Source organism: Aphelocoma coerulescens, chromosome 1 (genome assembly GCF_041296385.1).
Source record: "Aphelocoma coerulescens isolate FSJ_1873_10779 chromosome 1, UR_Acoe_1.0, whole genome shotgun sequence".
In the NCBI taxonomy this organism is placed as follows: domain Eukaryota; kingdom Metazoa; phylum Chordata; class Aves; order Passeriformes; family Corvidae; genus Aphelocoma; species Aphelocoma coerulescens.
Window position 1 is genome coordinate 66,911,630 of NC_091013.1, and position 140,762 is coordinate 67,052,391.

Consider the following 140,762-nt stretch of genomic DNA (forward strand, 5'->3'; position numbering starts at 1 on the left):
GTTGTGGTAAGGTGTAATGTTTCCAAGACCAGTATTTATGCAACTTACTGGTTCAGTTTTTTGTTGATCTGTTTTATTTTTCCTGTCCAGGTGAAATTCGATAGTGGAGTTTTACTGCTGAGCACACACAGACTGATCTGGAGGGATCAGAAGAATCATGTAAGTCCCACTTTTGTCTCCTGTATGTCATTCAGTTGGAAATTCCATAATAAGCAACAAGTTTTTGCAATGAAAAGCCTGCACACGGAGAGGGGATTTTTCCTACCGTTGCATGTGTTTTGTTGTACAAGTATAGTCCACTTTTTGGCTCACAGCAGAAAGAAGATTATGTAGTGTTCTTTCACTCAGTCCTGCTTTAATAAAATAATCATGCAGAGATGAGACGGGATAGGAATGTATCCTATAAATTTTCCTTTTCTAACAGCACAGAAATAAAGGAGAAAAGAGCCTGGTGTCATGCACTAAAAAGCATTGATTTTGAGACTGAAGTTGAATGTGTCAGGCAAATCATAATATGAACATCTCTCCTGTGCTCCTTGTCTAGGAAAGCCTTTTTTTCCTTGTTGGTTTCAAGTCCAAGTTTCACAGTCTTCTGCTCCCACCATATAGTCCAGACCATGATTTGATAATAGGACGTGTTTGGTGGCAGTATTGTTTTGCACACATCTTGCCCTCCCAGCTGCCTGCTCCTGCTGTGAACCATCCCTTCTATCAGCCAGAACATTTGTCTGTACTACTGTGGACAGCTGGTCACTGGTTAAGTGGCACTGTCAGAACTGCAGTGTGGCAACTGTACTAAAGTAAAAAAATACTGCTGAATGCTTTGTGTCATCAACCACAGCCCAGGAATGCAGGCTGGAAGTGGGAGAGAAAGACCACAAACACATAAAGCTCTAAGTATAGACTGTGACAATGGGCACTGCTCCACAGATGCAATTGAAGGAGAAGTCTTCCTCAGACCAGGTTGTATTATGCTTGTTTTGGACACAGTAATTGAGAAATTTAGCCCTGAAAGCCAAAGTTTAGACAGAGCATGTTTAGGTGACAACTTTTCAAAAGCAAATTGTATTCCACTGGGCTGGTTTTGTCCAAGGGCAGCTGAAGCACCTCTCACACCCAAAGGCTGTTCCCTAGCAAATACCACATCGTTGCTCCAGAGCAGGGTGCTACTAAGAGCAGTCTGAAGGTGATGTCACCAAGGTTGTTCTTAATTTGGTAAAGCAGTGGTTTTTTCTTTAGGGATTGTCTGCAGAATCAGGAGAATTATTTTTAGTACAAATTTTTCAGAATGTTTGAAGAGCTGTTACCCATGGTAGGGTTACTGTTACACAATTTAGGGCATGATTGTCCAGACCATGAGCTGTTTTGTATAAATTAACATGGGGCTTTTTTGCACAGTCATCACATTATCACATAAAATAATGTACTAAACTCTGTGTTATTCCTAAACCTTTTATTTCTTTGTCAGCATCTCTTTTTGAGAGCTGAGCATGTACTTCAGCAACTACTGCTTCTAATCTTCTCACTTGGACTTTATGCATGCTTGGAGTAACATTGGGCTTTATGGCTTCAGCAAGCTGTAGAACTGAACATAGCCCCATTCTCTCCTTTCCAACAAAAAGATTACATTTGTCTCTTTTCCCCAACTTCTTCTGCTTCTAGGCCACGTGATTTCCTGTACTCTTCCAAGGTCATTGAATTCACTAAATCAGCAGAGGAAAACCTTGGAGAAGAAGAAAAATTATTTTATTTTAACTAATTTGACTCAGCAAAGATTCTGACAAACTCAGGCTTGATTAACAGAAGGGGCAGAAATATGGCTTAGAGATGGGCAAAAATTACCCATCTGATTAGGAGATGTAATTAGGTTTGTTAGTGGGGTAAATAAAGCTGATTTATTTTCAAGCTCTCAGTACTGAAATATGGGGAGCATGGTGCCCTTTTGTTTTCATGGTGAGTTGTTGTCTAAGCTCAAGTGTGATTTAACATCAGACTTAGAAACCTTAGCTAGCTTACCTCGAATAAATTTGTAGAGAGTCCCTTTTTATTGTGTCAGCAATCTATAATAATAAATGGGGCTCTTGTCATTAGCTGTGCTTTATAGCTGCAGCTTTTACATGCCATCTGCACTTGAACAGTGTTTCCAAAAAAAAGCAGAAGGAATTCTGTAAAGTTTGTTACATAGCTAGATTTGTACAAAATTTTAAATGATAAAATCATGCAAAATGTGGGCATGAGACATTAGAAGAAAAAATCCAAATAAACACACAGCATATTTAACACATTTCTATTTTTGTATCCCTTCCTGTAGCTTCTCTCACCAGGAAGGGGTGATTCTAAGTCCTTGTACTTAAAATAAGTTCACATAACTTTCTATCTTGGAATGAAATTAATCAGTCACTTTGACAGTGTACATACTATATATAGTTGAACTCTTTTTGTCATTTTCAAACCCTTTTTTTAACAGAAGTATCATATTGCCCATCTTTTAAAGTGTCCAGAACTTTGTGGATGTTTTACAAACAATAACTGTTTGTAATGGCTTCAGCAACTAGAGTAATAGAAGAGTCTAGATAGCTTGCAGTAAGAGTTTTTAGAAAAGGAAGTACAACCCATGTTTTTTCAGTAAGAGATTTACTTATTGGAGGTGGAGCTCCTGCATGTATACTTCCCCGCTCTCAGATTTAATGGGTATTTAATTATTCCATACAAAGAAGAACAATTTTGGTAGTAGGGATTGAGAGGGCCCTGGAAGTGTCTATTGTAAACTGGTGTTAGGTAGTAGCAGGTGGAAGAGAGAGGTTCAGAGAGGGAATGCAGCCTATGTTTCCTGCATTCTGTGTGACTCTGTCAATCACCAAGCTGTTGTGTGGGAAATGATGTTCCTCAAAGGATGTTCACCAAAACCAGACCAGGCACCTTATTAGATGCTTTGTATCATTGCTGTAGCAATTTCTGTCTCAAATGCACGTAGAAAGAGTTTAGCCTCGGGTAGGTTAGTCTTCAACAGATGGATACAGTCTTGTTTCTTGCTCTTCCTTTTGTTTAAAGCACAGTCCAGTAAATGTGTGTTGAGATGCACCAACTGCTGGATTAAGTCCTTCGCTGTAGGATAGATGGAAATTGCACTCGGACAATAGTCTAGATTTTAGATATTCAGTATTTAAAGAGACTGGTGGGTTTGGGTATTTTTAGCTCCCAAAGTAACATCAATGCAAAAATGTCAAGAACCTTTGAGTATCATGCACCTACAGCAATAAGGTGCAGTAGTGTGGAAATTTTAGTGTTTAAGTTTTGAACTTAGATCTAAGGATTTGTTAAATCTAGTAGTCCCTTCTATGTTTCTAGCTTGAGGTTTTTAAAGTTGACACATTGACACTTAAGTTTGTTGAGGTTTTTTAATTAACTAGAACTCGGTTTCAATTTTGTGCTATTTTTCTACATATATTTCACTGTAATACATTGTTTCTGTTCTTACAATCCTATTTCACATAGAGTGCCTCAGGCAGCACCTGTAGATATCCATACTGTTTGTGAAATGGGGAAAGAGAACACTTGGGTTTAGAGAGTGAATAGACAGGATATGGCTTTAATTCACCTGTGTTTGCGGTGTTTGTTCCAGGAGTGCTGCATTGCTGTACCTCTGTCTCAGATTGTGTTTATCGAAGAGCAAGCAGCTGGGATAGGAAAAAGGTATGGCCATCCTCATTGTCTTTTTCAGATGGATCCTTTCACGTGCATGTTATGTGAGGTACCTGATATTATAGATTAATTCATGGTAGGTTCCGTTTGCAATCTTAAGTTTCCAGACTGGCAGCCACAAGGACCATTTAGGTCAAAAGTGTGAGAGTCGTGATTGATGTGATTTGTTAAGTAACTGTCATGTAATCACTAAACAAGTGTGTGTTGATGATTTTAGAGGTCTTTCCCAACATAAACAATTCCATGATTTTAAGTTTCTAAAGCGAGAAAGAATTTTACCTGGAGAAATACATACACAATTAACCTCTGCTTGCAGTGATACCTTTGCCTGGCCTTAAAATCAAGAATCAAACATGGTTAGAAGGGAAAAAGGGGTTTTACCTCAAATTTATTTTAAGGATCCTTAGGTGTTCCACGTCCAGGTGGAATGTGCCAAAATGCACACTGCAGTGCACACCCACAATAGATCGGGTGTAACATTATAGGTTTTACTAATTAGCATATCTATCAAAGATCCCCCAGTGAGAGGCTCAAGTGAGCCCCCCCCCAAGGAACCTTCCCCCTGGATGGTCCTATCTCAGTTTACAAAATGTGTTCTGGAGAGGACCTTGGTGTTTGGGGCTTCTAAGATGTTTAGTCTCCTAACTTAACAAATAAGTCTAAGAATGTAGGCTAAAAAACACTAAGAATACAAAAACTATAAGAAGGTGTATAAAAGAAAAGGCAAAAAAGTCATCATGGCATCAGCAGCCTACAGTCAGATCAGTACAATAATATGCTGGGGGTATTCAGAAGAAATCAGTTAACTCACTAATGCTGGAGAAGTAAATAAAGACCAATGAAAAGAGTATTAGTAAAATGAGATGGGAATGGGGGACTTGCAGTCATATTGTGATAGCAGTCTGTTCATTTGCCTAAAATTGTGCACTCCCAAGGTCTGTTTTGGTAGTAGGTGTCATTTTAGACTGTTATTTCCATGCATGTTGCCTTTGAATGTTGGTTTTGGATAAGTTCACATACAGTGTCCACAAGTAACATATAAAAGTGGGATAGGTTACACATAATATTGAAACCTTTTGTTTTCCTGTGTCAAAGATAGTGTATTTTGGCTTTTGACCTGCAATAACTACTGCCAAATTACACAACAATGTGACAATCACTTTTTATCCTAACTAAAAGGTTTTTTGGAAATTATTGCTTGAAATTTTAAAATTTGTTGTGTTTATTTCTTAAGAATTGATGGTAGGTACATTTTAAATTTGTAAAATGTTTCTGCTTTAGAGGCTGTAGTAGTTTTTCCAAGACATACTTCATCAAAATATTCAAATATTGGTGCATAAATGTAAAGCATTATTTGATCATCTGTAGCTCTCATGTGAGATGGTTAAAAGAGGTCTTGATGAAAGGTTAACTTTGGTGCAGAAATAGTTTATTTAGATATTATAGAAATATCTTCTCTTTCCTTTACCTTTTCCTTAGTGCCAAAATAGTAGTTCATCTTCATCCTGCTTCTTCAAACAAAGAACCTGGTCCATTCCAAAGCAGCAAATATTCTTACATCAAGCTTTCTTTCAAAGAACATGGGCAGATTGAGGTAAGTCTTGTACCATGGACGCCGAGCAAATCAGGTCTTTGGACATGCTTTTCTCCTCTTGCTGTGTTTCTGATAATTTTCTATGATCTTTCCGTGTTTACTTTTGAGGTGGAGCTTTTTCAATACATCCTTTTGGAAGACAAACACTATGAGCCTCCCATGTTGTCTACTTTAATTAAATAGTGCAAATAGAGTTCCAAAAATGTCAAGAGGCATTACAAGGCTAGTCCTTATTTTAAGGTGTTTAGTATAATCTTATACTTCCTTTTTTAATCTACTAAATTGAACACAGGCTTTTCCAAAATGACATCTCTGAAATCTGTTAAATGTTTAACAGAGTAAAAGATGTTTCTTTGTACCTAACCCTCTATTGAAGAGGAATCAAACAACTTACTCCTAATTATCTCTCTAATTTTATTGCTGAACACCTTTTGTTGCCTCAGAACTTGCATTCATTATACACTTTATAAATATTTTTTTAACCTACACCGAATCTCAAAGGCTTTGAACATTCTAAGAAAAATGTAATATATTCTTAAAAGAAGGGTTATCCTAAAAACCAAACAAATTGCGCTCTGTAAAGAAACTTCAGAGTGGAAGATCCTAGTTTGATGAGACTGAGAACTTTAACTTTGGACTATGGAAAAAGCTGTACCTGTACACTGTGGAAAATCAGATTTTCAACTCAAATTAGTTAGAAATGTCTTAAAAATGCATGTGCTTGATCAGACTCACTTTCATTTCTTTGTGAGCAGTTTTCAGATTATGGTGACTGTAGATTTACGCACAGTATAAATGTGTTTTTTTCTCAATCATAATCATAATTATTTTAATGTTAATGTTGTGTCTGAAAATTAAACTTACTGTGCTTACTGGTTACCTAGCACATCAATTACACCTGAGCCTTTCTTTATGACTTCTGAATGCTTTCCTGTGAACCTGAACAATGAAAAGGGTGGAATAGATTTTCTTTCTGGATATTGGTCAGTGGGATACATGTAGTGTTAACTAATGCCACCTTCTGGTATTAGCAATAAACAAATCAGTTTAATTGATCTGTGTGGTTGTTTTAATATTGTTGAATTAGCAGATCAATAGCAATTGTATTGTTCAACTTCCCTTCCTTTACAAGCATGCCTTTGAGTATACCTCAACATTTTTAACTTTAGCATGGTTTGAGACATTTTGAATATCTGAAGAAATATTTCACAATGGAAGTATATAGTGACTACATGGCTTGTCCTCTAATGTGGATAGTTTTGAAGACTGGACATTAAAAATTTCCATATAATGAGTTCTGTACCATAGATGTGTAGGTGTTACCATGCTTTGTCTCCATGCTTGGTGAAGTTTATTTCATCACCACCAAGATGCTAAAATTACGCAGAGGTACTCTGCACAGTTTATGGAACATCTGTTGTCACTCTTTAATGTTTGCAGTTCTATAGACGATTATCAGAAGAAATCACACAAAGGAGATGGGAGAGCATACCCACTGGTCAGGCCATGCAAGTTAACAAGGATTCACAGGTATGTGCAGAGCTTCTGAGCAGGATCTCTAATCGCCACACTTCTTATTGTGTGTAATCTCTTATTGCCACTTCTTGCCACCCCCATATACTGCATCCAGCATGTGACTCTCTAACCAACATCATGGGCGCATGTAGGAATTCAGCTTTAGTTTGCCTGTTTTTTCACTGGCATAAATTAGTTTCTCATTTGCATTTTTCACCTGATAGAACACAGTATCCTCTCTTTCTTGAGTGTGTTTAAATAATGAGCTCTTTTTTTTTGTTTGTTTCAGTTAGACACACATAATTGTGCAAATAAAATATTAATTTGCATATACTTTTATTCAGCATGTGAGGTCCAATGATGCTGGAAAATTTTTTTGTCTTAATTGTGATTTCTGTTTTTTTTTTTTTTTGTGGCTGGAAGTCAAATGTATAGCATAACTTTTATTTAACTCTTTGAAACCTATGTATGTTTAATTTGAATGTGTATTCTGAATGGACAGTTGTTAGGAAGAATGTCATATGTTAAAATACCTTCTTTATCTGTCTTCATACTTTTCGATTATAAACTGATAAACATGTAGATGTTGTTTCTATATATTGATGTGCTGAATATATGAATATATAGTATTGTGTGAATGAAATAGGATGATTTAAAGATTGTTCAATATGAAATCCTGTATGTCCCTTTTGGTCAATGTAGGACCTATAAGCACAATTGCATTTGGAGTAATGCATGAAGAATCTAATCAAAATGCCTTCCCTGTTGTACGTAAGCCATAGCAACTCATTAACACCATTGCTAAGATTTGCAGTCAGAGATTAGAGGCCTGACACTGCTGCCACTTAGGTACCAGCCTTTCTAGAACACATTTGGCATCTGGTAAAAGTTTCACCATCACCCCCATTCTAAAACCTCTGAGGAAGGTAAATTAGACTGCACTTAGCATTGTGTTTCTATGTTTCTGTTTCTTCAGGCTGGATTTCTTGAAGTAATACACTCAGGCATTTCCACAGCTCTAGTATGGATGCTCACATGGTCTTGGGAGGCTAGAATTGAGATGAGCTGGATTACTTAGTCTGGATGTTAAGCCATATTAATAGCTTCAGTATATTATCAATATCATTATTTGTCTAGTACAGCAAGTTTATACATGGTTCACATTTCTTGTTTTTTTTTACAATGGTTTAAAAATTACTGTCAAGAAATGCATGAAATATAGTACGAATGATACCTGCTGTTTTGAAGGAGTATTTCCTGTCCTCTAATTTTCACAGTGAGGCAGGTGAGAAAACTTAACATTTCCTATTTTGATTCTTTCCTTTTTTCCTTTTTTTATTTTTCAGGCAGGAAGAATAAGGGCTGTAGGAATTGTAGGTATTGAAAGGAAATTAGAAGAAAAAAGAAAAGAGACGGACAAAAACATTTCTGAGGTAGGTACTTGGGAAATTTCAAGGTCAACCACCTGTCTGAACTATTTACATTTATTCACACTTTCTTTTAGGGACAGTTGAGACTATTTATTGTTCTTTTTGAGAAGTCTGAATTGATTAAGAGTGTACAGTTTACAATTATTTATTTTGTTAACTGGCTTTTCAATATATGTAAAGGTACTTCATTTAAACAATTCCTTTCAAGGATACTGTTCTTTGAAACTAACAGTGTGTATTTATTAAACTAATTTTTGTTTCAATTGAAAATTGAATATATATTAAGCAGAATATGCTGATCCGAGTGTCTGCACATAACTGTGGTGAAGTTAGGTTTTCATCCTATAGTCAGGTTTTTAAATGTTACATTTAGGCTTATAATTACAGTAAAATGATTTGCAGTCCAGGCATTGACAAGATGTTACAAGTATTTTGTAAAATACCTGGGCTAGATGGAGATCATCCTTTTCCATAGAACCAGCAAAATAGTTGAATTCCAGGTATCAATACTGATGAACAGCAGAGACATTTAATTTCTTCATACATACCTGAGAGCAATACCCTCAAAAATAGTCTGATTCTGTCTTGGTAGTAGAGATTAATACAAAAGTATTCATAAACTACATGCAGCAGATTTGTTCTTGTGGCAAAGCTTTATGGACTTCAGTGTGCCACAAGAAAAAGGCATTCCCTGCTCTAATACTTACGAAAATGATAGTGCCTTTGCAGGCCTTGTGCTATTTCAGATACTGGGAGCATTAAACTTACTTGCTTTCTGTCTGTGAGGAACGTAATGAATGAAGTTTTGTGTGTAGTTCAAAAGGTATTGTGGTTACATGCATGTGTGTATAGTTCAAAAGGCATTGTCTGCTTATTTTTTCCTTTAGTAGCTTTGTCAGAGAGTAAAAGAAATCCATTTAAACATGCTGTATGAGCAGAGGAAAACCATGACTTGTAAAATCCTGCCTTCCTCCAGCTTTAAATGTTATAAATGACTTAATTTAAAAAATGGTGCCCTGGCTTCCAGGAAAAGGCTTCCTGCATCTGCTGTTCAGTGCTGATAAGAATCCAGTTCTTTAGCCTTTTGTTTATCTGAGGAAGTTCCTGTTAGGTGTGTGCACATTCCCCTTTGTTTCCAGGCCTGCCCTGGGTGAGTCAGGCAGAGGAGGAGTTAGACACAGCATGCTGTTTATTTAGCTAAATCAAGGGTTCTTTTGATGAATGTTGTTTTCATGCAGGTATAGAGAGATTAGAAATAAGCTGGGAAAAGCCCTGTTAGAAAACTTCTTGCTGATACAATATACAAGTAGAGTAGCAGGACTTTGATTTACACGAGGGATTGGGAAACCTATTGTAAATTATTCAGTTTGGAAGATTAGGGAGTAAGAAGAAGTATTCCAAAGAGAAGCTTTTCTTTTCTTAGTGGTAAATTATTGTTATGCAGTGGTATATTTTCTTTTCTCCATGTGGACCACTTAATTTTGGTGGTACCTAACTCAGGTACCAAGTGTTAGGAGACTAAACTTGTCCAGTCAGTGGAGAAACACTGGTACTATCAGGAGGTGAAAAGCAAGGCCTGTCTCTTTCTAGAGGCATCTCCTTTTGTTCTTCGTATGTTGAATCTCTGACCAATAAGCTTCTACATAAGGCACCTATATGTAAAGACCTATTAGGGTCTTCCTGCAAAAACACAGCTAAAGTGTGTCTTTCTAGTGGGGGATTAGTCAGAGTAAGCCAGAAATGACATAGAGGCAGTGACTGGAAGCTGTAGGCAAGATGTCTCTCTGGCCATTTGACACTGTAACCTTCTTTACTTGTGGCTGGAGGGCTTGGATGCTGCTGTCAGGCAAACATTAGATGAAAAGGTTCAGGAATTTTTCTCACACCAGTTGCTCAGAAAAGGTTGTTTGAAAAAGGTTGACCACCTGGACATGTTGTCATGTATTTGAGAGAAGTGAGGAAGCTGAATGAATGTGTGTTAATGAGGGTGGGAGAAAAGAGAGTTGCTTTTTAATATAGTTGCATTAATGGAGTTGCTAGCTCTCTTTTTTTTAACATGAATTTTTTAATGCTAGTTTATCATTACTAAAAGTTTGGAATTTCAGTATACCTTCAGCTATTTTTAGTGTATGATTCATTTAAGCCTAAAACCCGTTTGTGAGTTGCAGAGTTGTTGTATTTGAGACCATAGCATTTTATTGGAGTACTTAAATGAAGAGATGTTACCCCACATTTCAGAGGTTTTGTCCTCAGATACCCTCTTCCCTGCTGATTTGAAATGAGTGTTTCTTACTAAGTAACATCCTCTGATTAAAGTAAAGCTGTCTTGTCAGGAGGAGTACATCTGTAGCTTTACAGCTGTCTTGCAGCTGGCCAGAAACAACAGATCTCCTTCAGTGAGGGTCAAGTGTTGGGACAAAACCTCCCATCGCCACCCAGAAACCTTCCCCTACCTTACAGAGAGCGTAATAAACTTGGACAGTTTAATCTTTTCTGGGACTCAGTGTCTCATTGTCCTTCCTATCACATGGACATCGTAAATCATACCGAATTTCTGTTCACATACTGGAAAAGTGTGTGATTGTTTGATTCTCTTCTTCATTCTTTGTTATGTTTATTTTAACTATAAGACATGCTGCAAAACAGTTGTATCAACAAATAAGTTATGGTATCTCACATTGTAACATACCAGTCTAAAGGGGTAGCAGCTCTTATGAATACCTACCTTAGGTAGGTGGACAAAGGCATCTCCCTGTATCCATGAAGCTGAATGCTGTAGTTACACTGATCTGTGTTGTCTGCTTTTTGTTTCAGGCTTTTGAGGACCTTAGCAAACTAATGGAGAAGGTATGGATGGATGGCATGTGTCACTTGTTCAAGTAGACTTACGCTTGTTTTCTCAGTTTTAAACACAATTTTCTCTCTTGAGCTGAAAGTTGACTTATCTCTGTGTGTTTCTTGATAGGCTAAGGAAATGGTGGAGTTATCCAAGTCAATAGCTAATAAGATTAAAGAAAAACAAGGTGACATCACTGAGGATGAGGTAATTTAATTTTGTTGTAAATTCTACAAAAATGTTCCTATGAAAAGCAAAGAGCTATCTGTTTAATAATGTAATGTTAATAAAAACCCTTGCTGGTTGGTTTTGTTGTGTTTAGTCCCTTGGTGTAGAGTTTATTTGCTTAGTATTAATTTTTCTTTAACTCTTTTTAAAAGCAATGATTTTACTGCTTTTATATAAATTTTTCTATTTTTTTTACCAGTGCTGGTCAAAAATAAATGGTACTAAGTCTTGCCCTCTCTTTGCCTAGTAATTGACTTTCTTGGTAGCAAACTGAAGGATTTATTCCCCAAAACTGCATTATAGTAATAAAATTAAAGATTTTTAAAACCCAGAATCACTTATTAGCTGACCTACTTTTAAATTTATTTGTTTGTTCACTTGTTCAGACCATTAGGTTCAAGTCCTATCTACTGAGTATGGGTATAGCTAATCCAGTTACAAGGGAAACGTATGGATCTGGTACACAGTACCACATGCAGCTGGCGAAGCAACTGGCTGGAATCCTGCAGACACCCTTAGAGGTAAAGCACCACACCTTGCACCAGCATTTTCCATGTGTTGCTGAATTTTGATTGTAGGTGTGTTTTGGTTGTTGTACTCTGCCTCTTTTTAAAGCAGATTTAGCAGCATAGCCTCCTATTCAAGTTTATGGGAGGAATATGTATTGTCTTTATGAATAAAAAATTTTATAAGTATGAATTTTTTGTTGGACTAATGGCATAAACTAATTTTCAAAATGTTGATGAGGTTTAGAAAATTGTTCAAGTGGTCTTTTTTCTATTTGAACAGCCCTGTATTCATCCCTTGCTGCAGAATATTTCTTTTTTTTAAGAAAGAGTGAAATTGCACCCACTGAAAATATAAGTAATGAATCTTAAAGTGCTTAAAATATACATTTTTTCCAAGTATAGGACAGAATTACTAAGTAGATTACCAGCCCTTAGTAATATCTTCTGTTTTAATTTATCTTAAGCTATTACAGATTACAGGTTCCTCACCAAAAAGTTAGATTTCATGTTGCAACTTAGAAGGCTATGTTGCTACTAAAAAGCATATATACTACAGTATTTTTGTGAAAGGTATGTGCTACCTGCTGTGATCAGAATGGAAAACTGAGTTTGTCTGAAAAGTAAAAATGGTAAATTGATTGATAGATTTCATATATTGAAATTCTTTGTTCCTGTGATTTATTCTCTGCTTCAAAATCAAAGTAATTCACAGTCCTTCAGTGTAGTGTCACTGTTTCACATTTTAAAATTGTTAGTGAAAGGTGTAACTTAGGTCTTTAGTTTTCCCCATTGGGGCCCATCATTCAGCCCCTCTGTTTTAGCTCTTCAATCAGCCACCTGCAAATAGAGATGCTGTGTTTCCTGGGTTAATGCTGTTTCTCTTACCAGTCTTGTGCTTATTCACGCAGGAGCGAGGGGGGATCATGTCTCTTACAGAAGTGTACTGCCTGGTGAATCGTGCTCGAGGGCTAGAGGTGAGACACTGCCTTGGGTCAATATTTTATAGCAGGACTTCAGTGATAAGGAAATTAAAAAGGGTAAAAATGTTCCCTAGCAATTGCTCATTCTACTTGTCTACAGCAAGATGTGATCAGTTTTTTATTAAAATGAGAGGGGTTTTACCTTTTTTCCTTTCTCATTCTTACATACAATACTTATGTATCCTTTATAAGTTGTGATAATGTATTCTGCTTTTTATTATACCATGTGAAAGGGAAAATCCATACTTATCTGGAAACAAAACTTAAAGGAAAGAGACTACTAAAGAATGGTGAATGTTCTGGGTTTATTTTTTTACAAAATACAACAATTCTTTCTGTAAACAGGGCAAGAAAGATTATTATAGAACACATAGGAAGGGGACAGAAAGGATCACAGAAGCTAAGAAAATAGACTGCACAATAAAAAGGAAAAAGAATTAACAATAATGTAGCCTGGTGTATTTTATAGCTGCAGCTACTAAAGCTTTGTTTGTTTTGATGTTATACTATACACCTGAAATGCGAGCTGTGAATAAATATGTTTCACTATTTTAATAGTTGCTGTCCCCAGAAGATTTAGTGAATGCTTGTAAAATGCTGGAATCACTGAAATTGCCACTAAGGTAAGAGCTTTACAGATTTGTTTGTAAAGCATGGCACTCACAGGTCAGACCATGATGATTTAATGTTTTACTAGCAGTAGATTTTTTTGTTGTTGCTGTGGCTATTTTTAACAAAGTCATTCTTTGCTCAAAGGATGCTAGCGTCTGCACCAACATCAACTCTAAATTAAAACATTAATGTTTAGCTAGGAAGACATTATTTTTTTCACTTACAACTTTTTCAGACTGGAAAAGGGTTTAACCAAGACCAGACATATGCCCTCCTCTTTTCTGTCTCTTCAGATTTTGAAGATGATGTTAAGCTTAAGTTCATCTTACTGAGCTTGTTTGGGGCTTGGGAGATTTTTCCTCTTTTGTAATGTGGTTATAGGTGTGGCTGCATTAGAAATGTGACCATAGGTGATGTGCACACGGTTTTTAGTTACTTTGCCTCTCTTTTTTGATTTTAGGCTTCGGATATTTGATAGTGGTGTGATGGTGATTGAACTCCAGTCTCACAATGAAGAGGAAATGGTAGCTGCTGCTTTAGAGACAGTAAGTGTACTTCATTTCCTTCAGTGTTCTGCCCATGCTAGGGAAATTTAAACGCATTAGGTAAAAAACTTGAGGTATGGGATTTCCTCTTGAGGTTTCAAAATACAAAACATTCCACTTCATATCTTCTAAGAGAAATATTTAAATAGCACTTCTCATCTTCAAAGTTCTGTGCAGGCAATAATCTTAGTCATTACGTTCTCTTTAAGGAATAAATCACTTTCCTATCTCTTTTCAAAGTTTATTAACCTTCAGCCTTCCTCCAAATCTTTTGCACTGTAGGATGAAATTCATGGCATGTATTGAGCACCTGATTTAACAGAAGTGAACTTCAGACACTGTACATGATGTGCTTGTAGGCAGTAGGAGCAGCTCTTAAATGTTGATATAGGTAGTTGTTTGGGTAGGGTTTATTTCACAGAACAGTACAGTGTATGTGTAACATCTTGTACCAAGTTTGCTGCTGTGAAGAGCACTCAGTTGGAGAGTAGTGTTTATAGAATTAAGCTAGCTTCATCAGGGAAAAAGGTAGTATGAATTGCTCAGTATCATAAACCTTTGTGGTCTTGCTGCCTCTGGACACTTCACAGTCCTGTTACCCCATTATTTGATGCATTTTTCTGTCTCTTTCTCAGTGGAATGTAATTTTTTGGTTTTCATACCTTTGAGAAAAGGCTGATTCAGCGTATCCAAAGTTAAATGTCAAAGTCAAAGAGGGGGCAGTCGAGAAAAAGTAGAGCTATCACAGACACCTCCTCACTTGACATGAGGTAGACTGTTCAGTGCATTTTGCATGATTGTCACCATATAGCTTTTGCTCATCAGAAAGACTTTTAGATAAGAGAAATGTATACAGCATTTAAAAGATTCCATTCTAAAACACTCACGTCTTTCGATATACGTTAATATTTTCAGGGTTTTTTCTTATATTTATAGAAAAATACCTAGACCATTTTAGGGTTTTTTTCTGATTATTTTTGGTTTCTAATGAATTTGTTGCCTTCAGTAAGAGTGCTTATGTCTTTGAAAAAAAAGGAAAAACCTTTCTTGATAACAAAGGAGGTCAACTGCAAAAAGTAACAGATAGTGGATTTATTACCAAGGTGTCTTTTTTCTGTTACTTTCATAATACGAGACTTTGACTCCATAGAAAAATGCAAGGGAGAGGCATCAACTGAGGAAGACTAGCCCAAATGGGAAAGGGAAGATGAGATCAGACTTGTGGCCAAAAGCACCCTGTACTTTAATGTTACTGCACATTATACATTAAATTCTGAGAAGAAACGAAAGGAAGCCATAGGATTTCAGGCAGGACAGAGATGTGGTTTTGAATGGCTGGTGAAGACAGGAAATGGACATCAAAGGAATCCAGAGTCACCCTTGATGAGAGTAGTGGTTTGGGAAGGAAAGATAAATAATCACCAATTGTATAGCTGACATCCATTACTCAGATTTGATCACTTAGCTTCGGACAATCTCATGTTAGGACTAATTTAATCTGAGTTTCTGTAAAAGGACTACTGCTGAGAATGATGCAGAATAGACCCCTCCCCACCCAGTTATGTGGGAAGCAGGAAATGGCAACTACATCTGGATTTACAATTTTGCTTGAATCTAAAGCAATGGAGAATTGGAAGAATTAGTAATTTTCAGGGTAATAAAACATGTTTATCTGGGAAATTAAATGCAATAATAAGTCTAGACTTCATATGTTATATTTATCTAGTATTTTAAACATCCGAATGTCCAACATGTGTGAGAAGGTTTCATTTTAGTATGTATTAAGGAGCATGGTTGAGACAAAAGGGCCGAAGTTTTGAGTCCCAAGAGTGAACCTGTCTTTGTGTCAGCTGAATGTGATGGTGACTTTTAGTTAGCCCTCTAGTATGCCATAATGTCATGTGAAGTACTAAGGTTTGGGAATTTTTCTGTAGGCAGTGGGTGTACTTTAGATGCTGTAAAACTCAAATTCTTCACTTCTATTTGAGATGACTTATATTTCTACGTTGATGAGCTGCCCTGAACAGGTCTTTTATTTCCTCATTTAGGCTTCAGTGTTTGCAGAATCACTTAGGATAGTTCTGCTGTGTAAATGCTGATGGAGACTGTATTCTGCTGTCTGAGCTATTCTAATTTTTCTGTTCATTTTGGTTCCAAGGCATCTTTTAAAAAATCCAAAGGAAAGGTTACCATATGATTTTTTTTACAGATTTAACTCTTTTTCTCTCTTCCTTTTTTATACTTGGCAGTTTTCCCAGGACACAGCAGAGATGCTTTTAAAGGGAAATACTCAGAATTAGTTGTACTTTTTTAAAATGCAAACAAACTAATTTTCTTCTCAAGGGATTTGCTACCAATTCATCACTTCTCAAGGCTAGACCTGATTCAGTAGCTGAGAGAACTTCGTTGTTCTTTTAATGCCATTTGTGTATTTGGTCTTTGACAGGTATCTGAAAAGGGTTCTCTCACAGCTGATGAGTTTGCTAAGCTGGTGGGGATGTCTGTTCTCTTAGCCAAAGAAAGGTAAGTAGCAATTGTTGTGTTTAATCCTTTAGTTACCATGTTGTCCTCAACTAATACAGGACATCTTCTATTGCTTTCTCTAGGCTGCTTCTTGCTGAAAAGATGGGCCATCTTTGCAGAGATGATTCAGTGGAAGGCTTGAGATTCTACCCAAATTTATTTCTGACACAAAGCTAATACCATTTGTGTACAATTTGTTATGTAATAGTTGAACAAGAGAGCAGAGGGCAGAATCCTTCCAAGAACTGACTAAAATTTTTATTTTGTTAGTCAGCTGCAACAGACATGAACATTGCAATGCTTTCACAGTTCTCAGGTATTTCAAGTGCTGAATCCTCTTACATGGAACTGAAAGGAAATGGAAATCACAAAGTCAGAAGCATGTCAATTGTCTCAAGACAACTCACTCATTTTTCAAGTTTTATTTGATGTGCTCTGTAGTTTCTCACTTCAAGAGAAGGCTCCACACCAGTGAAAGTGGAGAGAATATCGCCGTAGAGTGCTCTGAGGGCAGTGCCCAGAAGCCAGGTTACTGCATACTCCAATTCCAGTTTGTTTATGTCTGGAGCAACAAAGCAGACAGATGTATCCACAGCGATAAGAAACAGGACTTTGGTGTGTCCTGAGATATAAGGAACAAACCAGTGTAGAGTAACCCCTTCTCCCAGAAGTGATGAACAGTTTTCTAAGGGAGGATCTTGGGGTTCTGTAATTTGAGACAGAACCTGCTGCAAGAGAGATTACTGTATGTCGTGTGAACCTAGAAATTACCATGTTGTCATATCTTACACTAGTATCTCAGATAGAAGCATTGTTAGCACAGACTTCCTCCCTTCTCTTTCCTTGCCATCTTCCTTCCTGTCCATTTATGTTGCACTTTGGGTGCCCTTTCTCTGTCCTGTCTGTAGCAGAGTGGAGCAGCCTCCTGTCACTTTACCAGACTCTGTGCTTTAATGTGCTTGTATCTTATCTTGTACTTCTAACAAAAGATCATTTGTTTGTTTCATCAGCCTATTACCTGTTTTAAGGAAACAGTTCATTTGCTTACCTCTCAAATGTGAAAATTAATATGCTTTCCATACTGAAGGGAGGAAGAAGACTATCACCCTGTGTTTAATAATCACAGGTATCATTGTTTGGTATTCCTCACCCTGTGTTCACACTGAATGCAATATAATAGCCTCGGTTTTCATAACTCCAGTGGAGTTGCTGCACTACTTGAAGATCTGTTGTCATGATAATAACAGTTAAGTGGATGTTTATGATCCACATTACCTAAATTTTTGGCATTTTGAAGTGACTATTTTTAATAAAGTTAATTCAAGGTATGGGCCAGGACAGCATACAGGTAACTGCATTGTGGTTGTAATGGCCAGATCAACTTCACAAGAAAGGACAAAAAGGCTTTTAATATGAGCCTGAAAATATTTTCAGAACTATTTCTAGACATCAATTAAGAGCCTGCCAATAAGGAGTTGAGTGCAGAGATTCCTACAGTGATCATGCCTGTGGCCTGTAGGATGTCCTTTATATCCAGTGAATTGTGTCCTCTTACTCTTGTCACAAGCAAACTTCCATGCAGTGCTTTCTTTAGGGCAGTTTTCCTCTGCTCCACAAGGGTGCTAAAACTTACATCTTTGACACGGCTGAAGGAACCAGTTCCACACTATTCTTACTGTGTTAGTCACCTGGTACCATCTCTCCAGGAGCCTTACAGCTTGCTGCTATCCTTCATCCTCCCCACAACCCACAGGAGACATCCATGCAAAGTGCACTGAGCACCACATATCTAAGGAGGGACTGAAAAGTGAGAAATTTGGAAACAAAAAGCTGTTTTGTGACAACTGTGTCTTTTACCCAATAAAAACCTGTCACAGAAGGCCAGTGGTTTGTGGCCCTAAACCTCTCCCCACAAGGGGGCACGTGTGCAGGAAGAACAAAACCTGAAAGGAAATGCCAGGTGTAAACTGCCAGCCTCTGTTCCTCCAACCCCCAGTGTTTCATTATCTTAAGTAAGCAATAATAATACAGCCTGTTTAGAATAATGGTACTTTCTCAAGCTTTTCTTTCCCAAGATTTTTCCTTTGTTTTTCCTCCAGGGAAGAAGTCTATAATGTAAATTGTATAGCTAGTTTAGAATTTAAACAGACACATGAGAAAATGGCTACTAGAAAGCAAGAAAAATTAAAACATTTTCTTAAATAGACTGTTCTATTGAGTTTTTTTTCCTTTTAAATGTTTTAAATGCTTTAAAATCTTTTCACATTAAAATCATGTGGTTCCATGGGGCAGGTTGTTAAAGCACATAATATTTTTGCTGTCTCATTTTGTACCTAAAAGGATACAATATGGTTTTGATTTAAAGGGAAGAATTAAATGTAATTAGAAGGCCTTGCTTCTGTTGCTGAGTAGCCTGTGACCCACCCCAGCCAGAACAGTCAAACTATAGGTGTCTACACAAGCACTGCTTTCATGAGGGAAGCAGTCTGAGTGCAAGCCAAGCATTTTTATACGTGTGCTAGCACTGGCAAGGCATTTGGCACATTTGAATGTGTTTTCCCAGCTGACATAGAACTGAAGTCATGTATCCAGAATCACAGGGAGAGCCAGCTGTTGGGTGAACAAGGAGTGATGTGTACAGGTGTGTGGTGTCATGGTAGTGTACCACACTGTCCTAAACATCATTGCCTGGTCCCATTTCCTCTGGTACTGCCAGCAAGAAATCTATTGACTCTTGAAGCAGGGTTCTAGGAGAGAGGAAAATGTAGGAATTGCCATTCTTACAGATCATACTAGTTTAATGCAGAAGGTGCACATGTGAACCTTTCCTGTTTTGAATATTCCTAGGATATTTGTATCACAATATATGACCATTTTGCTGGGGCTGCCTACACAAATAGTGCTTGTCTTTTTATGGAGGAGTCTTAAATGGTGATTATGTTTTTCATTTGAAAACATGGGCCTTTTCCTCTGACAGGAAAACACTCCTCAGGAATCTGTACATCTTTTCCGTTTCTCCTTTGCCTTTGTTTTCAGGAAAATTATATTCAGCCTATGGAAACGTGGATCTAATCTAGACCATATTTCTGAAGTGCAAATTTTTTTTTTCTTCTGAGAAGTATACATGGATGTGCATTTGGAAGTCCTCAGAAATGCATCTTTCATAATCATTACTGGGTGCATACTGATTAGCTAAACTCTTTGATGCTCAGTTCTTCTAACAGGACTTTCATGGTTTGTCCAAAGAGCCTAACTGTGCTTCTAAAATTAGTGCAAGTATTGTCGCTGAATTCATGAGAACAGTAGTGGAAGACAGTAGGAGCCTGTTGCCAACAGTAGAGGCTCCTACTTCCTGAAGCCTGGGAGGCACTCATTTGCAACTGCACAGTTCTTTCAAAATACACACTGAAAAGGCAGGAATGGCCAGTTCAAAATTATTTGCGGATTTGATAAGAAATCGTCATTTTCTCTGGGAGCAACTCCTCCAATATATTTTCTGTTGAGTTCAATTGAAAAATCTGACAATTACATTCCTTCTCCTATTCTAGCAGTTCCCATTTCATCCTAACTCTCAGCCCTTCAGGCATTCATGTGAAATGCAAGACTCTGTAGTTCCAGGTCACCTGCTGGGAAGACTTCAACTATCATTTTGTTCTCCAAAGAATGAGCTACAAGTATTCATGCTGAGTGAATATTCTAGACATGTCTCTTGGCAACATCTGTCTGTATTTTAAAGATCTATTTAAATACCTTTATTGGAGCAGAAGTCCAAGTATCTGTCCTCCCAGGTAGTTGTCCTGTCCAGCAGGCTTGAGAGTAATTTTTGTTTGTGGTTTAGAATTAAGGTATTATTAAAAAAAAAAAAAAAAAAAAAGACAAAAAAACCAAACCAAAACCACACATCAAAACACAACAATTGCAGGGGTGACTGAGACAAGTTTCAGAAAACCCCACAGTCTGCTAGTTAGCACATGCTCATGGAGAGGCAGACCTGACAGAAACCACACTGCTTCAGATCCCTGCTCCAGACCAAAGACCAGGTAGGATCTGGCATCTCCTGCTTTGCCACTGCACTCTGAATGCTGTGACTTCAAGTTTTCTACTGATGAAAGAGCACATTAAACCCTGCCCTGCCATGCTCACAGCAGAGATGGACAGCAAGTTCAAGGTAAAAGGGGCTGGTACTGATGGAATAGTTGATGTGAATCTAGTCCTGCTCTGATGACAAGGCTCAGACTATTTAGACTTTTTGCACTGGAATACAATTCCAAGTATTTTATATACTTGTATTATCTCAGGAAGTTGTAAAGGTGGGGACTGATCCAATCAAAATGCTGTTTCGCTGTATTTTTCAAGCCAATGGTCAAATTGGTGCTCCTGTGTCACTTGCTTCATACATGCAGAGCACTCCCAGAAACTAAAAGACAGGAGTTGTTACTTTCTTTTAACCAAAAGAAAAATTGCAGGAGGATACATTCTGTGTGAAGAACTCTAATTTTGCAAAGAGCAAAAAAAAGCCAGCACAGTTGCACAGAATACATTTGTGTCTGTTGCGTTTTTACTGTGGCTATTTAGTGACTCACTTCATGTAGGTAGAATTCTTTCTAAATGTTGCCTAAATATAACAGTATTGGACATGGTATATGAGAAACGTCTGTTGTTTCAGCCAGGCTCAGCAGTTGGGTGTGTGTGTGGCATAATTCCCCTGAGTTTCACTTAGCATTGGACAGAGAATTTGAGGTGTGTCCTTAAATTGCAAAGATACTCTGGTTTGATCCACCCATTAGATGAGAATGGCAAAACTCCCACCGACTTCAAACCCAGCCTTTGTTGTGATTATCAAATGTTGACTTGTTAGTAGCTCTGGAAATGGGTGTATTGGGTATGGCTGAGCTTTGGCAAGGAGAAGGAAGATCTTAAAACACATTCTGGAGTGAAAATCAAAATGTTTTGGTCTTTTCAGTAGAAAGATCAAACTAGGCACAACTGTTGCAAAGGGACTATTTCTGATCTTTCTGCATTCTTATTGCTTTATCCACAGTGTTTTGGGAAAGTCCAATATTAGGCTAATTCTGGTTTTCCACCAGGACTCTAATCTATGTATAGGTTACAAGAATAGACTAATATGACCATCTTGCTTGACCTCTCAGGTAACAGAAACTGTAGGACTTCCCTTATTTAATTTGTGTTTGAAGTAGAACTCCCCTTTAGGGACAACAAGAGATTGCATCCTCTGGGAAATCCCACTGCAGCCCTTGGCAGATTATTCCAGTGACTATTACCTGTTGAAAAAATGGTTTTGGTGTATACAATCAGAATGAGTTTAGCTTTGTCTTCTAGCCACTAGACCTAATATTCAATAAGTGCTTTATGAAGCATGAGTTCCTGTCATGCCCAGTCCCTTGGAATATAACAGTTTCTTAAACATTGATCACTTGGAGACTTTTTGCCCACCTTGTTGTCCTTTTTTCTGCTCTTTCAAAGGCTTTCTGTAGTTACCTAATAGCTGCTGTAAATTGTGAACACCAGCACTGGGCCAAGGAGAGGTACAGTAAAAGTGTTAATTGCAGAGGTAATTTGTTGCCCCAGTTTTTATGCCCACAGAGGGCATTCCTGTGTTACCAAACACGTGCTTGAACCTGTGCTCACGCTCACACTCCCACATAGCTCAGACTTGTCAAAGTAAGGTGACATCATTCTCTGCTCCAAACCTGTGGGCAGCAGCACGAATTCATGGATGTGACAGTGGGAGCTCAAGATTAGATAACAACTCAGTATGATCTCCAGATCTTTGTAAAGTAACGACTCCCCAGGAGGGAGCTGTGCATCCTATATAGTTCTACAGTCTTTGTTCCTAGATGTGTCATTTTATGGGAGCTATATTAAACAGGTATGGTTGACTAAAGCCCAGCTTACTCAGAGGTTGTTCAGTCACAGTGACTTGTCTTCAGAATTTACCATTCTCCCAAATCTGTGTGTTACCTGAAAACCTGAGCAGTAATGTTACATCCTCTTTTAGGTCTCTGAAAAGTTTTTAAATTGCTAAAGCCATTTAAATTGCTAAAATCCATCCTTAAATCTTTAGGTAAATATGTCCTGCGTGAAAATCACACATTAAAAGGACATTTTGAGATCAATTAGTCAACACTTAATCCTTTCAAAGCATAATGTGCTTATTCTACATAAGCATCCTCCATGGAAATATCAGGTCTTACCAATCCAAATATTCTAAGGAAATGTTAAGTATTATTATACTTTATAACATTGCTCCCTTTACTCACCAAACTAGTAAATTTATCTAAAATACATTTTCCACCAACGGCTGTCAAGTGGCATTGGTGATGCTACTCTCACTTTTATGATCAGCTTTTCCGTCCCTGTGTCTGGAACCTGGGTAAGGTTGACAGCTCTGTATCAGTCAGGCTGCTCTCTCTTTACAAACCAACCAAATCAATGAAAACCCACACATGATAATTCATCCAGTGGTCTGAAACCTCCACAGCATCTCCAGACCAACTGATTGGGAAAATAATATTGAAAACTGTTGGATGAAAGTTTATCCAGAGCTGCTGATTTTAAGTTCTTTAACTAGAGCTGCTCTTATTTTACATTCTCAGGCTTGCATTGGTACAGGAAGTATTTTATTACCAATCTAGAACATGGCTTTATTGTCAGTTTTTCACCCCAAAACAGAACAGAAATATTTATTGAACATCAGTGTTTCTTTTGCACTTTACGTGATTAGTCAAATTTTTCACATAGCAGTAGAATAGCAACCATTCATTTGTTTCAAATTTATATTAAAATTAGACAAATCTTTGTCACTCAGCATTGCTGACTGCAGATCTTATCTTCTTTTACATTCTTTACTAGCTTTTGCTTCTGATTTAGAACAATTTCTGACAATTCTAGCACTTTTTTCCTACTTATTTTTATTAATTTAAATGCCTTTATCCATATTCTTGTCAGTTCTCCAACGAAGACTGCAGTGCAACCTTTCTCTCTTCTTTTTTTTTTGAGACATTTTCTTGAGCAATACAGAAATATCATTTCCAAAAAGCCATGTTTCCGTTTCTCACTCCTTCCAGCTTTCTGACTTTTTCCCTAAACCACCAAATACTTACATTACCATTTTGGCCCTTACCTTGATCATCCATAACAGATGACTCTCTTGTATCCCAGCCAGCACTGCTTTGGGGGTTTCACAATTAATTCTCCTTTGCCAGTGTGGATGAGGGCAAACAGATTTCTCTGGCTTGCCTGCTTATTATTACTGCTCCCCTTAGGAAGCTTGAGGTCAATTTAATATCAGCAAGAGACAGCTTTTAGCATATTTTGCACAGATAGAAATCACATACAATGTCACATCTCTCCCCACAACACCGAGCAGAGAGGGAATTTAGTAGCCAGCCATTCTGCTTTCACACCTGGTGGTCTGTGGACAATATGTGCTACTACACGATCTTGTTTTTATGCCAACATAAGAAAAAGACATTTTCTTCCCAGCCCAACTGTGCTGGCAGTGGGGACAGAGCCAGAAACCAACACACCACCTTATGCCCACTGAAAACCACCAACACAGCCAATCTGCTGATTGTGCCCTTCATATAACAACCCTTAGTCTGGTTTGGGTAAAATCAAGCAGACCTGTTTCAGCTCCTGGCTGGAGTCAAGGTGGCTGCTAAGCAGGGGCAGCTGCCCACAGCCTCTGACACCACCCATCACCAAACCTGCAAGTGATTTCTGCACAACTGCCAGCAGCTGGAAAGCACATAATCCCATTTTTACAGGCCACGAATCTTTTCCCTGTCTGACCTTCCTGCCATGCCTGTCTTCAACATTTCAGCCACACGGGCTGCCTCAGCCCAGCAGCTACATGGGATCTGTGCGCAGGTGGGATCTGTCTGCACTCCCCGCTTGCTTATCATGCCGGCAGCTGGTGCTAGAGATCAGCAATTAAAGGTTACTCTCTCTTTGTATCCTTCAGTGTCTAACTTAATTTAGATCTCAACATCATGGCTGTGGGCTAAATGGGTACTCGTCTGCTCCCTCGTTCTCCCATCCCTTCTGTTATTAGTTTCCCGCTCTCCTGGGAGACCAACGTTAATGGCAAGGTTTTATCCACCGCTAGCCAGATGCCTCAGAGACCAGCTCCGTTGAAGTATTTTAATGAAAAATATGTTCCTGATGAAATTTGGATGGCATGTTAACAAAGACAGATCTTCGTCCTTAGCATCACAGCAGGTGTATTATGTGCAAACATAATCCACTGTACTTCAAAGGGTTTAATAAAGTAGTCTGTCTATTTATCCTCTGCTCATCCTCCTGTTATCTGGGGTCTTTACAATTTCTACCATATAATCATAGGGGTGACTTGTGATTTCTCATCACCATTTTTTGGACTCTGTCCCCTTTTGGAAGTGTTGACACAAAGGCAATATGGTCTGAAAGAAGGCACTGAGGGGGAGTGCAGTGACCTGAGCTGCTGTCTTGGCTTTGTTTCTGGCTTTACAGTTTGAGCATAATCCCAGCAAATCAGTTTACTCTGGCAGAAAAAAAAATAAGACAAAGCTTTTTTCATCAGTATTGGGAAACAAAAGATCAAAGATCCCTCATAACTCATAAAATACTGCAAGGCCATTGGATCAAAGGCATTATAATAAGTGCAAAATACTGTGATACAAGTAAAACATCTTGCCATGTGTTCCAGACTTTTTCCTGCTGCATGGATTTCTTTACTTTCTCCTCTGCATTACAACAGAGCAAAGAGATTTTTTTTTCCTAGTGGTTAAATCTTCAAAAGATTGTGCTCCTAGTGGAAAAAAGCCTGGCAATAGATTCACCAATGTAAGATTTTTCAGATGTTAAATACAGGCAGCAAGTGAGACTGGAGTTTCAGTCTTGGACTTGAGCAGATGTTTCAGAGCAGGGAACCATTCACCTCACTCTTTTTCATCTCTGAGCTTCTCCATCATCTGGAATCTACTTACAGTATCGTTTTTTTTATTACCATGTGTGATTTATTTCCTGTTTCATTCAAACCAGACCCAGTGCCACAGTGCATTCACTTGTGCCAGCTGGTACCTTACATGATCAATGGGAAAGATGCTCCTGGAAGGACTGCACACCTCTGCACTTTAGCACCTCTGCAGTGGCCCTGCCTGAAGTGAATTCTTGCTACCAGAGTCACACAGACCAGGACCAGACATGGACACAGGAAGCTCCTCAGCATTCAAAGGAAGGGTTGCCCAATCTCACCACAAGACATGTAACAGATCATGTAGCCACAAGTGTCTGGTGGAAAAATGCAGCATCCTTCACTTATTAGACTGGATACACACATGTGTGTATCCTCCAAAACATCAAACAAAATCTTACCTACAATAAAAGACAGGCAAGTTAAAAAACCCCAAATGTACACACTTCTATTAAAACAAACCAGGACAATACTTAGAATTTGGATTGTTCAAAACAAAATGTTTAAAAACAGCCCAGAAAATCTTGATGACACATGAATAGTTCCCTTTTTGCTGTCCAGAATACAGTCTGAGTTCCTCAGCAAGGGTTTATCTTGCTCTCCTGAAGGTTTTTGTCAGTACTCCAGATGGCAGTGTGCCTGTGAAGCATTAACCACCGCAGACCCCAGCCAGCATACGGAAAAGGAGTTTGGCAGCAGGTTGATCAGAGTCCAGTGACAGCGGTGGGCAACAGCCCTAAGCAGCTGTTCGGTCTCAGCATTCACGTGGGGCAGAGATACCAGTGTTGTGTGGAAATTGTATTTTCTCGGTCATATAGATGATACAATTTAACTTGGAGGGACCTTTTAGTCTATAGGGAGCTTTAGCCTTTAATTCTGAACACCAAAAGTTGACAATTCCTTCCTCTTGGGCCTTTATGTCATGCCCACGCTTATCGTAAATGAATAAGGGAAAGCAAGAAAATTCATTACATGTAACACTGTCTGATGTAAATGCTCCTTGAAATCCTTTCCCATCTTTCTGGGCATGTAGGTATCCATTGGTCCATGTTTAAATCACAGACTTCATGTCATGCAAATAAATTTAAGCACAGTTTGAGATAAATGAGTTTGTTGCATAAAAATGGATGGAGAGGGTTTTTCTTGAAGAAGCCTCACACGAGGATAGTTTCATCATGTAACAACAGTCCCTGAACATTATCCATAAACACTGGACATGACAAATACCCACATATATGTGACCTTTGGCTGCAGACAGGCACATTAAGGAGCTGGTGCTGCTCTTTGCTGTTTGATGCTCTGTCTCCTCTGCTGCAAGCGGACTCGCTCTGGAGAGCAGCCTCCTGCCTGCCCGCTGCTCTCTTCACAAGTCATCAACCAGCCTGGCTCCGACGTGCCAGTCCGTGCCTGGGCACGTTGCCCTTACCAATGCCCAGCGGGAGGGGAGTGATTTTCACGGAGTATGCTGACTTGGAAGGGATCCACAAGGATCATTGAGTCAATCTCCTGGCCCTGCGCAGGACGCCCCAAGAGTCACACCCTGTGCCTGAGAGCATTGTCCAAACACTTGGACTCTGTCAGGCTTGGTGCTGTGACCACTTCCCTGGGGAGCCTGTTCCAGTGCCCAAACACCCTCTGAACGAAGAACTTTTTCCTGACATCCAACCTAAACCTCCCGTGACACAACCTCAGGCCATTCCCGCGGGTCCTGTCACTGGTCACCACAGAGAAGAGATCAGTGCCTGCCCCTCCGCTTCCCATCGTGAGTAAGCTGTAGACTGCGATGAGGTCTCCCCTCAGCCTCCTCCAGGCTGAACAGACCAAGTGACCTCAGCCGCTCCTCATACGGCTGCCATACACACCGCACGCACCGGGAGGGGAGCTGCGGGGCTGCCCGAGGGCCCTCACCGAGACCGGCCGCCGGCCCAGCCCAGGGGCGCACAGGTCGGGCGCGTCCCTCCCGGCTCTCCTCTCCCGCAGGGCCGCCGCAGCCCGGCGGGCGGACGTGTGAGGGCGGCGCGGCCGCGGCGGGGCTGGGCCGGGCTGGGCCGGGCCGGGAGCGCCTCGCCGCCAGGGGCGCGGGCTGCCCTCGCTCGGCGCCCGCCGCCGCCCCGCGCCCGCTGACAGCCGCCCGCAGCCGCCATTTAACCCTCCTGCCGCCGCCGCCGCCGGGCAGTGAGCGCCCGCCCGCAGCCCCGGGCAGCGCCGGCGGCGTCTCCTCCACGGGAAGGACCGCGCTCTATCCCCGACCCGCCGGCTGCTGCGCCCGTGGCGTAGAGGTGAGCGCGGGCCGGGCGGAGGGGGAGCCCAGCCCGGGGGTCCCGGGGCGCGGGCGGGTCGCTGGATGCCGAGGGCTGGGGCGGTGAGGAGCCGGCCGGGTGGCGGCTGTCGGCGCGGAGCCGGCGGGCACGGGCGGGGAGAGCCGTCGGTCGGAGCGAGCGGTGCCGCGGGACCGCGCCGTGATCGCCGTGACGGAGGTGATTTGAAACACCCGTGTGACGGCAGGTCTCGGGTTTGCCCCTGCCCAGGTATTCCCTGTGGCCGCTTCTGCCTCGGAGACGGGGGCCGTCCCGCCCGGAACGCCGGTGCTCCAGCGCTCCCGAAGTGCCGGGAGCATCGGCACGGGGAGCGACTGCCCGGGTTCGTCATCCGAGTCCGTGATAGCTAGGAATAATTTTAGTGGTTTTTTAATATGTTTGGTGATTTCTACTTTATATCAGTCACTGGACCAGTCGAAACCGTGTGAGTACACAGCAAACCCAGGGTAAAGCGTAGGAGAAAGCCTCCCAATTCTCTTTTTAGTACTAATACTTCACAGTATTTCAGACCTGCTTCTCTAACAAACTTCTGATTGTATCAGCTGTGCCATATATGTTCTCCGTATTGTGATCTTCATTATAAACCCCACCAAAAAGGGAATTCCAGGAACAGTGGACAGTATATATATTTTTGAAAAAACTCTGAAGGGGGAAGGAAAGAATAGATGACTCCATTCCTTCCCTTATGCCATAAAGTCTCATCTAATGTATTTAATTCTTTGCATTCTTCATTTATTATTGCTCGAACACCTTCCCAAATCTCTCTATGCTTAATAAACTTATTTTCACTGTACATTTTCCAAAGTAAATATCATCTGTATATTCAGTCTTCTGTAAGCCCTTCGGTTTCAAAGGACAGATGTTGCTGGCCAGCTTGCTCTTGATTTGCTATGTTAATATCAAAAGGAGCTGAGAAATCCCAGGATTTTTTGAGATCTGACCCCAAATATTAATGAAAACGGGCTTTACCAGCTGATTATTGTTTTTTTCTTGCACACGGAGGATCTGGTGCTGTCAGTTTCAGCCTAGTGAATTTAGATGCATAGTTTTAATAAAGTCATTATCTGATAACAATGTAAAATTGTTGGATGTGTAAATAAGAATGAAATATGCCTTTGAGAATGTCAGCTCCAACCCCCTGCTGTGGCAGACATCACACAGACACTTTCCTGGCTAAACTCAGTTATCCTCCAAGAAGTGACATATTTTTGGCCCTGACCACTCTAGCTGGTCAGCATTGATTAGATTTTGATAAAATGTGATGCATACCTGAGGTGTTCTCTCTTTAATGTCAAAGTGGAGAGATTATATGGGAGGTTCTGAAATTCCCAGCAGGTGGTAACACTGCAATAGCTGCCTAATCCCATTGCAATAAGCATATGATAGTTGAAAATAATTAATATCTTTTCCAACATACAGATAAAATAAATTTGAAGAAATGTTGCAGATACACATTTCTTTTTGCTGTTAGTGCTGCTTGTGAAATGTAGGGAGGATTTAGGGATTTTTCAGGCTTTTCTGTCTGTAGCCTATTTTGCCATCAGCTTCTCATGCATAGCCAGAATTGTGCAGATTTTGGGTTGCAAATACACCTGGAAAATGTTTACTAGTGAACAGCTATAAGGGATTTTTTTCTCTCTCTGATTCTGTCAGCATTTTGCTTTAAATTCCGATAAATATCCAGACCCTGGCTGGTTGCTGGGTCCATTAGTGCTTGGGGTAGGTGCTGCTGCCTGAGGCAGTGCTTGGGGCAGGTTGGTTCCAAGAGGATCACTCCTCAACCTGACACCATACCAGCCCCCCACACACTTACTCCTTCCCCAAGCCCTTCTCTCTCACCTTGCTCTCACGTGTGCCCTAAGTCATGGGGGGTTCTGTGCCATGGCTGGGTCCACCTTCACCTGGAGCTGTGGGTTTGGGGGCATGAGGAGACAGGAGGGTTGTGCTCAGAGGAGAGATGGGCAAGAACAGGCCTGTTACTGAAGGAGGATGGAGCTAGGGCAGGGGAGGGCTCAGCTCTTGGTGGGGATTTGCAAAGAGGAGGACTGAGGTGCTACTTGTGGGTAGACAAAATACAGGATCCCTCAGTGGCACTTCCCTTTGCGCGAATGAGGCTCCAGAGCACAGAGGTTTTGAGTGCTATGGGTTTGTGTTCTCATTAAACTCAGCGCTTGGTCATGGAGTGTCTGGTTAATTCCTGATGGCCCTTTCTTAACTACAAGCCTGATTTGCCTCTCATCCCCCTTATGAAGGGGGAGTAGGCACTGAATGCTGTGCTGTTGCAGTTGGTGAAGGTGGTAGCTGCTAAATCAGCAGGTGACAGCTCTCAGAAGAGGTGGCTGGTGTATGAAATGTCATGTCTGCACTGCAGCCTTGGATACTGCTGCAAAATGTACTAGGAGTTACAAATCCAGTTGGCTTGGAGGTTTTTGTTGGTTTAGTTACTTTGGTTTATTTTAGGGTTTTTTTGTAAAACCGAAATGATCCCAATATACTTTATTGGTTTTAATGATGAAGGGAAATAGGGACCTTTTTTGAATAGATTAATATACGTGATTCTCGTAGTATTATAGCTTATTCTGTTACTTAATTGCAAAAAATATTGTAAGTACAATTTCAGATTTCATGTTTGGCTCTTATGTGGTTCATGATACTGTGGTACCTGCAAACCTCACAGCTGATGAGGATTTATTCTTGTAGCCCCCATACCAGATAGTGAGGTACTATCTCTGGAGGAGAGCTATGCCACAGGAAAACTAAGAGATGTGACCAAGATCGCACAGGAAATCTGCTGCACAGCAGGGACTTGAAGTTTTCCCGTGTCATTTGCGTTGCACACAAGCCTCTTGGTCTTCACTTCCAAAGCCCTTTATAGCTTATGCTCTCCTCATTTGTCATTCCATCCCTTTGGAGAGGAAGTATTCCACTTCCAATCAGCCCATTACACTGTCTCTTGGAAGAAAAAAGTATGTTTTTATGTTGCTCTGCTTCTGCTGCATTTCACACAATAGAGCCTCAGTTCATGTCCACGAGAGCAATAAATTAAAAAGCCAATTATTTGAAGTCTGATAGCCATCTCCGTTCCATCATTTTTCATCTCATTAAGTTAATGAACTTGAGGTAGAAGATCTGAATAGAGTAGAAACCATTTAAATGTACTGTCTGGTTCAAAAAGCAAAATTTTATATGTGTGAAAAGTGGAAAAATAACTGAGCAAGGGGCGAATATATGGAGAGCTTGGAAGAAGACCTAAAAGTGAGAAGAAATCTAGAAAGAAATTGGCTTAGAGAAGACAGAGATAGTAGAGGGGAAAATTCTGAACTGAGCTTAGAGGACAGTGTAAGGCCTGTCCAAAACTGAGATGAGGCAAAAAGAAGGAAGAGTGAAGGAGGGGAGAGGAACAAACCTGTGCAGAAAAGGGGGGTACGGGGGCAATACTACACCAGAAATGGGCTGTCAATTCTTGCATTTAGAGGTGCTGTTGGAATTCAGCTAGCAAAGGTGCAAAAGCTCAGGGAGGCTTCATGGAGCGCTTTAATTGGAGCTTTGTTCAAAGGTAGGGCTGTACTGCAGCTGATAGCCTGAAGTAGCTGCATGTGTGTGAGATGGGAGGGCTCCTGCTGCAATCCAGTTGCTGCAGAGGCATGCAGAGGGTGAAGTAGCCCCGGGCTAGGCTTCCAGAGGTACCTGATCTTACTAACTGGAAGTTAGTTTTGGTACAGTTTCAAATACTCCAGTTCTAGCCTGGGTGTTACCCGCACTGCACGCCGGAATCTTTTCCCAAGCGAGCCAAGATAACAGAGAAGGAAGGTGAGAGGGAAGGAGGTTTTGGTGTGATGAATGATTGGTGTTACCAAAACACCCAAGGGCTCTGGTGCTGGGCTCCATTCACGGGCTTGGTTAGAAGGAGTCTCTGTCCTGAAAAGTCTTTACTGTAAATATAGAGCGTGAAGGATGGGGTGGAAAGGAGGGGAGAAGATTAATGCTGCAGTTTGCTGACATTATGTCTGGCAGTGGCAGGAATAGGAACAGAAGTCAGGTCTGGTTCCTGTGCCTCCCACTGGTGCCCTGTCTCGTAAACCACGCTGCTTTTTCCTCGGTTGGGCTGATGTGCAAATTAAGATACAAGACAACTACCTCAGGAGTGCTCTCCTACACAGGCTTTTTTCTTTTTTCCTGAGGTTTATTCTCCCTTGTGTATCGTCATTTCCTCTGTGCAGTGTGTCGCTCATTAGAGTGAGATTAAGATTATTTGAATTTCATCTATCAGTGTGTGACTTTCTGAAAGAAGTATTTGTAAAAGCCATTTGAAGAATCTGCAGCTAAGAAAGCTAGGAATGGAAAGAACCCATTAAAGTCATCCAGCCCAATCACGATAGTGGCCCACAAAGCAATTTTCCCCCACTTTATTTCAGGGCAGTTTACAGCAATGCCACGTATCATCTGTTTTCTCTGAGCAGTTAACGCTAGAGGCCAAGACATCTATCACAATTATTGTTCTTAAAACAAAACCTGCTTTTCCTTCTTTGGACTGCTTTGATTCTTTGTTTCGATTAACTGACTAGTGATCAATAACGATACAGGCAAGGAATGATGTTCCTGCTGTGATGCTGCGCTTGCTGCCGGCAGCCGGGGGAGTTAGGGAGTGGCTCTCTCTGGAGGCGGGCTGGCTCCCACCGCCCTCCCTTAGCAGCCGCCTGTCTCCTGAGGCATTAGGTTGTCTTCCTGTAATTTACAGTGTATCAAGTGAAATTGAGGGTGGTGGCGGTATCACTGTCCCTATCTAATGTTTTCTGGAGCCCTGTCAAGTTCCTGGGCCAGATGATGATTATTCCTTTCAGATATGTGCAGCTATTATTGTAATGGGCTTTTACTGAGCAAGGCTGTGCTGCTAGTCTTTTCTTAGAAATTATTCTCTCCAGCCACTTGGCACAGAGAGCAGTTCAAAAAGCTTTCAAGTAACAAGTCTGCTGCCTCTTACTTCAGCAAGCTGAGCAGTGTAATTGTTGAAATACGTCCTCTGTGGTTCCTAAAGACATGCATGATCTTTGCCATACTTGGTTCCTATGTTTTACCATTATCCTCCACAGTTTTACTCGTTCCTAATGTCTGCCTGCTCCAGTGCCAGATTTCTGTCATAAAATTAGGTTGTAAACTTAAGGGATCAAGACCTTTCTTGCATGTTTGTGTGATGGTGAGCACAGTGACACTGACCTACAGGTGCTCCTGTGAAACATGGAAGAGCAATTCTTATACTTTGAAATGGCATCTGAGTAGAATTTCTCTTATTAGATTCCCTCCTACTTACATTTCTGAAGGAAACTCTTTGGCTTTGCTGCCATCATTGTGCTTCCAGCCTATTTTATCTAATTGTTACGAGACTCATAAAGCCTAGTTTAAACCACATGGACATAAAACTGGGAAACTTGCCAAAAGAAGTCTGTTTCTATTGGCTTAGACAAGGCTGTAGTGAATGTAAACTTTAAAAATTATGGAGGAAAAAATGGAAGTTAGCACCTTCTCCATCTGATCAGTCTGAATGACATAAAAGGTAGTTATAGATCTTTTATAAATCTGATCAGATCACTTAAGTATATTACTAGACCTGAATAACAGAGGAGTTCAATGACCAAAAAAGTAATTTGCTACTGAGCTGCTTTCATACTTGAAAGAAGCTGACAAACTATATGAATTGTGTAGCAGCAATAAATCTCCAGTATCGGTATGTGCTGAGCTCAGAGTTATATTCTATATGAAATGCTCATTATTTTACTATTGTGAGCCTTGGTCATAATATAAGACATGCACAGCGGCAGTTCCTGCAGTGCAGAGATAAAATTGCTGTTACCTGTCTTTGTTTTTCTGGCTCAGGAGTTGCATTTCAGGACAGAAAATTATTGTAGAGTGAATTGCAGTTGTGCTTATCCAGATGCATTGATACAGTGTTAGTAATTGTTAAGTAAGTGGGAAAGAAATGTTAATTTTTAGTTGATTAATATATTTTTTTTTTAACTTATTAATGGGATGTCTTTCTTCTTGTATTTTATGAAGCAAAGTTGACACAGCTGTAATTTTTTAACTTTTAGGTGTTCTTGGAAAACGTGCCGGCACTTTGGAGCTGAAAAAGGACATGAGGAGTAAAAGGACCCAGGATCTCATTGGTCAGAATGAAACAGATGTTGAAAGATTTTTCAAATCTCTTGTTAGTAGTACTCTGTGACTACGGTGAGTATTAGAGCTATCAAGGGAAAAGAGTGATGTGCATTCACAAGGTACTTTTGGATGGTGATGTTTCCAGGTGATCTGTGGAAATGAAATGCTACAGAAGCTACCACTGATAGGCACAGAATTTAGTCTAGATCTTAGGCAATAGTTAGGTGGAAAATGCAACTTGCATAAACTGCCCCTTTAGATCAGAGTGGCGGACCCTTTCCTGCTGTAAATTGCTCAGAGAAATAAACAAGATAAATGAACAAATGTCCATGGGCATCAAGGGACTGGCTGTGTAGTAGTAACTAGAACTCTGCTCTCCTGTAAGACTTACATTTCATAATATTTAATGAACATCATGGAAGATGGGCCTATTGTAGATATCCATAGCAGGATGGGTGGAACTATGCCACGAAACTACCTGTTTCTCTGCATTACTAGGAAAGGAACCTGGATGGTTGGCTGAGATGCAAGCATCTACAGTACAGCCAACCTCCTATGGCTGAGTGAGCCCCCATATGATGGATCTAAGCTGACACCTGGAGAACATCTGAGCACAGCAGAGGTGTTCTTTCTTCTGACCATATAAGAAGCCAACGGATGATGTTCATACTCATTCAATCTTAGTCACATAAAATTAGGCAGGTAGTCAGAGACAATCAGTCTTGTTTGAGTAGTCCATGCACAAATCAGTACATATTGAAAGCAGCTCTTACCCATCTGCAACTGTGATATGTAGAATGAGAAAGCACCTCCTTCTCACCATCTCACCAGCTGCCAAGGAGGGAAGTTAGACATCCTAACTTCAAGTCAGAAAACTGCAAGATACCTACAAGCTGAGGAACATCATATGCATGGTGTCTTCTCCTTTCCAAGAATGTACCAAGTAGGAAGTAGATTTGCAAATTAATTTCTTATTGCAGAGTGAATTAGAAATTCTGAAGATGGGACTCTTAATTCCTAAACATAATACATATGTTTTAGAAAATTACATTCCTAGTTTAAAAGCAGGCCTTGTTCTGACAACTGCAGTACGTTGTCAAACCATGCTGAAGGGTTAAGCTGTGCACTGCAGAAATGAGTACAATGTGGAAAACGTGGGAAAAGGAGTGGTTAATCCCCACGTATGGAATGAGCTGTAGCATGTAGTTCATGCACCAAGCAGCCAAAGATGTCATAGAAAAGAGAGAAATGGACAAAAACATATGCAGTTTGCTGTCCTTATATAAGTGAGAAAAATCTGATTATAAGTAATGACTGAATAGTAAGTATGCCACTCATTCCTCTGTGTGTGCTCCACAAGGGATCACTAAAAGATGTAGAGAACCTAAAATTGCTATCTTTTAGATGAACTTGGTTCCAGTAGAAGTAAATACTCTTGTCTATGGCTTTTAGTGCCCTTTCTTCTTTTAATAGGACAGTTAATCAGCCCAGATAGAAACACTGCACTGAGTGGGTAATACAGTGAAGGTAAGTATTAAATTCATGGGAACCAAGAAGTGAGATGAAGGATTGCAATATCCACTGGTTCTTGGTGAGCCAGTCCTGTAGACATTCACAGCTGGTTGACTCAGAGGTAAAAGCTATTATTCATGAACTTTATAGAGCGTGGTACAGCAAGTAATTACAAGGTGCAGCTAATGAGGTAAACCTCTGCTGCAAACTTTAGGTGCATCAACTTTTGCCTTATTTCCAGTTAAAGGGCAGTTCATAATTGAGAAAATTGCTTCCAAACAGTTCTGCATATGCGCATCTTTGAATATTACCATGTACATAGATGTTAGATAACTGTTTCACTCATATAGTTCTCTGTTTCAGGCCAAGAGTATTTTAAGTGATCCAGTATGCTCTGGAAAATTACTGAAGTTCTAAAAAAAGCCCTAACGTCCAACTAAACAGTATTCTCATTTGTTATCAGTTTTACTGATGTTTTTGTTCTACTTAGCTCTGTGTTACCGATGGCTGACAAGCCAACAGCGCAACCCCAGTTGGCTTAAAAACACTTAAAAATAAATAACCATCTGAATATCACCCTCAAGTAATTCTTGCTCTTCAGTGAAAACAAGGACTTTTCTTTTGGTCTTTTTAAGTGGGGATTCTTACAAAGGCTCCTCTGGCAGGTTGTTGGTACCACAGCCAGACTTCTTTCAATAGGAGGCCATTGTAATGGCAATGAAAATAATACAAATGCATTGAAAGATGCCCCTGACTGGCTGTCCAAACAATTGGGACCACGTTTTGGCACGTGGCAGAGTCATGGGCATGTAGTAGGCTGGAGGGCAGCTGAAGGAGCTTGCAGTGGAAGCTGGCTCCTTCTGACTGGTGTCTTTCAGGGTGTTGTGAAAATCTGCTATGTGGGCTGTCCAAAAGTGCAAAGTTCTTATTTACCAAACTGGGGGAAAGGATGCTGTGAACTGGGGTGCACTAGCCAGAGCTCTGCAGTGCTGTAACAGCATCCTCCAGTAATGCTCACTTTCCTCACTTCCTAAGTGATCTGCTCTTAGGGTTGATGGAAACTACACAGCAGTCCCCTGCCCTCTCTCCTGTCCTTCCTCCCACATACAGAGTGGTGTTACTCCTTGTCTCAGCCATTCCAAATAAAAAACAGTGCAAGAGGGTCAAGGCAGTAGTGAAAGAGAGTATAGACAATGAAGCAGTCGGTACAAACATAAATGCTTTTCATTACTATTGCTTGAATGTTTTTGTTGTAAGTTTAAAGCTTAAAATTGAAATTTTTCATGCTGGGTTTTTGCCCTGGTCTGATTTCCTTTTCCTTTAATGTTTCAGCTATGTTGAATCTAGCCAGTTCCCATGTAGAGAAATGCATCATTTTGCCCACTATCAAAGAAACAAAACCCCGGCAACTCACAACCATTTCACTGGGAAACTCTTAACACAGCTGTGGTAACTTCATCTTTGTTAGAGTGCTCACAGTGGCCTGGGACATGCTTTCTGCTGTCCTTATAAAGAGTTGCCTAGGTCTGGTCCAGATCTAAATCCTTGCAGATGAATTAGTGATGATTCTCTGAAGGGTCAAGTGTGCCCCAGCTCCCGCTGGCCTCTCTTGCCAGCCCCATACAACACTGTGCATGCTCCAGCCCAGGGCAAGAACTCCCCCACATTGTTGGACACAAGAGTTGATTGTCCTGTGTTCCCTGATGTCATGCTAGCACTGAGCAAGGAAGGTGGGAAAATGCTGGACTTAACTGCAGGCCCAAGGAACAGCAGAAGATAAAAGAGCTGTAAGGTAAAGAGATGGGGGCAGGAGTTTGTGATAACAGTAATGGAGTTAGGCTGGTACCCAAGAGATACTGAAAGTAGATGGTGGTAGAAATGGGGCTGTAAAATATGGGCAGGCACACGTGACAGAACCAAAACATGAAGAGCAAGGAGAATGTGTTGCTGGGCAGTTCAGAGACATATCTTTCACAGGTGTTTAAGGTCTGTTTCTTACTCTCTGGGTGTCCAAGTTGAGATCAGGTTTGCTGCAGTGCCGTGTGCTCACCACAGCTGCAATGACCAGGATCCTGCTTTGGATGTCTGAAGGACCATTGTATTTAAAATCTGGTCCTGGCTTTCACAGGGCGCCACAATTAGTTGATACTTGACAGTTTTTACCTTCACACCTGCGCCTTGGTTCCTAACACACTAAACAAGAATAGTGACATCCTCTCATTTTTCAGGGATTTTAGAAGGATAAGCTCATTAATATTTCTAATGCACTAATACACTACAATAAGGGCACAATAGAAGAGTCCATGGGGGAAATCAATAATTCTGTGTCATCAGGACAGGTTTTGGATGGTGTGCAGTCAATAATACATAGGACCACCCATAGAAGAATGAGAACAAAAGAACCCTCTGGTAATGAGCACCGTCCATCTGCCAAATGCAGCAGTGTCTTGTGGAAATGCAAATGAAAGGCTTGAGTTACAGTACATACGTGTAGAGTATATGCATGATTTATGTGTGTAAGGCTGTGCATGCCACCTTTATTCAGACTTCATGTATGTGGTTGGAGCTGGTTATTTTAAGGACATGTTATAGCTGGTGGCAAGTAATAGGCTCTTTTTTTTCTAGTGCACACTGCACCCCACCCAGATGTAAATGTCTGTAGCCAGTCAGATTAATTTCTTCCTGAAAATTTTCCCTGCTGAGAGGAAAGTGAATCCAAGGTGACTAAGCTTCAATTTGAGTTAGAGTAGTAGGCGTCTAATAGTATGTGGGATGAGTCCTGCTACTCCTGACTCCTGAGTGCTTGCCTTGGCAGTTGCAGTGTTTTTCCAGCAAAGCTTTCTTTGAGGTAATCTTAAGACATGTGTAACAGATTTAACAAGTCAAAGTATTGTTAGTTGATACTACTTATGAAAGGATTGCTTTAACTGAAGTTTTACACTTCCGTGGCACCTTCTATCCAAGATTCAGAAGACTTTCCCCAGACAATTAAATAAAGATGTCTCACAGCACATTCTGTACCTGGAATAGATGTATGCAGTTCCCGTTTTTCAGATAACCTTCCGGTGTCTGAAATCCTTAAGGTTCAAGCAACACAGAGAAGGTAGTTGAGCTAAGAATGAAAATGTGATTTTCCCAATTTATTGCTTTAGATATCATCACTAGTTATAGCATGTCTCAGGATAATTTGGCAACTTGCACAAACATGGTCATGCAAGAAGTGAATTTGAAAAGACTGCGCCATTTATAATGAAATGATGTCATTTAGACATGTTGCACCACATCTGAGACAAGAAAAGTGCTGCAGTCACCATCACTGTTATTTTCAGCTCTTTCACTCAAATGTCTGTGATGCAAATGAGCAAAATGAAAGATTCATAAGACAGAGCAAGAGAAGAGGCTTCAAAAAGCATCATGCAGACTTCCTATTCTGTTTAACTTGGGGGACATTTTTCATCTGTCTGTATAAGAAACCAGTCCTTTTTTTGCTAAATTACAGCTGAAGCTGAAAAACAGCTGGCCTCTGGAGTTTAAAAATCTGTAAGTGAAAGAAGTTGAAAAGTTTGAGAATCTATTCTTATAAATTAAGTTTTCTGTTAATCTTTTGGGTGGTTTGTGATTTGCTTTAAAATACTGGTTTTTACCTTCCTGAACATGTTACTGCAGCAGACTTTGAGCTGCTCCATATCACATCCCTGCACAGAACAGAGCTGTTGAGCTCTAACTGCTATTGCTAGGACCTGTTCTTATTTTATGAACTGATTCACTTGAAAAAGATTGAGAACCACTTCTAATATCCAGTTTTAAAATATTTGTTTTCTTCCATAGGAACAATCACTTGTCTGTTTCTTAATACTGTTGTGAAACTTTTCCTTTCAGTTCTCGGCGAAGTGGAGTATCTCCTGTTGGAGCACCCAGATCATGTAGCCTTCAGCAATGACACAGTGTCTGTGGAATATCAGTACTACAGTGGTGGTAATGTGACAACAGAGCATATGTCCATCCTTTTACTGGATGCCAGCACCAGTGAGATAATTGCAAGAAAACAGCTTCCAGCAAATCAGTCCCAGGGGACGGTGGTGTTCGAGTGTTTCCATTTCAGGACTGCTGGTGACTTCTTGTTCAGAATGGTCTCTCCCAGTGACAATAGCAGTGCTGCCCAGTGGAGCAGAAGCAGCGTGTCCACCCTCCGTGTGGAATGGCCTGTATTTCACATTGATTTGAACAGGAGTTCAGAGGTGCTTGGGAGCTCCCTTCAGGTTGGACTTTTTACAAATGGGCAGTTGTGTGCCATGAACGAGACTGTGATTTCACTGGATGTGATATTCACCAGCGCCCTTTATGAATTCAGAAGAATAAGCTCTGATGAGACTATGGGCATTAGAACTAGCAAAGGAATCCCCCTGTCTAGGTCCCAGTGGGTAGAGTTTGACTGCCCACCTGTTGGTCAAGAAGTATACATCACTGTGTTACTGAAATCGTTAGAAACACATTCCATCATTGCCTCCATAGGACCTGTAGATCTCCTCCACAAATTTGGATACAGACTGGTTGTGGCAGCAGAAGCCACATGCAAAACTTTGGTTCAGGTCTTCGTAATCTCTCCACCGTGCACTTCTATCAGTGGAAAAATTGTTGTTTATAAAGAGCCTCTCAAACATTCGAGTCAAAGAACAACTTGGCTGTATGAAAACACCCTTCACCCAGGAGACAACAGGACAGAATTTAACTGCACTTTGTTTGATGTGGGGAAGAACAAATACTGCTTTGACCTCCTCAGTTTCTCAAACCGAAGCTATTTTCCAGCAAGAGTTAAGGAGTGTATGATGATCCAAAGGAATATGGGTTTGTACTGATGTTTCTCCTCTTTTAGCCAAAATCAGCACCCTTCCCAGCCAACATGGGTAATGATTTTGGGTCTGCTGCACCAGACAGAATAGTTGTAATGTCAAATGCAGGTGGGAACAAGATAGACTGTTTGTAGAGGAATACCACAAGGACATTTGTTAATAAGTGCCACTGTGGTAGCTTAAGGCTGCACTAAGTTAACACTAGGTACCAACCAAAACCACTTTGGGCATTCTGAATGATGTATCTGTCTAGTCTGGCTGAAAATGGAACTTTTCCCTCTCAGTGAGGTAAGAAGCCACTGCAGTAGATCTGTCCCCCTGGAAACTCTAAAGGTAGGATTAGTCATACCTACATCTAAGTGTCTAAAAGCCGGGGGCCCAACATTAAGTAGTTGTCTACCTGTTTAGTCGAGAGGCATCTTGGAAGGGTGATTCATGTGTGTTGAACATACAGGGGCTGAATCCTTACCCAGGTGTCTTTTTCTCTACCCATTTGCAGTAGAAGTTTAGAGCCCTACCTGTTAGATGCACAAACTTTGGTGAGATGAGTCAGAATTTGGCTACAGTGAAAGGCACAGCTGTGTCACTTGGACAGGTGGCGTTTTTTTTAAGCAGCCTTTCAAGACTTGTTTTGGCTGCTTAGAACAGACCAGGGTGCATTTTCTGACCCATGAGGCCATCTGGCAGATCATGGTTCACATTCATATAGCCAAACTTTTCTTACAGGAAAGATTAGAATCATACAAACTGGCAACTGGGGACAGTCTGTGGTCCATATAATCCTTTGGACCATGAGCAGGCATGGTGTGAGAGAGTTCTGGTTGGCAGAAGCCAAAACCATGTATACATTATGCAGCTGTAGCATTAGAAATGGCAGTCCGTGCTTTGACAGTCTACAAATCTCTGTTGCATGGCAGAGGAAGCAGGTGAGCCAAATATCCATCTCATCACTCATTTGTGGAAGGCAGCCACAGAGAGGAATGGGCCAAATGTGCACGAGGGAATTGGGACTCTGTTGGGTTAGGTTGCATTGCCTACACCCTGAAAGGTAAATGTTCTCATTTGGAGAAGGTTTGTGTCTATAGGTAATGAACTAGTCTTTTCTAACTGCACACTTCAAAGAGTTTGGATTGAAAGGTTTAAGATATGCATCATTTTCCTCACCTCCACACCTTGGTTCCCTTGAAAAGAAAGTGCAGGCAGTCTAGCCAAAAAATGGTCATTGTGCTTCATGAGCAGGTATCCGAGAGGGATCATGAGGAGACCAGGAGTGTAGGACATGCTCCAGCGCACACAGTCCCAGATACAGCCTACCTTAATGAGGTTCCTAGCATCATGTGGTCTTACTTTGTGCTATTTCACAAATTCTAAAACTTTTAGCTATTTAATTAACTCTCTGTATTAAAAATGACCTCTATTTTCAGCACATGCCAAACCCAGTGCATAGTTCTCTTCATCTTAACTTCCCATCTGCATTCTCTGTTGGCACTTCCTCTCTTCCTTTGGGATAAGAAAGTCTATCTAAAAATGAAAGCATATTATTTTCTTAATGGAGATAATTCTCAAGGAAAAAGGAAGAGAGAATTCTAGTTTGTCATCTATACCTGGGTGGTATGCACACTGATATGATCTAGATAATTACCCTGACAGATAAATACTAGCATGAGATATAGATATGATTCTGTGCCCAATATTTAACTCTTTTAATTGATGAGATCTACGTTAAGCAGTGGTTCCCTGCAATCTGCTGTTTCCCTGGGTTCCTCAGAAGAACCATCCTTACAACTGCATTCGAAAGAATCAGGCTATGCCTTTTGAAGAGCAGAGTTAAGTCAATAGCTGCCAAGTTGAGAGTATCATATCTACAAAGCTGATGAAAGCAAAACCACACCATGTAGCCGTAAATAAAATGTCAACCTGAAATTAATTAGACTGCAGCACATCTGACTTTGTGCCTGCATCTGTGAGACTTCAAAGCCTGCAGGCAGCGTTTGAAAGGAGCAGGGTGTTCTGGGAGGGGCACATCAGCCTGAAGCCACGACAGACAGAGCGAACCTGCACTGCCTGTGATGGCCTTCAGCCTTCTGGCTCTTTCAGAAGGTGCTTCTCTGAGCCTCCTCACCCTGCTGCAGGGCACTGTGAGGTGCCCTGCTTACGTCCAGACCCCTGATAGCTGTTTGTGTAAAACATGCAACTGCTGCACAACAGGCGCCTCTCCTCAAGTCTCCTAATTTCTGTTTTGGACTTCCTGAAATTAAAGGCAAGGAGAGGTGATAAATCCTCTAGTCTGGGCTCCTATGCAGCATGGGCCATCATTTTTCATTCAGTTACCCTGGTGTTGAGCCCTGCAGCTAATCTTTGCACCTGACTGCCACTTACCCTCCACAAAGTTATCCAGTCTTCTGCTGAAGGCACCACAAAACAGACTTTTCTGGTAGTTTCTCTCAGTACTATGCTCTGATTTAACTTTGTGTTTCATAACTAAAGCTAATCTAGCTTCATCCTCTGGTGACTGGATTTTACTCTGCTGCTCTCTGATAGCTGTTTCCTATGCACTGTCTTTGCCTCATGAAGACATTTGCACATCCAGGTCATCTCACCTCTACCAGATTTTCTCTCTGTTCTTTTAAATAAACTGAAGAGATTGAGTCTTTAATTGGAAGGTATTTTCTTCAGGATTTGATTAATTTACTCATTCTGTTTGGCTCCCTTTCTGTTATTTTAAACACTAATTTTTATTTGACAACCAGGGTAGCAGCTTTGTGTGCTGTGTTCAGACATCCGTCTCACTGATGCTGCTTGAGCAGTAGCATTCTCCTTACCCCTACCTCTGCTTTCATTCCACTGATTGCATTATGCAATTTTCTATAACTTTTGCCCTGTAAACTCCTCTTGAGCTGTTTCAGAACATAGTCTACCATCCTGCAGGTGCAATTTACATTCCTTCTTCCTATATTTTTTACTTTGCTGATTTAGGATCTATTTTGCTTGAATTATCCTAACTTAGCAAGTACCCTATGTTGCTCCATATAACTGCACTATCTACTTATGTCATTATAGGGTGACATATTTTCTCAGTAATGGTTTTATATTTATTTTCATGTCAACTAGGGAAGCACTGGGCCTTATACTAATCGCTTTGGAATCTCTTCAAATGCATTCTCACTCAGTGATGGTTTTCTGTTGACAGTTGCATATTCAGTCTGTCACTCAGCCAGTTCTTACTTCATTTAGCATATGCTCTATTGTTATGAAGCAGAGATATTGTTTTGTAAAAGATCAGAGTTCCTAAATCATTAAAATGATCTTCATCCAAACCACAGACGGTGAGATAAAAGATGATTTTGCCACATCTATTTTCCATATATTAGACGTGAGTTATATTCCATGATGCTTTGTCAGTCCTGCTCTTTATTCCTCTCCTGGCCAAGTATAGTACAGCCTTTTGGAACAGGAATCTGACTTTTTGCATGGAGTAGGAAGGAGAAAGCTCCAGGTGGCCCTGAGTGGGCTAAGGCAGCAGCTCTTCCAGCCCAGGCCATCAGCTTCAGAATAAGTGTCTCAAGAAATGTGTGCTATCCAAGACTGTGAATATATCTATGAAAGGTGGGGAATACATCCATTAATTGTGAGACAGCACTTGTGCAGCTTTCTGTAGACCCTAACTGGAGAACCTATGAAAAAAATTAACAGTGAGATGTGAGTCACTTCATTCATCTTGGTGGGCTCTTCACTGTTTCACACAGGAACATGCAGCTCATTTTTTTCCCCAGTGTTTGACTGGATTATTGGGATGCTTGAGGTAGGAAACTCTGTTAGATCATCTTACCAAGCAACAGATGCATCGCAGGCTCATTCTTTTCCATGCTTTATCCTGTGCTTTGCTCATCTGGGATTTAAGTGTCCCCAGCAGTGAGACTTCTGCACTCCTTAGAAGGTTGTCCCATGTCCTAGCCTGTATCCCACTTGAAACATTCAGGACAAGACTGATAATATTAATCAGTATTGCTGAACCATAGAAAAAGGCATATTTTTTTCATATTTCTGGTGTTAATTAACTTCCTTTTCCAGTTCTTAGTTACACTCTGGAGACCAATTTCAACTTTGGTGTGACTTACAGTGAAGTCTCTTGCACTTGCCTACAGCACAAATGAATTTTGTTCATCTGACTTTTGCTAGCTGTGAAAATAAGCTATTGGGTTGTTGGCAGGGCATAAGAAATGCAGGTGTTGCCTGAAAAGGAAAAAAGGAAGGTATGGGAAGACCTTCTGAAGAGAAAAGTGGTCAGTAAGGGAGGAGAGGAGTAAATAGAGCATCCAGAGGTCAGGCAGGGATGTACAATTTCTGTCAAATTTTTGCTTCCTGAATAAGACTGTGTGAATCAGATCCACTTGTTGGTAGGAAAATCTGGGAACCAATTGGCTTTGTTGCCTGAATTTGTATCTGGGCTGGGTGTTTGTTTAGAAACAGGCATATGCAGGGGATCTGGGTATGCCAGGGCTGGTTTGTAGCCCGTCCACTTCTCCTGTGTCAGTAAATGCTTCATCTGCACACATTAGGAATAAATCAGATTTTACAGACTCACTTGCAGACTCTTAGCTTCTGGAAAAAATTCTTTTTCGGCTGTGCCTCCCCATTTCTTAATAATGCCTGTTTGTGGGGAAAAGATTAATTTTCCCAGGCAGAGTCTAGGATTTCTTTCTTTAAAGTGTTCCTTGTCCTTTCATTGTCCAAATTAGTAAGTGCACCCAGGCTTCATTTCCACGGAAGGGTGAGAGGTTGTTTTCCAAGGTCTTGTCTAAACACCAATACGATGTGTGTTAATGCATTCTCAGGACCTAAAAACTGATCTCAGCTTCCAAAAATATCCTGCAATCCCCTAGGCTAGCATAGATAGTTACATGAACCTGTTAGTAATTAGTGATTTTGTGCCATACCACTGGCCTGATCGAAGTGCTCAGGACTATCACGTGTGGAAGGACAGTTCTGAGTGTCCTTTGCTGACTGTGCTGATGGACAGCGCTACATGCATAAAATCTTGTGAATGCAGAAATCTGAGGGGAGAAATTTATGCAGAGTAATAATTAACACAGTTAATTGCATTTATCTTTCATGTTGGCAGATCTGCCAACTGTCAGCTATTTCAAACTAACTTATCAGTTAGATGTCTTCACGTTGATAATTGATTCCTCAATTGTATGTGAAAAAACCTCACGCTTATTAAAGCTAGTTTGCAGTGCATACCTTCTGGTTTTTCCCCTGGCACTTTCAATCTGTTTGTCTTAAATGGAGGTTAATAATTTCATTTCCTTGGGGGAGAATAAACTGTGCTTCATTTTCTTTTATATTCTGGTAGTTGCAGGGGATTGCAGAGCAAGGAGCAGGAGTTTAAATTTCCCATCTTTCGTGGGAGCTGGAGCATTTCTTGCTCTCCTGCTGCTTAAGGCACATTTCTTAGCCCCAAAGCTATGGATGCCAAGTGTTTTTGCTAAGGACCTCCATGCCTTTAGCCAAAGTCCAAGTCAGTGAAAAGTGTCCTGGAGCAATGGGCACATCTTAGGTTTGACGTCAGTGTTAGAAAATTACTCATCCTAAATGTTCTTGTATGTTAAAACCCACAGGCATCAATGTGGAGACTGCTGAGCACCCTCCACTCTCACCAGTGTTAGCACTGGAGGCAACCAGAACCTTTCTGAATCTGGCTCTGCATCTGACTCTAATTAACAGAAGTTTAAACGAGCAGGAAATGTGAAGAGAGGGAAACAAGTTAGCTCACGCACTGGAAATTATGACAGGAACTCACCAAGCTGCTCACACAAAGTAGTCTACAAGGAGGTAGGTTCTCAACTAGCCCCTCTACCAACGGTGAGGGACACTGCTGGAGTCCTTCATGATACTGATAAGAAGAAAAATGTTGTGAGATCCCAAATACTATGATACCATGAAGTCTGTTTGAGGAGCCATAGATGAGCCCTTGACTGACTATTGATCATGAACATTTTTTCCTCCTGCCCTCAGTAACAGCTTTGCTTGCTAGCTGATGTGATTTTGCAAACTGTCCATGGTCTGTACCTTTGTGAGACTCCTTATCCCAATAAACTTCCTCAGTTACCTGCTTTTTGGCATCCTCCTCTGATTCTCTTTTGCCCTGATACCATACACTTGCTCCATTTTGCACTTCACTGGGAACAGAGATGGCTGCAAACTGAAGGAGGAGTGTGAAAGCTCAGCCTGCCTTTGGGCTCAGCTCCAGAGACAGAGGGGTGAAAGCAGAGAGGTGAACGAAGGGCACAAAGTGAAATACAGCTTGGGATCTTGGATGTTGCAGTGTTGTGGTGGAGTCAGTGACAAACAGCTGGGGAGGTCGCTTGGTGTTGTGTGGGCTTAGAACCGCAGCAGCACCAGGGTGTCTTGCCACGCCCATCTCTCCTCTGCGTTAGGCCAGGCAGATGTCCTGGGACATGCAGGCACACAACTGTGTGTGAGTGTGTGCCCACACACGCTCTGCAGCTATGGCCGACAGCGCAAGTGTAGGCTCAGACTCTGGGGTCCCATCCTGCCGTGCAGGTGAGGACCTGCACTGGGAGGGCAGCCCCCCTGGTCCTCTTAAGCTGCTCACATTAATGCTGACATGCTCACAAAAATTTGTAGGACAAGGCCTGAAGCAGTTACAATTTCATGTTTATTGAAACACAGCTGTATTTATTCTTGTTAGAGACATTTAAAAATAATAACACACTAGGAATAATACAGCAACCAATAAAGCATGAAATCATAAAACCATTTTCAGTCATGCCAGACTGTGTAGTCCTTTGACATCATAACTTGGTTAAGGGCTCGGGCCATGCTAGCAGCAGTAGTAAAATTAAAAATCATGGCTTGTGTTGGCACTAGCAACACCATAAATTATTTAAAAGAGCAAAGTTTAACAAAGCTGATGTACTTTTAAAAAAATAAATATTTAGCTGTTGTTGTTCTTTATCTGTGACCAGTGAAATGGAGTTAAGTAGTCTATTGTTCTTCTTTCTGTCAAAGTCAACTGACCCATAGGAGTGTCTCCAGGGGTTTTATCCTTTAAGATTGCACCTGAACTCATGCATTAGTTTGGAATTTAAAGTTGTGTCACTGCTTCAGTGTCACAGTGGTCAGATGTGGGCAGAAATGGTCCCATCTTTCTGTCTCTGGGTTCTCACTGCTGTAAAGCTTGAATATGGAGATCACTGGATGAGGATGTTGTCTAAGAAAAAGAGGGATTTTATTACACGTTAAAAAATTATAATGTAGTGTTAGAACCTGAGTCTGCCTGCACTTAAATAAATGAACATGCAAAATTTCTTCTCGAGTTAATTGCCTAACCATAAGCAATAAAACAATAGAGACCTGTAAGCTGTCAAATGAATGACTGAATAACATGCTTGTGTGCTGAGAAGAAAATAAAGAGTAAACCAATGTTGCCATTTCATTAGGCCTTGTAGACTTAACATCCTGTCACAGTCATATAAATCAGCAGTAACTGTACTTAAGTCAGTCATCCTGCCATAAATGCACTGTTTGTCAGGCAGGAATTGGATTAATATATAAATTACCAGCCCACTTCAAAGATCTGTGGATTCATTTCCTTTTGCTGTTGTTCCAGGCAGAACTTGCCTGCCAGTTGACTGACCACTGTGTTACAGGCTGACACTGGGGTGAAAAAAGGAAAACAACAAATGGAAGCTTTGGCTCCTCCCTGGACGCTGCTTGCACTTTTGGTCTTGCTGTTTGCATTGTTTGGTTATTTATTGCTGTATTTCTTAATAAGGAGAAGACAAATGGCTGTGTCTTTAAAGGTAAGGAGGCAGACACGTTCCTCATTGCTGTGGGTTGTGTGTTTGTAGAAACGTGGAGCTGGTGGCAGCCCTGGAGCCCATGCAGTGTCACCTGTGGGGACGGCATCCGGGAGCGCTTCCGAGAGTGCCTCACTGCCTCGCCAGCAAAACCAGGCTGCGCTGGATCGCCCAAGGAGACTTCCCTGTGCTCGCTGGAGGAGTGTGTGTGTATGTAGCTCTGCTGTCCTCTTCCCCTGGTCCTGTGACTGCCCTGGCAAAAGCAAAGTGTAAAGTGGAAACATCCCATCTCTCTTTCAGTCATATTGATGTGGTTGATGGATTAGGGCAGAACCCGCTGTGCATTTGATTTGTGGGACACTGGAGATAGGGCCCCAGGGCATAATATTTCTGAATGCCATGCGTGCAATGGAAGCTGTTTAAAATCTTCAGCATGGCCAGGGAATGGAGAAGTCCTGAAGAGATATCTTGGGGCTAGCAGAAGAGGTTCAGTAGTGAAAGCCAAATACTCCAGTGGAAACCTATTAAAAAGTTAAAATCTGTTAAGAAAGGGTGCTGGTTCCAGCTGGGACATGTGGTGTGAGGTTCCCGTTCTGTGAGGTTTTTGAGTTGGCAGTGCCAGGTCTCCCCCTGCTCCAGTTTGCCACTACTGCTGGCTCGTGACAGGGCAGGCTGGCCACTGCTTGCAGGTGGCAAGTGAGTGCAGATACAGGAGACCTGAGCCTTCTGTAAGATGATAGATAGGTTGCAGCAGCCCCACGGCCCCCAGTGAGGCTGGATGAGGCTGTGCCAGCATCATAGTTGGGTGCTGACAGCCATCACTGAGGGGCATGAGAAGTGCCCTATTCTAGTGGAGTGCTGGTGCTCAGTCTGTGCGTAACTTTTGCTTCTTGCAAATTCCCTGCTGAAAAGGAGTGTGCTGATGCCAAGGGACCACAGAGACCAGAAAGCTGATCTACAAGCTCCAGTGCCTTTGTGTCCCACAGGTACCACAGGGGGCAGGGATGGGGAAGGAAAGATGCCCAGGAACTGTGCAGGCTCCTAGGATCTCAGACTATAATGTAACCATATTATATGCTAACCATATTTTAAGCTATTACAAAGTGAACAAAGCCTTATTCCTTGCTTTGGCTGCTTGCAGGCACTTCTCTACTTGCAGAAGTGCAGTGTGGAGAACTGGAATGAAGGCAGCTAAAAAATGGACATTTGGGGATGTGGGGAGTTGTTTAGCACATGGCTACTGCAGTGCTTGTGCCACTGAAAAGGAAAGGACAGCAGGGGTAGAGAATGTGCAGCTGGGGCAAGAAAAGGGGAGGACTACTTTTTTAATGGAAATGTTGACTTGAACCAGCTTCAAGGTGTCTGAGGATGAAGGCCTCAGAAGTATATAGGCAGGACTGAAGTGTGTTGTGGAACACTGCAGGAAATGGGTTTCATTTAACAAAAGTTTGGGTAAAGGGAAAATACTGATAATTATATTCCATCAAGCCAGGTATTGCATGTTGTCAGTGTTCATGAACCACTGGGAATGTCTTAACAAGTCTAATGTTTTTAATGACTTGAAAATGCTGGCCATGTGGGTTTGCTTATTTTGTAAAGCTGTGAGTGAAAGCAGAGAGGAACAACTCAGATGCTTTGGCCCCCAGCTTAAACCAGCCCTGCTCTAGTTGTCTTCTCTGTGCCAGACTCTCTGAGGCTGCTGTGGGCAGTAATGCCACCACCAAAACGTAGTGGGGTTGTTGGTGTTTTCCCAAAGCCACTGTTGAGCTGTGCTATCCTGTGCCTTCTGTTTGTCTACTGGAGAGGTTTGTCTGTAAGTATATCATTTGGTTTGTCTCCCTGACAGCCAGTTCCACTCCCCACCTCTGGAGCTCAGAGCAGTCCTGGTGCAGAGAGCTCCCTGGAGGGGGGTCCCTGCGTGCAGAGCACGTGCTGGACACATGATTTTTGTGTGCACCTTGCTGTACATGCATGGAGGTGACAGGCCTCTGGTGCTTCTCGGAGGGGTTACTCTTCCCATGCAGGTGTGCAGCTGTAAAAGGTGTATGATGGTTTCCAACCATCCTGTGCATACACTGTGCACACACCTGTGGCAGTCTGGTTGGACTCAGCAGGTCTGGACAATCCCCAGATTCCAGTGAGATCTCTGGGTTAATAAGGAAGGTTAATACATAGAGAGCACAGATGCATAGGAAGCCTGCATCTGCACCCATTGCTGTGGGATCATCTGGAGGAAATACCTCGTTTCTGTTTTGCGTATGGCTTCTAATCCTCCTGCTCCCACAAGGGGCAGCTTCCTTTACAGAATCACCTACGTGATTTCATCCCACTGAATCTCAGCTTGCTCGAGAAGTGATTTGACACTGTGACTTTACGGTGTTCGTTCACTGGCTGATCTCAAACTGGGAGTGTCGCCCTCACCCTTCCCACCCCGGCTGTCTGCAGCTTTCAGAAGCAGACAGGTTTTGTTTCCAGCATAACTCTGCAGTCATTAGTCCAGCAGATGGAGCAAATGGCTGAATGAGCAAGGCCGGCACACAGTGCAGGAGCCAGTGAGGTGCAGGGAGAAGCGAACCATAGGGACTCAGTCCTGTTTGGAAGCTCGCAGTTCCTTGCTGTTAGCTGTGTACCCCAAACAGTGCAGCACAGTGTGCATTAGAAATAGAGAATGGAGAATTATAGAAAACTAGAGAATAAGCGAACACAGCTGGGAGAAAGATGAGAAATGAATGAATTGCTCTGCTGCAGTGGTGCTGAACAGAGCAAATGCAGGTCCTGCCTTCTCCCTTGAGGTCAGTTTGTTCACTCCCTGCACAGGCGTCCAGAACAGTGTTCCAGGTTCTGGCACAGGGGCGTTGGACTGAATGCAAGTTTTAGAGAACCTCCTATAAGATTCACCAGGCAGTGGTCTTGTTCTTTAAGCTGCTTTCAAGCTCTCAGAGTGACACAAAGACCAAAGTTAATCCACTAGCAGGATTTTTTAGAGAACTTGGGGTTGTTAGGTAGCCCTGAATCAGGGAAGTGGATCTCCTGCCCTACCCAGTACCCTGCACGTCTGTTTTGTAGCAGCCCGAGACCTTCTGGCCTGTGTTCATCAGTGCATTTGTGCATCCTGCCCACCTAACAGCTGCACTACCAGCTTGCTGTTGAGTGTGTGTTCTTCTGAATTATGGGAAGTACGTGGTGTCCAGTTCTTGTTATTCTGTAGTCACATTTCCTATTCCTGGACACTCACTGTGGTGCAGGCAGGAGCACCTGCCAAGTCTTACAGCTGTCTGTCTGTCACTCTGATGGAAGGCTTTGGGTTCTGGATAAAACTAGAGACTAGGGCAGGGTTGTTCCGTGGTTTCGTCTGAGCTCACAACTTCATGGCCAGCTCTTGTCAACTGCAACTAACCAGCCTTGTCCTCCAACAACATTTTCATGGCCTTATGGAGCTGATGTCTGACCAAAAGATGTTGGGCAGTGCTAACAGATACTAAAATTAGCTATGGGACCAATTAGTCCCCTTTCAACCATGCTGTATTCTGCTCAAGATTGCCCTTGAAATGCTTGAGACCTCATTCAAAAAAAGAATTACCAATCTGTCATTGGTTCAGCCATCTGTAATGTGGTGGAATGGGCAAGCGAGAGGTTTAAGTAGGGCTGTGGACAGCTCTGAGATGTTCACATTAAAGATTAGAATCATAGAATATCTCAAATTGGAAGTGGCTCGAAAGGATCATTGAGTCCAACTCCCTGCTCCCCCAGGACTACTAAAGCTAAACCCTATGACTGAGAGCATCTCCCAGACAGTCCATGAATTCTGGCCATGATGATTTCCCTGCGGCGCATGTCCCAGTGGCTAATTATCCTTTCCGTGAAGAAGGGTTTGCAGAGTATTCTTCCCTGTTTGAAGTCCCATCTCCAGTCCACAACAGAAGGGTGTCAGTAGTAGAATGCTGGGGACATCACAGCAGTGGCACTTTCAGTTGAAAGCTTGTTCTGGCATGGGAAGGTTTTGTCCTCTGGGGCTGCGGCACCAAACAGTGGTAGAAGCATCCTCAGAGGACTGCTTAGAAAAGTTACGTTGCCTCTCCTGGTACTGCCTCTGTCTTCAAACTCATTTCAATTCTCACACCCACTTAAGCTCTCCTAAAAATAATTTTAAAGTGATACCTGAAGTACTAGCCTGGGCTGAATTATTTTTACCCCCTTTATGTCACTTTTCACCAGGGAATCTGAATTTACTTCATGAAGAAGGGCAAATAGAGTTCCCCCATTTTACAGGTACTTTGGAATACCTTATGGAAATCTCAGAGCGAGAAAAAATAATGATTACATTAAAAAGGTCTGTGGGAGCCTTGATTTAAAGTAAGTAGATGTTTGTGCCAGTTTGAAGTCATCAAGTAGTAAGTCATCTCCAAAATTTTAATGGCAGACAACTTCCTGTACTTTGTTGATGGCTTATTTTCCTTTGTAGTAAAGTACCCATCCTCACATACAACAAAGGTGCTGCCGGTGCAACTCTGACAGATGTGTGTGCTCTTTCTTACAGCAGTCCAGCCTCCCACCCCACCTTCTGTCCAGCCAGGAGAGGACCAGAAAGCAAATAATATAGTTACCATCACAGGTATCTCCCTATGCTTGTTCATCATTTTTGCCACTGTTCTCATCACCCTCTGGAGGAAGCTCTGCAGAGCTCAGAAATGCAGCAGCGCTGTCCGACGAAACTCCGTCCATTCCCCTGGCTTCCGGAAAAACTCTGATGAGGAGAACATTTGCCAAGGCAACAAGCAACGGGAGAGCTTTGCTGAAGGAGGGGATGCCCCTGTTAACATCCCCCTAACCTACAGGCGAAGCCTCCAATTTGCCCAAGAAGATGATGCCTCTGGAAGCGAAAACTTTCAGCCGAGCGCCCAAAAAATAATCCCTCCAATTTTCAGCTACCGCCTGGCACAGCAACAGCTGAAAGAGATGAAGAAAAAAGGCCTGACAGAGACCACTAAGGTGTACCATGTCTCTCAGAATCCTCTCACAGACACGGTTCTTGGTGCCACCACGATGCTTCCCCTGAGTGGGGAAAACCAAGAGGAGGGAGCAGCAAACAAATTTCGAATCAAATCTCCATTTCTGGACCAGCCAGCCAGTCAGCCTAAGTTCCTGGGGGAAGGCTCTCACCCTAGGCTGGATTTTCCATTCTCTCAGGCCAATCCTGCAATGAGCCCTACCCAGACCTTGGTAAGAAAAGGTCATTTCAAGCACCAGGATAACAGAGTGGACTTGCCTGAGAGGGGCTGTCACAGAAACTCGCAGTTCAGAAGAACAGCCAGTTTCCATGAAACTAAAAAGGCCAGGCCTTTCAGAGAGAGAAGCATGTCCACTCTCACACCCCGACAGACTCCTCTCTACAACTCCAGGACCAGGACGTGGGACCAGGGTCTGGAGGACAGGACACGGCCAAAATCAAGAAACACTAATCCAGCTTGTGAAAAGCTGGATCAGCCCCACAGCACTGTGCTGGGGTGTGAACCACAGGGCCATGGCACAAAGCCCCACCACAGGGCAGGTCCCCCGGTGAGGAAGCTGGACCTGATCACTGACCGCCAGCCTGCCAGTCAGGAGAAGGCACCTGAGAAGCCTGAGCCCAGCCGAAGTAAGAGAGGCCCTTCGCCTAACCCCAAAGGCATGTGGCGGAAAGAAACAGGCCCAAATGGCAAAGATAATTCCCAGAGAGGCCCAAGTGTAAGCCCTGCCCAGTACCGAAGGGACAAGTGCCAGAGCTTCCCTTTGGACCCCGAGTTTGCCTTTTATGACAATTCTACTTTTGGCTTAACAGAGGCAGAGCAGCAGATGATCGACCTCCCTGGGTATTTTGGCTCAAATGAAGAAGATGAAACAAGTACTCTGAGCATTGAGAAGCTGGTGATCTGAGTGAGTCACTGCAGCCCTGCAGGAGTGGCATGCGTGGGAGAGGATCTGCAGGATCGGTTGGCTTCTGGTGGAAGAAAGAGCAGGAATCGCGTTACCTCTACACACAGCAGGAGGGAATAATGCCCCAGGTCTGGCTTGTGGGAACATATTCCTTTCTAATTACTGAAAAGTGCTTTCATATAATTATTTTTTGTGTCTGTGTGTACAAGGCGCACAAAGTACCCTGGGAAAGCACGTGTTATTTAAGGTGTGGCACAGGAATAGCCAGTAGATTTTCTTGTGTAAAACAGTCATGTTTTGTGCTTCATACATGATGAGTGCCACTGACATTTCCTACCTTGTGGACTTTGTAGTGGTAGACTGTGAGATACTGAAGCATCCACTGTCCAGCACCCTCAGCCATCTGCCCTGATTAGTGAATCATTTCCCATCTAGAAAGCACAAAGCTCAAGCTGTGGGCAGTTTCCATCAGTTTTCTGATAGTCATCACTGAACAGCGTTGATTTGTCATTGTTGCTGAAATAACACATATGGTGAGGGTTTTTTAGCTGGTTGCATGAAAGTGCAAGCAATTGATGCTGAATACTTGAGTGAATTTAAAATTGAGGAGGCATTTTTGTCATTCAAGACTTTGATATTTTCTTACTGTCAATATTTATACCAAAAAAACCATGTACAAATATTTGCAGGAAATTAGTACAAAAGGCATGCTACAGGGAGGGCAAAGAAAACAGATGATCAGATTTTAGTCCTCCCAGAAATATTACCACAGCATGTTACCTGTAAAAAGCAGTGAGAACTGTTGAATTATGCATCCTTTCCATAGTCATCCTTTCCTTTATTAAAAATTTTAAATGTAAATATATTGACAATAATCCTACTACAGTGAGCTCAAAATAAATTATGAGCAAAACCAGCAAACAGCAAGATTGATTAATACCTGTTCTGGGAACAAAAATTAAAATGACTTGACAACATCTGGTGATTCACAGAGAATCTTATGGAATCATTTACATTGGGAAAGACCTCTAAATTCATTAAGTCTAGCCATTAATGCAACACCACTGTTTCCACCACTAAACCATATCCCTTAACTGCCACATGCACACACCTTTTGAACACTTCCAGGGACAGTGATTCCACCACTTCCCTGGGATGCCTATTCCAATGACTGACCGCTCTTTCAGTGAAGAAATTTTCCCTCGTATCCAATCTAAATCTCCCCTGGCACAACTTGAGGCCATGTCCTCTGGTCCTGTCAGTTGTTACCTGGGAGAAGGGTATAGGTCTCTCTCAGATTGGGAAAGGCTGGGTTTAGCTTGCCTATGTCCCACCTTAGTTTCTCCCTCAGCAGAAAAAAGAGAAAAAAACCCAAAATTACTTTAAGTTGCATGCAAGAAAGAGGAGGAGAGCCCCAAATTTAAACTTACAAATCCTGTTTTCTGGTGGGGCTGTCTCCTAGAAAGGTCTGCTGGGGGGATGGTCTGGCAGTTCGATCCTCAAGGACTTCAGTCCTAGGTGGGAGGTGAGGGTCTCGAACTGTCCCTGTCCAAAAGGCCTGCTAAAACGTAGGTCTATCTTCAGAGGAGCAGCACACGAACGGCTGGTTCTGTCTTGGCGTGGTCAAGACGCAGCTCAGGCCAGGTCCGGGGTCGAATGGCTGTTTGGGTGCCAGGTATTACAGCTGGTGATGGGGTCAGTAGCTCTGACCCAGGAAGAAGTGACCAGTCCAGGGAGATGGTCCCGAAAGGAATCGCCTTCCCGAGGCCCGGTGTCTTCCCTCAGCTGCTGGCAGGAGGGCTCTTACAGAGACTATCAGCTCTTTAGTGATTGTCAGCTCATGATTCCAGCTCAGCTCTGCAGGGCACCTCCAGGCCAGACCAGAGAGACACGAGAGGCTCGTGTGGCTGGTTCCGCACAGAGGTAGCTTTATTGTTGGTCCGTACTCCGGCGAAGGGGAAAGCCAGGGACGAGAACTCCCTCTGAGTCCCACAGGGGCAGAGGGCTTAGCTTTTATAGGGATACAGGGGATGGGTGAAGACCAATGGGTTACAAAGGATCTGCATAGGGTCTCCTAAAGGATTGTGGGTCTGTCTTTTCTCGCAATGACCAAAGTGGTTGCCTTTCCAGGGAGTCCTGCTGGGCGATTGCGAAATCTCTTATCTCAGCAGAGATCCCTCCAGGGCAGGGGCTGGGCATACCCCACAAGAAGAGGCCAACCAACCCCCACCTTGCTACAACCTCCTTTCAGGAGGTTGTAGAGAGCAGAAAATCTTCTTACTGCAGTGAACTACAAAAGCCATGATGGCTTTTTTGTTGTGTTTTGAAACCAGACATCACAAATTTGCCATTAGATTCTGCTATAAGTATTCAGAGTTGGGTTGTAGCCCTGGTTAACAGCAGAAGCAGAGCTCAGGCCTTTGTCAATGACTAAGACTTTTCTTGCCATTTGTTAGGATAACCGTCTTGCAAAGACCAGGGGAATGCTAGGGGGCAAAACCAAGAAAAGAGATGCTGCCTATGGAGGTTGGTGTGAGAGAAGAAAGGTTTAGGCAGTGGACTATTAGTCCTAAATCAGCTCTCCCATAAGGAGCCCAACCCTACATGCCCTTTAACCTGCTTTGTGGGTGTGAAGGCAAAATTAGCATGTGCTCCATTCTCAGGAAGTAGGCTGCTATCTTTCTCAAAACTGGCTTTCTGAGCAGAGAGAGAGATTTCCCAATTCCACACTTCTTTTTTTTCCCCCCCTACAAACGAACAGCAATTTTAAAGGAAGAGGAGCATTGCCGTGCATTAGCTGCCAGTTTCTGATGTAGCTTGACAGGCACACAGTGTTACCTGCTGTGACAGCATAGGAGGAACAAGCCTCAGCATTTGGCCACCAGAGTCAAATCCGGCTGTTTGAATGGCCTTTTTGGTGAGTAACTTTTTGCAGCTGCTGCTGGAGCGAAGGATTCGACTCACAGGGTGATGTGAGCTCCCCCTCTTTCCTGGGAGCCGTGCCAAGATGCCGATGTTCAGCCCTTGGCCCAGTGTGGTACCAGCGATACGTTCCCATAAACTGTCAGCTGAAAAGCTGTTTAAAGCATTTAAGAACATGTTCATGCTTGAAGAGTTATCCAAAGGCAATCAAATGTAATGAGTCCTTAAATTGACTTAAATGAGCTGGAAATCAGACATCTGAAGCAATTGCTGCTCAGGTTACTTACCCTGCCTGTACTAAGGTAAGCTCTGCAGTGTGAAGTGCCTTTGCCCTGAAGCAGCAATCCATCAGCACTGGAGCTGCAGGGCTACAGGATCTGTTTAAGCTTTGTTGAGCCTCTCAGCATGGGAGACCCTGGAGAAACGGGAGATCAAATGTGCGGTGCAGCAACATGCAGCAAGCATTCCCCTAACCTTCAGCAGGAGTGATTGGAGCTTGGTGGTAGCTCTCAGATCCAGTAAATACTCAGCTAGTGGCATTCTACCCTGTTTATTAAGATAAAGGTGGTTCTGAAATGCTTCCTGGGGGTTACTGTGGGAGTTGCAGGCTTCTGCAGAAAGCCCCTGTGACCCTTGCATCCCAGAAGGGGTTTCCTTTGCCACAGGAGAGCAGAGAAGGAGTAACATTGCTCTAAATCAGATGCTGCTTCCTGCAAAGTTGTTCCTGTGTTGGGCTGTCCTATGCATTAGATGTACTTAGGTACATCTTACATCAAAGACAGCAGGCAGACCCCTTCCCTCCCGACTTGTCATACCTTGGCCCCCCTTTCTCTCTCAGAGACAGGAAAAAGCACCGTAACATTGATGCTGGCTGAAGGCAGTCAGTTACAATGCCTGCCCCTGACCCACAGGGAAACAGGCTCCACAGTCTGGGCTTCACATCGCTCATTGCTCACTCACTGGGGAACTGGAGTGGGTGCTGGTTGTCTGACTAAGCCCTACTGACTTCATCTCCAGCTTGATACTCCATTATCAGATGGGTTACCAGCTGCTTAATGAACTGTCAGATCACAAGTGCTGTCCCCTAAGTGCTGTAGTTTCCACAGTCTGTAATTTTTACCCTACTTTGTTAGCTCTCTACTGAAGAGTGGGATTGAGCATCACCTACCAGAAGGCATGAACTTATTTCACTCACATTTCTCTGTGTCTTCCACCTAGACAAAAATCATCCTTTCTGCCCCCAGCGCTGCATCAGTGGCCACCCAGTTATAATGTGTGCAAAGTCATTTCTTATGACCCAACATGCAGTTACAACCTTGCACTAAGATTTTAGCATATCAAAATACAGAACTAGTGATCAGAAGGGGAATAGTAAGTGCTGCCTGTTTGCAGCCCTTTCTTCACAAGGGCAACCTCATTTCAGACATATAGGTGCAAATTTCATTCCACATGGATACGCTTGGGAAGAGGACAGGAGTGTAGTCTGACCAAGGGCACAGGCTTCAGGAGCACAGCTCCCTGGAGTGCTGCCTATTACACTGGGATGTTCATGTTTGCAATCACTGGGATGTGTAGGGAGCAGTGAGAACAAGGGTTTATCTCTTGACAAAGCAGAGGGACCAAACCAAGTTTTACACTGAACCTTTACACATGCCTCTGCATTGTTTCCAGGATAGCTTGAGCCATGAAAATTAAACTTACCTTGCAGACCCTCTCAACTACCCAGTACAACAGATGAAAAAGCACCAGAGCCAACACTGAAAGAATACATTTCTCATATTATGAGCTTTCCAAGATTTTGATCTGGATTTCTTTTCACATTCCTATTGTTGAAAACTGGATAAAAAGTACTAAGTCCTACTCAGATGGTTTTATTTCACTCTTTATCGATATGTATACAAATTACAGTATGTATGGATATAAAAGCAAGTAAATGGAAAAGAAATAAGAGTTTAAAAAATGATTAATAATCAGAAAAAAAGGAAACAGGTTTATTCTACACCATGGTAGTTAAACTATTTGCATCAAGCTGATACTGCTGTTCATTTTTAACTGTTGTTATTAACAGTTGTGGAAAATAAATTTTCAGTATTCCATTTCTTTCAGTCATTTGTGTTGCTTTTTCATTTCACCCCAGTGAGTCAATGAAAGCAGTGTGCCTTGTGGTTCAACCACTTTCTGATTCCCCTTCACTAACGCAAAGTTGTCTGGTAAAATACAGGAGAATGTACAAATGAATCATCACTGCATTTTAGGAACTCCTAAGAATATCTGCACTCAATTTTAGTAAAATCTGCCTAATCTTAATCTGGGTTTTAAATCTGGCCGGCAGGGTTGTCTTTATCTGCTTTAATGTCTTGTGTACTCCAGCAGTGGATCTGCAGCGGGAAGCTGTTGGAATGGAACCCCACACTGTCCATATTGTGGGTATTTACTTTAAAGCAGCCTTAGTCTGGATGCACATTAGCAGTTGGAGCATGTCCATCCACAGGTTTGGTTTCACACACTCCAGGAGCACTCTGCAACTGAAATGTGGCAATTGGGAAACATTCTCCTGATGCACAACAAAGCACTAGCAAAGGCACACCAGATGAAGTCGAATTCTCCACCCCCTTGTTCTTTCTATCCTGATGTTCTTGTAACTGAGCAGTGATGGTTAAAATCAAAATGAGAAACGTTTAGACCTTGAAAAGTATGATTGATTAAAGGACATGCTTGATCCTTCAAAGTCCAGAGAACTTTCGATAAACAGTTGCCAACAAAGTTTTGAAAACTGCTGCAAAAGAATTCTCTGGTTATCCCGTGACTGAGATCCATATGTCTGCTATTAAATTGTTGTCTGGCTGTGCTCAAACAACTCGTGCTGTTAGCTTCAGGTAGCAGAAGCAGGTGCAACTCCAGCTATCAAGTGCAGGTTTGGCGATGGGCAGCAGCAGAGAACTGGCTATCAACGTACACCATTCTTTTCAGCCTGAGCCTTTTCTCTTTCCAAAGCAGCAGGTTTCAGCTGCCCTGACTGTTCTCACCATCTCCACTCTCGCTGTCAACAAAGAATGGAGCCCTGATTTTCATGGCTGAATATTTCAGTGAGTACCACATCCCATGCCATGTAGACCAAACCAAGCCATCATCATGGGCTCCATTGTACCTCCCTCTTTTGTAGTATCGCCCATTGAGGTTTACAGCATGGCACCTTGGAACAATGTAGGAAAGAGGAAAAGGGAATTATGTTTAGCATGGGAAGATACTGCATCATTGCAGTGAAGTACTGTTCTCACACAACACATATTTAGAGGTGTGAGGGCAGGATGGATTAAGTGGTTAATGCATTTAGTGGAACACAGAGGAATACATGGGTCATCCTAAAGCAGACACCTACACTGGTCAGATAATTCAGCCTGTTGGTTCCTTCAGGTGTATTAACTGCAGACATTATAACTACATGGCCTGAACAAAGGGGTGTAGTGCCATTTGGTAAGCTCTAGCTCAGGTGTAGGCAGCTCCTATATTGACACCTAAAATTGCAGATGTCTTTTTATTGAGGTAAATCCTACTATTGGTGTACATTTTTGTAGCTCCACTGATTTCAATTGGTATGTGATGAGAATCTGGTCAAAGAGGCTCATCCTGCACTAAAGCAGAGAAAATCTGAGAGTGGTATATCCCTATTTCCAGGGCTGTTAAACATGAGTCCCTATCCATTGATGTGTGGCATATGCCCAATCAGCAAATATACCATCGTAATTGCTATGGGGTAGCTCTGCCCTTAGACATGCTCCACACTAGGGAAATGTCCTTTGTACACACTTCACCTTACCATGGCTACAGTTGTTTCTGTTGCTGGAGAATAATGCAAAGCACTTTCAGGAATTTTAATTGGGCTCTTTTCCTTCCAAGTTATTGTCCCCCATGGATTTGTTCTGACCCATTTTCTTAAAATGAATTCAACATACCTGCTTTGCTATAATCAAAGAAGCAAATTGTTTTCCTTTGAGGATCTGTAGGTGTGAACATCTTAGGTTTGGCTGTGCAAGGTGGCAAGTGCACACAGCAACCTCCAGCTGCTGTAAGGCAGGCAGGTCCTCTCAACTGTACAGCCACCCACACCCTACACATCTGAGAGGAATTAGGTGTTTTCCATACCTGTTAAACCACCAGCCACCCTTGTTCTCTGATGCACAGTTCCCTGCCAGGAATCGATCGTGATCCTTATCAGCTGTGGTGAACTGCATCCCTCTGTGAGAGGCTGACCACTGATCTTCAAAATTGCTCCCACCAGACAGAGCGTCGCCAGCATTACCAGAATAGGTGCCAAACCATAACCTGTAATTGTCCTGCAAGAATATGTGAAACATGTCTTTGATATCCATTCTTTCTGCCTTTCCTCCCATTTTTGAGGTCAAATTAGCTCTGGACATTTTATCCACTGTCAAAGGCATGACTGTTGAAGTCAAGGGTGACTTTTGTCTCCATGCTTTAATGATCCTAGTGTAGATCAATGCAGGACTTAAACTTCCAGAAGGGATTGGTAGTTACTGCTGCTGCTACAAAGGGCTTCAGGTTTATTGTCATTCAACAACCATTTTATACACTTTACAGCAAGATGGAAAGATCTTTCTAGCTGATCAAGAACAACTTAGCAGAAAACTGTGCCAAGTAGTTGCCTCCATAAACTGATCAGTTGTTCAGTTAGAACAAATGCTTAGGCATTTTGCTCTTCCAAGGATTAAAAGCCATCTGATTTCTATGGTCTGGTCCTGGTACGAATACTTAGAATACTAGTAATTCCATTGTGCACAGCTAACAGGTCTAAGAGATATTTGATATTAACTGGATGATCACTTTTGTGTTGTGGGCTTTCTCCTGTCTTCAGTATCCTCCTTTCTTTATGAAAAATGGCAGTAAGGTATTAAAATGAAGCTGTTCAAACTTTTCTTAAGAAACCTCTAATTACAAACTGAGCATAATGTGCACATTTCTGGAGTGGTGATGGAGTTGGAATTAGGACTGGCCCATGCAGCATTCTTGGTTATTCAGGCTACTTACACATGGCGTTCAGGAAGGCAAGTCTGCAAAGAACAGCACCTGTATGGAGCTGGACACTGTCTAAAGCTAGACAGCAAACATGAAAATACAGGCTGTGTCTGTCTCTGGGCTTTCTGTGTTTGTAGCAGTAGGTGTAGTGTGACAGGTACTTCTCTTCAAGATAGGAACTTACAACTGCTCTTTCAAGGCTTTGATTAGAGTTCACTGTTTTATTTTAAAATGAAGTTGAGAGGATTTGTTCTTTTATGTGACATTCTGAAACACTCTCCTAGGAAGCAGAACAGGGTTCCATTTAGTTGCAGAGGTTCAAACCCTAAGGGTCTGCTCACTCACAGAAGACTCTTTTAATCATGAGGCCAGAGGCAAATATATGTGGGAATCCCTGTGCCCTGTGGCAGAGAACTGCCCTTGTTCAGCAGCAGAGTTAGCAAGAGGGCATGCACACATGATCCTGTCACCCACTGAGCTGGGCACTCAGTTGTAAGGAAAACTTCCCAGGTTTATGTCCCTGCTCCCAGGGCTGTTTGTCAGTCAGACAAACTAGAAAGCCCAGGGAACCAGAGCAGGTAAGTTTTGCAGAGCTGTAGATACAACCCTGATACTGGTCTGATGCTGCATGTGCATCCATCCTCACAGAAAAAAGCAAGCAAATCACTGCTCTCTCAATTTTTTACCTGCTCATTTGCAAGCTGGAAATTTTCATAGATTGCATAACGTCTTTCCCCATGCCAGTCCATCAGATCAATCTTTAATGAGTTCTCTCCTAAACATAAATTTGTGTCTTGTTAGATGACTATCTAATGCAAATTAGAAAGAAATCTATAGAGAAAAAATACTTGGACCTCTAGCAAGCAGGTCATGGATGTGGTCGTTGCCCAGCCAGTATTCATCATTCTTGCCCTGGAATTTCCCAAATCCCAGTTTGTAATCATCCCATTTCCTGCAGAGAGATATAAACATCAATTTCATCATGAGAGAGGGTTAGACAGTTTGTGACGCTTGGGTATGGTAACAAGTAAAACTTCACCTCTTGATACTGTTTTTCTAAAAGTATCCGACTCATCACAAGCTGAGCTGAGATTTGTCACTCTGTCTTAGAAGTAAATACAACTCAGAGCTTACTTTTTCCCCTGCTAAACCTGTGCATACACATATATCGGGATCAAACCTTCAAACTGCCAGATGCGGTGCTCGCAGACTGAGGTTCCCAGTTAAACAGAAAGGGAAAGCAGCAGCTGTCACATTGGTCTTCAGCAAAACACCTGATATTGTTCTTCAGCAAGTCATAATTCACATGATCTGTGTGTTACCTTTGATATTCACTTATACTTCCTGTGTGTCATCATTTCCAGTTTTAGTAACCCTGTGTTTATGCCCTCTCTCATGTTGTTATTATGGATATTCATTCTGCCTGACCTACATACTAGTCAATGCTCCTCTTCAGGATGTTTTTCTTTCACCTGAACTACCATGGCTAGATAGCTACCACTCTCTGGGCAAGCTGGTTTAGAGCCAGTTGAGGTAGCTTTGCAATGCACTGCATAGACTTTAAGAGGCATTAGATATGCCCTGAAATTGTGTGTGCTGTGATAGTGAATTAACCTTCATGGGGATATTTCGTCTTAACTGTGTTACCAGAGCATCTCTCCTCCTGTAAATTTCAGTGTCAAAGTCACCTCTCTGGGATTTTGCATAGGGAAAGGACACTCTGGTTTGGCATCTTTTTGAGTTATCTGAATACGATAATAAATGTTACAACATGCTGAACATAATTCCTGATACGAGAACAGATCTGTTCAACAGGTCTCAGTCTATGCACTGGTAGCAGATACCTGCTGATTTGGAGCCTTTGATAGTCTTCAATAATGATAAAATATGCATTCAAACGCAGAGAACCGATGGAAAAGAAGTTATAGATCCATTTTAAAAATGGTCTCCTGCTGCCAATTGGTACCACCAGATTGTCCTAATCCTAAATTATCATCACTAATATATAGTCCTGCATATCCTACTTCTCAAGGGTGGGGTTTTGCCCAGCAGCACGACAGGGATGGGAGCTGGTGGCCTGACTGCAAGCCCTGTTGATGCAACCACAGTGCACCCACCTGTTGAAGTTCTCCTTGCCATTACTCCGCCGCTGAATGACAGTCCAGCCCCCACCATCAGACATGTCACAGAATGCCAGGAACGGCTCTCGGTCTGCTCTGGGCCTGATCCGGTAGTAGCCACTTGTGGTGCTCTTCCGATTAAACACTGCAGAGCAATCTGGGCAGAACAGCATCGGTTTGTCAAACGGGGTGGGGGGAGAGCCAAGGGCTATATGCCACCAAGAGAAGATGTGACTGAGAGGCTGTATGGGACAAGGACACTTGGCCAGCCTGTGCATAGCTCTGCAAGCCCTGTAAAGTCAAAGGAAATGGTGCAGCAAGGGACTAGCTACACTGGTTTGCAAACTGCTGGCCTGACAAAGAGCTTTAAAGCTTGAGAGCCTTTACAGCCATGCCCTCTGAGGGAATAATTCCCAAATGCTTGGTGAGATGCAGGACAGCTGCAGCTTAGCCTGGGGCTATATCATGAAAGCCTGAGACTGAAATTATCTCTGTCAGCAAGATCTTTTGCAGGGAAGCTTATTTCCATGTGGAAGGTAAGGTAACCTCAGCTGTACTTCTGATAGGATATATATTTCTAAAATAATAGGCTAAGCTCCTGCCTCCAGCTCTACTAGGGCTGTATCGGGAGAGAGCCCCTCAGGATCTCAGTGCTTCGCACTTTCAATGTAATGCCCAAAGGATCTTGGCCAAAGGCAACAATGTCATTTATGACCATGTTCTCAAGTAGCACCAAGGAACAAAGTAGGCATGTCTGTTACTGTGCCACAGAAGTAATGGGGCAACTGTGAAACAGGGAGGCTTGGCTCATCCAAACAGGTCTCAGTGCCTACAGCTGAGCCAGGCACTCTGTGCTCCCCTAAGTCACTCAGGGAATATGGTGTCTTCAACAGCAGGACCCATCTCTTCCTAAAGCAGATGCCTAAAGGAAATCTGATGAAAAACATGAGAGGTGACTGTTCCTCTCTGCAGCAGAGTCCCAGGCAAGAAGCCCAGCTGAAGGTGTCCATTTGGTACCTGGGCAGTAGCTGCCTACAGCTGGGACAAGTGACTCTAGCCCCAAGGGATATCATACGGTGTCAGGGCCACCAGTCAGCTCTTCTCCTCCCCACGTATCTGTATTTTAAAACACAATCCACTTTAAGAAATTTAAAACTTTTAGCAGAAATAAAATATGACACATGGAACACTGCAGGGAGAAATAAACATTGTGGCACACTACTGCAAACACTGCAGGGAGAAATAAACATTGTGGCACACTACTGCAAACTGTACCTTGGTCATACACTATCAAATTTCCACTGGTTGTGGGTAAAAGCATCCCATGCTGCACACTCCTGTTGCCTGAGAACAGTCCACTTTTCGTTCTGTGGTAAGTGTTCTCCAGGATGTCCTTCAGCTGCAGTTCATATAAGTAAAGCAAGTCTTGAAGTTGTTTTAACCTTTGTCTTAATTTATTGTTGTCTAGGAGGCAGATATCTTCATCCTATGGAGAAAATAAAACCCCCACACTTCAGTCAGTGGTAAGGAGAGACACAGAGAGAGGAGTATCTGTCTTCTCTTGACCCTAGCATGTCAAACTGCTTATGTGGATCAACATGATTTGATGGTGATCTCTTCCTAAGATATGCAAATCTTGCAAAGCATGAGCTGTTGAGTTGAATCCAGTGGAAAAGGGGTTTCTGCAACAACCTTGGCATTGATCAGAACATTCCAGAATATGATCAGATACACAAAAATTTACTTTGGACAAAAATAATTTCTCTTGACTCCCACTTGATGAGCTCAAGGGGAAGGCTTGCAAACTATGAAAGTGCTCAGATTGATAAGAGAGGGAAAACTTGGCTCTTGCACTGCAGAAAGGCCAAACCAGCAAGGTTCCAGAATCATCTTTGTGTAAAAATGAAAAATATCTGATATTTTGGCTATAAAAATACACTTTTTAAGAAGAGATTTTTGTTGTCATTTTTGTTGTTATTTTTAATTCTTAGTAATGTCAGTTCAGTCCCCCAGACGGCTGCACAGCCCTTAGCTATGAAAATCCTGTATTATCAGGACAACATTCCTTTAGCTGCAGGCAGACGCCTTTTTGCTCTGCTCTTGCAGGTTTCCATCCCTCTTGTGGGGGAGTATCCATCTCTGCATGACTGGGAATGGTGAACCTTTGAGAGAGTATACAGACATAGCTAAAAGATACGCACTGAAAACCTGGGTGCAGGTGAGCCAAAGTTGACCAGGAGAAGGAGCAGCAGCAACCAGTGCATCACCACTCTCATTTCTTATCACCTGAAAAGAGGCATTGACAGGCTGTAATGGAGGCTTTTTTAGTTCCTCTCACAACTTATTACCCCCTCACAGTTATGTTTAATTCCCCAGGAAATGCTGCAGGATTTGTTTAGAAGGTTGCTTGAAACTACAGGCAGGACAAAATCAGGGAAAGACGTATATTAAGGAGAAGCTAAAGCACCAGTGCAGCATGCTGACAAGGATAAAGGCTTAGGTCTGCTCCTGATTCCCTGCAGAAATAAATACTCTGTGTGACTTTCCATTAGCCTATGTATCTCCTCCCAAGTGTCCACATAGATAGGAAGTTGCTCAGCAATCATGCCTCCTTGAGGACTTGTCATCAAAATCACACAGTGTTTATTCAGTTCAAACTTCCCAAAGTGGAATTAGGAGGAATTTGCCTCCTGGTTAACTGACTGTAGACATTGCCCCTCCTCAGTCCTTGGAGTGGTTTGTGAGGATGGGATTACCTTGGAGGGCAAGTCACATGTGTGACAGAGTGGATATGGAATAGTTTTTCCTTGGATTTCAGTGGAAAAGATGTCTGCTGCCAATCTGCTCCAACACACAGATGTGGCTTTGATTGGAGAGTCTTAGCTAGAAAATATGCTAAGTGACTGCCACTGGGAACATGCAGCTGAACGTGAGTAAACAGTACAAATTGTTCACAGTGTGCTTGCATGGTGCTTTAAAAAAAAAAATCAGAAAGAATAGGCTAAACTCAACTCCCCCGCTTCACATCTGGAAGCACTGCAGAGACTTGGCTCCCCAGCTCTGTGCTCTGAGTGATGTACTTTGTTTCAGCTATGGCTCTAGCAGCATCCCCATAGCAGCTCATGCTAGAGCTGCTCCCAAACCACCAAAGCTGCTGCAAGAGAGGAGCTCTCTGCCGAGATGGGCAGGCAGGGACCAAAGCAGGCCGAGGGAAGAAGATCTCCACGGAAGTTGCCCGTAAAAGATGACGTGGAGGTAGGTGCTCCAGTCTGTGGCATTTTTCATCTCACAGAGAGAAGAGTTCAATATTGCAGCAGGGGAACCCTGTGAGCCCAGGACCACTGGTGCTGTTCACACCACCCCACAGTCGTGTTGGTGGCTGCAGCACTGGTGCTGAGGTTAGAGTCAGACCCCACACAGTGCCTGTGGGTGATGGCAAAAAGCTACCAGGAAGGGTGGGATTGAGTGACAGCTCCTGGAAACCAGACAGTGCAGAGCAGAGGGAAAGAAAGCAACTCCATCTACATCTTTACCAAGACACATGAAATGCACGTACCTGTAACTTGCCTTTCTTCAGACCTCCTCCTGGAAAGATTATCTCCTTTAAAAGTCAACTGCAAAAGAAAGTGATCATAAACCTGGCTGCATTTCAAGAGGTTGATGAAATTTTCCTCTCCAGATGACCCACATCAAGCGCATAGAGGAAGAATGTTTCACAGCACTGGGCAGTTTCACAGTAAAGGTACCTGCAATTCCTTGTGTGAAAGAGTTACCCAGACCCCAAGTTTTCTCTTGTTACCCAGTACTCATCTTGCTGCTTCCCAGTGAGAATAAACAACAGCAGGTTTCTATCAACAGTGCTCTCTAAAGGAGAGAGGAGACGGGCTCTGCTGCTTGCGTACTATTACCTACCTTGACTAGGAAGCTCAACCAAGGCTGACTTCTTGGAGTGTTTATGTGAATCACTCAGACTAATGCTCCCTGTGGGAGTTTTGGCTCATGTTTTAACACAGCCTCATTTCAGTAAGTCCTGCAAGGTGGATATAAAACAGCTTTTCCAATCAGCATTCCTTTTGCTGTTTAATCTGTTTTATAAGAGCACAGCTGTAATGCCAAAGAAGCTGCAAATCTGAAGCAAGAAGCGAACACAGCGATATTAAGCAAGATTTGCTATTAGACTGAAATCTCAGGAGGCTTGGAGTTGTGTAACTCTCCTGTGAGCGGGATGATTAGATTTCCTAGTTAACAAAAACAAGGACATTTGTGGAAAAGAGAAAAAAACCACAAAACCAAACAGATGGGTGCCTCCCTTTGCATTATGGCCAAGGAATTACAGATTATTTTTAAGAAAACAGCTGGAATGTTCCATTTCACAGAGCTTTGTTCAGAGGAGAGACCATGGGCACAAAAGACAAGGCACATAAACCCATGGTAAATGTCTGTGCTACTCTTCAGGAAAGCAGGACTATCCAACTACTACCAATCACAGCAATGCTGTTTATTTCTTAAAAACTGCATTCCTCTTATCCCGCAAGAACCCTGACTCATTTCACTGCCAAAGGATTATGTAAGCAGCGCTTTTCTTCTCACTTGTTTTCTAGCCCCAGTTTTAGGCTGGTTTTGACAGCTATGAAATTAAGTGAGTGAAATGTTTCCTCTCCTCACTAGTGGGTACTTGGCCATTTCTTCTGCCTCTTTGGCCAGGAACTGCAGCTGGCAGCAGGGTGCTCAGGTACCATGCACTGGAGCACAGGGAGGCTGCACATCATCCTCTGGGGCTTTCAGCAGCAGCAGCAACTTTTTCTCAGCTGGACCCATCTAGACAGCACTCAGCATGCTGTGTAACAATTTATGCTCTTGTCTAGATGGCCAAAAATCCCATTGGCCTGTGAGCATCTCCTGATCCGGGTGGGATCAGGGACAGGGCCGAGACTATGGTGGCAGTGTTTGAATGTGGGTAGCACAGTCAGTGCCTGCAGCTGTCTGCAGGGCTGAAGGATTAGGGAGCATCAGGCCTCAGAGCATTAAGTTCTGCTGGTTCCAGGGGAGAAGGGAGCAGTGAAACTGCAGTGCCAGTGAAACTCACATGTGCTTTGTGCCTGCAGCTTTGCAGGAACAGGACTCAATCTCCAACCCTCATTCAGTGGCTGCCAAAATGTATTTCAGAGCCAAGACATCTGGAGCAATCTCACGCTGTCTCTAGGACTCCACCAATGTTCGCCTCAGCAATGTCTGCATGTAAAAATACCACTCAACTGGAGCATGGCTCTTGCATACCTCTTTCATGATTAACTCATTTTCCCAGGCTAGAGGAAGATTTAGGAATATCTGAAGCCCAAGAGAGGGGTTGCCATGAGGTGGGTCTAGCAGGAGAGTGTCTTCATGTAATGCTCCACTGGCTTGGAACTAAAATAATCAAGTCATCATAAAGAATGTGGACACTGCGTGATCACCAATGTTTCCTGACAGATATTGAAATCCCTAGGCAATGTGACCATAAATGCTGTTTCAGTTTTTTCCTGGAATACATATGCTTCACAAATATTCTGGAATGCAAATTCCTGTTTAGTTACTTGGAAGGAGATCAGATTCCCTTTTCTTAAGATACTCAGTGATCTTGTCAGCAAAAAACGTCTCATTAACTAAAAACCTTCCTATCCTGCTGTTCCCCACCTTCCTTCCAGCAAAAGTATGTAGGTGCCAAATAGTAGTCACAAAAAACTATAAATTAAATGCACAGCCAGCACATACAAACTGGTAGATAAATGTGACTGAAGAGCATGGGTCTGGAGTAGGTTGTGATATTTCTACAGTCATGGGGAAAAAATGGCTTGGGATGAAGACAGGAACACCCTCAGAGCCCAAATGAGCATCAGTGCAGCTGGAAGACAGTAGTGGCATCTCAAAGCTCTTCCAAGACCAGCTTCTTGTTGATTCTTTGTTCTTAAAGGGGAAAGGCAAGAAATGAGGCAGACTCCTTCAGGTTCCAAAGGAGTTAGAGAGACCTGAGGATTTCACAGCAAGAGTCTGACTGCCTACCTGTGCTCTAGGAAAATACAGGGTAGTCTGGACCCAGCTCAAAGCAAAACAGATTAAGTGAAACAAGGGGCTCTATGCATTTGCATTATTTTTATACTTTTCTACCACATCCCACCTTCCACAAACACCCTGCTCACTGGGAGAGATTGCAGACCAGGCTCCTTTGCAGGCACTGCAGGTGTGCAGGTACCTACCACAGGCCTGCAGGCCCTTGATGTTTGAGCTAGTATACATCTTCTGTAGGAATCTGGGCTGCCAGCTTTTTTAAAACAAAGTTAATATATGAGATCTGAAACAAATATTTATTGGTTTTTAATCCAACAATAAAGGGTTTCATCAAAAGTAAGATAAATTTAAAAGACCAGGATGACATCAGCCATGATAGTTTCAACCTATGAAATAACCGAAACTGGTATTTGCGCATGAAAAGTCTGTGGTTTGTAAGCAAGGAGTAACCGCAGAAATCTGTGCACAAAGAAGAAGCAATGGTGGCAACCATGAAACATGCAGATCTGAATATTCTGATAACGTTCAAAGAGCAAATACACAATTCAATTTAACTAATGAGTCTGCAGCCTATGAGTATCTAACGGGTTGACACAACAAAGGTAATTAATTTGTAAGTTCCTGAGGGCAAGCACAGGTCCCAGCAATCTCACGTCAGGAATAGCTGTACCAAAGGGAATTAATCACAAGACCAGAGGGAGTATGTGGACTGCACAATCTTCTACCTACCTCAGATCAGGGAGCTTCCCTGACCTGATTCACTGTCATTTGAACTGGAACATCCCTTTGAGAAGAAGACATTTTGCTGTAAAATATTTAGTGCTGAAGAACCAGCCACAAACCTTATCATGTTCTTCCACTTTTTAATTACTTGCATTGTTAATTTTTTTTTTTTGCCCTGAGTCTGAATCTTCCAAGTCTCATCCTGCAGCCTTTTAATCTCACAATGCCTTACTCTGAGAAGGGGAAAAGCCCTCTGCTGCCAAATGCCTTTTTCCCTTCTAAAGACCAGGTCCAAACACAGAAGTTGTGTGCTTGCTCCTGGCTGGGAATCCAAACCTCCATCATCTGCTTTGGCTGCAGGTGTGTGAGCAAGAAACCCAGCAGGGTCATGGAGCGAGCTGCTGCTTGGGGCTTTTCCTAGGCAGGGCTGAGGAACACGGCACAAGCACACCACTCATGAGTAGGGTGCTTGGCTGGCATGGAGAGGAAGGGCAGGAACAAGTTCTGCTCCTGGAGAGATTTCATTCAGGGCAGTTTAATGCAGAGCAAGTACACAGAGGTGAGAAGAGCTGTGGGTAGTGTATGACAGCGTGTGGTGGAGGTGGTCTCAGTGGGCATGTTGAGGAGACTCCAAGAACTGCATTATTCTGCCTAGATTTAGGAGCCTGATCTGCCCTAGGCAGGGACAAGCAGCAGAGATATGTAGTCAGGACAGAAGCAGAATTCTGGAGGGATCTCTGCAGCCCAACATAGAGGTGCCAAATCAATTTAATTGCCTCAAAGGTTAGGCAATTGCTGAACAAATACCTTTCTAGATCTAAATGTTGATGGTGTAAGTCTGCTTACACCCCCTCTGGGCCACCTTGACCTTTTCCAGATCCAGACCTGCCTGACCGTGATTAAGCCGCTCACATTAAGAGCCATGTAAAGAGCTCAGGCAATATTTCCAAAATCTTTCCTGATTGTGGATCCAAGGATCTTACTCCTTTTGTCACAGAGCTACATGGCACAACCATCTGTCACTGGCTAATCCCTGCTGTTGCTCCAGGACTTCTCAGTGTTACCTGACTTCATCATAGTCACTGATGCCCCAAGTCTGACCTGCACGGTGTCACTCCATGCAGGCAGGATGATTGTGATTCACAACACCTGAGAAGTTAGTCCAGAAATGCCTGTCAGCTTTTCAATATGTGCACACACAGGCCATGCAGGTGGCAGGTGCCTTGCTGGGAGTTAGAGGGACTGTAAGTAGACCTATAATGTTTTTAACAGATGTTGCATGGTCCTTTAGGTACCGAGGGCTGAAAAACATCATCCTGAGATCTTTTGTTTTGAGATTGACAGTGGATGTAAGTTACAATTTACCCAGTGCCAAGCAGTGGTTCTTATTCTCTCCGACCATGGTTACAACCTCTGTGTCAGCTGCAAACTTCATCACTCAGGATTTTATCCAGGCCATGGTTTAAAACAAAACAACATAACATTAAACAGTGTAAGACAACACCCAATCCCTGCAGAACCTCTCAGGAAAAGAATTGCTTAAGGATGGTTTCTCTTTTAGTTATTTTAAGACTAGTGTGCTGCGCTTACATCAATGTGTACTGGATTGAGTTTATATTTTTCTGCCTTTTAAATCAAAATTATTTTCTAAGCTAGTTGCTTATGGAAGCAACAAAATACTTTTAATTTAGCAGTAAAATTTGCAATCTTGTTCTAGAAATATGTTTGACACAATTATTTTCCCTAATTGCATGCTGATTTACAAATATTATTAATATTATTATTATTGCTACTATTATTAAGCTTCTTTAATATTTTATTGTTCAAAACCCTCTGTCTAATCTGCTCTCATTTCTCAGGGAGCAGAGCCAAGCTATGAAATTATCACCATCAGGTCATCTGATCTACCTGTTTTTAAAATTGGCAGAGAATTCATTTTTTACCCACTTAACTTCATATTTCTGCTATCTCAAGACTTTATAAAAATGTAATGATTTTTCTTGTCTGTCTTAAAAGAATCAGATAAAGAAGAGCAATACCTACCAATTTTAAAATCTGTCAAGCTAAGAGATTCTGTTTACCACCCTCTCTGTTATTTTTGGAATGCAAAGTATGTCATCACCCCTCTGAGAAATGCATACTTAATCCTGCTCTTTAGCCAGTATGTTACTGGATTAATTACCAAATATTTCAATCTTTTCTGCATTTTTTTTGACAATTCAGATATTTTATACTGATGAAAATTTGTCAGAGGATCAGAACTGGATTCTGAAAGGTTATTAAATATCAGTATCATGACTTAACCACCAAAATACAATGAAAAGTATTTACATGTCTTGAATTTTAAAAAAATGCTTACTTTTTACTTTTGGCTTTATGAACCTTGGATCTCGTTCCAATGCTTTTCTCCACCAGCTGAGAGCTAGAAATTTAATTTTATTAGCAGAAAAGGTGGTGTTTTTATTTTAGTCATCTGAGTCCAGAAGTTAGGATTTTAAGAAAATGATCAACCACCAGGAAACTCACAGCAACACATGAGAGCTGGCAAATATTCTATAGCATCACCAATGCTGTAAGATTAGCAGCATTGAGAGAAGCAGTCAGCAACAATCGGTATCACTGGCAATGCAGCATCTCTCTATTTGATGAAAACCAGGAAGAGCTGTTTTTCCTTTTAAAGTGCACCTGTGACCTTTAGCTGGCTGGTCCTGGCATTCAGCCTGGGTGCCTAACTGGAAGCCTCCCACCTCCAGCCCCTCCTTTGGCTGGTTTTTACGGGTTGTTCTGGGAGAAATCCACTTCAATACCTCAACTTCCTTCACACCTTGGTGCTTCCAGAGCCCGGGACAAGGGAAACTGGACTTTTGTATTTCTACACAATGTATTTCTTCTCTTCTCTGATGTGGGCCTTCCTTGTAAAGGTGCTCCACAGGTGTAAACTCCTGCTGAGAGTAATTCACAGGATCCCCACCTAATCCACAGGATCAAGCCTGTTCTAAATAACCTGCACATGTAAATTTTTTTTTTAGAACTAAGAGAAGATTAATTGAATGTTTCTTCTCATCATCAAGCTTAGCTTCTGTCCTTGTTTAGCTGCTTCTCAAATACATAATTATCTGAATATACCAAACATACTTAGCACCAACCTCATGAAGTTTTACAAAGATGAGTTGGCAGAGTCTATACACGGGATGGGTCCTGGTCGATGGCAAGCTGAATCTGAGTCAGCAGTGCCCTGGCAGCCAGGAGGGCCAACCCTGTCCTGGGGTGCATCAGGCACAGCATCGCGAGCCGGGCAAGGGAGGGGATTGTCCCACTCTGCTCTGCACTGGGGCAGCCTCATCTCAAGTCCCATGTGCAGTTTTGGGTGCCACAATATAAACAAGACATTAAACTATTAGACAGTGTTCAAAGGAGGGCAACAAAGATGGTGAAGGTCCTGGAGGAGAAGCCATATGAGGAGTGGCTGAGATCACTTGGTCTGTTCAGCCTGGAGGAGGCTGAGGGGAGACCACAATTCTGTCTACAGGTTCCTCACAAGGGGAAGTGGAGGGGCAGGCACTGATCTCTTCTCTGCGGTGCCTAGTGACAGGACCTGAGGGAATGGCCTGAAGCTGTCTGAGGAGGTCTAGGTTGGATGTAGGCAAATGGTTCTTCACCCAGTGGGTGGTTGGCACTGGAACAGGCTCCCCAGGGAAGTGGTCACAGCACCAAGCTGGACAGAGTTCAAGAAATGGGTAGACAACACTCTCAGGATTCTTGAAGTGTCAGGAATGGGACAGGAATTGGACTTCAATGATCTTTGTGGATCCTTCCAACTCCAGATACTCTATGATTCTATGTTCCTGTTACTTGCTACCAGTGTCTGTACTAGCTATTTATGTATTTATATATACGTATTTGAAGGCAAAAATTTCTGTTTAGTCTGGTGCTCGGAAATGTTCCCTATTCTCAGCATTCACCTTAAGGATTTTATTTCTTTTGGGCAGGGAGCATCCGGAAAGGCTCTTGCCATCAGTTACCGCATCTCCCCCTGCCAAGCCCCGGCAGCCCTGGGAGCAGCCGCTAAAAACTCGCTTTGAGCTCCCTCTGGTGACGACCGTCCTGAAGAAAGCCTCTCCAGCGCAACCCTGGCCTCAGCAGCTACAGCAGCACTGTTGTACCGTGGGATGCTCAGGGACTGCTCGTCACTTGGCTGTTGGTGAGTAATGAGACAGGCGTGAAGCGTCTGCAGAGCACAGGGTAACACATCACATTCTGGAGGCTCTGATTCTGCAAATACCTAAGTGCTCGACACCGTGTGAAAACCCAAGTGCTCACTGCAATGCTCTGCCCTGGATGATGGCAAGAGCTGCCACAGGCTGTGGGGGCCTGGCTGGCCTGCAGCCCCTGCCCGACCTGCACTGGCCCTGCCTCGAGTACAGCCCCTCAAAGCTGTCATGCCATGGGAAAGGCATTGAGAGGCACCAAACCACAGCAGCAGAAAAGTTTACAAAAACTGCGAGGCTAGGACTCGGAAGCAGGTGGTGGGCCTGGCTGGGGTCTGGTGGGCTGGGGGCAGTGTGGTTCCACACAGAATTACAGTATCAATTAGACTGGAAAAGATCTCAGCAATCATTGAGCCCAACCTATGTCTGAACACCCCCATGTCAATTAGACTGTCCAGTCCTTCCTTAAACACCTCTGGGGATGATGATTCCACCACCACCCTGGGCAGTCTGTTCCAATGCCTACTTAATGCTTCTGTGAAGATAATTCTTCCTAATGTCCAACCTAAACCTCCCAGTTTCAGACTATGTCTTCTTGTCCTGTCACTATTTACTTGGGAGAAGAGGCCAACCTGCCCCGGCTCCACCCTCCTTTCACGTAGTTGTAGAGAGTGATAAGGTCTCCCCTGAGCCTCCTCCTTTTCAGGCTAAATAACCCCAGTTGACTCAACTGCACCTTGTAGGACTTGTGCTCCAGACCCTTCAGCAGCTCTGTTGCCTTCTCTGCACACACTCCAGCCAGCACCTCAACGTCCCTCCTGAATTAAGAGGCCCAGAATTGGACACATTACCCGAGATGTGGCTTCACTAGTGCTGAACTCACTGCCCTGGTCCTGCTGGCCACACTATTGCAGGTACAGGCCAGGATGCCATCGGCCTTCTCGGCCACCTGGGACATGGCCTCCTGCTCATGTACAGCCGCTATCGACCAGCACTCCCAGGTCCTTTTCTGCCGGGCAGCTTTCCAGCCATGCTGCCCCCAGCGCTGCATGGGGTGGTTGTGACCCACGTGCAGGACCTGGAATTTGGCCTTGTTGAACCTCGTGCTGTTGGGTCTCGGCCCATCGTTCTAGCTTGTCCAGATCACTCTGCAGGGCCTTCCTTCCCTCCAGCAGATCGACACTCCGACCCAGTTTGGTGTCGCCCCTGAACACCCTCCCTGGGGGCATGGGGAACACCGCTGCCCGCCCACCCGCGGCCGCGGCCTGCGCGGGCGGTGCGGGGGCGGCGGGGCCGTTGCCATGGCAGCGGACGGGTCCGTCCGGCCCGGCCCGGCCCGGCCCAGGTGCAGCCGTGCGGCGCCGCCGGGACATTTATCCGCGGCCCGGGGTGCTGGGACGCGCTCGTGCTCCGCGCCTCGGTTCGGCGGGTGAGAGGGGCTGGCGGTGCGGCCAGGAGGCGGGAGGGAGGGCCAGGATACAGCCCTCAGGAAGTTTAACCCAACTTTCCGCTGAGTCCGCGGGGCGCTGGGGGCGGGTGCCCAGGCTCGACTTTGAGCCCGGTGGCCGCGCCGAGGTGAGGTGGTGGTGGGGGCTCCGGGTGGGTCTGCGCCAGCGGGGATGCAGCGGGGCCAAGTGCGGGTCTCCCGTCCGGGAAGCCGGTGTGTGCCGGGAGGGAGCTCCCGGACCTGCTCCCCGCGGTTCAGCCCGTGCCTGCAGCTCCCCAGAGGTGCCAGCTGGGGCTGTTCTGTGTGTCAGAGCTTGAAGCAGGGCGAAATGCTTCGTTGAGAGGTAAAGATGCTGTTATCACTGTGGCATGTTTGGTGTAGTCAAAAACCCTTCATCACAGTGCTGAGTGCCCTGACTCTCACCAGTGTTGTAGTTAAAGATTGAGCTTTGTCAACCATAGTGGGGAAATAGTTGAAAATGAAGCAGAAGCTCAACTGCTGGGACCCTGAGTGTGAGGCTACTGTAGGATGCTGGTATTCGCTGTTTCTTGTACTGTCTCCCTTTAACTCGGTGTGCTTCTCTTCAGGCCAGCAGGGCAACAATAGGTAAAATGACAGCTGTGAGGTATGAACAAGGGACCGAGCCGAGAGAAACATCTGGGTGAGTGAAATGAACGGTACCAGTGTGGGGGTTTGGGATTGAATATGTGGTGTGCAGTCCCCAGTCTTTAGGTTCTTAGTGCTTCAAATATAACAAAGGGAATAATGATGGAGTGTCTGAAATTTATATAGTCTTTCTATCTCCCCTCTCCTGCCAGTGCTGCTGTCTGAGAGGAGGGATATCTTTGAGAAAAATACGCTGTTTTGATTGACTTCTTGTAAGTAGTTAATAAGTGATAAATGAGTACAGGGTCTCCACCGCTGGTATAATAAGCCCGTGGCATTAAACTGTGCTCTTTTAGCATCCAGACTGTCAAGAGACTTATAAGAGAGTGTCAAGGTCTCTTGTAAAGCTAGATGCTCTTGCTCTGTTTACTTTAAAAGCCTCAAGCCTGAAGTTGCCTTTAGCTATGAGCAGTCAGAAAAGCTTATACTCTGTATGGAGTGCGTGTGTGAAGGAAACAATGTCTTCTAGTATGTCTTCCTTCTATTCTCTTCCACCCCAGTAGTCAAAGACTAATTGTAGTAGTTTGAAACTGAGAGCTTGTTCTGCCTTGGACAACAAGTAGATGTAGAATGATCAACAAAACAAACTCCCTCTGAGGAAAGCATTATCTAGAACTGAATTTTTGTGTGGGAGCATGATGGGAACAGTGTATTTAAACTTGGCTTCTGTTTTATCTTTGTGTTAAAGATTGTCTTTCTAGCTCAAAATACTTCTGTTCCTCATTCTTCTTGTGGCACATTTTAATCACAGTAGAGGATAAGGAGGTGGCATTTGGTGCCCTTCACATGTCTGCAAGTATAAGCAAGTGACCTGCAGCAAAATTGCTGCAGCAGCAACATGCTTTAATAAGTGAAACACTTCTGCTGTTCAGTAAGTGTAAACACCCAAGTGAATATTCTGTAAGAATAGCTGGGAAGCAAACCTGAATGGCTATCCATCACTCAAGCTTTGCTTCAGCTCTAGGGACAAAATGAGGACACATGTGGTGTCTGGAAATAATGCAGCCGGGAAATGAGGCTTGAATGCTAAAATTGTTGCATCAGAATAATTCTTCTACTGTGCCTGATACTGAGTGCAAGCGGTAAAGCATCAGTACTGGTTGCTGAAATTGTAGGAGAAGCATCATTAAACTTCTTGCTTAAAAGGTGATTAGCCCAGACTGCAGAAGCAGTGCTGGTGCATGGGTCTGTTGTGGAGAATGAAGAATATTTGAATCCTCAGAATTACTACACTAACGCTTCAAACGTGCTAGGCTGCCTCAGAACAGGGAAACACCAGTATTGGATATGTGTATGTAGCTGTTCCTGCCCCAGAAGCAATGGTGCCAGAGGCAGAGCCTGAGCAAACACTGTGGCTGTGCTATTATGCATCACAGTATTTCTGTGGAGAAGACTGAAATAAAAACTCCTGGATTTGGATCCTACACTTTTTATCTGAAATTGTCATGTGGCCTTTGGAAAAAAAAAAAAAAAAAACAACAAAAACTTGATCTAAAGAGACCCTTTTAAGGAAGTTATGGCAAGCAGCCACTACCCCAAAAACCTGCTGTTCTAGCACTAGCTCAGCTGCTGCTCTGGTCTTCCAGTTTCCGGTGTGGTATCCTGCTCTGCACAAAAACATCTCTGTGCTATGGCTTTTCCTGGTGAAAACATTAATTCTCTGGACAAGAAGTTCACTGTAACAGCTTTAATGTTACTTGGACTCTCTGAAGCCATTTTGCATATGTATATTTCCGGCACTTCTAGAACCCAGACTGTTGAGTCCGTAGCAGACTCATGGATGCTCTGCTTCAAAGCCCTTTATCCTACTCCTGAACACATCTGTCTCTTTTGGGGGGAAAAAAGGGAAAACTTTTGAGAAATGGGTTGCTAATGGGAAGTAGATCAGCATAAGCCAAGGGGCTCAGCTGTGACCACATGAGGGGGAAGTCTTTCTTCCCCTGGTACTGGGCCTGTGCTCTAGCTCAGGCTGCTGCTCCCTTTACAGTGAATTCTTTTTTTTTTTGGAACAACAACGTGTAGCAATGTATAGAGCTGACATCTCTATCAGTGTGTGAGTTTTATTGTTCCTTTGCCAGCTCTGCAACAGCAGAAGAGGCCACAGTAAAGATTGATGATGGTCGTGATGAGGATAATGGACCAGACAGCTGTTTCAAGTAAGTTAATGATATACTAAATTTCTTTGCTTACCCCCAGAAGTGGAATCTAGTGAGCCAAAATAAGAAGGCATGTGGGTGGCTTGTTGAAGTAGAGATAAGCCCAGTAAAATCCTTGATATTGACATTTCTTCTAGTACAGAGTGAAGACAAGTAAGTTGAGGAAGCCTCTTTATTCCTCTAGAGATAAAAGCCCAACCCAGGAACACAAGTCTGTCATATTGTGGAGAATGGGTAGTCCAAACTGCATTGATTAAATTTTCCTGAAGGAATAAGTTTGTGAGAGCACAGAAAAGCAAGTGCTGGTAAGAAAATTGGGTGAATGAGTATCTGGGCATAACAATAAGAATCATGGCCCTCATCAAGTCTAAATTGTCTAAAGGTGCTAGTAGTTAACTTTGTTCTTGAAGTAGTTATTTTCTGACAGTGTTTAGCTCACGTTATTGTTACAGCAAACTTAGTCAAGTCAGTGGCAAGTCCTGCAGCTCAAGAACAGTAAGCCTAAGCCTGTTTTCTCAGTTATTCTGTGACATGTTTTTCTAGATTTCAGAAGTTGGAATTTACAAATGTATTTCACAAAAGCTTTAAGCTAATTATGTAATCAAATGTGTCATGTTTCCTTCAACTGATTTAAGATGTTGCAGGCCAAATTGGAGTGGTGTGTGTACATATTTTGGTATGTCGTGTACCTAGTAGAGGTACTTGTCCATAGACTCTGGAAGCTGAAGTCTTGGCATCCCTACTACAGTTGTAGGATTGACTGGACAAAGACATAAACCAACAAACAATTAGTGTGATTATTGAAGAGTTTTGTTAGATACTTGACATTCATAGATACCAGCAAAACCTTCTATATGTTAAGCTGCCTTCAGAACAAGACATGGTATTACATCCTTGACTTCCATAGGATAAGTATGTACTACAACCCAGGTATCTCCTTCCAGCTTAAGAATGCAAATGTTTGCTGGTTAGACCTTGTACCTTGGTTTAGAGTGAGAAGCTAATAATGAAAAGCGTGGGTTAGTTCAGTAACCCCAGCAAGATGCTGCCTCAGCACTTCAAAGGTATCTAGCCTTGCCTTAAACTGAGTTATTGAAGTGCACCAAGTGAAATGCAATGCTTAAATTGTCCTAGAGAAAACAAATATTTTGGACAGGATCACTGGGGTGCAATGTGCATTACTGAGCTGAAAAAAACTTCTTGTAACAGTGCAAAATAAATCTATCAGTACTTTTTGTCAGTATGTTACAACTAATGGTAAGTCCTGCTGTTAGTGATATGCTTGAAAAAGGTGTTTTCTTCCAAGTGTCTAAGAAAAGACTTGATGCTTACAGTAGTCAAGTAATCTTGGGATTGCTTAACAGACTGGCAACCTGTTTTTCAAACTGTCAGAACTTGAGTGTTTGCAGGTTCTTATTGCAGGAACTTCTACCTTAGCTCTTGGTGTAAAGTAAAGAGGCTTCCAGCCAGAAAGAGTTACATGAAAGTTTTGTTCTAAACCAGAGGGCTTAAAGCATGCCAAAGAGGCAACAAAATCTCCTGTAACTGGAAGCAAGAGCTGTGACCCTGCCAGGAGTGAAGATTACTCTCAAAACTGGAAGAATTTGGCTTCTGAAACACTTTTTCTTAAAAGATACTTGGATTTTCAACCTGAAAGCCGAACTGATGTTTCCTTTTTAAAGCAGAAGTGGGATTTGTATTCCTCTATTCCAAAGGCATGGGAGCTGTTAACAAGTGCAACTCTTTTCAGGCCTGGGAAAAAAATAGTTTGATACAATAAACTTGTAAATTGAATGAAATATATTGAGATGTTTATCTTACAGTCTTCCTCTTGACCAATAACTATTATATAAACCTACTTCTTATAGCTTACTAAGCCAGAGTTCAAGCGTCACTGAAATTGTGACACTGAATAATGTTACGGATAAGTACATACTGCTGTATTTCTAGTGTCTGGAAGCTGATTAATACTTTTTCTAACAAGTGATCAAAGCATTGTTTTCAAGTACTCCCTTAACCTATATACTTCATGAATGCAACTGAGTCATCTCATCTTAGAGAAATCACTACTATACAGAATACTAAAACCAAAGAAATGTGACTAAAAGAATATAACTATGCTCTTGTGGCTAATATCTGTAGGAAAATGTCACTTGTCTTGATGTGAGTTCTCTTCTCTTGCAGTGCAGCTAGGAGAAAAATTGCCCCCTTTGTGATGTCATTTGGATTCAGGTAAAAGCTTGTGCTTGAAATGATGTGGGCAAGGTAAAAATAGTCCTCATTTCTGGTGTAAGAACTTGGAGAGTTCCTTAAACATCAGTAATTCCAGCTTGCTTTGTCTGAAAAGTACTGAATCCCATGTCACCCCCAGAAAAAGGAACTTGAGTAAAGTACTAGAATTGAAAAATAAGTCTTAAACAGATGTGACTACATTCTCCAAGGAGAGCTGGAAGTCAGAACTGTAAATGTCATTGACTTGCATAAAACCTCTTTAATGGCTTATTCTTGGCTGGCAGCCTTTGAACAAGCAGTTGGTCAGTTGTGTGTAATCTAGGTGCTGGAACAAGGCAAGCCATTAAAGGCAGTTATTTTTAAGGGACTATATTAAGTCATGAGAGGGAGGAAAGCTGAGTAAGATGAAAGCAACAATGATACTGGTATGCCTTAAAGCATTCAGGTTTGCACTGCTTCTAGCTGTGAAATCATAAATTAATAACTACAGCTGTGTCTGAGGTAAATGTATGGTTCCACATAGATGATGGTCTCTGTGCATATCACTTAAAAATGCAATTGGAAATCTTCAGGTTCTATTTAAGCAGGCTTCAATCTATGTAAAAGAACACACTCTTTCTGGAACTCTTTTCTTAGAAATCAGGGCTTGTGCTATTCAGTTGATAGGTGTCCAAAAGTCATTCCTGCCTCTTAAATTTATTTGTATTTTTCTCTTTGCAGAGTGTTTGGAGTTGTACTTGTCGTTGTGGACATTATAGTTGTGATTCTGGATCTGGCTGTCAGTGAGGGAAAGACGGGTACAGAGGTTCCTGAAGGTGTTGCCCTGGCAATAGCACTCTTCTTTCTCATTGATGTTCTCCTGAGGGTGTTTGTTGAAGGGTAAGATATGGGCAAAAGTTAAGTCCATGTGGCAAGTCCTCAAGCTAGGAAGGAAGCAAAACTTAAAGCTTAAACTATGAACATGATGCCCTGGATGCTAATTTTCCGGTCACAGATAACAGCCATGTCTTTTCTTGGTTGTATGTGTTGGTGGTTACCCTTCTACAGAACAATCTGTAATTGTTTTCAGCATAAGTGAGCACTTGGGAATTACATTATCTTTGCCATAACTTGTGTGTAAATCAGGTGTGAGATTGCTTTCTTAGTGAGACTTCAGTGCTTAGTGTTAAGACCTACTTCAGGAGAGCTTGTCTCCAGCAGTAGCTCTGTATAGGTGGTTCTCTTTTTGAAGATATATTTCAGTCTTTGCTACCTGTAATGGCATCTGTCTAAAACTCTCCTTGGTTTCAGCTTCAGGAACTATTTCCGGTCCAAACTGAATATTTTGGATGCATGTATCGTGGTGGGCACTCTGTTAATTAATTTGACGTACTGCTTCTTAGACTTTGATGCAGTAGAGGAGATACCAAGGTAAGAGTGGTATGGCAGCTGGTAAGTATGAGCTCTCTTTTTGATCATCTTCTAAGAATTTTCTTGGGCACCTCTAAGCCAGATGTGCGCATATGAGATCAAAAATAGGACTGTGATAATGTGTCATGGTACAGACTAATGAAGGATAGACACACAGCTTTGGTCTCTGTTTATGCTGTAGGCTGTCCCTGCCTCAAAGGCAGAGGTGATCTGAGCATACTAGTGGGGTAACTAAAAGTGAGGCCATCAAATGCTCTGACTTGAGCATTTCTTTGGGGAAAGGTGTGCAGTAGCCATAATAAAAGAGGAAGGTCTGAAGAAAGTCAGAAAGAAGAGTTGGATTATCATAGCAAATGGAACAGACAACTCAGGGAGGATCTCTGTCTAATGGATCTTGAAATAGAAAGAGTTGCCAAACTGTCTTGTTTCCTTTGCTTTGCTTTCTCAAAAGCCTTATGGTAATATATGTTGGATTTTTCAGCCGTGCTCTGGGGAGAGGAAACATGCTGTTTATGTGCATAAGCTACTTCAAGTCCTATTTCCTTCTGATTTCGATATCTTGATCAGATAGATAACCTGTGAGATGAATCCATTCCTGATGGAGACAGAACTACAACTTTAAGATGAGTTTATGTGCACTAGGTTTGACTTAGAGAAACTTTCTTGCATCAGACAAGAAAAAGTTGAGCTCTTTTAAAAAAAAAAAAAATTTAAAAATCACCCCCTCCCCCAAATTCAGCTGACTAATGGGTATAAGAGGAGAACATTATTCCAGAAGAGAACAAAAAGTTTAGTTATTGAAGAATCCAGAGCTGGACAAGTATCTTTAAATACTAGTTTTTCTTAAAGTGCTAGCTAAACTTGGGTTTCAAGAAATAAAACTGTCAAAGGAATAGCTTTTTCAGCCTTACTAATAAAAGACTTTTTCCTTCTAGGTGGTCTTAAACATTCATCTGAGTTTTTAATTATTACTTCCCATTTCTATGGCCACATGTTTCTAAAGCAGCTTTCATCTTGTAGCAGCATCCAGATAAAGGGAGGGGAAAAGAGTACTGTGACAGGGTAATCTGCACTCTTATCTCTACTAGGCTATGCTAGTAGTAGGCCTGATCTTACATTGACCCATCTGGTTGTACATCTGTGTGTGCAAGTTTTTTGTATTGTGACTTGCTGAAGTTGATGGGAATCTAGAATAGGTTTTTTTCTCACATAAAGAGGACTTCACACTGCTGCTCTCAGGAGACACTCAGCTGTGGCCAACCATCTTATCTATTCAATTTTTGAAGCCCTCTATAAGGCTTCTCTTGTTAAAGGCTCTAAAATTGTGTTCTGACCAAAATATTACTACCTGACAGTAGATGATACCTCAGATTTGACCAAATCTTGAGATGCGGTGGTCTTCCTACCTGACACACCAGTAGTGTCCACGAAATCCAACTAATTCCCAGTAGCCTTACTGGGTTTATCACTTTTCTTTCTTCAGTCCTTCCTCAAGAAGCAAACAGTAGTCTTAAAGTATCTGATACATCTCAGAATAATTAGAATTTGAGCAGCTTTTATATGGATGAGAGCTTATATATGACAAGTGAAATTTCAGTGACAGTCCATAGTGGTAATATGTCCTGATGGAGGAGTATGGTTTCTCTTTCTAATCTGGTCTAGCTGGGTGTGTGTAGGGATGTAGTTAACTGTTTCCTTGAAGTCTGACCTATAAAAGGACATTGACGAATGAGAGCTGCATATCAGTCTGGGAGCTAATGCTTAATTGGTTGACTTCCTTAAGGGCAGAATGCAAATGGCTTTTATCTTGAAGAGTTGCTTCTCAGAGTTGTGGGAAGAGGGGTTGTGGAGTTTTCACCCCAGTTTTGGTTCATCTCATTTTCTGCTAGCTCTGAGGAAATTCTGTTTTGAAAACAGGGGGATGATACTGAATTTTGAAGAAGCTCAGGGAAAAACTGAAACTTTCCTCCAGGTATCCAGGACAACCTTACCTTGCTGATTTCAAGCTCCATATCAGTGGAGAGCAGACTGTTCAACTGGAGTTTTGTCTCCCTTTCTCTTGGTATTCACCAGCATTTTTACACACGTGTATCAAAACCTAGAATATGTGCTGCTTAAAATGTATGCTCACTTACCTCCTTAAGGAATGAAATGAGTTTTAGTTTGCTCTTGTCCCTAGGAGTGTGGGAAAGCAGCTGCTCCTGTTCAGTTGTTTGAATAGAACCACTCACCTAAGCTTCTTTCCCACTTCAAAGTTCAACAGTAGTTCAAAGTTCCTCAAACCGAACCAAGTGTTCGGGTTGCTGAATGATTAAACACAGGTTATATATTCTGATCTGTTCTCAGGTTTCTTAATCAAGTCATGATGTATTTAGCCTGTCTAGCTTTTTTTCAGTCACTTTTCAGGTGGCTACATACACTTAAATGTGGCTACATGTACTTAAATGTATAGTTGAGAATAAGCTTCAAGGAACAAGAATTTGGTGATAATAACATGGGTAATGTTAATGGAATTTGTTGCTTTCTACCCAGAGGTGCCTGTGGAAGTCTGTTTCAGCAAGTAGGGGATTTCCTAGTTCTGTTAGCTGTTCAGAACATGTACTCACAAAAAACTCTTGACAACAAACCTATGATATTCTTCAAGTACAGTAGTAGTTCCAAAATCAGCCTGAGAAGTCCTAGTTTAATATATGAAACAAAGTTTTAAACTGTCTCTGAAACAGCTTTTAAACAGCTTTAATCTTTGCCTCTAAGTTTATTTGTATCTGTTTTCTTTCATGGTGAATCTGTCCTCTAGAATGGTTATTTTCCTCCGAATTCTGAGAATTGTCATCTTGGTAAGAATATTTCATCTGGCTTCACAAAAGAAGCAACTTGAAGTGGTGACCAGGAGAATGGTAAGTTGGCCTCTTAACATATCTCGGCTGCTACTGCTGATTCCAATGCTTTCTCCAGGCAGCATCCATGGTAAATAGCAAGGCTGACCATGGCCTATTGGTCTGCAATTGATAGTATTGCCCAAGCAGCACATCTGTTCAATGTCCCTTGCAGGGCTCTGGAGCTTTGCCTCCACCTTCAGTAAAGCCTTTTCGTTCTCAGCTTTGCTCAAGTAAGCAACAACTTCATGTGGAAGGCCACCATAGTAAAGTGATTGCAACCCCACCATGTGTCTCAACTGACAATTTCTAGCTTGTGTGGTACATAGACTGTTTTCCCTCACATGGGGGAAGGTAGGAGTTTTAATGTGTCTGATGCTTTATTTTGGGTGCCAGCAAAGCAATCTAGCTGTTGAAGCCCTATCTTCTGTAAATGCCTCTTATTTTCATCAGAGGTATTCAAGTGGTACTTTAAGCTTCAAGTATGTCCTATTGCTCAGGAATAAATCCTGGTTATGGTACCCTTAACTTTATTATTTTTTCCTTCAGTCTCCAGACACCCAAATAAAAATGACAGATTCATGCTGCAGTATGCAAGGGATCTGCAGTGTTCTTTTCACTAGAATAAACTTCGATACTTCAGGGTAAAAATTCTGTACAGAGCTTCTACCTAAAAGTTAATACAAGAAATGTTGCTCTTGGATAATGGTGTAGTGAAATGAGGTTCTGCTACTCAAGCTTAACTTGAGAGTCTAGATGGTTGAGTTTCCTAGTAACAGACAACACTGAGTGATCATTGGCATTCTTGTGGAAGATTAACTCTTACTTTTTTTCTGGTCAGGTCTCTGAAAACAAAAGACGTTACATGAAAGATGGCTTTGATCTGGATCTCACCTATATTACTGGTTTGTGGAAACAAATGTCACTTTGCAGCATGTTATGTCCTGTTAAGGCTTGCTTTTCACTTAATAAGAGCTTGTCATTAAATACAGACAATGTTTAGACTCAGGAAATTTAAGTATGAAGTCAAACCAGGCCTATTCCTCTTCTGTGGGATTTTGAAATACTGATTCCTGTCTGACACTATTCTCCAGAATTAGCCTTCTTGGGAGAGTTGTACATGCTGTATGTAATGATAGAAATTTATCTGAGGCCTGGGGAACCAGTGCTGGGAAAGTATTGACTTATAGTATTTTTGCTTCAGATTTTGTGGAGACTGACACTTGCTGGTGGTTGATGCTTTGGGAAGCATTATTTGTCTTGCTCTAGCTATGCTAAATGTAGAGGAAAGCCTCCCAGGAATGGGTAGATTGTTCTTATAATTAGGGTAGGAATAAGACATTTCATAAGGATGTTTCTCAATCATGTAGTCCTTATGTGTAGGCGGGCTTCCTGCTGTTACTTGTGATTGCTGTCCTCTCAACAGATCGAATTATTGCAATGTCATTTCCATCTTCTGGGAAGCAGTCTTTCTACAGGAACCCCATAAAGGTAAAAATCTTATCTACCAAGTTCACTGTTTCTGAAACCTGTTTCTTTTATAGGTTCCCACTAATTTACATGTGACCTGGATCATGTCAGTCCTAGTTCTGCTGCCTTTGCTGGTTGGAATGACTGACTGATGATCTCTACTGTGGTGCACTGCTTATGTTGTAGTGTCTCAGCTAATCCTAGTAGGTTGTATCTCATAGTGTGGACACACCAGTGCTTTGATGCTCCTCTTCTTTGGGAATGCTTTGAAGAATCAAGGCAGTTCTGTCCCAGGCTAGTAATAGTGATAAGATCTATTAATCTAAATAAAGTTGTTTTAAAGGTCTGCATACATAATGTCCATTTCAGAGCTACCCTTCCTGATATTGTAGAAACGTTTATAGGGACAGGAAGATAGCTGCAGTAGTAATTTTATTCTAGACAAGAACCTGAGCTGTCGGGTTGGAAAGGCCTGCTGTCCAAGGGCTGTTTGTGAATGGAGTTGCTGATCCCACCTGGAGGGCTGGGGGGGTTGAGGTGGCAGTGGAAATAAGGAGCAGAGCATTAACTACTCTGAACTCATTATTGTTTAGGAAGTTGCAAGATTTTTGGACACCAAACATCCAGACCACTATAAGGTCTACAACCTCTGCAGTAAGTATGTTTAGCTGCTGACTATATTGAAATACTGGAGATAAATTTTAATGTAAGTGAAAAGTGTGAAACCAGAAGCTAAGCACACATGGTTTTAGCCAAGTTACCTCAGGTTTTTTTCCATTTTGATCTATCTATTAACACTACTGTATTTTAGACACTAGTATATGGTCAGACCAGCAATTGTGTGTTAGAAGCCACTTTCTTTATTATAATCCTTCTCCCTTCCTGGCATAACTTCAGATCTTTTCCTATAGGTGAAAAAGGCTATGACCCCAAGTACTTTCACTACAGGGTGGAAAGGATCTTCATTGATGACCACAATGTCCCAGCAGTACAGTGAGTCTTGTCAAGAAATACATACATTGTAATAGTTCTATGTAGGCATTTGCTTTGAGCCACTAATTATCCTCTTATTTAGGGACATGCTGAAATTCACTGCCAGTGTCCGTGAATGGATGAGTCAAGATGAGAAGAATGTCATAGCAATTCACTGTAAAGGAGGCAAAGGTAGGATTTCTCATGTGTAATCTGTGTATGCTACAAATCACACTTCATCATTATAGCTTCTTTGATATTAGTGTGGCCTTAAACCATAGTATGAGATGGGTTTACAGTGTAACTTGACAAAGTCGGCAGACACTGTGATGACTAGCAAGAGTATAGTACTCTGTGTTCAGTATTACACAACCCCATTTTTAGGTAGTCTAAATTGGTTCTTAGTCTAAGCTGTCATTGTGTCTCTTAAAATGTTCTTCAATAACTTTCTGATGTTCTGGCAGCTGGGACAGCAGCCCCCCAGGAGAGACTAGGTATAGGGGCTACTGAAACTGCTACTGTTAAAAATGTGTGCTGGTTTGGACAAATTTGGAGGAAAAATATCCTCTGATAGAAGGCAGGTTACAACCAGCCCTCCCCCCACCAGATTCGGGGGAGAAAAAAAAAAAGAATTTTTTCCTTGGAGGAAAGTGAAAGAGAAAAAACTATTTATCTAGCAAACACACTGGAAAAGGATAATAATGCTGAATAATAAAACCTCTTGCCATGGAGAGGAAGCCTGGGAAAATTTCAGAGTCCTTCTGTAGATCTCTCTCCCCCTCCTTGGAGCTGGGTTGTGGGCCTACCTCCAGGCCTCAGTGGAGAACTCTCCCGAGATGTTCTGATGTTGAAACAGTCCAGAAAAAAAAATAAGGGAAAAATCGAAGTCCCAGGAAAATAAAGTTCAACTTTCCATCTTCCTCTGGTGAAAAAAGTAGCTGGAAAACTGGCTGGAAAAAAAAAAAACAAACAGGGTGCTTCCCTCTGCTCTCACTTGCTGCTGCAGCTGAATGCAGAGGAGTCTGTGTATCTGTGTCCTTGAAACACTGCTTTGAAAGTTCTCTGAGTATTTTTTTCCTCTTCCCCCTCTCAGGCTCAGTTTAAAGGTACGGAAAGGCACAAAATTAATTTCTGGGCATAGAGGAGTGATAGGGGATACAACATCATAAAGTCACCCCAAGACAAAGTGTTAGGCTGCTGCTTTGGCTTCTGGTAGCCAGTCACCCATGCTGAATATTTTGCATTGTAATATAGCTCAAACTATCCATTGTTTAGGTTGGAAAAAGACCTTTTAAGATCAAGTCCAACCGTTAACCCAGCACTACCAGGTCCACTACTAAACTATGTCTCTCAGTGCCACATCTGCACATCTAAATTACCTCCAGGAGTGGTGATTCAACCACTTCCAAGGGCAACCTGTTCCAGTGTTTGATAACCCTGTTGGAGATGAAATTTTTCTTAATATCCAATCTAAATCTTCCCTGGAGCAACCTGAAGCCATTTCTTCTCTTCCTATTGCTTGTTACCTGGAAGGAGCAGACCAACCCCACCTCACTATGACTTTTACAGCAAAAAGGTCTCCCCTGAGCCTCCTTTTCTCTAGGCTAAACACTCTCAGCTGCTCCTTGTAAGACTTGTGCGCCAGACCCTTCCCCAGCTCTGTTGCCCTTCTCTGGACACACTCCACCATCTCAATGTCTTTCTTGCAGTGAGGGGCTCAAAACTTAATGCAGGTTTCAAGGTACAGCCTCTGCAGTGACAAGCAGAGAGGGATAATCACTGCCCTAGTCCTGCTGGCCACACTATTGCTGATACAGGCCAGGAAGTCATTGGCGTACTTGGGCACGCTGCTGGCTTATGTTCAGCTGCTGTTGAACAGTATCCTCAAGTCCTTTTCCAGTGGGCTGCTTTTCAAACAATTTTCTCTGAGCCCGTAGCACCGTGTGGGGTTGTTGTGACCCAAGTGCAGGTCCCAGCCCTTCACTTTATTGAACCTCATGCAGTTGGCCTTGGCCTATCAATCCAGCCTGTCCAGATCCCTCTGCAGAGCCTTCCTGCCCTCCAACACTCCTATCCAACTTGGTGTCCTCTTCAAATTGGCTGAGGATGTGCTCAATCCCGTTGTCCAGATTGTTGGTAAAGATCTTAAACAGAACTGGCTGGGGTACTGTGCCCTGGGGACAGCACTGGTGACCAGCTGCCAGCTGGATGTAACTCCATTCACCGCAATTCTCTGGGCCCGGCCGTCCAGATGGGCTTTTACCCAGTGAAGAGTGCACCTGTCCAAGCCAGGAGCAGCCAGTTTCTCCAGGAGAATGCTGTGGGAAATGGTATCAAAGGCATTACTGAAGTCCAAGTAGACAACATCCACAGCCTTTCCCTCATCCACTAAGTGGGTCACCATCTCATAGAAGGAGTTCATGTTGATCAAGCAGGACATGCCCTTCATAAATCCATGCTGGGTGGGCCTGATCCCCTGGCTGTGCTGCATGTGTTGTGTGATACCACTCAAGATGATCTGCTGTATAACTTTACCCCTCTAGAATTTTCCAGGTACTGCTGGATCTTAAATCAAGATACACACGATATTAGGTGATAGAGTACAATGAAGTCTTATGGAAAGAAGAATAGTGGAGGCTGTCAAATATAGGAGCTAACCTGCAGGTGCTAGCTGCAATCAGCAGTAGTGTGGAAGCTGTTGAAATGCATAAATAACTGCAAGTAGGCCAAATTTCCCTGCAGACATCTGCCACATCTTTAGCCACCTGCTGTTACTACTGCAAGTACCTGGCTTCAAGTAGGTGGTTACTTAACATTAAATAGTTGCCCCCAGGTGGAGCTCTGTTTTAAAGTCTTTCAAAACTGAATGTTGAAACTACCTGCCAGTCAAAACCAGCTTGAAGAACAAGTATAGGGAGGGTGGCTTGACCTCTGAGATTTTTAATTAAAAGCTGAAACTATATAGGCATCTTCATGCTAGCAGACTTGATGGCTTTTTAGTAGGGTTGCAGGGAAACTGATTGGGGCAGAGAAACAACTCTTGACACTTACAGGATTGGGACATTTCAGTTTATAGCCTCATTTAGTAGAGTGCTTGACTCTATTCCCTGCTGAATGGAGTATGCAGGTACTGACCAGCTTCTTAAGTGTCTCTAGTAATGAAAACATGGGGGCAAGGAAAAAATTGACAAACTGTAGTATCTTGTCTTTAACTTGTTCTTCTCAGAAATACAGGCACTTGACTCACTCGACTGTCACTTATAACTCTTGAAATAGATGAGATAACAGGAGATGAATTTGCCTTCACAAAAATAATCCCAATACCTTTGAACTGCTGTAATTCAGCTTGTGTTGTATGTCTAATACAGGCAGGACTGGAACAATGGTCTGTATCTGGCTCATAGACAGTGACCAGTTTGAGAGTGCAAAGGTAAAAACTCCTTTTGTATTGTTTAGTATTCAAAATGTCCTTTTAGGATTTACTGAAATGGTGAAATGCACTAATATGCTGCGAAAGTTCTATACTAGAAAAAGGATTCTCTGAATATTCTGGTTTTAAAAAAGTTCATGCAAGTCTTCCTACAGTGTAAATTCTGAGGAGACTATTCTTGATCTGAAAGAAGTGGGAAAATAGCATTTAACAGGTTACCAACTTGAAGTAGTCTTTTAGGAGGAATAATGGGTCTACGGTCTTGAGCAACAACTTAAACTGTAGGTGACTTCTGAGCAAAGTCTCCTAAAGATAGTATCGCTGGTTTTAAGTAGTTTTAAGTAGTTTTAAGTGGTTTTAAGCAATTTATTTTTTGCCTAATCTCCCTCCAAGTAGTGTGCCACCAAGAATTGTCTTGACAGCCAGCATTACAAAAGAAAGCCCTTCTAGGGAAGGGGAGAAAGATCAAGTCCCAACCAGGACAGGTGCTTATGCTGCTTTAGTGTCCTGGGTCTGATATCAGCTGGAGACTTGGGATGCAGAAGGCCCAGGACACTCAAGGTAGTCTGGGCAGAGTGTGTATCCATTTTAATCACTTGTTTTCCTCTGAGTTTGGTTCATGAAGATATGAACTAATGTTCACCTTGGTCTGCCACAGACCACTTGAGAAATATAGATGGTTCTAAAGCAATTGCTTAAAAGTCATATTGCTCTTCTTCACTCTTTCATGGATGACAGATTTATGTATCTGACTTCCTAATTAGTACTTTCTTCTTGTAATTAAAAGTCTCCTTTAGAGAAGATACCAAAGCAACTATTGCATATTTTCACTTGCATTCCTTTACTGGACTTGAGTAGTGTACTTCAAGTTTACTATCCCCTTCTCAAGAAGGGGAATGGTGGTGGGATGGGTAGCTTAACCCTTGAAATTATCTTCCTGTGTAGGAAAGTTTGGACTACTTTGGGGAGAGAAGAACTGATAGAAGCACAAGTACCAAGTTTCAAGGAGTTGAAACTCCCTCACAGGTAAGCTTGAGCAGGTTCAGGAGCTGTAGTCAAACCAATACTAACCTTGGGAGTGCTTATGCTACCCCACCTGCCCTGCCTTGTTTCAGTGATGTAGGTTCCTATTACTTGCTTAACTCCTGAACTGTCTGTAATCCTTCTGTGAGAGTTGGAAGATGAACAACTGACATGGTTGCTTTGCATCTTTCCCCTTCCCTTTATGCCTTTCTCTGCATAATAATGTTAAATCTGAAGTATAGTATCTAGGATAACAACAGAATTCCTGAGATTAGGAAAGCTTTCAGTCCAACCCCACTGTTCAAGCAGGGTGACCTGGACAGATGTGTCCAGTCAGGTCTAGAACATCTGCACAGATGCAGACTCCACAGAATGTCTGGGCATCCTCACAGGAGCATGGCACTGTAAGGCAAATGGACTGCTTAACAAGGATGCATGGAAGCCTGCAGCCTGGCCTGGTGCTGATTTGGCTTGGATGGAGAAATGCATCTTCTGCAGACTGCATTCACTGGGAAAAACTACACAAGTTTTTGCCTCAGACCACTGTTTAGGACTTTGCTCATCTTGACTTACTGTTCTGTGTGATGCAGAGCTGGGAGGTGAATCTGGTGACGGGGTACTTATAATTGCTGGCATAAAATAGAAATACAGCTGTCCTTCAGTAAAATTAATGTATCCTGTATGTTTAAATATTCAGCCTCTTAAAGCTACAATATAAAAGCGCCTCACTTCTTGCTGAACTAAAAAGTACAGAATTCCTCTTAAAACATGAAATTTAAATGCTGATTAAAAATGTAGATGTTGAATTTGTCCAGAAGGGGGAGGGAAGGAGAACAGTTGTCTTTCTTCTTAGCTTTGGACTTTGAAGAGCTAAAAACTTGGTGTAGAAGATCTATTTAAATCCTACTTCTGCCTAAAATTAATTAGGCAGAAGGGTACTGTGTTGGGTCCAGAAACTGCATAATGTGTCTGGGTTTTTTGCATTACAGAGTAGGTATGTTGGGTATTATGAGATCCTGAAAAACAAGTATAACTTGCAACTCCCACCAGAGAGACAACTCAAAATAAAAAACTTCAAGATCCACTCTATACATGGTAAGAACTCTTGTATTTGGGCATTCCTCTATCTGGCAATGGTTTCCCATTACAGGCAGCTGATCGCTGTTTCTCTTGCTAAGCCCATGATAGGAATGTAGACTTACTGGGATCTGAGAATTTAAATGACACAGAACACAATGAAGAGTATTTTGTAGTCGGTTGCGCTGTGTTGTGTCACATTCTGGGTGTCTGACCAAATGATGGCTCACATACAACCTGGTTTTTTTGGAAAGGGAATCACTTTTCAAGTGAGACTAACTCCATGTGGAGCTGGATCCACTAATGTTCCTGAGCTTTAGATACATGCCTATTTTTGTACCTGTGTACTGGTTATCTTACTCAAAAGCTGGAGCTTGTTCTAGGGGAGTTCAGACTGCTGTTACTGTTCAATCAATGGAACTAGATTCTACATTAGCCTATTCCCCTGCTGGGATTCAGTTACTTCAAAATGCAATTTTCAGCCACTGAATACTGACTTACCTTCAGCATTTGAGGTCTCTAGGGTCTTCTCTAGAAAGAAAGCACTTTTGAATGGGATTGCACTTGGTTTTCATGACTACTTATGTTTCCAGCTAAAGTGTGTGCCTCTGGTATAATGCAACACTTTGTTCCTAGGAGTTGGGAAAGGCAATGGAACTGATATGAAGGTGCAGATAATAAGAAGGAAGCAAGTTGTACTACAATGTGTATGTGCCAATCAAAAAAACTGCAAGGTGAGTACTATGAAGACCCGTGAGTTGAGTCACAGAAGCTGAAAACTGACTTATAGGTCAAAAGTGTCTTTGTTTTATGTTCAATATTCAATTTCTACACATTCTAACTAAATGGATGATGTAAATTTCAAGAGGAGGAAAAAGCTAAACTTTGCCAGATCCTAGGAAAAGTAGTGGTAAGATAAAGAGAGATTTCCCTGGGAGTCGCTTACGTGCAAATACTTCACTCTGTCCTGAGCAGCCTAAACTTGTTGTCTGTTATTCTAGCGCTGCTGTTGTATTTGTGTACCATGAATGAGTAGTTATATGTCGTCGTGAATTGGTCCCTTGTCTCCCTGTAGAAACTTTCATAGGACAAATACTTTATTCTGTTATCCAGCTCTTCTTTGATTCTGAGAGTGACTCTGTAGTCATTGGCTTGGAAGACTGCCCTGTTCTAAGTGGTGATGTGAAAGTCAGATTTGAATCCAATTCTGTAAGTATACCAGTGTGAAGACCTTCACTTGGGTATAGGGAGAGGCTGCAGTGGGTCCTGCCTGGCTGGGCAGTGGGGGACAGAATTTGTTCCTCCCCAGTGACTCCTGCTGTGTCTCACTGTGCAGTGGGGGATGCAGCGAGTGGTGTAACATCAGCCTAGGTAAGCAGGGGAAGCATGTGGCTGCTCAAACAGCAGTATAACCAAGGCATCTTAGTTGGGTACCTGCTGCTCCTAACCATGGGGGCCTTACCTCATTGTATTGAGTGACTTGGTACTGAAGTAATTGCAGAGAAAATAGCGATTTGTGTGTGATATTGGGCTCTTTAAGTGTACTGATTCTGTCACTGTAGCTTTGTAAACCAAATGAGTGAAGAAAAGTGGGTACCCTTGCTCTACAAAAAAAGTTCTGTTGTGTAACACAGTCCCTAAACAAGGTGTTTGTGTTTAGGCTCTCCCAAAAGGCTATGATGACTGCCCATTCTTTTTCTGGTTCAACACTTCCTTTATTGAAAATAATAGGTAAGTGATCATAGGGGATGCCTTCAGATCCTAACTTCTGGTGTCTGATAGAGCTGAAAGATGATAACCATAGTACTGAAAGCTGAGATAAGACAGGCCTGATCAGCCAGCTAACTTTCATGTGGGTGCTGGTCTTTGACCCTCAACTATAACTTGTGAACAGGCAGTTGCTTGCACTGTGACAAATACTTTAAACATATGGGAGCTTTCTATCTTAAATGACTGTATTATTTCCTTGGTGCTCTCTAACCGTTGTTAATGAATTTGAATTAAAAAATGTAATGCTAACTATTCAAACCTGCCATCCTCTGTAGTATGGCTGCCTGAGAGGCAGGAATTCAGTATCTTAGCAGGCAGATATTAAGACCACAGTTAGAGGTCCTGATGCTTGGGATCACAAAGAAAGGCCCTCTTACGGCTTCTCATGCTTTTGATAAAGTTATAAATTGCTGTGATTTTGCTTGCTGGAACTCCTAGAGAAGCTCTACCTGGTAAAGTTGGGCTTGTCTGCCTTGCTTTGGGAGTGATGTAGAAATGCAGAAACAAGAAAGCCGTATCTTTGGTCTGCCTTGCTTGACAGATTTAGGTAGAAGAACAGTGAACTTGGCATATGAGATATAATTACTGTGTTCTCAATGACTGGAATAGATAAAAACCAGTTTTTACTTAACTGATCCCGTTACAGCTTGAGAAGAGGTAGCTATGAGTCTGTTTGTAAACTGTTAATATGCTGAGCCAGCAGTGCACCTTGCAGTCTCAATGCAGACCAATTAGACCAAGCCAGTGCCAGGAGAAATGTCTGCCAGCTGTCTGATAGCCCTGCAACATTGCCATCTTGAAGGTTTTGCTGAAGTGCTTTGCTTCCTCCAGAACTATGGAGGATGCCCCACTAGGCTACCTTTTTGCCCAGACCTTCTGGTAGACCTGAGTGGAATAGGTGTGAGCAGAAGTGAAACAGCTGTTAAGGCAGTGCTTCTGTCTCTCTTAATTCAGACATGGCTGATGTGCAAGTGCTTTTAAGTGATAACTAGACATGAATTTGGTAAACATTAAAATTGGAGAACATGCCTGATGAGGTTGAGTACTGAATCAAATCCTTGCCTTTAGGAAGGTTGGTTATTAAATTCCTGGCACTTGCATCATATCAGGAGGCCTTGAGCTGAATGTAGTATTAATTTCACTCTGTCTTGTACTGTGGGGTTCTGGGAGGGGCGTGGGAACAAAGCCATCAGGTTGACTTTGTTTCTCAGACTACATAAGATGCAAAATATTGTGCAGGTATGGCTGATGTCTGAATTCAAGGTCTGGGGCTGTATTTAATATTGTAGGGCTGAGCTAGAAGATCTCTCAGCTGGCTGAAAGGAAAAGCATGTCTTAAGACTGTAAGATATACTACTGAATTTTGTCTTTCAGACTCTACCTTCCCAGGAATGAGCTGGATAACCCTCACAAGTGTAAAACATGGAAGGTCTATAGTGAGACGTTTGCTGTGGAGGTGAACTTTATTGATCCATAAGGGAAATCTGAAAGAAGGGAAACATGTAAAATTTATCTCTTTCCTGGAGAATGTCTTGCTGTTTCAGTATAAAGTGAAGCAGTCTCATTTGGATGTACTTAATGTATTTCTGTGTAGATACAACTTCTCAAATAAAGTTACATGAAGTTCTGTTGTACAGGGCAATAATACTCTGAAGAGTTATTTAATGTCAGTTGACTGTCACATCATTGGATCCTTGGGAGCTTAGATATCTCTGCATGCAGGTGATTCCTGTTTGAGTTAACGTAAGACAATTACCTGTCTTTAAGCATGAGCATTAACATGATGGTGGATGAAGACCAGCAGCGTGTGTGAGACTGGAAAATCTGACGCAACTCTCTCGGCATTGGGGTTTTCCACAGATCAGTTGAATATGGGAGTTTTGAGGGAGAAATATTAATCTCCCTGTGCTGGATTACTGCTTCTTGAGCAGAAGCGTTGGTATTGAACTGCTCTTCATCAGGAATCAGTGATATAGGGCTTTGAGCAACACCTGGCCTGGGAGCTGCCTGTGGAGGTTGGAGACAGCACAGCTGCTTTTCTACTGCTGTACCTCACCACAAGTGGCTGTGATGGCCACTTACCCTAAGGCTTAAGTCTGGCTCTCATCAGTTCCTGAGCATTCCAGCTGCCTGGGATCAGTTAGCATGGCTGCCTTAATACCTGCATATGAGGGGCTTGATTTGTGTACCTGCTCATTTGAGCAAATAGTGCAAATCCTCACTGGCCCCTCTTGAGTACTAAGACCTGTAATGCACAAATTTCTAGGATGCTTATTCTATTTCCAACTATTCGTATCAGTGCAGCTGTACCCTCATTTACAGAGGGTACAGAGACTGTACCCTCATTTATGAGAAATGTGCTGAGGTGTCAGCTTCTTGGTTCTGCTGCTTCATTAGTCTTTTTGTTGTGGAAGGGGAGTGACACAGCTTTCCAGTTAATCAAATAAGCAGAGAGGTCATATACCTTCCCTGTGCTTACTTGAAGGTAGTGGTTTACTATGAAGTATACCATGTGTGGGCTCAACTTTTGCTATTGCTGTGTATTTACCTAATATTTAGGAGCTGGGCTCATGAAAGTTGCTTCTATCAGCTGTGTATTTCAAGTGTGGAGGCTGAAGCCTGTCTTGAATGACCAACAGTGTCACACCAATTGTTTACAGTTCTAGGTGCAGGATAGAGTGAGCCTGGGTTACTTAAATGTATGAAGTCCAAGCTCCTGTGCGCAAAACAAGCCTGGATAGAGCTGGCTTATCAATCTAGTTCACTTCTATATATCTCCACTGATAGGACTTTTCATTCGATACTTAATCTTGTACCTGCTTTTACTTTCTCATTGGAATTTCCCTTATTCCAAGTTGTACCTGTTGCATCTTGTTCTGCCCCTGTAAGCCTCTGCAAAGAGCCTGGCTCTATCCCTTCCCATGAATGAGACAAATGTAGACTCTTTAGTTTGTTCACACATTATTGAAAGCTGCTCTCATTGCCCTCTGCTTGACTTGCTCCAGTATGTCACCACCTTTCTTATATGGGGGAATATGAAATTGGATGTGGTCTTTCATGTCTGCTCTAACAGATGTGAGAGGTATGAGCAGAGGGTCAGAACTGTCACCTGCTGGCTCCACAGCCTGCTTTAGCAGCCTAGTCTTTGCTGCAAGGGTGTGCTGGCTTGTGTTCAACTTCTGCAATGCTACTCCCCAAACTTTAGTGTTGCTTTGGAGCCAACTGCCCCTCAAGGTTAAGTGGTGCTGGCAAGGTTAATGGAACCCTCACATCTCTGGCCTGAGAAAAGGAAGAAATGCCCATTTACACAGGCATTAGGCACTAGAGGGCAACAGGACAAGCAGGCACATAAGGCCTCAGTGACCATATGAATGTGGCTAGGGGCTAAAAGAGGATGCCCTTTTATTGCAGCTACAAGTGGCTGATGACCAAGTTCATTTTGGCTTAGCTCAGGCAATTGGATATCACTGTCCTAGGATGCCCTTTCTTAGGCAGGGCACTTAAGGTGACCTGTCTTCCCGCTTATGGAGTAAGCCAGTTTTCTCAGATAGCAGCAGCAGAGGCTGTAACAGCAAGTCACATTTTTTCTAGCTGAAGTACATGCAGTTAAGTAAAAACTAATGTGTTAGCAGGAATGAGGAACAAAATAGCTGTACAAGGGATAGATAATACTGTTTCTCTTGCGAGATCCAGGCACCACTGCTCAGAAAAGGTTAACAATAGGCCCTGCCTCCCCGTTGCACTGACCTTCACAGGGCAGTGGATGCTCATCCCTTATATATGTGGAATTTAGGTGACCTATGTTGGACTCCTGGCATCCTTATGACAGAAGACCTTATAGCCTGTATCACAGTAATCTAGAAACTTCGAATTTGAGGTGAACCTTAATACTAGAACTGACTTTGGTACTAACAAAGCAACAGGCCAAGTGCTGAACTATGGGTTTCATTTTCCATAGATGTAAAAAAATCAGCAGTTGTTTCACAGCACCTTATTCTAGCTGCCCCCTTCCCTTCAGTTTTGAGGGCTTTATATGTTCATTGATTGTATAAAGTTTTTTTTCTTTAATTCCAGAGATGCTGAATTCAACCTCTTTGTTCTCAGCTAGATGAGCTTGTTAAATGGCATAAACAATCATCAGGTACTCAATTAATCAAATGAAACTTTATTTCCATTAATTCCTATACCAACATTATGAAGTTTTTAGCTGAACAACTGATACACGTGTACAGCTTAAGCAGCTCTGAATGGAAAAATTACTGCTTACATCAACTTCAGAAGATAAACTCTCAAATGCCACCAGCTTTTTGCTGTAGGTTGTTTTAAATACCCTGCTTCTCTTGAAGCTTCAACTTTTGTATTAAAAACTGCAACCATGAGCTTTAAAAAATGAAAGCAAAGACAAATCTAAGAAATAGATTGAAGTATTCCACTGAGGTGGAGTCAGTCCTCACCTTCTCATAACTATTAGAAACATGTACAAATATACTATTTTTCTTAACTAGACAACTTTGAAAAGAAAGGGAAGTCTAACAACTCTTAAAGCCTCATCCTCCTACCTGAATTATTTAAACATTTGGTATGAATTCCTTTTAAAGTACTGGCAATGCAGAGTAGTGCTGCCCCTACTGTACCAGTCAATCAAGGTATATTGGTGCAGTAGACACTGAAGATTCTTCAGCCATGCCCTGCTTTAACTGCCTTTTCTCATGGTGTATGAAAGGGAGATGAATTGTTCCTTCTGCACTTGGAGGCTGGAGGAGCAAGATGATTTTGTGGAACTGCAGCAACCACCTTCCATCAAAGGGGCTGCAACAATGCAAGGTATGAGCCAATTTAAGTGCACCCTGGCTCCACTGCAAGAGTCATGAGGTATTGAGGTGATTTCATCTATGCCTAAAGCTTGTTCCTATTTCTGGAATCTGAAATGGAAGCTGTAACATACAAAATTAGGTTGTTCCTGCTCTGACTGTTGTCTGTCACTGACAAATGTGGCTGCTGTGACAAGCTGCTACTTTCCATGTAGCTCTGTTGATCTCAGCGAGTCAAAGGGCTCTGTCTGTGCCCCCCACTGCCCCTACACTGGTGGGCTGCACTTGCAGCATCCAGGCAGCATCTCTCTACAACTCCAGGCCAAATTTGTGCTGTTCTAAGACCTGCTTTAACTTATTCTAGGATAAGGCAGTAGCTGCTTCTTACAAAGCAGAGCATGCTGGTATGAAGAGCATTCTACTTGAAGAACAAAAGTGGTATCTGGAAAGAGGTGTCACTGCGTAATTTTGGGTAATACTGACTAACTGCATATTTAATCAAGGACCGTGACCAAGCAGGCATGCCCTCCTAGCCTGAAGGTGATACAAGCTATCCAGTCATCTGAGCTTTTTCCACTCAGCTGAAGAGGCACAGCAAGTGGCAAGACTCCAGACCCAATAAGGCTGCTGCACTAGAGACCACGGTGTCAGTTGTCTTTAACAACTCAGTTCTGGCTTTCTGTTCCTCTTCAGCTTCCTGTCCTTCTAGCATGTGGCCTCATTCATGCCATGCTGACCTAAATGGGAGCCTGCACAAAGTTACAATTCTGTGCTCAGGGCCAGCATTGTAACTATTTCCAGTAGTATCCCTTATGTTAAGTGGTGCTTAGCCTACTCCAGCACTTCTTGAAAGGATTTAGAAAACAATGAAATGCTGCATAGCCTCCTTAATATTGTTACTGTGCTTCTTTTTTCAAAAATGCAGTTATATCTCAGGCTCTAAGTCATATAAGGTAGGGGGTGAATGTTTCCTACTCTTATAAACCCATTTACTAGGACAGAGTATGTAATGTCAGACACCCTCTGCCATGACTTTGGCAAGTCCCAGAGCAGCAGGGAGCTGGAGAAGGACAGGGGTCTAGCTGGAGAAGAAAAGGTCTCCCTAGGTGAGGGGTATATCCAAATCATCTATAATCAGCAAGATGAGACAAGAACTGGGATTATTTTGAGTCAGACATCAGCAACAACTGCAAAAGGTCACAAATGCAGTGCTTTGCCATAGACAAATCACAACCTACTGTTGCATGTTACATTAAACCCCACAGGTTAACGTAAATATTTTTAGCACTGTTACACATCAGGAAACACATTTATGACATGCAGTGTAACTAGTGCAGAATCTGTAAGAGGGAGATAGTTCTGCTTGTGCAATTCAAGCAACATGTACACACCTCCATAAAATCACCTGATTTTAAAAGATTACAAATCTTAGACTGGAGTTGAGTTCCTAAAATTAGGTCACTGATTTGGTTCTGCTCAGACCATCATGTGATCTATGTGTTTTTCATCATTTATTTAAATGACCCTTAAACAATCTCTTGTTCTTCATTGGCTAGAAGGTATCAGTAAGAATCTATTTGTTTCATCATAAGTTTCCGGCTGTACTCATAGGCAAGGAACAGTGCCCCATTGGCCACGAATGCACGGATCATAGTTGGCGTTAGTCCAGAATACAAGGCAAGTACACCTGGAAATGAAACCAGAGCCAGTTAGCAATTTACTAAAGTGGCTGTCTGCATCAACCACTGTGTTCTTACCTGTGAAGGGTACTGAAGCAATGCTTCTGCTTAGAGGAGCATGAACACAGAGAGTTGAACTCAGCTGAGGTGTTAGCAGCTGACTGCAGTGGTACTGAATATTGATTTGGGAGTATCTAATGTTGTAACAGGAGTTTTACCATGTAAGGGCTTATGTTAGATGCTTATTTCAGCTATGACAAGCCTTGGTCATCAAAGATATGCTTGACAGTGGCTGTACCACAGCTGGCAAGGGGGCAGCAGGACTATGTTAGAGCTGTGCCCCAAGTCAGACTCCAGTTCTGATGAGTATCTTACCTAGCAACTGGGCTAGGATTCATATCTGCTGCCATGTATATTCTTAGACCCTCTTCCATAGTGCCTGATCACAGGCCTTTTCCAGAGAGGAGATGCTGAGGTAGATGCCTCAAGTTACCAGGCTGAATAGGGCTGTTGGATAAATCAATCCTCAGCCATATATTAACTTCTAGAAGTGAAGAAAACTTCTGCATGGAACTTACCTAGTTCCTTCAATTTTCATGTATAGGTTTGGTCACAGGTAATAGAGCCCATTTCTTTATCTGCTTTTAATGCATAGCAAGCTTCTGTTCGCTTTAAGTGAATCATTTCTTGAAACAAGAGGCAGGCCCCGATGCAGGAGGTCTCAGTTTCTAGATTCCAAGCTTTCCACACTACATGAAGTAGGTTATTTGTTTGCTAGGAACAGTTATTGTCTGTCTCTAACACGTTGTCACTGGACTAGGTTTCTTAAGTGATTTTGGGTATTGGAGGGTATAGATTTCAATCTGCACCCTTGTAGATTCAGTTGATCTGCTTGCATACTCACCTTCAGTTCTCACAACAGTTACAAATGTTCCCATAAAGCCTGCCTGTTTTCCAGCCATTGAAAGAACCTGAATTCTAGATTTGACACAGTCCACAGGATACACAGCAATCCACAGACAGCTGCCTCCGAAACCTCCACTTAGTAACAAAGGAATAGGACCTGAAAGTTAAGAAATGTGCTTTTATACACACCACAAGATTCACCAGCACATATGTAACATTATTTCATCTACAGGATTCAAAGGGAACAGAGGAACTTGCTTATGACAAAAGAGCAGTTTCTGTTCTCCCACTAACCTTTAAGTTAATTTCAAGCCACAGGTAAATTGTAAATCTTAACTAGAAACTTAAAGGTTATAAAGAGTGCCTCTTAGATTAGTGGCCATGCTAAAAAAGTATAACTCAGGATTCAATTTTGATTGTATTAACTAAATTAACTTTTTTAACACTTGTAATCACTTTCCAAGGTTGTGAAATGGTTTAGAGTAACAGTATATGATGTTACTAATCACATACACAGAGATTTATTTGGTACAGTAGAGTTATTTTGTGATCAGTCATTTCTTTCACGATGCACCCTGATTTTGTATTTCAGATCAGATGTTTGTAAACATATTGTTACAAGTCCAGTATGCATGCAGCAGACAAAGTATCACTGTTCAGTCTTTCAGCAGGAGACAGGCAATCTTTATTCTGGCATCATGATGTTTTTTTCATTTCTAATTCTCAGCCTCAGTGTTCTCTTACTATCATTGTAACTACATCTAATGGTCAGCATGCAGTTCAGCATATACTTGAACACACTGTTCAAGAGAATGCAGATAAATACTTCAAAATCACTCTGAATAGCAGTTGAAATGAAATTGTTCAGAGTTGTGTTACACTGTGGGGTCAGATATTTCAGCAGTTTTGTAGTGTTAGCTCACTGTATTCATTCTCTATTTATGATACATCCTGTTTCATTGCAAAGTGGTCACTTCAATAATTCATGACTATGTATACACAAAATGCAGCCCTCCATAATTAGTATGCCTCGTTTCCTTCATTTTGCATGTATTTTACAACTGTAGTGCATCATTAGTGTATCTTCAGGGAAGATATGCCCCCCTTTATGTTCCCCATGACAGCATGTTAAAGCCCACCTGTAAAAAAAGGCACCATACCTAATTCATCTTTTGATCTCCCAGAGGCAAAGAATGTCCGGCTCAGTTCATACCCTCCAAAGAAGAAGAAATAGCCTGGGACTTCCCGCAGCAAAGTGCTTGACAGGCCACGATAAAATCCAAGGGGACCATCCTTTTGGATAACACCCTTCACTACTGACCAAACTGTACTGAGAGAGGTTGGTCCAGTTAGTGATACTTAATAGCCAGATAATGAGAAGTTACAGAACAACAGGCAACTGCAGCAACAGTTAAGGGTGAGACCCATGGTGCAAACAACTGAATTAATGTAAGACTTAGAGCCAGATGCTGCTGCAACCCCTTCACTGGCATCCAGCTTTACTTGCACCCAGAAGGTCTGCAGGCTGTGACCCTCCCAGCCACAACTCTTGTCTGGTTATCAGTGTACTATAAATGTGGCACTGAGGCAATACAGGATTTGAAGAAACAATACACAAGAAAGGGTTTCAGAGATACTGAGCAGGGTGTATACTTACTTGTGTCCCTGGATTATCTTTCCTGACAACTGCATTTCATGCATGGCCTGTAGCCGGCACTTCACCAGCTCTGTGGGACAGAGGACAAGGGTGGCAAAGGCAGAGGCAAAGGAGCCTGCAGCAGCATTCTGTAGATCACTGCAAGAAAGAAACTGCAGAAGGTATTTGGGCAATGACCTTTAGTGCAGTTGAGCCACTGCACCAGCAATCAGCTTCCCAAACCTGTACTCTAAATAGCATCAGGAAAAACTGACAGTCTTGGGGGAAAGATTCTCAAGGGCAAAGGGCAATTACTTGAACCAGAGGGAGGAAAAACCTAGTTCATCCCATTTTCTTATACAACTGAAAGACACCCTTTTGACACCAGAGATATATTGCAACCTCTATCCTTTTTGCTGTACTTCAGTGATTGCAGCAAATAAAAGCCAAGAAAGGAAGATTTGATAGCATTTATGAAGATTTCCATAGACTTGTTTTACTGGGCAACTTTTGGTTACTAATTACTTCCTCAAAGAGAATAGGAGCGATACTCACCTCATACAGATAGATGTCAGTATTTTTAAATTCCCCTTACCAATATTAATAAAGGCTTTCAGTGGAAGATACTAAAAAACTGAAAGCAGGCACAATGGATCACTGTGATCTTTGTATGGATGTGCTGCTATGAATGCAACCATGTGAATCAGAGACAGCACAAACATAAACCACACCACCAAACAAGACAGCACTGTCATCTGCAGTGACTCAGTGTTCTAAAATGGGCTTATTTTGTGATCATTTTACACATACCACAAATTCTGGGTTGCTAAACTGCCAGGACTCAAAAGGCTGGTACTCCAGGGCCATACTGCTTTATGATGCATTTTAAAGAGGCTCCTACAGACACTGGTGTGTTGGACAGGAGCTGCATAATGGCAAAGAAGTGGAGCATCTCTTTCAGAACCCAGGAGTCAGTGCAGCTGAGACTGATCTCACTCCAGCAGCGCAGAAATTCTTTCCATCCAAGGGAGATGTTTGCCCTGTGCCCAGCAGTTTGATACATCTATAGTATCAGAGATTAAAGCTACAACTTTTCACCTTGAAGCATCACAGAACTCAAGTTGTGACATAAAGCAAAGCTTATGACATTCAGATATGGCAGTAATGAGAAGTTTCAAAGTGGAAGAAATCAGTAACTGCCTGCAGAGCAGCAAATGGAATTTAGCACTTCTCTTTCCATTTTGTTGTCTCACTTTAGCATGAAATGAAATCTGTTGGTTGGACTAAGCATATGTTAAAAGATAAACAGAATTTAGCATTTCTCTCTTCATTTCTTTTTTTTTGTGACTTATGCCTCAGTGACATGTATTCCTTTAACTGAAAAATATTTTATAGTTTGTCCTTGTTTTGCCAGGCTTCATACACTGACCAGGGTATCCCTAAACATGCAGGCTAGACAAGCTTTTTTCCAAGCCATTCAAAGGTATGAACTGAAAAGGTAACTTAAAACCAAAATATTGTGGCTGCTTTTGAGCAAACAGAAACGTTATAAAATAATGAAAAAGTGGGAAGCAGTTGCTTATACATGGGTAAGAAAAATGATCAGGTTCACTTCAGTTTGTGACTTGATGCATTTTCTTCTTCAAGTTAAGATAACAGTGACAGTTTCTAAAAGAGCAGAGGCAATGAAGGTAATTGTAGTTTTTTACTTGGCATGTCTGGAAGTTAGCCAGCTTGTCAGGGCTGCTTCCCTCCCCTACAGAACACTACAAGGGCTGCTTGACACTTCCACATTAAGAATGGGTGGGGATGTCCCGGACAGACCACATATTCTCATCAGGGCCCTGCTGAAGACCATGTCAATACAATTCTCTCTTACATGTACATCATAAGGTGCCCCCAAATTGATCCAGATGAAGAGAATAAGAAAACAGCACCAAGGGAGAATCTTTCAAGTAGACTTGAATTCTTTAATGTTTTGTCCTAGCACAGCTCTGCAGTCACGCTATTTGACCTTGAATCAACAAGGCATTAAAGAGCCATCTTGGATCTAATAAGCACCATTACCTGACCAAGGAAAGAATGGTGAGATGCTAAAGGTGCTTGCTATTGCTACATACTCAAATTCTATTCCCATTCTATATCCGGCTCCAAAGACAGAGTAGTACTGTTTCAAAGTTTCCTGCACTACCTTCCCTACGTCCAGCATGACCATGCTGCCTCAGTCACGTGAGGAGATGGTCCTAGGACCTCTGCACATTTTTGGTGTACCTCCCAGGATGATCACAAAAGAAGGTGATGAAGTGAAGCATATTGCTGATAGGCCTACCTCCTACATTTTAGTGGGTAGGAAAAAGTAAAGGGTTTGTAGGCTGAGCAAGCTTTTGAACCTTAAATAAATACATTTTTAAATGCAAGACAATATTAGAAAAGTGCCCTTTCCCCTTAGTATGCCTCCCTGTAAGAAGAGCCACTACCTCCCCTGCAAAATCAAAACAACCTAGATATTAAGGGAATACTAACTTTCAGGTGTTGCAATGCTCAATCCCACTGGTAAAAATGTTCCAGGTCTTTAATACTCCAGTTAAGCTGTGATCATCTAAACCAGCCAGCTGCAGTGACTGGTTAGTGGACGGCTCTGTTATATTAGACACCCTATTGTCACACAAAGGCCTATCTTCCAAAATTTACTACACTGTACCCTGTCAGAGGAGAGCGTGGGACATCACTTGCACTCTGACAATACAGTATTGGCAAGTAGCATTCGCATGATTGTTTATTTATTTCTTTATTTTAGAATACAAGCCAGATATTTATTACTAACCTGAGCTTTGTTTTCCTGTCTACTCCAACAATTCTTCTCACAATTTGTTGGCAAAACCCATAGCACATGAACAGAACGGAGTTCTCTGCAATGTTGGCTACAAGTGCTGGTGTGGTTCCCTTGTAGAAGCCTCGAAACCCCACTTGCTTATAGGTTTTGACAAAGCAGTCAACAAGTCCTTTGTACATGTTGGGGAACGTCTGCATCTTCACCTTTGCAGTGTCAAAGGGCTGGCCAGTCACCACGCAGGCTGTCCCACCTAGGCAAGCAGTGGAAGTTAACAGGGTGGCTGAAGGTTATCACAACTGCAACACCTCTGCTCGAGCACCAGTATTAGGAAAATCACACAGAAAGCAAAGATTAATTAATTCCCTGCAGGAAAAGACAAATGCACTGATTTTAGCACAGTGGCATCAATTGTCACTAGTGAATTCAGTTACCTTAAGGGGGAAAAAAAAATCAGGCAAAGGAGCAGTAACAGCACGATTCTCGTTAAACGTTACTTTATCTCATGAAAAGCAAGCATCTAAATGAATCAGCTCCCTTTTATAAACTTGTACTGAATTAGAGGTATTGTACTGCAATCAAGTCACTTGTGTCAATGAGTTAAGTTTTCCTTTGCCCATTAATGCAGTGGTTTAGAAGCCATCTCTGATTTTACATTCCAGTAATAACAAAAAAATCCCAACCCTGAAAGATTAGTAATCAAGTGATTCCTCCAGGACAAGAGGAACACTGCTGAGAGTGCTAAACTGATCATACATAATAAATTGATAACCAAAGACTCAAACCCTTTACTTCAAAACTCCAGATGGCTCTTAAGTACGTTTCTTTCCAGAGACTGGAAGAAAGTGTCAAGTATAAGCTGAAAAAGGGCAAAAGGGCAAAGTTTCTCAACATGTTATCTTTTCCAAACTGAACTGCAAGGTCAATACCCTGAAAACTTGTGCGATATTTCCATCAATGTCATCAATAACCATTTTGCTCACAGTGCAGTGTTCTTCTGCAAGATCTAACTCAATTCTGTAGTTTCCAGGAAGAGCTATGTTACACTTTTTCAATAAGAAGCAGTGTACAGTGATAGCAATCTATTAGAAGCAGATACCTGACAGGAAGCACATGATAGGTGTACCTTATATAGGGTTCATGGCTTTGTTTTTTAGCAAGAGAGAACTGTACTAAAACATAAGCTGATCTTTAACCAAAGCACACACCTTAAATTGACATGCACATACCTTAAATTATCTGTAAATGCAGATAACAAAGTACGTGAAATGGAAACAAATGTGTGAGTCCAATTAGGATTAATTCTTTGACTTTTAAGTGGGGAGAAAAGTAAGTGTTTGTTTAACTAGTGTTATTTGCAATCCATTTTATGCTTTGAAAACACATCTGTATAACATTGTTCTTGCTTCTCTGCAAAGAGGTACTTCAGGCCTTTGAGAGAAACTCAGGATCTAGCTGCCATAAAACCTCATTCCCAACCAGATGGATCATTAAAAGCTTCAGAGCAAACCATGCAAGGAAGCATGAGGAGTTGCCTGCTCTGGAAGGATAACCAAGGAGAAAAGCAGTTGGCTCAGACCAGTAACACCCATGTAAGCTTCAAATGAAAAGCAGAGCTGGGAAGGCTCAGCCAGTGTTATTTGCAGGGAAATCATGTAGACATTAATCTACAGGACAAATGCTAGGTTCCTGTAATAAAATAATGGCTGTTGGAAGATGTTCAGGGAAACTGGGAATGGTCTTGGAAATGTAAAGCTGAAAAAATTGGAGATGACAGAATGGCTGTTCCAAAAAGGCTGTCATTGCAGTTGGCTCAAAAAGCCTAGTAAACTGCAGCAATGAACTTTGTAAGCGTCAAGATAAAGACCAAGAGTCCTATTTATTATCTGAAATATTAGGAAAAAAATAATTCTTCCAGCCAGCAGTAAAGAGTCATAAAAAACCCAACCCAACTACAAAATGAAAACAAACCAGAAACCCAAAAATGTAAAATCTGTTTGAACATTCATACAAGTGTGGTCCTAATAATAACATGGCAATGGTGGGGAAAAGAGTCCTACTGAATCAGAGAAGGGATTAGAGGTTGCTTAGATCCTAGGCAAAGGCCTATGACACACAGAAAGCCAAATGACTTATTTGTTCTTGTTCAGAATTTGCTTGCCTCAATATGTCATTACTTATCAGGTAGTCAACACTGTATCTGGAGAGGAAGGTAAAACCAGGTTATGCATTTGCTGGAGGAACGAGCTGTTTGCTTACTTAATTACATTTTCTAAGGAGTGCAGAGAGTGCCCCACTGGACTTGTGCTGTTATCCCTTGCTTTCTCACTGCACTGTTAACCTCCACTCTGAGAAATGACCTCAAATAACTACCATTGAATGCACTTAACACCATTAATACTGTCATATTCACAGCATTAACACTGTCATAAAGACTGTAATAGTTTTTGTATGGGAAAAAAATCCATAAAATTATCTAAACTGATTACAATAGTAAATTAGACAAATCCTGCACCTTTTCCATATAAACACTGTCAGCTTAGAAATGTCAAAAAGACCCCTTTTCCCTGGCAGAATTCAAAACTACATCCCTCAGCCACAGACATTACCAACATGGCAACGTCAGTGAGACAGTTGCAACCATTTCCACCCAACTGGTCCAGCAAAATTTTACAGCACAGACTAGACTGAAGCGGAAGTCAGCTACTCAAATCCATCATCAGTTCTATTACTGAGCTTCACAGCTTTTAGAGATTCACACCAGGATGTTGTCTGAGCCAGAAACTGTTCAGATAGCCTCTTGTCCCTTTCAGTTAGGGAGGGTCCCTGTGACAAAAGCAGCACCTCAATCACTCACACACTGACTTCCTTCCAAAACTCTATGAATACTCTGAATGATTCTTAAACTTGTTTAAGTAGGAGGACTTAAAGCTCCTTCCAAAAGATGATTAGTCCAAGTAAGGTGTGATGTCTTCTTCGCTGTGTGGCAGGAGTTTCACCAAGGAGGAGCAATAGGGATACAGTTAAAACACTCGCTGAGGTCACTGCTTCTCCTCATATCCTTAAAACACAGAAGGTGAGGCTTTTTATAGCAACTGGAAACTGCTTTTATATTTCTCAAAAGCATTAAAACTGTCTCTCAGAAGTGTTGTGCAATTAAGTTCTCTCCAGCATTACCTGCAGCACCTGCTGTGAGGTCAATAGCAGCCTGAACAGCAGAGTTGATCCTCATGCTTCACACTTGTTTATCAGTTACTTCAGAGCAAAGTCTCCTGTTTCGTGGTAGGTATGGAGATACTTGTCTCCTGATGGAAGAGAAAGATTAAACATACACAGTTCACAATAATGTAACAGGCAAAAGCATCATAGGAATGCTTTCAGATCCACTCTTCCATTTAGAGACAGAAAATGGTTGTGCTCAGGGATGAGACTTAGCATATTTGTAGTTTGACCAATTTTGTTGCATTGGGCAGGTCTCCTGAAGTATCACTGCCTAGCTTCAGCTTACTTGGGCTTTCCAGCTTCTTATCTCCCTGGATCTCTCAAATGAAAGCAAAGGGTACATCCAGGGAACAGTGCTGAGAATTACTTTTATATTGGTTATAAAAGCACAGTCTTCCCTTAGGTGTCTAAGGCTGGAATATTTCATGCCTGTCTCAGCTCCTCACCTATAAAGCAAAACAGAGGATGTCCTCTCCTCATGGTGAAGAGCAGCTAAGAAAACTCTACCCGTGATGATACAGGCACATTAGGTGGCTTTCAGAAGAGGAGTAGAAAGGGAATGTACATGAACATCTTGAATTGTGTCTGGCTGTCATGTTCCTAGTGCAAGTCCCCCCCCCACCAGAATATTATAAATAAGCATTACATCTTGTCTCTCAGGAAGGCAGCTGGAAAGCAGAAATACAAATGTGACACTGAAATAAAACATTCAAATTAATTCAGTTCTCAAGTTTGCAGCAAGACATTTTCACTGGGCAAGCAGTTAAAACAAGCTTATTTATCTGGGGTAAAATAACTCAGCCAAAGAGCTCCCACTGTTTCAGAACCATGCTGCTGAGTGACACACTTCGCTGGCGGTACTGTCAAAAAGCTGCATGAGTCTTAAAACCCACACAAATAAACATGTGAATTAGTGCCTCATTGGCTTTTAAGCCTGTCTTCAAGCACAGTACATCAGTAAACAGAACAATTTTCACTCCTCTCCCTACTGTAATGCTTCTTTTGAAGCCTGTTACCTCCCAAAATATAGTTTGGCATAATATGAATGGGAAACATAATTCCCAGTAGGCACAATGATAGAATCATAAAAAGACACATTGTATAAACCACAACCTTTGTAAAAGAAACACTTGAATACAACCAAGGCTTTAAGAAAGCCTGTCTCTAAACAGATTTATTATTCTTGAACATTAAAATATACACCAGTAGGTCAAATACTGTCATTCAGTGACTTTACCCATCCAATCTGTTACATAAATATAAACATAAGGAGTTTAAAACAAAATAAAACATTGTTCTTTGCAATAAATGGTACTAGCACATGCAATTTCACAATTGTGGCTTCAGATTTGAACTGTTTTGTTACTGACAGCACAGCACACTAGATGTTACTTCCAAACAGAGGCTCCAAGGCCCAATTACACTTTGTTATCCTATACATCTCGTTAGCGTTCACCCTGCACTCTGCAGTTTTGCTCCTCATTTAGGGGAAAAAAGCCCAAATCATCGAGACAGACTTTGAATGAAAGGAATTACTCGAGAGCAACAGTTGCCTGTGCCCAGTAAAATGTACACTGCTTTCATCACGCTGAGTGCTTATCGACTCATGCCAGTCCCCAAAGAGAGCACATGCCAGATCACTCACAGGAAACTTGGCAGCAGAAGGAAAAAAGTATATGCCTATAAAAATATGGACCTTTTAAGAGACAGGAAAGTTTAGTTGTCTGATCCATATCAGCACAGTGCCACTTTCAGAAGATTTAAGTCTTAGTCAAAATTAAATTAGTATTATATAAGTACATACCTTTTTTCCCCTGTTTGCAATAATACTGCTATATTAAAAGTTGCTTGTAGGTAGAACGAGGCAGCAACTGCTCTGTTACTTCCAAAGCAAATCCAAGCGTCAAAACTGGAAACACAGAAGCATTAGTTAGTGTAACAGGTCTGGCAGAGTCCTCTGCCCGCCTATGTTATTTCAGCCCCAGATGCTTCCCTCTGCGGATGCACTCTCCAAAGACCGAGACGCACGCAGAAGGCAGCGCTGCTCCTTGCAGCAGCCCGCGTGGGCAGGCCGTAGCTCCGCTTCCCAAGGTCACAGCAGGCCGGCACCCCGGCGGCAGCAGCAGCAGCCGGGCTCACCGCGGGATGTCACACGTGCAGGCGGCGGGAGCGCACAGACCGCTCCCGGGCCACGCCGCCAGCTCCAGCCTTCCTTAGGGAGGAAGGCTCAGGACTCCCGTTCCGCCAACACGCGCCCGTTTGGAGCAGGAAGCCCCGGCCTGCGTTCGGCGGAGGCCCGCGGTGGCAGAGCCCGGCTGACCCCGGCCCGGCGCCTCTGCCGGGCGGCCGCGCACGCAGCCGCGGCTGCCCGAGGGGCCGCGCATCGCCGAGCCCGCGGCCGCCGCGCCTCCCGGGCCTGCCCGCGCGCTCCCGAGCCGCGGGAACCCTCCGGGCCGGCCCGCCCGAGGAGAGGGCGAGCCCGCTGCCCCCGGCCCGCGGCCCCCACTCACCCGAGCCGCCGCCCGCCCGAGCCGCCCCGCCGCCTCTGCCCCGAAATAGGCGGCGATGGAGGCGGCGCGGCCCCGCCGCGGCCCCGGGGAAGGCGCGGGCCGGGCAGGCGGCGGGGCTGCGTTCTGTCTAAGCTGGGGCTGGGCTGTGTTTCGGCTTACTGAACAGGATGCAACCGAATTTATGAATTAAAACCACTTCTTTTTTTTTTTTTTTTTTTTTTTTTTAATTTTTTGGTGGTTTTGGTCTTTTTTTAAAAGTTTTTTTTTTTATTTTTCTTATAGTTGGGTGATTTTGTTGTTATTGTTGTCGGGGTTTTTAAATTTTGTTTTGTTTTGTTTTGTTTTGAAGGATTTATTTAGGAATTGCGTACCCTGAAATAACAACAATTTGTGTATACAGAGGAACTGCTGAGACTCCCGAGACACTCTCCTAAGCTGTGCTTTCATGATCCCGGTTTTTCGGATCTCTGAGGTGGCATATAGTGGCCTAAACCACTATGGCGAGGGCTAATACTGCTTTTCTCAGCTGAAACTACACAACTTTTTTTTTCCCCCTTTTGATTTGCAGTTACCTGAAGTGTTTGCAATAAGGCTGATCATGAACAATGTCTAGTTGAAAGCAGTAGGACACTGTACAATCTGTGGCAAGGTAAATGAGCAGTAGCCATAATCAGTGATCGTGTTTCTGGGAAGCACTGTATGCCCTGTAATCCCTGTTGAGCTGTATATGTGTTTGCATGGGTAGAGACATGCAGACCTACATATTTCATCTTAGATCCATGGTGTTTTTCACCACATGAAACTGATGGCTCCTACTTTCAAAGTGCAAACCAAGGAAAAAGCAGTGTAAATAAAGTTATAAACTTAAATGTATCTTTTTTTTCCATCACTTTTAATTAATTGCAGGGTTCACATTTTATTTTCTTATATGTTTATGTAACATACTGGTTGGAGGGGAGCTTAAAGACCATCTAGTTCCAAACCCCCTGCCATGGTCAGGGACACTGTTCATTAGACTGAGTTGCTCAGAGTTTCATCCAATCTGCCCTTGAACACTTCCAGGAGCATCCACAGCTTCTTTGGGCTACCTGTTTTTAGTGCCTCACCACCCTCACAGTGATGAATTTCTTTCTAATAAGTAATCTAAACCTGCTCTGTTACACTTTGAAGCCACTCTCCTGCTCTCTTGTTGGCTCCCTTCAGGTCTGGAAGGCTGCATTTTGGCTATCATCTTGAAGCCTTCTCTTTTCCAGGCTGAACAATCCCAATTCTCTCAGCCTTTCCTTGTAGGGGAGATGCTCCAGCCCTTTAATCGACTTGGTGTTCCTCCTCTGGACTCGCTCCAACAGGTCAATGTCCTTCCTGTTCTCCTGACCCCAGAGCTGGAGGCAGTACTCCAGGTGTGGCAATTGTTAATGAAGAACAGCCTAGGTTAAAAATTATTTTAGAAATTGAATTTTAATTTCTTTAATGTAAAAAAAAAAAAAAAAAAGCGGAGTCTGTTGTAATTAGTGATTTTGCGTTAATTGTGCATCTCAAATAACCTGCAATACTTAGAGATTACTGTTTCATTGCAAAGAATTTTGACCTGTGTGCTGAGTTCTTTTTTAGCAGGACTGCAGCACTGTTGGAAGATCCAGTTGGTGAAAGCCATCTAAATTCCTGATGCAATAAACCTTGTGATTAAGATGCCATTAAACCACATGCTGTCTGCCATAACATTTTGCCAGCTGAAACATCAGGCCTTGAGCATTTCAGGGTGCTTCTTCATAGCCACATTCCTCGGGCAGACCACCAGGCCCGCTCTGCTCTTATCTGGCCCCTGTATAAAAGATGGAGACGGTGACAGTAGCTGGAATGTTGCCTGGGAGCGTTTACAGCCCGGGAATGCAGCACTACAAGGAGCACATCGCCACCACGTGGCTGTTTCTGCTGCCTGCACCCGTGGCTGCTCAGCTGAACTGTTCCTTTTGTCCATGCACCGTGCTGCTGCGGAGGGCTTTTTGTTTTAAAGAAGAATTTATTTAGGAATTGCACACACACTTTGTGCGTGTAGGAAGACCATGGAAGAACTGCCATAACTCCCGAGAGACTCTCCTAAGCTGAGGTATCAATTTGCTTGGAGCTTAACTTCGAGCTTCCCCTCAAAGGATTTAGGCAGGATAGAAATGGGACATGTGTGCAGAGAGTTTGGCTTGTAAGTGCTTTGCAGGAATGTGGAAGTTCTTTCTGGCACTCAAGGGGTCTGGCCTGGGGTATGTGTGATTGACTTTGGGATGTGATGGTCCACTGAGTGGCACAACTCCTCTTCAACAGAGTATTTTAGCAGTGGAGGGATGGGTGACCTCTGGGAGATGGAAAGCTTTCAGGGAGATGCCATGGAAACTTGTCTGATGCAGGAAAGGAAAGGAAAGGGTTCCTTTGCAAGGTGTGTTTCTTTCCATTCTGCAGGGTACCAGCAGTCCAAGGCTATCTCTTGGGCCCTATACCATCTCCAGCCAACCACAGAGAAACATTTACTCCCTGTGAGCCAGTTTGCCGTTCCTAATTCATACGGAAATCCTCATTGTCCAGGAGGACTAATGTCAGTTCGTGGCAAGTATTGTCCCAGAATAGCAGCCAGAGCTGCAGAAACATCAAAACTCACCCAGCACCTTGCAGTGGATGCTGTTCAGACCGTCTGGAGAGGTGGGTCAAGCAGGACAGTACCACGTGGGCTTGGGCATGGAGAAAGAGTGCGATGGCTTTTGCAGGCAAGGCCTTACGCAGGGACAGTGGTTTGTGTACTGATGTGCTACGGTCAGCTGCAAGAGACGGGACAGTGCTGGCCTTTCCAGAGTAGATTGCACTAATGAAGTGAAGGCTTGGGGACATTTTTGAACCATTTTTCAGAAGGATGCGCGCCCTACCCTAATGTCTCTCTTGCACAGAGGAGCCCAGAACTGGACACAGCACTCCAGATGTGGCCTCAGCAGGGTTGAGCAGAACAGGATTCCCCCGATCTGCTGGCAGTGCTCTCCTAACACCCCTGAGCTCCTGCCGCCGAGCGGCAAAGCTGCAAGGGACAGAGTCCGCGTCCGGGACGGGTTTGCCAGCGAGCGGCTCCCGGGCGGGGCCGGGCGGAACGCTGCTGCGCGGAACGCCCGTGCGCGGCTCCTGTTCCCGGCCGGCGGCGCCGGGAGCGCGGGACGCAGCCGCGGGTGGCGGTGCCGCGATGTGGGGCCGCGTGCGGGGCTGCGGCGGCCTGGCGGCGCGGCTGCTCGGGGCGGCGGCGGTGCGGCCCCACGGCGGGCCCCACGGCGGGCCCCACGGCGGGCCCCACGGCGGGCCCCACAGGTACCGTCCTCCCCTCTTCCTCGCCTGGCCGACGGTGCCGGCGCTGGCCGGGCATTGCCGTGAGGCCGGGCCGTGCCCCAAGGAGCGGCCTTCAAAGGGACGGGGTTCGCCTGTCCTGCCGGGGTTGGGTGGCGGTGACACTGGTGAGGAGAGGGCAGCGGGGAATGGAGTCGGGTAGAGGGGAGTGGCGTGGGCCGTGTTTCTCGTGCTGCTTTCCTTGCCGGCCTTCCTGCCTTGGAGCATGTGTGACCTGACCGTAGCTTTGCAGCCTGTATCAGCAGAGCGGCGCTGCCTGTTGGGCATTGCTGTACCTGCCCAAAGCACGGGCTGAGAGCAGTATTTGGGAGCTCTTTTTCGTTTTTACTAAAAGATTTTAAACTGCTTTTAATGACAGCTCGGTTGTGCGTTCATTTATTTTTTTTTTTTTTTTATTTCAAAGCTCCTCGATATTTTTGAACATGCACCGATGCTGTGAGGGCCTCTTGTCCAAAGCAGCTCGGGTTCTTTGGTAGCTGTATTTGCTCTCTGAGGCCAAGCTCCCCAGCAGAAGGCAAACTGGATGGTAGGTGAAATACAGGGATGCAATGTACTGCTGGCTTTAAGTGCCTGAGGCTTTCTGTCTTGCTGTGCTTTTCTGACGCTGTAGGCAAAGATAAGGCTGAGAAAGTTGGAGCTGTTCAGTCTGGAGAAGAGAAGGCTGCATGGAGACCTCACAGCAACCTTCCCGTGTCTGAAGGGGGCCTACAGGGAAGCTGGAGAGGGGCTCTTTGTCAGAAATATGGGTACAAATTACATCAGGAGTAATGGGTACAAATGGAAAGAGGGGAAATTTAGGTTAGGTATTAGGAAGAAATGCTTTTGCTTGAGGGTTGTGAGATGCTGGAAGAGGTTGCCCAGGGAGGTTGTGGATTCCCCAACCCTGGCAGTGTTCAAGGCCTTGAGTGATGCAGTCTAGTAGGATGTGTCCCTGCCTATGGCAGGGAGTGTTAGGACTAGGTGATCTTTAAGGTCCCTTCCAACCCCTTAACATTCTTTGTTTCTATGATTTCTGAATGGTTACATAGTTTTAAGGAGCATGCAGCCTGAATTAACGACAAAGGAGTTTGTCAAAGACCTGTGCAGAACAGTGCAGTGTAAGACAGCAGGGCTCCTACCATCTTCCCAGTAAGGAGGTTCTGAAGCTTTCCTTAAGTTTTCCTGTTGCTTCTCAGCATTGAAATGTAGGGTTTAATGCTGACAATTTATTAAGTGCAGAGTGACCCAAGTGTAATGCCTGCTGAAGCTGGCAGATTTTCCTCTTTTAGCCAAAGAGAGATGTGTGTGAGGAGGAGAGGTATGTCACAATTCCTTCAGATTTGTGGACGTGTTTTAAGATGTATTGAAGTTTTTTTATTTTGAGTCAAAATAAATGTTTAATTCTTTTCTTTATTTCTCTAACTTGAGGGTGATTTTTAAACAAAGTAAGTAATTGTGAATGTAAAGGTTTAAATACTTCATTTTAGAATGTTATAGAGAACAGTTCTTTGAATTTTATGATAGTTTTTCTAGAGAATGCACTTGTGTCTGTGTAGCAGAATCTTCTGAGCAGCTCATGCTGTCCCTGGCTTCAGATCCTCAGCTGCACTGTGTCAGTTTTAGCTGCTTTGCAATGATGTGCTAAACTAAGCAGAGGAGCTATAACCCAAATAACTTTTCTGTTTGTTGCTGGGTTACCTTGCAGCAGAATCCATGTTGCAGAGTGGGGGAATGTGATCTGTAGTAGTGCCACAAGTGTGAAAATGTGTGAAGTTAAGTGTGTGTGTACAGTCTTTTTTCAGATGGCTGGGAGTGATCTCTTTATTGACTCATATTAAGAGTTTAGGTGAGTTTTCTATTGTACCAATGAATTTAAGTATCAGGTACCAGTAAATTCAAACTCGCTCTGCTACCTAATGCAGAAATACTTTAAAAGTTTTAAGTTCTTGTATTTCTTCCACAAATAAATGGTGTGTAAAGTTGTTTACTTTATATTTTGGATGAAGAAACCATAAGTAGGAATTGGAAATGGTGTCCCCGCCCCTCTTAGAAGTCAAAAGGTACATGTTTGACATGTACTGAACATACTCAGGTTGCACTCACTGGGCCTAGACAGTTGTAACTGTTGTTTTGGGTTTTTTTGTAGGTTTACAAAATTCAGCCTTGGACTCTGTTTGTAACTTCTGTTGTCTAACTTTGTATATCATCTAGCAAACAGGAACTCTTCAGCACAAGCAGCGTGCTTTCTACTGACAAAGATAAATCTGCTGCTTCCAAAGACAGCACACCTGGAGGGGCATCAAAGAGACAGGAGGATGGAGCAGAAACACCAAAGCAGCAGCTGTTAGACATTATTAGTAATATGAAAGTGGAAGTGAGCTACAGGAAGAAACTCCAACAATTAAAAGCCAGTGAGAGCAAAAAGCAAGCCCTGAACAAGCTGGAAGGCCCGGACAGTGATGGTTCTGTGCCTCAGGGAGCTACAGAAGACACCCAACGGTACAGTGTGACACACTTTTCTTAGCCTGCTTTATCCTTATTACCATTTTTTTTTAAATTATTTAGGACAAAATAAACGATCAAATGCCATTTCCAGGAGTGGAAAAGGATCTTGTGAGGGAGCGTGGTGCACAGTTTAGACTGGAGTAAATCAGAGGGGAGAATCTGGGCAAAAGGTGCTGTATGCTGTTTACCATATGCTGCCTTTTTCTACAGTGAGACTGGAAAGGTAGCATTAGCTGTGGAAAGTTATTTTAATGGGACGGGAAATACTGTTCAGATAAAATACAATGAAATGGAGGAAAAAGGAAAAAAAAAATTAAGAATTAAGTCAAGTCTTTGGAGCTGCTCCTGTCCACAGTGTGTTACATCATGTTTATCACCCCGCAGGTCTGTGCTGCCAGTAGTCTTCAAGCTGTGTGTCTGAGGGGCTGTGCAATAGCACAGAGCTGCCATTTCCCCAGGCTAGGGAACAAGAGCTTGTCTGAGTCATTCAGTGTTTGATGTTTAGGGCAATTTGGGGCAAACCTGCCTGTCCTGCTGCCCACCCCCATTTGGGAAAATATCTGAATAGCTTTTGAGTTATTAAGATATAAAATGGCAGTACAGAAATGACAATTTAAATATATTAAAGGCTTTTATTATTATTTTTTTGTCTCTGTGTCTGTTGTGTCTCTTACAGAGGCAAGCCTTTAAATCCAGAGCTGGTGAAGGCTGCTTCTGCAGTTGCATCTTCCCTTCCACGCAACAAGAAACAGACAGAATCAGAACTCCTTGCACAACTAAGAAGACATGAAGAAACCACAGATAAACAGAAGAAGGGGGGAACTGTTAACATACGGTCTGTGTATTGATTGTTTTTCTCAATTATGTTTGAAATTCTGATTTTGCAATGTCATCCTGAAGGTGACTTGCCTTCTGTGTTTGAAAGATGGCCCTAAAAGATACCTTTGGACAGTTTATCCTTTGGATTAATGAGTATTAGTAACATTATTGATCTGGCTATACCAAACTCTAAATTTTGCCATTATCTTTCTAAAATAGTTTTGCAGAAACAGAATTGCTTCCTTGGGCATGATCATTGCTTTCTTGGACAGGCTAGCAAAATAACAGCTCTTTTTATGAGTTTGGTTGGGGTTTTTTTGCCACAAGCTTCCAAAATTCTCACACAATGGATGGATTTGTAGACGTTTCAGACGTTCTGTCTGGACTGGTGAATTTTCATGACAGCTCTGCAGAGCTGAACTAGAGCAGCTCTGTTTATAGCCCCACCCTTCCTTTCAAAACTTTCCAGTCAACGCATGAAACTCATCTCTTGGCTTAACTGTGTTTCCAGTGTGGCTTTCAAACAGATGAGAAACATTTGTTTGGAAACTCAAACAGTTGTGCAGCTCTTTTGGATGATGGCTAAAGACAGATTTTTCATTCTATTTTTTTTTTCAGCTAGCATTCAAATAGCTACTCAGAAAATGAGGCATTAAATCCAGGTGAAATGCTGAACCAAACAGAAAATTGGATTGTTACCAAACTAGGAATGTGAAACCTTTCTTTATGTCTGTTTACAGTGCGAACTGCAAGCTGCATATCTTAGTTTTATTCTTTGAAAGTGAATTTGTCCCAACCAAGGATTTGAGCTTGATCCATCTATTATTATTTGTAGGTTATGTGTACTATTACTTGTAGGGATCAGTAAAGGATCTGCTGGAATGATTATCAATGTACTGCAAGCAGAGCTAATGATGTTTGTGGGTGATGTCTGCCTGAGTGGAAATTAAGGAAGAAAGAGACAGATGCTTGCTGACAGGTTGAGTTAGATGATTGCAGTGTCTCTACTGGGGTTAACAATGCTCACTGAATAACTTCATTAAGCAAAATATCTGTTCTCCAGATAAAAGGACTGTTTATATAGAGCGTATGTTCATTAAACTGTTAATTACCAGGGAGCTTATTCCCTCTCTGTCACTGGGCTCTTTAGAAGGGCAGAGTACACAAATGTCTTAATAGTGGCATGGGCTGTGGGTGGCCAACTTAAATGTAATTCAAATGTACTTGAGTACCTGAGATGTTGGAGGACCATGGAGATACTGACTGAGCTAATCTGTGTAGTGACTAACCTGGAATGTGCCTGTCTCCCTTCCTTGGGGTGCACATGCTCCTGTCTAGGTGTGGTTTGTCTGCCTGTTGGCATCACAGGCTCACTCTCTCGTCACCTGTGGCACTTTCCCTGAAGCACTGACCCAGCTCTGGCTGCAGTGGAAGAAAGACGGTGACTAAGGAAGTTGTAGTCAAAGCAAAAAGGGTTTTTTTTCTCTTGAAAGAGAGTTTAAATTCTTCAGAAATTTAAAAGCTATATAGTGCTTCTGTATTTTTGTTTGATGGGTAAAGATATGATGTTACAATGTTTTATGACATGCTTGGGGATGAAGCACTATAGTTAAAAAAATGCATTTTCCTTAGCCAGAACCAGCCTTTTTGGAATGTCATGGCTGGCTTGCTGTGCTCTACGTTGGCAAGTTCTATTCCCCGAGGCAGCTTTGTGACCTAGCTTGGTTCCCCTAGCAAATACACTCCTCCTCCTGCCGCCATTTGCTGAAAAGTTTTAGTTTTCTTCCTTAAGAGTTAGGTACCAGAAACTCTTATCAATGGGTGAGTTTTCAAGAAAGACCAGCAATTTGTGCTGATTTTCATGACAAAAAACTTGGTTATAGTAACATTTTAGAGTCAGTACTGACTTTTAGTTCTTTGAGATAAATACAGTACTTTCAGGTTTCTGACTAGTGTTTAAAAATGTTTTTTACAAAGCCCAGTAGCCCTCAGACTTGATTTTGCATGATTTATGCTCCATGATACCTCAATCCACAAAATGCATGAAAATGTTTTTAATATATTAGAAAGCATTCACTTTTGTTCATACATGATTATTTTATGTTGAGTTTTATTTGACAGTAGAAGAATACCTGCAGTTTAACTTTCCATTTTTTTCTAGAAAGGTTTTGCATTCAATATACTGTCACGTTTTAAAAGCCAATATATATTCCTCAGTTATTTACAATATTTAAAAATTAGATACTTTCACAAGCAGTAGAGCCACATATGCTGAACTGCAAAAAGCTGAATACTGCTGTTGTGATTTGTAATATGTAATGAGTTGTATGTTGTCCAGATCTTTTGTACAAATTATTTTTACCAGGCTTGTGGCAAGACCTCCAGAGGTCACTGTTGTATGCAGTCATCTCATTGCTGTAGCAAGCACGAGGACAGGGCATTCCTGTCTAGGAGGGGAAAATATTAACGATACAGGAATTTATTTTTCTCAGTGTGGGCTGAAGTTTCACTCAATGGAAATCACAACAGTGCTGCACCAAAATAAAATCTGCAGCCCTACAATTTGAGCTCCTGTTTTGGGTGAACAAGAAAAGTAATTCAGAGCTTTGGCTAGAATATATCCAAAGCTCTTTGGGTCTCCGTTTTAAATATTATAATTATTGGCTGATGATCATAAAAGAGAGAGAGTCTGTGGTTATTACAAAAGTCCTACCACTTCTCATCTCTGGAAGGCAGGTGTATTTAGGAACTTCGGTTTTTAACATCATGTTGGAACATGAGGTAATATCTAATAGCTAATCACTATGGGTACACTGGGGTTGCAGTGTCACTTCTTAAACTGATGTTTTTTATTTCAAAAGGCATTAAAAAAATCTTTGTAGTTGTACTTTTGTTAGTACAGGTGCGCTTTTAATGAGTGATGAATGTTGCTGCCAGAAACATTCATACACCTACCAATGGTAGGGGTGACATTAGGATTTCCTGGTGAGGAACATGATGCCATTGCCATGGTGTTCTGATAGCTTGGTAGTGTAGTCTTTCCACATCTACAGTGCAAAACTGCAAGTAAGTCAGGGAAGAGAGCTTCTCTGAGCAATCCTGACTGCCCTGAAGCACAGGAACACACCAGCCTTTTAGGTCACAGCTGAGTCAAGCTGTTGGGCTGGGCTGTGTGTGGCTGACCTTAGGAATTATGTCCCTTTGACCCTCATAAGTGTGTCAAGCCTCTGGCCCAACACCAGCTTACTAATGTCAGTAGCCACTTCATAGAGTAATTTCTAATGTGAGATATGCAACTAATCTGAGATTGCTTTTTATTTAAAATTAAAATGAAACTATTTAAAACTTGTTTCCAGATGCCTTTATTTCAGAGTAGGTACAAGAAGAGCCATGCTATTCTTGTTCTGCCATTTGAAACCACATCCTAGACTGAAGAGAAATCATGCTGTGTTTCTGTGGCAATTAGCTTTTACAATTTTCCAGAAGTATTTCTTTCTTGTCAGTAAAATCTCTTTTGACTTAAGCTGCCAAAAGCATAGTTTGAATTTCATTCACATTTTCATAAAATGGATAACACAGCATTTTTGACTTGGCCTATTTTTATTTTTTGAGACCATGTTTATGTCTTAAAACTTGAGTCCTGCAGTTTGGGGTGACTGTGTGTGACTGGAAGTGGCTGGGTGGAGAGAAGGCTGTGAGGAAGAGTTACCAGCTTGGCCTTTCCCAGCCAGCAGAGTTACCAGTGAAGGGAGCTCACAGGCAGGGGCAGAAAGGGGCTGTGGTTTGCCCTTGGCGATCAAAACGAGCTGCGTATGGTGCTGGAAGAGGTCAGAGCATTTGCTCTTCACGTATGATTTTCACTCCAGAATTACGAAGGAAGATGTGGTCTGTTAATGCTGTAATATGATTATGCAATGCAACAGATTGCAGTGGATCAGGAAAGGTGACCTACTTATTAGGGTGGCATGATTGGCCCATGTCAGCTGATGTGTGAAGGCAAGATTCCTTTTGGTCTGCAGCAGCACAGCTCTGTCCTTGGGCAGTGTTGGTTCCTGTCCAAAAATTTGGTGATTTTTGCCTCCCTATTTCAGCCTGTTTCTTGTATCCAGAGAATTTCCCCATTTGCTTAAACACAACATACCTAGTACACTCAGTGAATATTGGTGTACAGATTTATGATTTTTTTTTTTTAGTTAGAAACTAAATAATTTAAAAGAAGGCATTCATTGTAGATTAAATAGGCTAAAGCAGCACTTTTCATATATAAAATTAAACAAACAGTTTAAAACATCAGACTTGAATGTTTGATGGATTAAAGATGGATGTATTTTGTGAGGAATATATAATTCTGTCTCATAGAAGCTTATGAAACCAATTGAGAATAGAGTTTCTGGTTAATACATATGACAAACTTCCTTGCTTTTTCAATTTGTTGAGTCTTTACATTTCATGTTTTTAATTTCAGCAACGTTATTTCAGAAATGACAGTTAAAAGGCAGACCCCAGCTCAGAGGAGTGCGAGGATATCCGGTCGCATTTCCTTGCAGTTGGATGAGGATGGTCGAAGAATAAGGCCTGAAAGATCATCAGCTCAGTCTGTTGACTCCAGAAGGTATTTTTGCTGTGTTCACTTCCAATAGAAGGCATGCAGTTTCTAGAGGATAATATTTTAGGTTTAGTTGTACATATTCATGTTGCAATACTTCAGAGTTTAAAGAAATTGCTTAAGTATTTTTCAAGAAAAGCACTGTTAGCATTGAAATAAATTGTGAGAACAAGGTATTTAATGGTGACCAGCTAATTAAATACGGTGCATTTTTTTAATATTGCACCTTAATAAAAGTACTCGGTGCTGAAATGTAATTGTGCTTAACTAGTTTAAATTATTCTCGCCTATGCATAATACAATTTTATGTCACTTTCTTAACTTCTTGGGAAATGGAGGCTTTGAAAGCTTGCTTTCCTCATGTGGAAAACTTTATCAAGTTCCACGTTTAGAAAAGTTTCATCCATTCTGTTGGGATTTTAAAGAGATATTAAAGTTGGTTTATTTATTTATTTATTTATTTATTTATTACCACCTCATTCTGTAATTGATTTTTTTATCATCTGTGTTATTATAATTGTCTATGAAATTAACTTTATAATTTACATGTGATTTCAGGGTATTCCTTTATTTTGCTGCTGCATTATGTGGCCACTGTTTTTAGTGAATTGAGGAGTGCTCTTACATTTTTGGTTTACTCCTGTAAGCTGTGCTTGCAGTCTTTCCATTTTCCCATGGCAGCTCATCACTGCATTCCTTCTCAATGTATTGTTTCTCTACAAGTTTTTAGTAAGATTAACTTCTCTTGTCATTAATTTACTTTCCAAATGAATCTCTTTTGTGGGGTTAGGGCCTGTAAATTGAGGGAAGCATTTGTGTTTAGGTAGATCATGGTGAAGACAGAAACTGGGTAACAAAGGAAAAGAAAAGCCTGAGTTTATGGGTGAGCAGGTGTTCAGTATTCTGTGTGTGGTGGAACTGTACTTGGTATATAACTTCAGAAACAGCACCTTAAAATAGTTTTTTAAATCCCTGTAATGAGTAAACTGTCTCCAGTTTCAGGCCTGAGTTCCCTGCTGCACACCTGAAAATTGAATGGATTTACTTATTAACTGATTAGGAAAAGAATGGGTTAGGAAGAATACCTAAGTTTAAGTCAAGTTAGTACATTGCAATGAAATGAGTGATGTTGCTTTATAGTAACTTAAACTTGTCATTTTAAAATAAATGTTCTTCCAAGACATGCATGTATCTTTGGCCAATGTCATTGGGAGTTACACACAGATAGGAAAACATAATCCTAAATCAACATTCTTTTAAGGCTCTGTAACTAGATTGCTCTGTACTGAAATAGATCCAGGGTAGTTTCATCACTAAAAGGTGATATGACAAGAGCAGGTTTGCAGAAGTAGTTGAGACCATTAGAAATCTCCAGTAAATTCAGAAGGGTAGATTTTTAAGGTCAGAAAGGGTAAATCTTGCCAGGGTGACAGTGGATATGTAATAACAAAATGTAGGAACTGTTATAATTTCAGTGGAAACCTGGAAGATGGTATGATTAAAAGCATAATTGATTCTAAAGGCATTGGTTTTTGTTTTAATTTATAAAAATTTGATTACTTGTTGAACTATTGTATTTTTAATTAATCTTTTTTTTTAGAATAAGCTTATGGTAATGATAAATTGATTGAAAATAGATGGTCAGAGTGAAATATGTTTATATTCAGAAGAGAGAGCATCAGGGTGATGCTATTGAAAGTATACCATAGGGATATGCTCTGACTCTTTGCTGTAGGGCAAAGAAGGTGGCTGTGTAATCTTCCAAAAGGGCTATTTATGTCATAAAGCAGGAATTACTTGATTTAGCTGTTGCCTTTTCCGTCCCTGAATTGTGCAATATTTTTTTTCAGGGAAAGAACCCAAGTCTTCCGATAGTTGCAACTTTGTAAAATCACTTAAGTACTGTGGCTTGATACTGTTTACCTTTGTTCAGATTCCCAAATATTCCAGTTAAAATTGACTGCAAATACAGTGCTTGATTTATGCTTGTTCTTTCACACGGAAATGTTTTGAGAAGCTCTGTTACAGATGAATAATAAAGTCATAAACACTTTCTCTGATTAAAAGCCTGAAGATTTAGTGAGAGTCACTATTTTTTTTTTTGTGTGTGTGTGTCTCCAGAGATCTGTTAGTTCATGAAAATATTTTGTGCTTTTTAATTTGCTATCTGGCAGTGTTGTGAGGTGTTGTGAAATACTAAATATCGGTTTTCTTTTTTGTTTATAGAAGTCTCAAAGTAGGAAAGAGGCTTAATATATTCACCAAGGCTTCTACAGAACCGGAGGATGCACTGAAAATAGGTTAGTGGAAATTCAGTAATGAAGAATGCAATGAGGCTAAGTTCTGCATTTTCAGAATATCAAGAGATTTTTGTGAGGAGACATGACCTGTTCACTTTCTGCTTTCAGACTGATAAAAGAAATTACTACTTTGATGTAGCTGTGATTTTTACCAGGTGAAACTTCCATGCAGTGTGATGGAAGGTTTTCTGTGCTGATCAGGGCACTCTGTACGTGAACTTAAAGGGTATAACTGGCTTTTTGTCACAAAGGTCAGTGTTATTTCTGTGTGTGTAAAGCCAGCCTGGAGGATGGGTATGTTGGCTCCAGCTTATTTGGTCAAGTTGCAAGGAAATGCGAGGCTGTGATCCCAAGGAAACAAACATGCCCTGCAGGCGGCTACACATAAGCAGGGTAGTAGAAATCCAGGACTACACATTGGATTGCTGTCGGGCCTTTTGTTTAGTGTTCCAGATGGAGCTGGGAAGATCCCATCTGTGACTGACAAATGACTCCTTGCTTCACCTGTTGTAAAGTCCTTAATGTATGTTTAGAATTGTAGAAAGTTTGGGTTGGAAAGGACCTTTAAAGGTCACCTGATTCCAACATCCCTGCAATGAGCAGGTACCTCTTCCACTAGATCAGGTTCATCAGGGCCCCACCCAATGTTCCCAGGGATGGGGCATCTACCACCCCTCTGGGCAACCTGTTCCAGTATGTTGCCACCCTCATTTGAAAAAATTTATTCCTTTTGTCTAGTCTGAATCTGTCCTCTTCTAGTTTAAAACCACTGCTCTTTGTCCTGTTGCAGTGAGCCCTACAAAAAATTCTGTCTTCATCTTTCTTACAAGTTCCCCTTAAGTATTGAAAAGATTGAATAAAGTCAGCCTGGAGCCTTCTGTTCTCCACAAGGAACAACCCCAGCTTTTCTCAGCCTTTCCTCTTAGGAGGGATGTTCCATCCCTCTAGTCAGCTTCATGGCCCTCCTCTGGACCTGCTCCAACAGGTCCGTGTCCCTCCTGTGCTGAGGACCCCAGAGCTGGATGCAGCATTCCAGGTGGGGTCTCATGAGAGCAGAGGGGCAGAATGTTCTCTCTCAACCTGTTGGCCATGCTTCATTTTATGATTGCAGTTGGCTTTCTGGGCCGTGAATGCACATTGCTGGCTCATGTCCAGTTTTTTATCCACCAGTCTCACTAAACACTTCTTGACAGGACTGCTCTCAGTCCATCCCCCAGCCTGTGTAGATGCTGGAGGTTGCCCCAACCCAGGTGCAGCACCTTGCACTTGGCCTTGTTGAACCTCATGAGGTTCCCGTGGGGCCACTTTTTGAGCTTGTCCAGATCCCTCTGGATGGCATCCTGTCCTTCAGTGTGTCAGCTTTACCGGTCAGCTTGGTGTCACCTGCTAATGTGTGAGGGTGCACTCAATCCCACTGGCTGTGGTGTTGATGAAGACACTGAACAATACTGGTCCCAGTATGGATTCCTGAGTGACACCACTTTGTCACTGGTCTCCATCCAGATATTGAGCTTTTGACCATTGAGTGCATGGTCTGGAAAGAGCCTTGGACCATCTGGATGTGACCACCCAACCAATTCCTTATCCACCAAATATACATGCCAAAGCTCACATGAGATAAAAGATACCAAACTAAAGTCAAAACAGGTGTGACCAACCTTCATATTCACTGAATGGCACAGCTCTGCAGGAACAGTCATAATGCTACCTAACAGGGATAGCTTTCACTCATGAACACCTGGCTTTAGTAGGCTGGATTTGGCTAAGAGTGTGTGAATATGGGCAAGTTGTGTAAAGAACTCCCTCCCTCACTTGTCATTGTGAATAATGACACTACCTTGTTAGCACTGATCTTTAATATGCTGTTTTCCCTCAGCTATTCTGAGGCCCTTTTGAAAAACAGACTTTATTCCAGTGTAGTGACTTAGAACTTTATGTAAAGCCAGCAGCAGAAATAGAACTCCTCTCTGCTAGCTTATCAAATGGTGAGTATTTGTTTCTGTTTCAAGAGTTGAACTGTAAGTTTTTGCCAGATTCTAGCTGAGTAGTTTTCTATTTTTTTAACACTTGAAACGACATTAATTTGATTACTTAATTTTTTTACTGAAATGTCAAATAGTGCTATTTGCATATTTTCAGGCAGCTGTGAACTTTCTGAATACAGCCACCTCTATGAAAGTTGTTTATTAGAATGGAATTCAGTTTACTGGTTTTTAAGACTGCCAATATCCTTAAAATTGGTCCATTTTACATGTAAAAATCATAATGAGTGATGTAGTGTTTGTTTTTAACTGTCTTAACAAAAGCAGTGTTCAAGAAAATGTATTTTGAGTTGAATCAAACTTAGGTAAAATGGTGAGAATTTAAGATTTCTTTCTTGCATGAACAGAATGCAGACACAATGGCTCATAGTAGTCACACCAGGTAAAAGTTGAGATACACTTTTTTTTTTTTTTTGAATGCAAAATTGGAATGTGTACAAATTGTGTAAGAGAGCAAGTGGACTTTATTGTATTTATAATTAGATGTTAAGAGGTAAGCTTCTTTCAGCCTTTTGTGTGGTGTTTCCTTGTTTAATTCCAGGTAGCCTTGAGGAAATCTACACAGTATTCTGGACCAGGAAGCTGATTACTTGGTTTACTGACTCAGCCGGATGACAAACATTTTTTTTGGGTGTTAATCTTGGGAAATACCAGTGTCATACTTGATACCTTGATTCACTTGTTTTCACTGTCTTGGTTCATATTAATGGAGATAATGGGTTAAAATATTGTTAATAGATGACAGAAAAGCAAGTTTTGTTTTAAGTATTGAGCATAGATTTTGAAAACTTGAATGTTAACTAGAAAGAAAATTGGCATCCTGAAAATACTCTTCATAACTGTTAACATATAATGTCAGTATTATTTTCTGTTTCACAGAGGTAAAAATATAGTCTATCACTTTTACTGCAAGCTTGAAAAATTAGTTTCTGCTTTCCTCTGTTAGAGGATTTATTGGTTTCTTTAGGATGTGGACAATAGTTTAATTCTGATATGGTTTCTCGTGTTGTCTTATAGCTGTATTTTATTCCTGCCTCCAGCCCTCAAATCAAAGTAGTTGGCTTGGTAATACAGTTCTGGAAATTTCCCTCTTAAGGAGTAATTTGTCTAAGTATATTCTGAATCAACACAAAAAAACCCCCTGAAAACACTTTTTTTCTGTATGTAAAAATACCATTTGCCCTTTCATTGTGTTTTCTCTTAAAGGAGGGGGGAAGATTTTATTTTTTAATTCAGTTGAGTTATAAGCCACTGAGCCAAAGATGAAATTATATATTGGCCTGAAGTACTTAAACTCAGGAGTAGTAAAATAATAGGTGATTATTAGTAGTGATGATAATAGGTGGCCATGATCCAGTCCAAGTAGACTGTAATATCTGAATTCACATGAAGATCTGTATTCCAAGGAGCTTAGGGTGAGTTGATAACAGAGGGAGACAGGAAAACAAAGGGGAGTGCAGCTGAGGCCAGCTCACTCGACAGCAGCCCAAGGCACTCCCAGAGGTCCCTCCCTGTCCTGTGGTAACAGCTTGTTCCCTTCAGTTCAGCGAAGCGGTTCAGTCTGGGCTCGTGACCAGTTCTCCTGGGTGGAGGGACAGGAACTCCTTAAGAAGAGTAACTGCTGCAATATGAGTGCACTTCGATTTAAAAAAGAAAAAAATATATATATACTTTAGGAAAGGTGCATCCCTAAAGGCGCTGTTTGACTTTGTGAGAACCTGAAAACTCCTGTAGAAGTAAGATTCCTTTAGCACAGTGCACCAGTCGAGTTCAGAATTTGTATCCACAGTTTTTAAAAGACAAAACTGAAGAATGATTGTGGAAAAATTAAATTATTGCTTTATGTGAAAGACTTAAAAATAAATATTCCCCTAGGACCTCAGAATTTAATGAACTTTCTTGTCAACAGAGAATTCTCATTTGAGAAAGGTGATGCTGTTATCTAAGGTAGAAAAATTTGCACAGCTGATAGTATTAGTCTCTGTAAAGATTGATGTTAATGGACTTCATTTTAGCTAGTGAAAAGTCTTTGGCGCCTTACAGATCTTTATAAAATTTCTTTCTTAGGGTCTTCACCAACAATTTGGGATCTGGAGTTTGCAAAGGAGGTTGCAGCAGTAACTGCACAGCCTCCCCGAAACGGTTTTGAGGAGATGATCCAGTGGACAAAAGAAGGAATACTGTGGGAGTTCCCAATTGACAATGAAGTTGGTATGTGCACTGTGAGCTTTTATTATCTGTCTCAATTTATCTTTTCTGAAAATTAAAGCATGTTTGACCTTTGACTGTTTTAACACAGTGTTTCAGCTATGAGTCATGCTTTTGATACTAACAAATATAACTTCCCGACCGTCCTAGATCAGAGATGCTTCAGATGAACTCATTCTGGCACTCTTCAGGTGAAGTCTTGCAGGTGGTTTGGCTGATCTGAGGACTGGCTGCTGCCAAAAAGGGGACACCTCCCTCCCGCCCTACCCCCCCGATATGTTTAACACCAAAAGGCTGTTCAAGTCTCTTACATAATACCTTTTACTCTGCAATTTCTTTAAATTAAGCTCCTAGCAGAAGTTGGGGAATCTTAAAACTCCTGTGCGTGTTTTATAAGGCTGATTCTGTTCTTTGGTGTGGCTCTTGGGCCAAGTGTCTAGCCAGATCCCAACCAGCTATCTGCCAGTTCCATATCTGGGCAGGCCAAGTGTTAAACAGTTGTTTGCTCCTTTTGTTCTGTCTGTTTCATAAGGATAAACAGTCACAATATTCACTCACTCTGGGCATCTATGTTAATTAGGCATCTTTGTGCACAGTATTTTCTTTTATTACCATTAAAAAAAAAAAAAGCTCCGTGTGAAGTTATGCCAGCAGAGAGAGTGAGTGAATGTTAAGGAAGTGAAGAACAACTACACGAAGTGTGCAGTATAGGAAAGAGGACTTCATAACTTCAGGGAGAGCTTGGCTGTGGGTTTTAGGGGTTTTTTTTAAGACTTTAAAGACATCAAACAGAACTGCTTTGTAATGATTCAGTCACTGAAAGCAAAACAGGTTAGTATCTGAAGCTGGGAGTCTTTGAAAATCTCTCCTATACTGAGTTGAAAATTGAATAATGTGCTTCATTGTTTCTTAATGTTTATTCTCATCCTATTTGGCAGTTTCTTCACAGAACTTAATCGCTGCTCCCAGGATTGATCTGTTCCATCATGTAGTAATCCAAGTATACTCTAGTCATGTTTTTGCAAGCTTAAAACCACTGTGGCCAATGGTTTTTGTGTTGTTGTAATGTGGCTGGAACCCTGCTGTCTGGGACCATCAGTTGACAAAGTGTCTTTGGCGGGCAATGGTTTCCCTGTTGCAGCCGTGCGGCTGGAACCGCGCTGTCTGGGATGGGGCGGGGAACGGACAAAGAGTCTTTACATATAGTTAAAACAAGAATCTTCATTGATTTGTCCACAAAGACTAGTCATGTGGAAAATTCCAGTGGAGCCTTCCAAAACCTGTCACCTCTCAGGGCGAAATACCAAGTCAGTAAATGCTGTCCTATCAGACTGCCAGCCACAGGCTGTTAATCACATCAGGTGTGTCAAAGCACAGTTAAAGCTCGAGAACCTCACTCTGGGTATATCAACATGCTGTAATTTCAGTGTCTTTGCAAAAGAAAGATGCCCCTTTCTGCTGTTAATTTTGCAGTTTTGTAACAGCCATTTCCCTCAATAGCAGGAGGTTACTTTACCTTGTTCTGTATCCAGAAATGTGTGATTATTCTTCTATGCCACAAGCATGTGGCTTTAAAAATGTAAGTGCAATTAAATTTTCTGTTGAGGAAGCATGTATACTCAACTTCTAGCATTATGAAAGCCTTTAAAGTTTTAAACTAAATATAAAAAAGAAAGACAACCTCTTATAACTTTTTCTTGGCTCCAGAGCATCTCTGGTGTTCTCGTTAGAGTGCTTCACCAAGGCATTGTGCTGTGCTTTGTGGTACCAGGGCGAGGTCATGGTTTTTGAAATTATTTTGGTGTGAACATCTGAAGATGTGGCTAGACATGCTGGCTTGCTACAGTGGCCAGCAGCAGTCTTCCCCCTTCCCCCCTCCCCCCACCTTACTGCCCTGTTGTTTGTTCTTACCTGCATGTCCTTTCCCTTGTCCAATGCAGTTGAAGTCACTGTTAAGCAGAAAATTACCTTTTTTTTCCTCTCCATCTCTCCAGCCTCTGATTAATTTTTACCAGATTAGCAAACCATTAGTATGGCTTGCATAACATTGTTCTCACTCCTTCTTCTTTCTGCTTGCCTGTCCTGCTTCTAAGTAGCTTTAATGCTGCTCTATGATTGCTGCGGCAAAAAGTTGGGAAAGACATTTATTTATGCCTCATTTATTATTTCTGTGCATTTATGCTGTAATTTTTCAAAAAGCTAAAAAGGGCAGTGCAGATTGTAGGTGCTAATTTGCTTTAGCACCTCATTATGAGGAGCAAATGCTTTTGGTGGGCCAGAGATTGTTACTGCACAAGTGATAGAAAGGTCTCAGAAAATTAATTCCTGAGTTGCCTCTGATGGCTTCTGCAGGCAAAAGTTCACCAAGTCCTGTCTAGTTGCTGTTTAGCTGAGCTGCTGTTCCCAGCAGAGAAATATTGGATCATCTTGCCAAGAAAGCTGGCAAAGTTACACAACCATTGCGTTGGGGTTTCTTTAGAAACTCTGGGTCTGTTCTAGGGACCTACTGTAGAGTATGACTGATGTAATTCTAAAAATCCTCAAAGGATAGAATACTTTGTGTTGAAAGGGACCTTTAAAGATCATTTAGTTCAAACCCTCTGCCATGGACAGGAACATTTTTTCTCTAGATCAGAATACTCAGTCATCTTTATAACATGTCAGCAGCACTCCCTATAAGGGATGAACATCTGTGTTTGGATTGACATCTTTAAGACAAAGTTGGTCATGTTTTGGAAGGATTAGTGTTTTAGTGAGAGAAATTTCCTAGACTTTCTGTTTTGTAGTATGTGGGGGATTGGAAATAGGATATTGAGAGTGGGTGTCTTCGTGTTTTGAGGTTGAAAAAAAAAATCCTCCACTTTAGACTGCTACCATGCATGTTCTTTCAAATTAAGTTTCTGAGGACAGTGCAAGAGAGGCTGAGGGACAGGCTTGCAGCAAGAGTCAGGGCTTGCTAGGGGTGAGGGGAGTCATTATCTCATCTAATCTGTTCCCACCAGAGGTTTCAGCCTCTGATGCTTTGGGCAGCTGTGGTGTCCTTTTTTGTGATGCACACTTTACTTTTTTGAGGACTGAAATATGTGGTCTAACTGAAATATTTGGACTTAACACTTCATCCCCAAACCATGTACAGTCTTTGGCAAAAGGGAGAGCAGAATACATAATGTAATATTTCCTTCTGACCTGCATTTTTGTGAGTTTTTTTATTGTTTGTTTTTTATTTGTTCATTTAACCCAAAGTTGTTTATTTGGGGTTAAAGATGAAAATTGGTGAAATTATTTATTAGACACAATCTCCTGATACCCTGTAACTGTCCCCAGAAGAAGAGCATCCAGAAGGCCAAATTTTACTGTCAGCATTATTCAGATTCTTTCAGTAGTGAGTTTGTTTGGTTTAGTTCTCTTGGATTTTTGAGACTGGTGAAAGTATGGAAATCTGGAAAGGTTGTTAGTTTGAAAAAGCAACCAGTAGCATCCAGGTACACTAAGATTCTACCTCCCCTTGGTGGGGGAAAGGCAGCATGGGTGGCATAGGGAAAGGATCATCACTGCTTCTTGTCCGTGGATGTAGTTTTCCAAGTGCAGCAGACCCATGCTTTCTGAAGCTGACATTACCTGGGTTTTTTTTATCATAACTTTCAACATAAAGGAACAAGGAGAGGGCTTCTGAAGAAGGAAACGTTCTTTCTTCAAGAACGACGGAGATGAATGTGGTGTGCAACTGGTATTGATGCACTCATGTATTTCTAGGAAAAATACAGGTATTTCTCAGCTCCTTCAGATACTGCAGTACCTAAAGTTTAAAGCAGGAAGAAAGTAATATAGACTTAACAAATACAATCTGAGTGACTTCTCCATCCCAGAGATGTGCATCGTTTCTTCTGAAACTGTAGAAACTCTACTATAAAGAAGGAAGCCTAGGACTAATGTGGCTTAATTACCTCAATTTTAATACTCCTGATTTAATTTTATCAAGTAATATAGAAAAACATAACTAGCTAGCTTAGAAAAACATGTACACCATACTCATGTGTATGGTATAGACTTCTCATTTTTGTCATCTGGAAGTGGTGCAATATTTTTCTCTAAGAACAGATTTTTATTTAAGGGTGAAAGCAATTTGGGATCAAATAAAATTTTTTATGTATATATAACTGAAGAAAAATCTTTCATTACAAATCCCAGATTGCCTTTTGTTTTTTCCCCTCAAAATTAGGAATGGCAAAAGCAGCCTTTTTTCTCTATGTAGGAATTTGTGTTCTGAGTCTATCTCTACCATCATAGTATGAACAACAGCAAAAAATTCCACAGGACAACGAACAAAAGTTTACCCTATCTCCAATAATCCCTTGTCCCATGTCCTGTGGAGGCTTTTGAATGCATCATCTTTGGTGATGGCTATGACTGTAAAGCAGCTGGTGATATACACAACACTTTCACATCATCATACACTCACATATTCAGAAAATGTCAGAAAAACAAATTTCTGTGCCCATTTGATAGCAATAGAATGTTAAAAGCATGACTTGGAATGGACATTAAGTGTTTGTTAGCTGTTCAGTATTTGATACTTTCTGAGGTTGCCTCATTTGTTCAAGACTAGCTTGTATTCTTTAATCCTCTGCAGAATTTAGGCAATCAGTGTTCTCTTTGAAAATTTACTAAGAAAGTGCCTGCAATCTAAAAGGTGATACCAATGATGAATCAAAATTTTTAAGTATTGAACAAACTGGATTTTAGCAAGAAGATTGATTTTTGGTTAGAATTATTCCTTCTACTTCCACCCCAGCATCAGCTTTTATCAAGATTACCAGCCAGAAATTTGATTTAAATATTACATATTCTTAGAAATGTGAGCAGAACCATTAATGTTACTTATTTAAGATTATTTGCAAACTATATTATTTTTTACTTTGTTAAACTTGCTGCTGTATTATGATAACAACTTTGTCTTTTTTTCCTTCGTCTTTCTGTTAGGGATGGAGGATGATGCTGAATTTCATGAACATATCTTTCTGGAGAAACACCTCGAAGGCTTTCCCAAGGAAGGACCTATCCGCCACTTCATGGAACTAGTCATCTGTGGGCTTTCAAAAAACCCATACCTAAGTGTTAAGCAGAAGGTTGAACATATTGAGTGGTTTCAGAAGTATTTCGAGGAAAAGAAGGAGCTTCTTCAAGAGATTTGAGACTTGGGAAAGTGCTGACCCTTGAAATGAAGAATTGTTATGTCACAATGGATGATTACTTATGGATGGAAATACTGTCAGTGCATAGTGATCATGTGGCCTGAAAGTTGTATTTTAAACAATAAACGGAAAGGTCATCTTTTCTTACCTGTGTCTCCGTGTGTGTGTAGGTACTGCAAAAGAAGGAACTGAGAAGTGTGGCTTTTGTAGAATGTGCATTTAAAATTTAGTTTATCAGAACTGTTGTCTTTTAAATTTGAAACTACTCTTTGGACAATACAAAATCCTAGGTCTAAATTCCTCTTCCTACACCCTTCGCAGCTGGACTGTATTTTGACAGGTTGGATCATCTTTCCCACTCTGGGAAACTTCAGATGCTTTCATTTTGCTAATTCCTGAACCACACTGGTGTTGGGATGGTGTTAATCCTTTCTCCCCTCCTTTCACTAACTATATTTATTGGTTAATTTTAAAGTTTTTGGTAATGACAGAGTGATTGGAATGGTATGCTTTTTGGTTCTTGTGTTTAATTAAAGGCTGTTGTATTCCTGAGATTTGTGCACAACATAACACCAGTGAGTTACAGAAAGTAACAAGGGAGTGATGTTCCTTAGGGCTCGCTATTGGGACTGGTGCCACCAATAATGGTCTTAAACTCTCAGAGGGATGGTTGACATTAGATATTAGGGAGAAATTCTTTGCTGTGAGGATGGTGAGGCACTGAAACAAGTTGCCCAGAGAAGCTGTGGATGCTCCATCCCTGGAAGTGTTCAAGGCCAGATTGGATGGGGCTGGGAGCAGCCTGGTCTGGTGAAAAATGTCCCTACCTATGGAAGAGGGGTTGGAATTAGATAATCTCTAAGGTCCCTTTTAACCTAAACCATTCTATGATTCTGAAGTCTCTCCTGCCATCCATACATCCATTCTGAAGCTTTTGACTAACTTCCCATCAGTATTGTTTAATTTTAAAAAGGGTCTGAATGTCAAATAATCCATAAAGTGCTGTTTCACTAGAGCAAGCGGTTTTATGATGACTCAGCTTGGAGCTGGGACCTTACCTCCTGCATCTGCAGGGCTAGAAAGAGGACTTGACGTTCCTGACAAGGAGAGTTGTTGCCTGCAGATTACATGATGCCACTGCTATTTTCTGTCTAGTCCTGTCATGCTGCTGAAGCAACTTCATCTTTTCTAGATAATCCTTTATTCCAATTAAATATGTATGGTCCTTTATATCTACTGAACTATTGCAGTGTATTTTACTTCAGTTACCTTTTGCTAAATTTTCATCCAGAACTACTCACTTGTAGTCCAAGATTCTGAATGACCATCTTGCTGCTGAAATTTACAGAGCATTTCCAGCCCTGTGTGTTGTGTTATTCCTTGTTCTCCTCAAACACATTAGCAACTATTGGCACTATAAATACACTCATGTCTGTTTCTCACATTTCCTTGTAACTCAAACAGGAAGGAGGATGAATACAGAATTTGGTATAGAATGAAGATAAAACACTGGCCTTGTATGCAAATTGATTTAAAATGAGAATTACATGAAAGCAAATGAAAAATGAAGAGTTGGCCTTTTTCTATGAGTTGGAATATTGTTGCTGTGTTCTGCTCATCTCCAGGACATGAGTTTGCCCTTCTGGCAAAGGAAAAGACTCACGCTGTGGAAAGGAAAAGCAACTTTTTGACTTTCTGACTAAGAACAGCAAGATTCAAGTTTTGCAGAATTTTTAGAGGCTTCCTTGCTTTGGAATGGAGAGAGTGAGAATTATATCAAAATACCTCCATTTGGTACTATGATAGTTTTAATTTTTGGTTCAATGCCCAGATATGTTTTGCTTAAAAAATACCATTCTTCCCAAATTTCTACCAAACTGTAGCGCACAGCCTGCGTTCTGCTGTTTTCAAGCCTTTTCTAAAACAGGGTACAGTGACTCTGAAGTCAGTGCAGGATTTTACAAATAGCTCCTCTTGTGTATTTGCCTGTAGTCTGTGTTTTGATATGAAAGACAGGACACTCACAAGCTCGGCTCTTGCTGGAAGAGGTTCAGGAGTGCATGGAAGTACTGAATTTCACTGCACTGGGAGCGAGGGGAATGTTATCGTTTAAACAGATTCATTAGGAGGTCAGTACTTGGGTAAGCTCTTAACAAGAGCTCTTGATGCTTAGGATCTTTGGAAAGCTGTAGTAATTCCTACTTAGGTGCTTAAATATAGATTTGAGAGTTAATACTAGGCAACAGGATTTGAATAATCAGACCTGGCTGCACATATGTATGGATGCTTCTGGGACTGCTCAAGGCACATTACGAGAGCCCAAGTGACAGGACTTTAATGTGTGATGTTTTTTGGGGTGTACACTGCTTGGTAGTAGGCTTTGCTACCTTCTCAAGCATTGCTTACAGATTAGTCACTTTCAAGCACAAAAATCCCCCCATTTCTTTTGAAGCCCGTAGGATAAAAGCTGTCTGCTGTTCATATTGGAGCCAGGGTGCTGCAGCTAGTGATTCCCACTCTGGAGTCATCTGGGCTTTTCTTAGGATGGCTAGTTTCCCCCCCTCTTGTAACTGGTTAGGTGGTGCTACGTGGTAACTTAATGGGCTCAGCATTAGCGTCTGTCTGAGGTAAAATAGCATTTGTTACTTTCTGCACTATTCCGTTTCCATCTTTATGTATGAAGCTGAGGTCTTGTAATGTGCTGCTAATGCTGTGCCTCCCTGACACCCACACGGGAAAGTTGTCTGGCTTTGGCGGGGGGCTGGGGTTGATGCTGCCCTGAGAAGAGCAAGAAGATGGAGCAGACTGCCCAGAGCAGTGTGGGGAACGTTGTTCATGTGCAGCTTTGGGGCGACAGTTCTTCCTCTGAGGCAACTACAATGGGTGCATAGCAGAAGGAGGATTTCTTGTTGATGGAGATGGCTGAATTACTGGGAAGTTGCAGGCAAAGATTTAAGAGGTTCATTGCTGGAGACAGTGGTGGCAGTTAGCGCTGTGAGTGATGGTCTTGGCTGCTACACCATGAAGAAGTCTCTTCCCCCACCTTCTATTATGTCTAAGTAGTCTCCATCTTCCACCTGTCTGGTGCTACCACAGTGGTTCCAGACGGTCTCTGGCCATCTTGGAGGAGATGGAGCATTTGGTCCCTAGATGGTATTAAGAAAAAGCTGGAGGAACAATTGTATGGTTGGATTGAGAGATTGTCTGTCCTGGAATTTCAACTCTTGGTGTTAACCCCTGCTAAGCAATTTCACTGCAGGATTACTGTGGTCTGTGCCTAACAGGAAGCTTGTACTCCTTGAACACCTACCCAAGCACTGGAAGAAAGTAGGCAGTGGCTTAATTTAACCCTTTGGACTTGGCAGAGGGGCCAAAATGAATGGGGTGAGTATGGATGAAAATCTTGCACAGGTTCCTAAGTTGCAGGCAGTTTTTGCTTGAACTGTGTATTTTTAGATGAAGAGGAGCATTAAAGGAGTCCTTGAGTGCTATTTAAGTCAATTTTTTTCAGCACTTACAGAGATAATAAAATTTCAGCATGAAAATAGCTCCTCATCAGAAGCTTGTGCATTGAGAAGCCTGAAGCATCATGGCAGTTATTTAAGAATGGCCACAGTATTGCTTTCAGCGAGGATTCGAGAGTAAATAGTATTGGTTTAGTTGGGCTTGTGAGGATCACTTAAAATTATGTTTGTGGACCAAGAACAATGACTTCTGAGGCTGCAGGGCCTGGTTTTCACTGCAGACACAGCTGCAGCTGCTTTGGAAAGTCCAGCTGAGTCTATGGTAGTGCCCAGCAGGACATGGCGAAGGTGTAAATCTCACCCTGCCCAGTGGCTGTGACATTTTGGTCTCAGGATCTCCACAAGATGTCAGTGTAGATTTATTGGATTAGATATAAAAATCCTTGTGCTGTTCCCTCCAATAGATTAAAGCAAAAACTGTTCTAGAGCTGCACAATAGGTTTGATTGTGCTCTGGAATGTGTTGCCTGTGGAAGGTCGAGGTGGCGAGCGCTGGCGTCCAGGGAGGAGTGTGAGTGTCAGTCTGAAATGGGAGCAGAGCTCTTGGCTGAAATGGGCAATGCTTTGCTCGCTTCAGGGTGCCCTTATTCCCTTAGGGACAAGCTGCAGATGCACTCCTGCAATTAAGTGCTCTATATTTTATTCAAAGAAGAGCTGGAAGCTTGAAGAAAAACTAGAAGGGCCATCCTGGGTGGCAGGAAGGATGTGAGGATGGTTGGATCAAGTAATGTACTGGAGAAGTGTAACTGTGGGTTGTGTGGTATCCGAAGCTTACTTGGTTTCTTTACACACAAAAAGTGGACTTGCAATGTTCAGTGAGCTGTGATCCTGCAAAGAAACTGGGACATAGCGTCCAGCCGAAGGGAGTTCCCCTTGACCTTTTAACTCTTCTGCATAGCAGTCCCTGTCTGGCATAGAAACTTTTTAGTGCCCATCGAGGTGAATTCAGATGGATGTCAACAACAGAGGAGTTTTTCCATGCAAGAAGATTCTCTGAAGTGCTGGCAGTGGGCAGTTC

General features: G+C 42.1%; 6 protein-coding genes across 20 annotated transcripts in view; 4 read left to right on the top strand and 2 right to left on the bottom strand.

Moving 5' to 3' along the window:
• Nucleotides 1-18,353, top strand: part of VPS36 (vacuolar protein sorting 36 homolog) — a 20,220-nt gene extending 1,867 nt beyond the window's left edge. Inside the window, exons 2-14 of the mRNA XM_069011495.1 lie at nucleotides 91-159; nucleotides 3,623-3,693; nucleotides 5,182-5,296; nucleotides 6,737-6,826; nucleotides 8,158-8,244; nucleotides 11,056-11,088; nucleotides 11,207-11,284; nucleotides 11,692-11,826; nucleotides 12,723-12,788; nucleotides 13,353-13,417; nucleotides 13,867-13,951; nucleotides 16,398-16,474; nucleotides 16,558-18,353. Of these exons, the coding sequence (XP_068867596.1) occupies nucleotides 91-159; nucleotides 3,623-3,693; nucleotides 5,182-5,296; nucleotides 6,737-6,826; nucleotides 8,158-8,244; nucleotides 11,056-11,088; nucleotides 11,207-11,284; nucleotides 11,692-11,826; nucleotides 12,723-12,788; nucleotides 13,353-13,417; nucleotides 13,867-13,951; nucleotides 16,398-16,474; nucleotides 16,558-16,651 (1,065 nt within the window). The 3' untranslated portion in view covers nucleotides 16,652-18,353. The remainder of the gene's footprint in view (nucleotides 1-90; nucleotides 160-3,622; nucleotides 3,694-5,181; nucleotides 5,297-6,736; nucleotides 6,827-8,157; nucleotides 8,245-11,055; nucleotides 11,089-11,206; nucleotides 11,285-11,691; nucleotides 11,827-12,722; nucleotides 12,789-13,352; nucleotides 13,418-13,866; nucleotides 13,952-16,397; nucleotides 16,475-16,557) is intronic.
• Nucleotides 18,354-27,583: 9,230 nt separating this feature from the next.
• Nucleotides 27,584-59,041, top strand: THSD1 (thrombospondin type 1 domain containing 1). Of its 3 annotated transcripts, none has more exons than XM_069011515.1 (5): nucleotides 27,584-27,730; nucleotides 33,856-33,994; nucleotides 39,314-40,279; nucleotides 48,162-48,320; nucleotides 52,648-59,041. In XM_069011515.1, exons 2-5 carry the CDS (start codon nucleotides 33,937-33,939, stop codon nucleotides 54,021-54,023), a joined length of 2,559 nt encoding a protein of 852 aa, XP_068867616.1. In that variant the 5' UTR covers nucleotides 27,584-27,730; nucleotides 33,856-33,936; the 3' UTR covers nucleotides 54,024-59,041. The 3 variants fall into 3 exon arrangements, with proteins under 3 accessions (XP_068867616.1, XP_068867609.1, XP_068867625.1); XM_069011508.1 differs by lacking the exon at nucleotides 27,584-27,730 and adding an exon at nucleotides 31,355-31,579; XM_069011524.1 differs by lacking the exon at nucleotides 27,584-27,730 and adding an exon at nucleotides 31,355-31,452.
• Nucleotides 58,801-68,233, bottom strand: LOC138108640 (fibrinogen-like protein 1). 4 transcript variants are annotated; one of them, XM_069011602.1, is made up of 9 exons: nucleotides 68,012-68,233; nucleotides 67,656-67,713; nucleotides 66,301-66,385; nucleotides 65,375-65,585; nucleotides 64,097-64,256; nucleotides 62,834-62,931; nucleotides 62,666-62,754; nucleotides 61,089-61,279; nucleotides 58,801-59,470 (listed from the first exon to the last, which is right to left on the bottom strand). In XM_069011602.1, the coding sequence occupies exons 3-9, from the start codon at nucleotides 66,373-66,375 to the stop codon at nucleotides 59,377-59,379; spliced, it is 918 nt and encodes a 305-aa protein (XP_068867703.1). In that variant the 5' UTR covers nucleotides 66,376-66,385; nucleotides 67,656-67,713; nucleotides 68,012-68,233; the 3' UTR covers nucleotides 58,801-59,376. The 4 variants fall into 4 exon arrangements, with proteins under 4 accessions (XP_068867703.1, XP_068867712.1, XP_068867686.1 ...); XM_069011611.1 differs by having other exon boundaries at nucleotides 59,379-59,985; nucleotides 68,012-68,231; XM_069011585.1 differs by having other exon boundaries at nucleotides 59,379-60,138; nucleotides 68,012-68,231.
• An 8,191-nt stretch (nucleotides 68,234-76,424) lies between these two features.
• Nucleotides 76,425-97,249, top strand: LOC138108621 (phosphatidylinositol 3,4,5-trisphosphate 3-phosphatase TPTE2-like). 5 transcript variants are annotated; one of them, XM_069011538.1, is made up of 19 exons: nucleotides 76,425-76,504; nucleotides 77,110-77,183; nucleotides 79,267-79,344; nucleotides 81,529-81,576; nucleotides 82,297-82,455; nucleotides 82,867-82,986; nucleotides 85,784-85,883; nucleotides 86,704-86,767; nucleotides 87,289-87,353; nucleotides 87,926-87,986; nucleotides 88,244-88,325; nucleotides 88,408-88,496; nucleotides 91,673-91,734; nucleotides 92,680-92,760; nucleotides 93,747-93,852; nucleotides 94,471-94,568; nucleotides 94,948-95,043; nucleotides 95,495-95,565; nucleotides 96,979-97,249. In XM_069011538.1, the coding sequence occupies exons 2-19, from the start codon at nucleotides 77,134-77,136 to the stop codon at nucleotides 97,079-97,081; spliced, it is 1,533 nt and encodes a 510-aa protein (XP_068867639.1). In that variant the 5' UTR covers nucleotides 76,425-76,504; nucleotides 77,110-77,133; the 3' UTR covers nucleotides 97,082-97,249. The 5 variants fall into 5 exon arrangements, with proteins under 5 accessions (XP_068867639.1, XP_068867648.1, XP_068867656.1 ...); XM_069011547.1 differs by lacking the exon at nucleotides 76,425-76,504 and adding an exon at nucleotides 76,570-76,650; XM_069011555.1 differs by lacking the exon at nucleotides 76,425-76,504 and adding an exon at nucleotides 76,769-76,865.
• A 2,500-nt stretch (nucleotides 97,250-99,749) lies between these two features.
• SLC25A15 (solute carrier family 25 member 15) lies at nucleotides 99,750-113,340 on the bottom strand. Of its 6 annotated transcripts, none has more exons than XM_069011619.1 (8): nucleotides 113,199-113,340; nucleotides 112,493-112,597; nucleotides 110,644-110,771; nucleotides 107,461-107,719; nucleotides 104,658-104,795; nucleotides 104,161-104,330; nucleotides 102,999-103,157; nucleotides 99,750-102,102 (listed from the first exon to the last, which is right to left on the bottom strand). In XM_069011619.1, exons 3-8 carry the CDS (start codon nucleotides 110,696-110,698, stop codon nucleotides 101,978-101,980), a joined length of 906 nt encoding a protein of 301 aa, XP_068867720.1. In that variant the 5' UTR covers nucleotides 110,699-110,771; nucleotides 112,493-112,597; nucleotides 113,199-113,340; the 3' UTR covers nucleotides 99,750-101,977. The 6 variants fall into 6 exon arrangements, with proteins under 6 accessions (XP_068867720.1, XP_068867739.1, XP_068867745.1 ...); XM_069011638.1 differs by lacking the exon at nucleotides 113,199-113,340 and adding an exon at nucleotides 112,828-113,029; XM_069011644.1 differs by lacking the exon at nucleotides 113,199-113,340 and adding an exon at nucleotides 112,717-112,816.
• Nucleotides 113,341-116,379: 3,039 nt separating this feature from the next.
• On the top strand, nucleotides 116,380-136,368 carry MRPS31 (mitochondrial ribosomal protein S31). The gene is made up of 7 exons (XM_069011674.1): nucleotides 116,380-116,534; nucleotides 118,761-119,048; nucleotides 119,731-119,889; nucleotides 124,339-124,485; nucleotides 126,706-126,779; nucleotides 130,889-131,032; nucleotides 136,010-136,368. Exons 1-7 carry the CDS (start codon nucleotides 116,413-116,415, stop codon nucleotides 136,219-136,221), a joined length of 1,146 nt encoding a protein of 381 aa, XP_068867775.1. The 5' UTR covers nucleotides 116,380-116,412; the 3' UTR covers nucleotides 136,222-136,368.
• Nucleotides 136,369-140,762: the final 4,394 nt, after the last annotated feature.

Bases quoted from the DNA above. Each gene is read 5' to 3' on its own strand.
- LOC138108640 (XM_069011585.1), bottom strand. From the start codon at position 66,375: ATGAGAGTGGTGATGCACTGGTTGCTGCTGCTCCTTCTCCTGGTCAAC. The intron at 65,586-66,300 runs GTGCGTATCTTT...TTTTCTCCATAG, and splicing joins CACCTGCACCCAGGTTTTCA to GATGAAGATATCTGCCTCCT. The intron at 64,257-65,374 runs GTACAGTTTGCA...TGTTCTGCCCAG, and splicing joins TTTGATAGTGTATGACCAAG to ATTGCTCTGCAGTGTTTAAT.
- LOC138108621 (XM_069011538.1), top strand. From the start codon at position 77,134: ATGACAGCTGTGAGGTATGAACAAGGGACCGAGCCGAGAGAAACATCT. The intron at 87,987-88,243 runs GTAAGTATGTTT...CTTTTCCTATAG, and splicing joins TAAGGTCTACAACCTCTGCA to GTGAAAAAGGCTATGACCCC. The intron at 95,044-95,494 runs GTAAGTATACCA...GTTTGTGTTTAG, and splicing joins TCAGATTTGAATCCAATTCT to GCTCTCCCAAAAGGCTATGA.
- MRPS31 (XM_069011674.1), top strand. From the start codon at position 116,413: ATGTGGGGCCGCGTGCGGGGCTGCGGCGGCCTGGCGGCGCGGCTGCTC. The intron at 119,049-119,730 runs GTACAGTGTGAC...TGTCTCTTACAG, and splicing joins GCTACAGAAGACACCCAACG to AGGCAAGCCTTTAAATCCAG. The intron at 126,780-130,888 runs GTTAGTGGAAAT...TTTCTTTCTTAG, and splicing joins GGAGGATGCACTGAAAATAG to GGTCTTCACCAACAATTTGG.
- THSD1 (XM_069011515.1), top strand. From the start codon at position 33,937: ATGAAACAGATGTTGAAAGATTTTTCAAATCTCTTGTTAGTAGTACTC. The intron at 33,995-39,313 runs GTGAGTATTAGA...TTTTCCTTTCAG, and splicing joins AGTAGTACTCTGTGACTACG to TTCTCGGCGAAGTGGAGTAT. The intron at 48,321-52,647 runs GTATGTAGCTCT...TCTTTCTTACAG, and splicing joins CTCGCTGGAGGAGTGTGTGT to CAGTCCAGCCTCCCACCCCA.
- SLC25A15 (XM_069011619.1), bottom strand. From the start codon at position 110,698: ATGAGGATCAACTCTGCTGTTCAGGCTGCTATTGACCTCACAGCAGGT. The intron at 104,331-104,657 runs GTAAGTATACAC...AACCTCTCTCAG, and splicing joins AAGATAATCCAGGGACACAA to TACAGTTTGGTCAGTAGTGA. The intron at 102,103-102,998 runs GTGAGTATGCAA...TTTCATTTCCAG, and splicing joins AACTGTTGTGAGAACTGAAG to GTGTACTTGCCTTGTATTCT.